Source organism: Leuciscus leuciscus (genome assembly GCF_965113295.1).
Source record: "Leuciscus leuciscus genome assembly, chromosome: 3".
NCBI classification, from domain to species: domain Eukaryota; kingdom Metazoa; phylum Chordata; class Actinopteri; order Cypriniformes; family Leuciscidae; genus Leuciscus; species Leuciscus leuciscus.
Window position 1 is genome coordinate 38,639,393 of NC_138727.1, and position 144,179 is coordinate 38,783,571.

A 144,179-nucleotide genomic window follows, 5' to 3' on the forward strand; every position below is an offset into this window, starting at 1 on the left:
TCTTGCTTTGCTCCAATCCTGCAGGTCTCTAATGTCTCAGTGTTTAAATTACAGCGAAAAAAACGACACATTTCAGACACATGCTATCGTTGCTAAGCAAACAGTAGCTAATAATATCCTCAGTAAGCATTTCTTGCTAAAAAGCTATAGGAAAAGCACAGCACATCATGAATGGAATCCATCAAAATACAAAGGTAGATGACAGGCTAGTAATTAGCCCATAGTGTGGTTGTCACTTTTTGAAATGTCTGAATTAAAAAGACTGTAGAGAGAACGCGCGCGCCCGCGAGTGAGTGAGTGTGTGTGTGTGTGTGTGTGTGTGTGTGTGTGGAAGGTTAGGGGGAGAACACTTCCTTTAATTGAGCAGTGCTGAAGATGACAGTGTTTCATCTGCAGCAGGTGTTTAGGAATTACTGGTCTCATTAAAAAGGCTATTCAAGGACACCGGAACGCACACAACCATGTAATATTCCCTTGCAGATAACAAGATAGAACATTGTTATCTGCAAGGAATGGATGAGGTTAAAGGAACTGATGAAGGTTTGATGAAATGTTACTGTAGGTCATGTCTACATACAGTGCTCATGGGCCCAAACTGTAGTGGCTTTGGTTGAAGTAGCCTACCAGTGCAGACAGACAGACAGACAGACAGACAGACAGACAGATAGATAGATAGATAGATAGATAGATAGATAGATAGATAGATAGATAGATAGATAGATAGATAGATAGATAGATAGATAGATAGATAGATAGATAGATAGATAGATAGATAGATAGATAGATAGATAGTGGGTGCCTTGTGCGTGTTTATAATGCAACCACAAGATGGCGCCAATGTCTTACTGTAGTGATGTCCTCCATGTCTCTGCTCTTGTTTCAGGGTTCAGAGTGTTAAGGTTGCTTCTCAGTCTCAGTCTGAGCTTGTTACATATTGGATCAGCTGTTTATCATTGTCACACAACAAACCCCTGGACTCTGTTAGGGAGACATCAGGCAAAAGATCAGAACACCAAAGATTAGACATGTTTGAAACATGATTTTATATTCAGCTGGACAAAAAAAAATAAACAGTTGTTAAAGGGTTAGTTCACCCAAAAATGAAAATCCATAATTTACAAAAATGCTAAAATATCATAATTTACTCACCCTCATGTCTTTTCAAACCATCAAGACTTTCGTTCATTTTCAGAGCACAAATGGAGATAATTTAATGAAATCTGAGAGATGTCTGTCCCTCCATTGCCAGTCTACGCAACTACCACTTTGACGCTTCAAAAAGTTCATAAAGGGATCATAAAACTAATCCATATGAATTGAGCGGATTAGTCCAAATTTTCTGAAGAGACACAATCACTTTATACTCTGAACAGACTGAATATAGGCTTTTAATCACATTCTTTACATTGATCAGCTAACATAAACAGAAGCTCAACCGAACCTGCTTGACATGTGAGAACAAATCTCATTGGTTCTTGTGGAAGCTCAAACGTGCTGTGTAACACGAGAATGAACCTCATTGGTTCTCACACATCAAACGAACATGCTTAAGCTTCTGTTTACGATGACTGATGTGTGCATTGATGAATGTTAATATGTGAATAAAAGCTTAAATTCAATCTGTTCAGTGTATAAAGTGATCGTGTCTCTTCAGAAAATTTGGCCAAACCCCCTCAATTATATATTCGTTTTACAATCTCTTTACAACACCTTTTTTCTGCAATTAAGCAAACTTTTTTGGGTGTTATTCCATAAAATTTAGTTTTTATGTGTGCACAACTGTTCAGAACTGTGCTAGGTAAGGTTACCATGTGCGGGTTTTCATCTTTGAACTATAGGCTCAAATGTATCTTAAAATTGTCACTACTGAAACATGTGGTGAAGTTTCGGTTGTGACATCATGTTTTTTTGAGTGTTATTCGATAGAATTTAGTTTTTGTGTGTGTACAACTGTTCAGAACTGTGCTAGTTAACCATGTGCTGATTAGCATCTTTGAGCTAGGCTCAAAAGTATGTAAAATTGTCACTACAGAAACAGTCATGACCGAAACATGTCATCATTGTGACAAAAGGGAATACATAATCATTTACTTAGGGGAAATAAACAAAACTTTAGTACAGTGATGGAAATCATTAGTATCTTAGTATGTTTTAGCAGTGTTTTAGTATGTGAGTTAAAATTCTGTAATGTGATGTGGTCGCTACCAATACATTACTGTCACCACCGAAAATGTGCCGTCATGACCGAAACATGGATGTTTTGTCGAAAATAAAGTTTACTGAATTATCAACTAAGATGTTATTATAGTGTTTGGATCAATGTATATTCAAACTAATGAATCCTTAACTTTGAAATCAGTGTGATTAACTTAATGCCTTTTACAAAGAAATCTTATAAATGACACTTGAAATATTGTTAAAATTGTAATTGTTATTGATTTGTCTATGAAAACTTTTTTTTTAAATAGCAAAAAATATATTTACAAGGTAGATGTAAACAAAATATTAATAGTTAAGTATAAGCCGCCTTATCAAATTATTTATTATTGTGTTTCGGTATAATGACAAATTTGGGGAGAGGAAAAATATTCAAAAACTTTCTGAAAATACAATATGATAATTAAGTGCACAATTACTAGAAATGTGTACCTTGGATATTGTAGAATTTGCATACATACAAAATTTGTGGAAAAAGACAAAAAAATTCAAGACGTTTCCAACTCTGACTTTGAACCAATTCTGTAGAATGGCCCATGCTTTGGGACACACTTATTCTAATCTCACATACTGTTTAGGATGGATAGTATGGACATTGAGAGGCAGTGCATGTCTGTGTATGGTAAAAGGACACAAGCTCTTAAAGCTCCGCCCTATGTGCCGGGAGCAGCAGCTCATTTGTATTTAAAGGGACACACACAAAACCAGTACGTTTTTGCTCACCCTCAAAAAGTGACAATTTTAACATGCTATAATTTGTTTCAGCTTATACTTCACATACACACTCTGGGGACATCAGCAACTTATTTTACATCTTGTGAAAAGGGCATTATAGGAACCCTTTAACTAAGTATTGCTTTACATTAGATCTCTCCTCTCCTTTTCATTTCAGGATAATCTTTCCTTTATCCTTTTCCTTATGTCTTGGGCGAGAAAGAAAGCTTGAAATTTACCACAATGTCTTCTTGTCTACTACACATATGGTTACATTTGGCGAACGGTTTGTCCATAGCGACCTTCTACTGTGCATTTGAGGTTAGCATCACTTTTTATTTTAATCAGCATGTATGTTCCCTATTTTTCTCGGGAAACGAATCCTTGCATTTGCTAGCGCCATGCTGTATTGTGCTAAAAAAGTTTCTATAGGCACACTGTGGATTGTAATGCTATTATTTGTAAAAAACAAACACAAAATCTCTATCCAATAAATTTCAACTGAATTGAACATGCTTATAATGATGTTTATAGCCTACATACAGGCCTAACATTACTGTTGTGTGTAAAAAAAAAGATACACTGACAACTTAATACAAATTAAATAAAATAATATTTAAATAAGATAACACTGTCCTGATAATATTTTTGATAATCTGCTTTGGCTTTAATGACAATATAAAAGCCAATATTTATTTTTTTGTCTTTATAATATCACGTTTAATATTTTCCTTACACAGTATAAATAGGTCTTTACGCACAAAACTACATTGCACAGCCAAAATAAATAAAAAAATAAATAGACACATGCTTAAGAGTCTATGATTGGATCATTATTAGAGTGATTATTATGTTTCTACTTTCCAGCATGTTATCAACTAATTAATGTCATCAATGTTATTAATAAATTAATAACTTTTTTACAACAAAAATGAACAATCACTGAACTTACTTAAGCTGGACTATGATGCTATTTTCTTAGAAACAAACTTTGTTGCATTATTTTTCTGTTATCACTGTAAAGCTGCTTTGAAACAATCTGTATTGTAAAAAGCGCTATATAAATAAAGGTGACTTGACATATGTTTGGCAACAATTCTTCCAACTCTAATTGATGGAGTGTGTAGCTTTTCATTTCTTAAACAACCATGTAGGAAAACACATCATGGCCAGATTCCAGAAAAACAATGTCAAGATCTTGACCAAAAATGTACACACCTCTTGATGGAAATAACATCACAACATGTATTTCCATCAAGAGGTGCATCAATATTTGGTCAAGATCTTGTATTGACAATGCAAGAGTCAAGCACTTTGCAAAGTCTCCTCCAGCACAACCCAAAGACTTTCAATGAATTTAAGGTCTGAACTCAGAGGTGGCAGTTCATGTGTGAAACTGACAATGATTCTTCATGCTCCGTCCCCAACCATTCTTTCACAATTTGAGCCTGATGAATCTTGACATTGTCAGCCTGAAATATGGCCATGATGTGTTTTCCTACATGGTTGTTTAAGAAATGAAAAGCTACACACTCAAATTAGGGTTATAAAACTGTTGCCAAACATATAACCATCTAGAAACACAGTAATCACTGCAATAATGATCGAATCATAGACTCTTAAGCATTTGCATAGTTAAATAATTTTATACATTATTTTTTATTTTTTTTTGCTGGGTAGTGTAGGCCTAGGCTATATAACTAGGCTACCTATATATTGTTTGTCATTTGGCAGTCTTTGCTATCAAAAAGTTAAAAACCTCTCATCCAGGATATATGACGACTGAATGTACAAAACATAAAATGTAGCAACACTGTGTGGTGCACCTTCATCATCAGCCTGATAAAACAATCCACAATGAAGGCTTTTTATCTTCAATACACAGCAAAAAAAAAAAAGAAAAAAAAAGAAGCTGAATCACAGTCAACTAAAACCCGACTCTAGGCAGGACAAGTAGGGCATGCGTTCTGCTCTTTGCGGTGAACGACGCGTCACACACGCCCCTTTTGATGATTTCCCTGCACTACGCGACGCGTGTTCGCGCTCGTCTTCTGTTCTGCTGCAGAGAGTGGCGCTCGTGACGTCATCCTGCTGGAGCGGCGGCTGCTGGGCACGGGCGGAAAATGGGCACAGATCTGCGAGGTGAGAGGCACACTTTCTGACACATGTAACATGTTTTGGATGGTGACAATGGGAACGGCGTGTTCTAGGCATCGGTATTGTTGATATTAGCAAGCGGCGGTCATGTAAGGGGCGCGAGGAGACGGATTTGGACCGCGACTCGCCTACGTTATTGGAGAAAAATGGTGAAAATCTGTTGAACCGTGGTTGCACCGTCGGGCACGAATTTGCAGCGAGGTGACATACCTCCAAATATATGCCCATGATCGGTCGGTGTGCATTAATTGCGTTAGGCATTATTATTATTTGTCTCATAAAATGTGGCATCTCCACGGTTATATGAAAAGAGGTAGAGCCGCATGCGGTATCATTTCTCAAATCTATGTGCCCAAGAGAATGAGAACATGAGCTCCATTTCTGATTATTTAGTGCCTCCACCCTTATCTTACATGACATTTTGCCCACGACCGAATCAGCTGTCAATGACACGGAGCGCAATCCTGATTATTTAGGGAGAGATCCCCTGTGAAATGATAGGTTGTGTTTCAAAACCTAGTGAGCTACCTAACTAGGCAGCATTTTCAGCTGCCTACGTATACATTACCATCATTTTCCCTTTCCCTTTTCTGGAGGATTCCAGATAGTGTGGAAATAATTTATAGTAATTAACAACACTTTTTGCAGTTTTACTTCCAATCCATTTGTAATTATGAATCATGATGATTGCTTTCTACGATTACCTTTACTTATGTTTTGATAAAATACATTTCCCCTAAATACACTGATAGGCTGCTGTTGCAATGTTTCGTTTTATGGTTAAAAAAATAGCCATGAGTAAGCTGAAAAAAATATCAAAAAGTTAAGTTTTTAAGTTTTATTGATGCCTTCCATTTTCAATTCAAATCAAAGGCATACTAAAGTTATGATGACTAAAGATTATATTTGATTAATTACTAAGTATTTGCTAGACTACATTAAAACATAATTTGCAACACTTCATGCACATTTATTTCTGTGTTTGTTTTATATTGTCACTTGGAAACGCATGGTTGATAAAAGTTGATTAATAATTATGTAAACAAAAATAAAAAGACACTCAACCTGTAAATGCTCGTTAAAAGAATGGCGTAAGAGAAATCTTAAGAAATGGTCGTTATTGGTTATAAAGAACCGATAACCAAATAGAATCTTAAATCCAAATATAAAATCTTGGTCTAAATGATTATCTGTCTGATTGTTAGTTACAAACTGCAGTTTAAATGTACTTATTTAATGACTGAAAAAAAAAAACATCGAGTGAGACTGAGAGCCAATGTAGATGAAATTTCCCTTATTAGTCCATACTTGTCAATGCTGCCTCTCTTTTAGCACTGCATGATATTAATAAGAATTAATGAAAAATGACAATGATACATAGTATTGTTTGCTCCTTCAGACATTGGTGGTCCCCTGTGATCTGCTATTGATCTCAAGCATACCCAATACTGGTTTGTTTACCTCCTGTATGGAGTCACATTTTCTCAGATTTCATGTGTTCTGTCTGGGGAAATGTGTGACAAGTTGCTTTTTAAAATTAACAAAACAAATCAAAAAAATATTTGCATTATAAGACCTTGTAAGGATATTGAATTCTGTCATTTTTGGTTGTAGGAAGTATTTGACTGGGTTTCTGGGAGCTATTTGGTCAGATATTGTTGTCCTCGTGTGTAAAAAATGTGTTTAGTCCGGCAACATAAAAAAAAAAAAAAAGACACATTTTAATATCACTTACTATTAAATCTTTGGTTATACATTACATTTGCTGATTTGACAGACTTATCTAAAGTGACTTTGAGTGCTTTTAAATTACACATTTATCAGTAGGCCGGCCCTATAAAAAGTTTAAAACCATTTCTGGTGAGGATGCATTAACTCTTACACTAAATGCCATGTGGGTCACACGCATTTCAATCAGTGATCAGATCACAAAACTTTTCAGACTCTGGTTACACTGCATTTAATGCACACCACATATTCAGATCAATGTAAATTAATATTAGAAAACCGTGTCATAAAAGTATTTTATTTCTGCCCCTTTAGCTAGATGATTAGGAAGCCTGACGCACTCAATTAAATCAATTTGGTTGGTGAAAACATTATGGGATAATTATTGTTTTTAAAGCAGAGCAGCACAGTGTAATTCCAGTTTTGTGTGTCACAAATTTGCATAACAGTTAAAATCGACCAAATCTACACTGTAAAAATGTTCTTTCTGAAGTTTTTGAAGATTATTGGAGTATATTTTACAAGAAAATACAATTCCATTCAGTCTACTTCAATATTTGATGTTTTTTCAAAGTTATTTGTGAAATTTACAAGCAATTTATGAGTGAACCCCACACTATTCTTTTCAATGTGCTTCAGAGAGCAGTGTAAATGTGTTTAAAGTGCACAGAGGATTGACCACAGGCTATACTGATGGTGATTAAACTCAAACATCTAAATGGAAAACACACAGAGGCGAGATAATGCAGCAGTTATGTTTGTTAATTGCATCTGTTAACACAAATAATAATGTGTTATTTTAGTGTGCATCCTTACAACTGAACCACAGCAAACAATGCACTCAGTGGATGTGAATGTTTGCTAACCTGTATGGAAAATAACATTGGGAAATCGATTGGTCTGCATCAGCTAGTGATACAGAAACACAAGTGTGAGAGGGCCTTTAGTGCTTTGTTGGGATGTCTTCCCAGACTAGTGGCATGTGATGAACTGTGGGTAATGAGGGATAATTGGCTCAGTGAAATTCCATGGATCGATAGGAGCCAGACGAATCTTTCGCCTGTAGGGCTTCAACTTTTGGAATTGGCCATCCTGAGCAGCCTTCACTGTCTTCAGTTTTGTTGAGGCAGCTACTAGAATTTTGTTTGCATGCTTCATCCGAGCATTAGCTCGTCCTTGACTCTGCTACTATGCCATCTGGCTCTTCTGGCTATGCTCCTTCATGTTATATTCCTACAGTGACCTCAAGCCTATACTTAAAATGGCATTGACAGCTGTTTTACTTCTGATTTAGTCCATTTCAAATGGTTCAGTGGAAGTCAAATGAGCTCAGGAGGTCATTTTTGTTCTAAGAAACTTGGACCGTCCTGAACTGAGATATTGAGCTGGCTATACATCCAACTTAACACATTTTTGACACATTAACATCCGAGTTTGGATGACTTGAGATCGACTCACCCTTCTGTAATGCATTTCTGGGTACTTGATTTTATTAATGGAGAATTGATTGAATTGATTTGAAAAATAAGACAGATTGGCACTATCAGAAAAATTATTGCAATTATTACAAGTTGTTTGATTTAGATTCAATTAATTGTGTACTGTAAGATCATGAATATTCATTATGAATTATGTATTATTTAAATTGAGTTTTCAGGTATACAATTTTTTGCCCTAAATTTGCATACTGAGCTTTAAATTTCCCTTATAAACCCCATGAAAATGCTTGACGAGTAGTTTTCTTTTTTTATTCCTTATTTAAACTAGAAGTTTGGAGGGGGGGCAGTAATTCTGTTTTTTTTTTTCTTTGCAAAAAACAATTCCTTAAAGGGTTAGTTCACCCAAAAATGAAAATTCTGTCAGTAATTACTCACCCTCATGTTGTTTCAACCCCATAACTCGAGGCCCAGAGAGAAGGAATAGTGGAATAAAGTCGTTATTTTTGTTGTTTTTTGCGAACAAAAAGTATTCTCGTCGCTTTATAAACGTAAGATTGAGCCACTGTAGTCACTTGGACTATATTAACGATGTCTTTAATACATTTTCTGGGCCAGCAAGTTATAATGCCTTAGAAGCCTATGGAGGAGTGAGCCAGCTCTCAGATTTAATCAAAAATATCTTAATTTGTGTTCCGAAGATGAACGAAGGTCTTACGGGGTTGGAACAACATGAGGGTGAGTAATTACTGACAGAATTTTCATTTTTGGGTGACCTAACCCTTTAAAGGGTAACTAAACCCCTGCTCAGAGCCTGACTCCACCCACTGGCAATATTTGAAAAAGGCTGGAAAAGTGGGCAGAGCCCAGCGGAGATAGAGGGGACAAACAGAGGGCGGGACTGAGCGGGGGTAAATATAACTATTTAGCTATTTAACTAAGCTAAAATATACTAAGTAAATAAGCTAAATAACTATATAAATGCTATGCTAACTAGATGCTAATATACGCTATCCTGATCGTTTTCAATACTCGCAATTCCAACTCCTGACTTGCTACTGTGGTTTTGACGAAACAAGATGTTTTTATACCAGGGGCTGATTAGCAGAAGACGTTACTGTTTCTATACCCATTAAGAGACACGGTACTTCCTTGAAAGTAAATCCCACCACAGCGCTACAAGAACCCATAGTGAAATGACTAGTGGTCGACCGATATATCGCCAAGGCCGATATATCGGCCGATATTTGGCATTTTTTAAATATCGGCATTGGCCGATATGTTTTTCTGATTGGCCGATGTGTTGGAAGCGGGACTTTTATTTTGACGGCGCTCCAGACTTTTATTTTGACGGGCGGCGCTGAGAACACACGGCAGCTCCTCAGATCAAACAGCGCTCACTCAAATTCTCCGTCTTCATTAATTTACGATCTCTGTCAGTCATATCTAATACTTTGTTTGACAGAACTGATAAACAAAGAAAGTAAATGGTATGCGAAGTAAGTAAAGTAAAGCGTTTGCTTTTAAATTATTTGTAACAGAAAAGGCAAACAATCAGGCTAAAATACTTTCTCATTTGCCGTCAACATTCAGCAAATGCGCATCTACGTCATTTAAACAAATCTCTGAATATCTAATAAACATTTAATTTCACAAACCTTGCAGATTTAATCGAATCCAGCTGTGATATCTTGTGAAGTGTGCATTACTGTCTGCAAGTGACGGTCGGTCTGTGCGAAGTGAGTGAATGCGAAAAGAAGATCAGCTTCACAGGAGACGTGATCGAAAAACTTTAAATCCTTCATTTTAAAATATGCAGATATATAACCATTTGCCAACTGTCACATTCATATCTGTGATATATCGAGTTGCCAACTGTGTCATATTCATATCGTTTTCACCGTGCTGTATGTAAAATTAGCGTTACCTTGTCTTTATTTGAAAAAATATGATTACCAGCACGAAATTACCAGATTACTGAGTGCCCTGTTACAGTGTTTACCTTCTTTTTATTCACATATTCATATCTAAACAATTACTTTGTGAAAGATACTGTAATAGGAGTTCAGATTCAAGAAGTTGCCATCTAAAATATAAAAGCATGTTTATTTTAAAGATTTGTTTTATAATTTATTTATAATTTATTAAATATTGATTTAAAATAAATATATATAAAAATATCGGCTTTATATCGGCCATCGGCCATCCTGCTCTCTAAGATATCGGCATCGGCCATCAAAAAAACAATATCGGTCGACCACTAGAAATGACCCTTCACAACAGATAATGCTTTACAATGAACTCTGTTATAGAGATACATATGGCAATTTATCTGTTCAATAAAATACATTACTCACCTGTCGAGTAATAAAAACAACAATTTAAATCCCTTAGTTCTCGCTATCTCTGAAAAGCGTAGCCTATGTTGATTCTTGTTTTATTACGAGCTCTGTCCCGTTCTCCTTTTTGTCAGCAGACTCTCCTCTGTTCAGCGTTTTTTTTTTAAACAGATGATTCTCTGGAGGTTCAAGATTTATTGTGCTCCATGACAACCTTTCTCGCTTGTTGTGACACCTAACCTATACAACTCTCACACCATATACACGTCAAAGTAGCTGAAACAATTTATCTATTTACGACTATGATGAGACACGCACGGGTAAGTGACGGGCAATTTCCCATAAAAACCACCCGACAGGTAGACACTTTAAACCCTTATAATAGGCTTACCATAGTGAATCAGGGTAAGACAAAAACAAGTTTTGGAAGAAGGATTAATGATGTATTGACTCAAAAAAAGTTACATAGTGTACCTTTAACTCTTAAATGATAAGAAAAAATAAAACGTAGGCATTACAGAATGTTTATTGAATGTTAATATGCTAGTGGAATTGTGTTGCAGTAGCTTGGTGCTTTTCTTTTGTCTCTTTATTTCCAATACAGTCAGAGTTATTTGCTTGTTGTCGCTCTTTTCCTGGAACTAGATTTGTGACTGTAAGGGCTGAGCTATTTTGGCTACTACTTTTAAGTCACAGGGGCATTGTGTGATCATGGTTTCCTGGTTTTACTCACTGAGGGGAAACCAGCAGTTCCAGAGACAAGAATGTGATTATCCATCGGTGTAGCAATTAAGAGAGGTCAGTCACTGGCCTAAGACCTCACTTCATAAATTAAAGTGAAATGCATCGTGTTGAGATTATGCATTATACATTTAGGTAACAAGGATCATATAAAACATTTTTTTCGGCCGAATATGTAGGCTTACAATAATATGACTGTTCAGTTTATGTTCCTAGATATAAAAAGCAAATAAATAAATAAATAAATAAATAAATAAATAAATGTCATTGTGTTGGCTCAACGGATGAAATGACAGCATTCATCTTGTACAAAGCCTCTTTCTAATCCATGAATAGAATTCAAAGATGTCATCCTGAAAATTATGTAATGCACTGATGTGGCATAAAAATACAGAGAACATTGCTCACCATAACCTGATATACTAATGGCCAATGACGTGGACACGTGATTTGCATATGAATAAACCTTTTTGGTTAAATGCTAAAACTGTGTCCCAACCAGTCACGATGCAACAAGCATTTTTTTCCATTCACAAATTAAGTTTTGAAAGTTATTGCAGCCAATCAGAACACTAAAAATAAGGCCTCGTTATTTGTACGTAATTTCGCGATGTCCATGATAGATGCCATACTTTTTATGGTTTTCCTTCGATCACTTCCAGTCCATGTGCTTTGTTCATTAAACATGAGAAAGAGATCCAATGAGATTTAGATTTGGAATGGGCGTGGCTTTCCATTTGTTGAAAGACAAAGGCTGTGTCCAAAATCACCCCTCATTCATTATTCCCTAAATTACTCCACTAATACAGTTCACTTGAATGAGTGAATTAAAACGAGTGAGTGAATTCGGACACTGAGTGTGCCAGAAGGGCTGCAGCTTTTGCATGGGTTGTGCTTGCTGGTTAATAATCATTTGAAACATTGCAAACTGGCAGTTCCAGTAGTAATGAAAAGATTTATCTTGAACTCTGTCATGGAAATTATCTATAAAACACAATAAAAAAAATGAATAACCAATTAAAAATGTATTTATACCTGTATGATTTTACGCTGTAGCCACATTGAACAAGCGGTTTGGAAAATGGATGGATGGATGATTCAGCTGCGGGCGTCATCTTCTGGCGAGACAGGGGAATTCATTCGGCACGACCGTCACAGTGCATTATGGGTATTAGCATGTACACTCGCTATTGCGGTGCATTGTGGGATTGAAAGAGTGCACTCCACTACAAATGGCTGTCCCCTCAAAGAGTGTCCTATATAAGGGTAAAGGGGGGCGATTTCGGACAGCCAAAGTGTAACATTAAGCAGGAACATGAACAAACTGCAACGAGCGCATTTGGCCGAGCACACAGCATTGTTTCGGAAGTTCAGTAAGTTCCGTCATAAAATATACATCATAAAAGCATTTTTTTAATTAATTTTTTTATCTTTATGTTCAGTGTTAAGAATGACAATGTGAACACTAATTAAACCAGGACTAAATGTACCCTTTTCTTTTTGAACATACCCTAAACTAGCATTAGATGACGGTAAAGGCAATCTAAATATGAAAATAAAGAATTAAATGTAAAATAATAAATTAAAAAAGAAAAATTCCTAATATCAGCCAAAAACCAATATGGTAACAATATATCCCTATAGCAAATATATATGACATGTCATAATCTGTATTTATTAATTCACAATATTCTCATTAGTTCAATGATTGGAACATAATCTCTTGGAGTTCTCTGCATCCGCCCATCTCCACAAAAACTAATCCGCTGTCATTTACTCTCTTCTCAGTCCATTCCAGCATTCGTCCTGCATTCTTTGACTTATCCACCCCATCCTTCTTTCCTTGTTACCTCTCTCTGAGGTTTCATCATTACCGGCTGGCTTGTTTGTATCCATTTATTACTGTGCTTCACATTCAGAGCTTGTATCCGTGGCAACAATGGACCTCCATCTTGAAAGCAGCAGTTTGTCTGCAAGATTCAAACGGCTCTCTGTCATCAAGGTCAGAGCTGATTGCAAGAATGTTGACCGTGATATAGCCGCTCTTTCATAGCACCGGGCTATATCTCAGTCTTAAATGGCTGCTGTTAAAAGAGCCCTTTAATGGTTTTAGTTATGTTTTTGCTGCTAATGCATGCTAAGAAGACCTTAATCAAAAGTCTTTTGTTATCCCATTACAGATCTGAGACGAGAGAGTCTTCAAGCCCCCTTAGCAATGAAAAGGTTTTCTTTGTCTCCTCAGCTAAAGGAAGAAGGAGGTTATAGAGAGAGACAAACCTATACAGAGATCATTTGTGGCACAATAGGGACAGACCAAGAATGATACCAAGTATCTATAATGATGTGCACTCCTGACAGAATGACATATGAAGACATCCACATAATGAATCTGATTGCCCAGATTGAGGATTCTCGTGTATTTCTGCACTTTAAAATGTGTGTCACAATAGATGCTATAATGATGATGCCCTTAAATCAGCAAGCACCCTCAGGGCAAGCGCCCAGGTTTTGTACCCCGTGGGATAGAAACACCACTAAGGTAACGGAACGTGATGAGCCAAGGACAGCAGATGTGGTCGAGGTTTACTTTTGACATGATTGTTTAAGCATGTTGTCAGATTTGTTTTCCTCCTCTCACGTTTTCTACAATGAGATATAGTCCAGTCAACCCAGCTCAATGTCACTCCTTATGAAATCACACTCCATTTATTACCTCAGACTAAATTCCTGGAGTATGCACTTGTCACTAAAATAGTTGTAAAGCAGGCTAAGGTGGTTTACTGGTCTTACCCGGTTTAAGCAGGTTTAGGATGTTTCCCAAACAGACTAGATGGCAAGTCTAAAACCATCATAACAGACCATCCTGTCCAATGGAAACCAGGTTAGTGGTTTAAAATCATTTGTCAGTAGGGTGTTGTCTGATGTAAATTCATAATAAAAGGATTTTTTTATTTAAAACTGATCTCTATACAGTCCATCTACTCATCCATTCCTGTGTTTCCTTTGGTTATGAATGACTCTTCATTCATTCCTTTATAAGTGCACAATCGTTTGTGTATTTGTTCTATTCTCAAATACTTATTTTTTTAAAACTTTGAATCAAATATATTTTGTTATCCATCTCTCAGTTGATTGGTTTGGTTCTAGGCTTAAAATTAATGAAGAATTTGTATTAAGAACACAAATGAGAAATAAACTTCCGGGGCCAAGATTTCTGGACAATTTAGCAGTTTCCGTTGTACTCCATTATATTACTTGTTAAATGCACTGCTCATGACATGCCATGGCATTGATTCAGTATCTTGGATTAATTTTGTGGAATTGTGCTCGTATAATCCCTATGAATGAATACAAGACTCTCTCATTCACTGGAGCCTTGGCTGAAATTCATTTCAGGATCATGTGTGTAGAATAAATACTCATAATTTCCATTTCATTCCTATTCTTATCTGCTTTGTTCACAATATCATGAGAATGAAAAGGGAACAGCTATAGAAGACTGGGGAACACTAATGGGGATTCATTACACATTTAGACTTGTCTTATGTTGATGAAGTGTCTCTTTGGGAATAGTTAGATGAACTATCATGGCACGTGAACTACTACAACTAATTTCACACAATAGGTGCCTCCTTGTCCGTTTAAGTGTTGTTAAGAGACTGTTCCTTGATCCATTGCCAAACAATACATTGAGTTATGACCGTATAGTTTGAAATATATACATTCTTGATTGAGGCCTGTACAGAGTATGTTCATTTCCATTAGTGCATATAAAGGCAGATTCAGCTAAATCAGCTCTATGTTAGTCAATTCTCAGTTCCTTAGAGGCTGAAACCACTCAGAGAGATTAGAAAACTTAAAATCATGTACTACTCAACTCATTCTTTAATTTGTCCTGTGGTTATTTTACCACTGTAAACCACTGTTCATTTAGCTACTTCTTGCATGCAGAGTAGTGGAAATTAAGGATGTTAGAATTGACAAAAGGAATGATCTCCAGTTCAGGAACAGATTTATATTTAACCCATGGTTCTATCTTTGCAGTAAATCAGCTTTTTATTTTCGTCAGGTTGCAACCATGTCTGCACTGTTCCCACTGAGCTTGCTTAATATCAAAATCAGAAAGACATTTTTGTGACCAAAGATTCCAGTACTTGCAAAATCATGTTGAAATTGGGATACACGTTATTGGTAGTCATATTGATATCAGTCCATAAATGTGTCCTTTTAATGTCATATGTATTGCACTAGAACTATCCTATCATTTGGCTGTAATTTATTTGTTTAAATATACTGGTCTATTTTACTTATCAGACCAGTATATTTAAACAGATAAATCACAGCCAAATGATAGAATAGTTCTAGTTGGGCGACATATTGATAAGCACAAAAAAATTTAAATAAGATGTTAACTCCGAGCTTGTATGATTTGTTTTGTCCATGGAACACAGACAATCATTAGGCCTACAAGTTCATATTTAGTTCATAGTAGGCCTACATTTGTATTTGTAATGTATTGCTCAATAAGAATATATCCAGTTTATCTGCATGCAAACATATTTAGGATTGACACTACACGAAATTGTAATAAATTAAACAAAGACTTACAGATTTCGTGCCTTTCAGACCTCCATAATGAATTAATGACTTGTAATTGCTATAAATACACTCTTAAAAATGAAGGTTCTTTATTGGTATTGATGGCTCCATTAGGGATGTCACGGTGAAGAAATTTTCATACGAGTACATAAACTTTCGACAACACCTGTATTACCTTTACTCTACAGATACTCACGATCACACATACTCTGCGTATAGGACTATAATTTGCGAAAATCAGGTAACTGCTATCAATATGTGGGTATTGAAATAGCTTTTGAATGCGAGGTCACTTTTGACTTTCGCTTTTGCATTCACGATCACATGTAGGCCTACTCTGTGAGCTGCACTGCACATTTTACACAGTAAGATATTTGTTAATGACGCTCAGGCTCTGTTGCGCACCTAATCTTCCGTCATTGTCTTGTCAGTCACCTCATCTCTCCTTACTTTCTTCACGTGATCAAGTCAAATCTGACTCCTGCTGCGACTCTGCATTTCATGCTGTATGGAGCAGAGCTGATGCTTTCAGTTTATAATTGTAGTGTCAATTGTCCAACTGAACTAAATGGTTTTTATTTGTATAAAAAAGCAAAACATCGTATGGCGGTGGGCAAGTAATGTAATCTGTGTTCGGACGAACACAGTGTAACACCAGTAACACTTCATGAAGAACCTTTAACATCATTAACATAATGCATTTCTGTAAAGCTGATTTAAAAACATGTGTTTTGAAAAGCGCTAAGTAAATTTAAATTGACAAAATGTAGACTGATATCTGCCTGCATATCTGCTTACAAATATAATGATAATTTATTGCTTTATATGGCAAAATACTTACTGTATGCATACCTAGTTAATATTTGTAAATTTTTTTGTGTTGTTCCTTTTCCCTCTTTTACTAGGACAAAAGGTTTTGACCCTGAGGAAGACCGATTAAGTGCCAGAAAGAGGCCTAAAAGCAGTCAAGACCTTACTAAAGAACTAATTGAAGAACTTGTGACTCAGAAGGAGCATGTGTAATGACCCCCTGTTCCTCGCTCAGCCTATAGCAATCCCAGCGGATCTGAGATGAGTGGTCCTCTGTGGTGCCCGGCCGCTGTCCCTGCTTGCTCTTGGCAGCGCTTAGTGGCGTGAGCAGATTGCTCCATCGTGGCAGCCACGGGAGCGTGGAATGGCCTCTTTGGACCTGCCGTACCGTTGTCCTCGCTGTGGGGAACACAAGCGCTTTCGAAGTCTGTCCTCTCTACGCGCACATCTGGAGTACAACCACACCTACGAGACCCTGTATGTGCTGTCGAAGTCGAACAGCGTATGCGACGCTGCTGCGCTGCTCCCCCTAGTGGCCGACGGAGCCCTCGCCGCTGAATCTCGTTTTCCGTACCGCGAGTTGCCCTGCTCTGGCGAAGAGCTTGGTCTTGCCCCCACGTCTACTGCTTGCTACCTGCCCAATGTGGAGTTTCCCCTGGGCGAGATCCTGGTGAAGACAGCCATGAGCTCCGGCGACACCTTGTCCTCCACAGGGAACAATGCTGTGGCGGTGGCCGCTAATGTGGCGGCTAGTGCGGTGGAGGCGGCTTATGAGGAGGGCTTGGCTCGGTTGAAAGCTCGAGCGTTTGAGAGGCTCGAGCTGGACGAGAGGCTCGAGAAGTTGTCGGAGGAGGTGGAGCAAAAGATCTCGGCACGTGTTGGCCGTCTGCAGGCGGAGCTTGAGAGGAAAAGCTCGGAGCTGGAAAAGGCAAAGCTGGAGAGTGAGAGGCTCTGTCAGGAGAAACAAGACCTGGAGGACAAGGCCACAGAGCTTTCGCGGCAAGTGGACGTATCAGTGGAGATGCTGGCCAGCCTTAAACAAGATCTGGTTAATAAGGAGCAAGAGCTCACACACAAACAACAGTAAGTTGCGATCGTCCCGTCTTGTTTCATGAGCAACCTCTTAAATTCGGAAAAAGTGGCTTTGATTCTTTAAAGAAAAATTAGAAATGTGCTTGACTTCTAGGACCTCGTTTTTGCTCAAATACTTGATTCACTCAAGGGTTCTCAAACAGAAGTTGCTTTGTGGATCAAGCAGGACTTTCACATAAGAAGAAATGCTAGATTTCGTTTTTTGACAGCTCTACGGGTTAGCCTCATTTAGACAAGGCAATTGAGCAAGACAGTTAACAAACCAGCAACTGTAGCATCGCTGTAGTATGTCTCCAGTCAGATTTAATCTGCTTTCTGGCAGACTTTTCATGTTCATGGCTGTTTCAGTTTAACACTAGAACTACCGGAGTTCTATAACTACTATAATAGCCATCTCAGTCATTCTGACGGCTCATACATTATTTGCATATAATTTCAATAAGCTATATCAAATCTAAGAATAAATGGATCTGTAATGTTAGGATAGGTAATAATAAACATCAGAACGCTACATTTTAATTCTAATGTAGGCCTATGTGAAAATGTATTATCGACAACCACAGAACAGCTATTGTAATTACAGATACAAAGTCGAAAGTGATACATTTTCTATTATTTTCTTTGTAAAATGAAAACAAATGTATTCATCCTTGGATATTATAATACAATAACTTACAAAAACATCGCCAAAATGCATTTCAATGCATAGGTAAAACGTTTATGGGCACATATGAAACGCATATGCCCCAAACTGGCCAAAATTGTATTCTGACTGTCACGGGAAAAGAATATGAAAATATAATAAACTGCGAGAAAACTAACTGATATAGTAACCAATATTTGTTTTAGTGAACAAAAATATCATGCTGTAAAATTACAATGACAATTGTATGCATACGGTCATACGGTCGTATGCAAATGCATATGGTCAGTATGACTGTTATGGCCATTCAAGGTAGAAATACTCAAAACTCTTTTGTGTCTTGTAATTTTAAGAAAATAACAATGATAGAATAAAATATAGACACATTTAGGAAAAGTCAGGGTCCTATAGTTACATGGGTTTTATTTCAACAAAGTTATTACATTGCAAAATTTTAAAACAGTCAAAATGACTGCCTTGGTAGTTCTAGTGTTAATGTGTTTTACTGGCATAAAAACTTGTTCATTTGTATAGCTTAGCTGGATACAAACATAACAATGCAGAACACTACACTACCATTTAAAAGTTTGTATTGTACCGTTTAAAAGTCTTTAAAAGAAGTCTTATCCTCAGCAATGCAGCATATATTTGATCAATGTTTGCTCCTTCATTCAATTCAGCAGTATTTGCATTTCTTTCCTCTCTATCTTGTGTTTCCCGAGGGTTAGCATTATTTTGCAGGTGTTCCAGGCATCACTTGTCAAATGTTGTGAATTGCGATCAGTATTGAATTTGAATTAGCCCAGACTCCAAATTAAATATCAGCATATGGCCTATTTAATGCTGTTTTCTGAAGACTTGCGCTCCTGTGGTCTGCAGATGTTTTTATTGCCTCTGTCTAAGAGCTGATACAAACTGAACTCCACCCTATGGGCCATTGCCTCTAATTGCCAGTGTCTTTCACCAGTCCCCTCTGCTGTTATAATGGCACTGTCACCAACTTGCCATCTCTATTCCTCTATAGCAGCTCCTTCTGAAACTCACAAATACATGTTCATGTTACCATGGTAAAATTTCACTGCCATAATGGAGGTAACACAAAGAGAAACTGATAAATGGAGCGCAGGCTGATAGGTCCTGTACATGCAATCCGCTAGCAATTGCATCATTACCGCAGGGCACAAGCTCATTGGTCTCTGCTGATCCTACAGCCAATGAGACTGCTTGTTCAACATTTAAATACTCTGTTTCATGGTTCGCTGTAATCTAGTCCTGCAGCGCATTATCAGAGTTCCTCTGAACCCCTCCACCTCCCCCAGCTCCACCTGCCTAGATCTGCTATGTAATTTATGTATGTCTATTAATGCAGCAGCAGCATATCTTACATGCTCACAGCAGGATGTCTGTGTATATATTCGTAGTAGCAAGCCCATACAACATGCCCAGAGTTGTCATGATTGGACTTAGTGTATTTCATTGCATGATATGGGCTCATGAACCATTATAATTGCTAAGCAGCGTGAAGCCATCAAATTCAATATTTTGGGCAGGTTGCATATCACTAAGCCTTTTTAATTCCATTTGATGGTTACATTTAATAATATCTGATTTTCTTTTTGACAAAAACAAAACAAAAAACAGAAAATGACATACTCTGACAGTTGCTGTTGCTATGATAGTTTTCAAGTATCAGAGTAGCATGACATAATAACAATATTAACTGTAAATGCTTTTTAATGGTATCTTGGTTGTAAAGAACAAAATTACTGTAAAATGACACTTTCCTTTGTTAAAGCCCCAGGTTAAAGCCATAAGTGGTCACAAAGGGTCTTAACTTTCTACCCCCCGATTCAAATGAAATATCACTTCTCCCAAAATGAGTTTTGTTTCATATACTGAACATAGACGTCCAAAAGAGAGGGCCAATTGAGCTTGTGGAGTGGTCTGAGTTTAGAGACTCATGTGGAGTGGGATATTCTCAGCAGGACTTCATCTGAAATATACACCCGCTGTGATTGATTTGTAGCTGCCTGTGGATTAGAGCTTTCTTGAGAAACCGGTCACGCACCGCTGGCAGGTAGAAAGAAAGAGGCCTCATTTCTCTTTTCTCTCTCTCACCTCTCTGTTTTTTGACCCTCAATACCCTTCTTCCATTCTTTCTTTTTTTCCCTCTCACTGTCACCTCGATCTTGTTAGCGCCGTCTGATCTCTGTTTCTTCTTCTGTGGACCGGCTTCTTCTCTCACTTGCTGATTTTTTCTTTATTTGCTTATCGTGTTTATGTCCTCTGGAGCTTTCAAGCTAAACACAGACCTTCAGACTATTTTGACTTAGTGTGCTTTATGATAACTGATTGAATTTTTATCATCAAGGCTTTTAAAAACATTTTTAAACTTTCAAGCCTAGGCTTGCTTTGTTGGCAACAGCTACTTTGTTATGTGACATAGTAATTTTTGCATGCTCCATATTATAGAGATCATCCTTGAATTCATTGGATGCTCATTTGTGTCACAATGTCCTTTTCAGCTGTTTTAAATGTGAATATTCATAGAACCAATGTCCATGGCAGCCATTATTATGCAAACGTAGGTTTGTGGATCATGATTAATTTATCTGTCTTGCAATCAGAGCCCATCTGTGCTGCCATAGTATAGGGCTGCACGATGAATCGAAATAAAACCATTTCTGCGGTTTAGTCAAATATATGCGTTGTTTGTTTCAGAGCGAATCACTGTGGAGAGCACTGCACTTATAACATGCATTTGTGAAAGCAACATGCAATATTAGTAATTTTACAGTTGAATCGTAAAATAAAATGTATATTATTTTGATTATTCATATATTATTATTCATATATAATTTTTCTGAAATATATTTCAAAATTGTTCTTAAATTGTTTTTATTTTGCAGTGAAATATTACAATAATATTTATTATTTTGTTTTATATTATTTTCTAATAATAATAATAAATATTTGTATTATCATTTTATCACATCATTTTGGCCAAATTATGCTGCCCTGACTATTAACAAGCACAGAATACCTGAAGCTTAATTTTTATTTAATTTTTCCCTACAAATCTTATTCAGAATTTTTCCCTACAAATCTTGCAGCCCTATGGTATCCATCTTAAAGAGGGCTGTGTGAATGACGGATCGATATACTGTGTGTGTGTGTGTGTGTGTGTTTAGTATTCTGTTCATAAGGGGGCTCATATAATCACCTCTGCATACAAATCTCTGCTAATGTTCTCTTCCTGCCGTCTCTGTCTTTCTCTGTGACCTATCCTGTCTTACCAATCTCAAAATTACAGGACAGGCACAATTTGAAGACGTGAGCTTGTTGGCATCATCTAGACATCTCTTTGTGCATTTTGAGGGTCGGCCGAGTGACTCTATAGCATGTACATCTCTGCACTGTGATCTAAACCAATTTAGTCAAGCTAATAATCTTATACTTCCTAGCATTCCAAGAGCCTGTTTTTACCCTCCTCTAATTTCATCTCATTAACCACTCTTGTTTCGTCTGTTTCTTGTATCTAATTATCATTCATATTGTCTGGGGACCGTGTGTTGCTTACAGCCTTACATAATCATTTACTATTCTGAATACCGTGAGCTGTTGATCAGCCCTTTCTCTGCTATTTTTAAGTGCGCTTGAAATAATTGTCACTGCATTAGTGTGGAGGAATGTTAAATGCCAGATGTATGGCTCCTATTTCCAGTCCACATCATCTGTTTGATTCTGATGCCCTGCCTGCATCCATCAGCCATTGCAAACGTAAATAGAAAATGCGGATATTTTCAAATTGCTCTTTGTAAGTTGTAGAGAATTTACTTCAGTTCTGAAAATTCGTTCATGCAGTCAATTAGTAGTCTTGTTTTAGCTAATTTGTATGCCTTATACATTTAAAATGTTTGTTGTCTAACAGCTGACTAGTTAAATAGTTAGGATGTCTAGTTCATAGGTGTATCATTTTTTTTAAATATAGCATGCAATATAGAAAACATTTTTTTTTATTTTTTTTTATTTTGACTTTCATATTCACTCATTGCATCTGTACTCATTTCATTTCATTCTGTATTATGCAACCGATATTCCATAACACCTTGTATTAGTCATCTCACCTTCTGTAAATATAATCTGAATGACATTTGTATTAGTAAAAATGTTCTTTAAAACTCCCAGAGCACTATTCATCCATTCTTTGCTGTAGCAATAAAAAAGCATTATTGTCTAAAGACCTATCTGACAGCCAACCAATAGTTGTTCCCATGGAAACTAGTCCAGAAACCAGTATGTATTCATTGAAAGATCAAGGTTTCAAGGTTTTTTTATTTATTTTTATTCTTTGAATACAAGCTGAACCTAGTATGCCAGCTGCACCGGTGTCTTGCAAGGTTGAGCAGCACCACCATAGAATCTGGTCTCTCAGACCCCATTGTGCAACAGTTTGGTTTTGGAAGTAAAAGTCCCAGGCATTTTCTCCATAGGGGAATTGATATTGAATGATACGGCAGACTTACTCTGAGCAATAAAAACACCACCTGATGTCTGATAACCACTGCTACAAATGTATAATTTTTTTAGCTACATCATGAGAACAGTATATGCATTTGATCAGGCATTAGAAACGGCTACCCCTTTGGAGTCCAAGCAAAGCTGGTTTCTGGGAGGACTGTATCTTGCACAACACCGGCAACATCATATCAGAGCAGTTTTAATCCGTTGCTTTTAGATAAGGCCTGTGTGGCAGTAACCCGGCACAGAGGTTATCACACACTCTGTCAGTTTCACTCAGACTGAGTTCTGTCTTACATTTCAGGTTAAACCTCGAGTTGAGTTATTATTTGTTCTTGGTTATAGAGGTTTGTGCACATTGGAGACATATTAGTAGTTCATTAGCAGACGCAAACTAGAGCACTTTCTAACAGCCGAACTTAGAATTTCCACAGTGTGAATCTGAAAGCCAGGCTGCCACTCTCAGCGTGCTTTGCTGGTAGCTTATTGGAGTTTAGATATCAGCTTATTGGGCTGGTGGTTTAATTTGTATTCATGTTCCCCTGTGAAGATGGTTCAGTCAGCTCCAAGACTGTAAGCTACACTAGGAGAGTTTTGATTAAAGGTACAATATGTAAGAATTTTGCATTAAAATATCCCAAAATCTCAAGGCCAGTGTTATATATTTTGTTAAGTTGATTACTTACAATATCCCAAATGTTTCCAACTATTTTTAAATAATGAGAAAATTGCGATTTTAACCAAGGAAACGGGGCGTTAGAGCAGGGGGGAGCTGGGAGTCGCCAGTCAATTTCGTCATATCCGCGTTACCCTCGGTTTCCGCTCGTACTGCGTCGAGTCCTGGACAAAATGCGGAAGTTGTAGGCCTAGTTGTAGCGTCTATCAAGCAACAAACGTTAGCTTGTTTCGTGCTGTCGTTATGGAACACAATTATTATTTACTGATTGCAGCTGGTTCTGTCGACAAAGCATGCTTAATTTAATATTTTCCAAATGTAGCATTCGGTAATAGTTATGTTTATGCAAGGAAAGTATTATTGCTTTAAGTTTGTGTTTAGTTTATTGACATTGTTTATCACGTCTGGTGTTTATGGCCATGTAAATAAATATAGCATGTCAAGTCAAGTCAAGTCAAGTTTATTTGTATAGCGCTTTTCACAATACAGATTGTATCAAAGCAGCTTCACAGTATTAAATTTAAATAATACAACAAAGTTTGTTTCAAGAGGAATTTATTGATTGATAAAATTAAATTAAATATCCCCAAAATATCCCCAATTGAGCAAGCCAAAGGCAACAGTGGCAAGGAACCGAAAAACTCCATCAAGTGACCTAATGGGGTCCTAAAACTCCATCAGGTGACCTAATGGAGAAAAAAAACCTTGGGAGAACCCAGGCTCAGTCGGGGGCCAGTTCTCCTCTGGCATTTATGAGCTAGAGGCCGGATTGTAGTTTGAACTGTGGGATTATATGAATGCCTGGCTGAAGAGACGCGACTTTAATCTAGTTTTAAACTGGGAGAGCGAGTCTGAGCAACGAACAGTATCAGGAAGACTATTCCAGAGTTTTGGAGCCAAATGTGAAAATGCTCTCCCTCCTTTGGTGGTTCTGAATATCCTAGGTATGACCAAAAGCCTTGAATTTAGTGATCTTAAAGAGCGCGATGGATTGTAGGGCGATAGAAGATCCGTTAAATAGACTGGAGCTAAGCCGTTTAGGGCTTTATAAGTCAGTAGCAATACCTTGTAATTAATACGGAACTTTATAGGTAACCAATGCAGTGATGATAAAATCGGTGTTATATGATCATATTTTCTTGATCTCGTAAGAACTCTAGCGGCGCCATTTTGGACTAACTGTAGCTTGTTTATTGAGGATGCAGGACAACCAGCTAATAAGGCATTACAGTAATCCAGTCTCGAGGTCATGAATGCATGAACTAACTTTTCTGCATCAGAAACTGATAGCATATTACGTAGCTTAGCAATGTTTCTAAGGTGGAAAAAGGCTGTTTTTGTAACATATGAAATATGATTTTCAAAAGACAGGTTGCAATCGAGTATAACACCCAGGTCTTTTACTGTAGCGGATAAAGTAACAGGACATCCTATGATGTTAAAGTTGTATTGTGCGAGGTTTTGTGGGCGGTTTTTTGAACCGATAAGTATTACCTCTGTCTTGTCTGGATTTAATAAAAGAAAATTACGCGTCATCCAATCTTTTATATCTTTAACACACTCTGTCAATTTGGAAAATTTAGCGTTTTCATCCGGCCTTGATGAAATATATATTTGAGTGTCATCAGCATAACAATGGAAACTAATTCCATGTTTCCTTATAATATTTCCAAGTGGCATCATATATATTGAGAATAACAGAGGGCCAAACACAGATCCCTGCGGCACTCCATAGTTTACTGGAGTTATGATCGATTTTTCTCCATTTAAATAGACAAAATGGTAGCGGTCAGATAGGTATGATTTGAACCAGCTTAGTGCTTGTCCTTGAACACCAGTATAATTTTGTAGTCGATCTAAGAGTATTGTGTGATCTATAGTATCGAACGCAGCACTAAGATCAAGTAAAACTAGTATTGAGATACAGCCTTGGTCAGAAGCTAAAAGTAAATCATTTTACATTTTACATGTGTTAGACATAAAGATTAATCAGTATTTTGGCAAATGATGTGGGCATGTTCGAATGTACTTTTACAACAATTGTTTAGAACACGTAAAACTGCGCAGCGTTATCACAACAATGAATTCGACAAATACAGTAACATCTATGATAAACAATTTAGTATTAAACCTTACTTTTCTTGCTGTTAATTCATTTTAAAAAGTGTGATGAGGTTCAAGAGTCAGGAAGAAGACGGGTCGTCGGCGTGACTGGGACTCGTACTTTATTAAAATAAAACAAAACAAACAAAAGTCGCGCACAACGCGCATTCACTGTGGCGACGGCACAAAACAGTTCAAAAATGAGAGCTCGGATCCACCGGTTTTCTTTCTCTGCGTCCAATTTTCTCTCCAGTCTCTGATTCCAGCACGGTCTCTCCACGCCAATAATACTGCAAAAAGACACATTTTTACATTTTACATTTATTCATTTAGCTGACGCTTTTTATCCAAAGCGACTTACAATTGCTATACATGTCAGAGGTCGCACGCCTCTGGAGCAACTAGGGGTTAAGTGTCTTGCTCAGGGACACATTGGTGTCTCACAGTGGATTCGAACCCGGGTCTCTCACACCAAAGGCATGTGTCTTATCCATTGCGCCACCACCACCCCGACACCGCCAGACACAGGTGTTCGTCATTTGCACTTGACCTACTTATGTCCCGCTCGTCTTGTTTCTATCTCTCCCGTTACAGACCGCGCTGAACCACGCCCCCCCCCTCGCCACAAAAAGCATGTCATTAAACGCAACATTTATAAAAATAGAACATCCATGAACATGATTTTTCGATTCCCGTCTGACTGATTTACATCCACGGTGGAGTTGAAAACAACAGTTCCCATCATTCTACGCTCCTTTACATCGTCATCAAGCTACGCCGTTGTTGTTGTTTGGAATGTAGCGCCCTCTAGCGGCAGAAAATGTTGCATATTGTACCTTTAAGGCAGACTGCGGGAGAAATACTAAAATATGTCATGTTGTTTTGGTTATTTAATTGTGCTTGCTTGATTATGCCACTCGTGTTCTCTTTAAACCTATACATATTGCATATCGACCAGGCCAATCAATTGCCGGCATCTGGCCTTTTTTAAATTTGTGTCTGTAAAAATGTCTGTTTAGACAAGTTTTAAAGGGTTAGTTCACCCAAAAAGAAAATTCTGTCATCATTTACTCACCCTCAAGTTGTGTCAAACCTGTATGAATTTCTTTCTTCTGCTGAACACAAAAGAAGATATTTTGAAGTTAACCAAACAGTTGATGGGCCCCATTGACTTCCATAGTATGAAAAAAACTATCCATCAACTGTATGGTTACCGACATTTAAAAAAAAAATATGTTCTTTTAGAGTTGAGATCATATAGAGTTGTCATAACCAATTTGAGGGAGAGTAAATGATGACAGAATTTTCATTTTTGGGTGAACTTTCCCTTTAAGCCGCCTTTCCACTATCTCTGACAAATGACAGATCAGAAGTCATTTATTTCCAATGAAGAGTAGTCATTTGCATATGCTGAATTTTCGGATCTGATTTGAGCTTTGGATACATTGAAATATTTCAACTTTTGCAGCTGGTCCGTCAGTGAATAGTGAAAAACAAAGTGAGAATTACCAATATTTTTCCACTAAAACCTTATTTTTTAACTCTACATAAGTCATTACAAATAATTAATAATTTTACAAATGATTATTTTATAATAGTTAAATAATTATTTATGTTGATAAAAGGCCCGTTCACACCAAGGACGATAACTATTACGATAAATATATAGTTTCTTTTTTTTTTTTTAGAATAGCAGGGTCCACACCACAACTATAAGGATAACAACAACACAAAGAAGCGATATTATTGGAATCACTTTTAGAACTTATTTTGTTCCAGCTGATGAACGATAAAAACAATGACAGCCAATCAGAATCCATCCTTGAGCTTGAGCATTTAAAGCGACAGACAACAAAACTGCTGTGGGCTTCTCATTAACCAACACGATCTCCTATAGTTATATCTTTATGGTTATCGTTCTTGCTGTGAACAGGCCTTTACCCCAGAAAACCTATGTTTTTCTTTCAGACATATTGGTGGTCAACTGTTTTGTATTGATATATTCATACATTTCATTATTAATTCATTTTATCATGGTGAATAAGCAGAGGGTAACTGCTGCTTCCAATTTAAAATCGAAATTAAAATAAATAAAATTCCTAGTATACTTTGGGCTTAAGTGGTCAAGGTTTTGCTTGTTATCATTGAGAAAGACTACTATTTTATTAAAATGCATATGTTTTTTATTTAATTTTTTTTATAAATAGTATATTCTCAGTTATATACATGGACTAAAATCATAAAACGGAAATTTTGATTCCATGGGGCCTTTAATACAAACACACACTGATCACAGTGTTACTTTCCCTTGAGAGGCCAAACACATTATGGGTAGATAAACAGATTTATCAAGCTGACCGAAGAAATTAGGTGCCAGCCCTTTAATTACTGAAAAGTCACTACTGGAGTTGAATATACAATACAGTGTGGGGCAGAGGCAGACATCATGTATACAGATGTGTGTGTGTGGTATAGCATACAGTGAACACACACTGCTCTGCTCAGCCTCCACATTACTGGGCCTGTAATTAGTCTCCTTTACACTGTGTTGATTGACTGTTATTCTCTCTGTTATGTACCTAGTACTCTGTTTGTCTCTGTTCCTACAAACATGATTGACCTATACTACAGTAAGAATACTGCAGGCGTATGAATAGATAGCAGTCGATTAAGAAGTGATTACACAAGATACTGAAAAACGTCTCAGGTTACGACTGTAACCTATGTTCCCTGAGAACAGGGAACGAGACACTACGTCAGAATGACGCTATGGGGAACGCCTCAGGCGTGACAGGTGTCTGAAATAAATATCAACTCACGTCAATCATGTTGACCGGCGACAGCCCGTGAATCATCAGCTTGATTGATTAACGCGCGACCTGGATGTATAAAGGGGAGCCTTGCACACATGACAGCATCCTATCGTCTGAAGGGACTGTTGCAGGCAGGCCCCGAGGCATGGCAGGAAGACGTAGTGTCTCGTTCCCTGTTCTCAGGGAACATAGGTTACAGTCGTAACCTGAGACGTTCCCTTTCGAAAGGGAACTCTACACTACGTCAGAATGACGCTATGGGGAACGATATACCAACGCCACCATGCTAAGGGGAGTGCATGCCCTCAGGTCTGGGCTGTCAGTGACAGCATTCCCTACGGTCATCGCCCAAGCTAAGGGATACCACAGAAAACCTCACAGTTTTAAGGGAAGGTTTACCTGGGCCAGCTCAAAGGCCTAGGACCACAATTCAAACTAGAAAGGGTCCCTTCTAGGGAATGTGGCTAGGGGACCCGAGGGAACCCCAGACAGTCACTATTCAGGGGAACGTGCCACCTGAAATGCCACCAGGCAGGCCTGACCTGGTGTCACTACATAAGACACTACAGTCTGGCCACTTCCTGTCTGTCCGAAGACAGAGCCTCTGGACACTTGCCTTAGAAAGGCATCCAACCCAAGGGACTGCGAAGCAGGCAGTGAACCACTCAGCCCGGATCTCAGAGACGGGACATCCTGGAGAGTATGACTCAGCATAGTGCTTTACAACCCTTGCCAGCGAGGGGAGTTTCTCTACTCGATCCATGGATCTACCCAGTGTTTGTGTTTCAAAACACTGAGGAGGCCTGTGAGGGCCTAAAGGGAGCTTACCTCCAGGAAGGCCTGGTAGGACCTCTAACCTGGCGACCACAACATGGGGGAGCTTGTATTCAATCACAATATGTGGGAGCTTACCTTCAGGAAGGCCGGTGAGGCCTCTGACCTGGCGACCACAGCATGTGGGAGCTCATATCAGGAAGGCCGGTGAGGCCTCTAACCTGGCGACCACAGCATGTGGGAGCTCCTATCAGGAAGGCCGGTGAGGCCTGTAACCTGGGGACCACAACCTGTGGGAGCTTATTTTCAGAAAGGGAATTAAGCGTACAGCGCACAACCCTTACCATAATAAGGATTATAGAAAGTACATGAAAGAAAGTGCATGTACTTAGCCATTCTGAATCCAAGAAGGCCTGATGAGGCCTGTAACCTGGCGACCACAGCATGTGGGAGCTCATACTCGGGAAGGCCGGTGAGGCCTGTAACACGGTGACCACAGTGTGTGGGAGCTCATCAGAGTGTGGAAGTTAGCTAGAGAAAGGCGTCTGTCGTAATATACGTGACGACAGGACGCAATTAGAGTGGGACCCGAGGTGAAAAACCAGGGTCTGAGCCACATAGGAAGGGACCAAAGCGTACAGCGCATGACCCTTACCATAAAATGGATTTTAGAAAGTACACAGGACGTTAGTCGTGTGACTTACCATAAGCATGGGTCTAAGAAAAATAGATGAAGTAAAAGGTGCATGTACTTCATCACTCCATATTCAGGAAGGCCTAGTGAGGCCTATAACCTGACGACCACAGTAAGTGGGAGCTCATTCTCAGGAAGGCCCCTGAGGCCTGTGACCTGACGACCACAGACTGTGGGAGCTCGTATCCAGGAAGGCCGGTGAGGCCTGTAACCTGGCAACCACAGCATGTGGGAACCCATGATCAGGAAGGCCAGATGAGGCCTATAACCTGATGGACACAATGCATGGGAGCTCACATTCAGGAAGGCCTGATGAGGCCTGCAACCTGACATGTGGAAGCTCACAACCAGTGAGGCCTAAACCCTAGCGACCACAATGAGTGGGAGTTCACATTCAGGAAGGCCTGGAGAGGCCTGTAACCTGACATGTGAAAACTCATAACCAGGAAGGCCTTTAGGAAGCCTGAAGCCTGGCGACCACAGTATGTGGGAGCTCATACTCAGGAAGGCCTATGAGGCCTGAAACCTGGTGACCACAGTAAGTGGGAACTCACATTCAAGAAGGCCGGATGAGGCCTATAACCTGACATGAGGAAGCTCATAACTAGGAAGACCTGCGACCACGGTGTGTGGGAGCTCATACTCAGGAAGGCCTGTGAGGCCTAAAACCTGGCGACCACAGTAAGTGGGAGCTTGTTTACAGGAAGGCCGGAGAGGCCTGTAACCTGACAGCCACACAATGTGGGGCTACCTTCAGAAAGGCCTAACAAGGCCTGTAACCACAGAATGTGGGAGATAGCTTAAAAGGGAGGCGTCTGTCGTAAAACATAGTGACAACAAGACGCATTTAGAGTGGGACTCGAGGTGAAGAACCGGAGTCTGAGCCACGTAAAAAAGGGAATGAAGCGGAAGCGCATTACCCTTACCATAAATATGGATTTTAGAAAGTAAACAAAACGAAAGTGCGTGTACTTATGCCAGTCCGAATCCAGGAAGGCCTGGTGAGGCCTCTAACCTGGCGACAACAGCATGTGGGAGCTCGTACCCAGGAAGGCCGGTGAGGCCTGTAACCTGGCAACCACAGCATGTGGGAACCCATGATCAGGAAGGCCAGATGAGGCCTATAACCTGATGGACAATGCGTGGGAGCTCACATTCAGGAAGGCCTGATGAGGCCTGCAACCTGACATGTGGAAGCTCACAACCAGTGAGGCCTAAACCCTAGCGACCACAGTGCGTGGGAGTTCACATTCAGGAAGGCCTGGAGAGGCCTGTAACCTGACATGTGAAAACTCATAACCAGGAAGGCCTTTAGGAAGCCTGAAGCCTGGTGACCACTGAATGTGGGAGCTTAACACTCAGGAAGGCCTGTGAGGCCTGAAACCTGGTGACCACAGTAAGTGGGAACTCACATTCAAGAAGGCCGGATGAGGCCTATAACCTGACATGAGGAAGCTCATAACTAGGAAGACCTGCGACCACGGTGTGTGGGAGCTCATACTCAGGAAGGCCGGGTGAGGCCTGTAACCTGGCGGCCACAGTATGTGGAAGCTCACATTCAGGAAGGCCAGGTGAGGCCTGTAACCAGACATGTAGAAGCCCATCACCAGGAAGGCCTGGCGAGGCCTGTAACCTGGCGACCACCGTGTGTGGGAGCTCATATTCAGGAAGGCCGGTGAGGCCTGTAACCTGGTGACCACAGTATGTGGGAACTCACATTCAGGAAGGCCGGATGAGGCCTGTAACCTGATGACCACAGTATGTGGAAGCTCACATTCAAGAAGGCCGGTGAGGCCTGTAACCTGACATGTGGAAGCTCAGAACCAGGAAGGTCTGGTGAGGCCTATACCCTGGCGACTACAGTATGTGGGAGCTCATATTCAACCACAGTATGTGGGAGCTCATATTCAACCACAGAATGTGGGAGCTCATATTCAACCACAGTATGTGGGAGCTCATATTCAGGAAGGCCTGGTGAGGCCTCTGACCTGATAACCACAGTATGTGGGAGCTCATACTCAAGAAGGCCTAGTGAGGCCTATGACCTGATAACCACAGTATGTGGGGGCTCATATTCAAGAAGGCCTGGTGAGGCCTATAACTTGATAACCACAGTATGTGGGAGCTCATTCAACCACAGTATGTGGGAGCTCATACTCAGGAAGGCCTAGTGAGGCCTATGACCTGATAACCACAGTATGTGGGAGCTCATATTCAAGAAGGCCTGGTGAGGCCTATAACTTGATAACCACAGTATGTGGGAGCTCATTCAACCACAGTAAGTGGGAGCTCATACTCAGGAAGGCCTAGTGAGGCCTATGACCTGATAACCACAGTATGTGGGAGCTCATATTCAAGAAGGCCTGGTGAGGCCTATAACTTGATAACCACAGTATGTGGGAGCTCATTCAACCACAGTATGTGGGAGCTCATACTCAGGAAGGCCTAGTGAGGCCTATGACCTGATAACCACATTATATGGGAGCTATATTCAAGAAGGCCTGGAGAGGCCTATAACTTGATAACCACAGTATGTGGGAGCTCATATTCAGGAAGGCCTAGTGAGGCCTATAACCTGATAACCATAATATGTGGGAGCTCATTCAACCATAGTATGTGGAAGCTCATATTCAGGAAGGCCTAGTGAGGCCTATAACCTGATAACCACATTACTCCTTGACAGTCAATTCCTGGGAGCTCACCTCAGGGAGGCCCAAGCGCTGTCCGGTTGCAAAATGGGGACTGTCTGGTCAAGGAGGCCTGATAAGACCTACTACCTGACCATCGAAGAAATCTTTAGATTTACTCTCTTACCCACAACATTTTGCCCCAGACTCTAAAAAAGGAGACGTGGTCTGAAAAGAAACAGAAATATGTTAATTTCATATTTTACAAAAAGACCAGAATTACACCTGCTCTTTTTGTTCACTGCTCATCATTTTAATTCCTCAATTAAAATGCAGCCAAAAACACTGGATAACGCGATCTGGATGATAGGCTGAATTACTAAATATCTAACTTCTTAAAAGTCAGATAATATTCCATCATTTTAATTCATAGAATTAAATGCAGCCATAATCACCAGACAATACTGTTTTAACATACGTTCTCGTAATCTACACACTGCCCCGGCAAGCGCGAGAAACGAGCCGTTAAAATATATTTGGCTTTCATCCCTCGAGAAGAAAGTCAACAGGTGCGAGGTTGAAACATCCGACAGCGCACAGAATTTTTTTTTTTTTCTCACGCGCGCCGAGATATTTCTTAATGAACACTCAGGAACTGACTGTGAACGCCTCGTACCCAAACAGTATTGTTTCACAGATCGCGCGCACCAAGGGGCTCAGATGCTGAACCCTCCTCCCTCGAGAAAAGGGTCCGACGAGAGCGGAGCATCTTTAAATGAAAAACGCTCACAGTTTGCACAAGAGGCTCTCTCGAGAGCCTCCCGCGCGCTTCAGCGATATTCTCAAAACAGACAAACAGTCCCTGAAGACGAAAAGATGTTGTCATGTGTGCAAGGCTCCCCTTTATACATCCAGGTCGCGCGTTAATCAATCAAGCTGATGATTCACGGGCTGTCGCCGGTCAACATGATTGACGTGAGTTGATATTTATTTCAGACACCTGTCACGCCTGAGGCGTTCCCCATAGCGTCATTCTGACGTAGTGTAGAGTTCCCTTTCGAAAGGGAACTGTAGTTTGCCTGTTTTGAATTGGAACAGTACAGCCAAAAACATGAAAATGTATTCTCCCCTAGGATAGGTAATTTTAAACTGATGTGACTTCTGTGTAACACAAAAGGAGATAAAAAACAAAAATAAAAAAAAATGTTATTTTTCCATGAAGTTAAAATAAATGGGGACTGAAGCCTTCATGCTTCAAAAAGGCAACATAAAAATGATCCGCATGACTTGAAATCTATTCCAAGCAGTTATTTTGTTAGTGTTATTAATATACTATTACCCACAAACTTACAGAGGACTGCTATTATTGTATTTATTAATATTTCAAGTCAGATTTTAATTTCATATTTTCCGTTTTTAGTTTAAGTTTTTCTTTTAGTTTAAGTTTTAGCCATTTCATGTGCTTTTTCTCATTTTAATATAGCTTTAATTTATTTTTATTTCAGTTTTTCTAATTTTAGTACAACTCAAACATATTTATTTAAATTATTTGCAGACGGTACATTTCTAATTTTTTTTAATTTTTTTTAATTTTTTTTATATATTTGATTATATTTCAGCTGTATTTTAATTTCCGAAAATGAATTTTAGTAGTTTATTAGTTTTAATTAGCATAATAACACTGATTCCAACTCAATTTAGTTATCTTGTTCAAAGCATTAGATCATCTATTAAAGGTGCAGTAAGCTTTTTCTGATAAACACTGTTGATATTTGAAATCACCAAAACTAACACACCCATATACCCATCTTGATAGCTCCGCCCACAAATTCACAAACACAAACCGACACCTCCCCTCTAATGAGTGTATACGCCCCTTACTTCTGATTGGCTACTGGTGTGTTTTGGTGCTTTGGTCAGATCAACTTTCAGCAGCGTTTCTCAGAAGTCGCTTACTGCACCTTTAATAAATCCTTACAACCTTGTCAATGTTTAAAACAATAAGAAGGAAAGAACATATATCAATTCTGCTCTTTTATTTTCTTTCACTGTGCCTTTTTGTCCCTGATTTTTTCACTACTGATCATGACATAAGTCTTGATTTGCTATGATTAATTGTTGCACTAGAGAAACTAATGTGATGTACACCAGATCCATGAATTATAAAAAGGCTGCACTGCAGACTACAGTCTGTCTGACATGATAATTGAATAGAGCCTGATCTTTATCATTGTTATTTACTTAAAAGATCATTTGAGATTACACAATTACATAAATGGCAGCGAGATCACATTTACGCACATTCATTTTCCTGCTTTATAAAATGGCGCTTTTAATTTTTGTGGATAATTAAAGCTTCTTTCTTGAGCGCAGGAACTGTTGCATATTCACTTTGTCCTGTGACGTAAGTTGTTTGCAACCTATGTTGATGAAATACTCAAGATGTCGGTATCTCAAAATATGATTTTGTTGGCGTATGAATATGAAAAGTCCAACTGTGTGAGAATCTGCTAAGAGTGTGAGAGAAGCTTAGAATAGCTGAGGTGATGGTGTCGACAGAGGCGCAAGCCAGTGTTTATGTGTACAGAGACATTTCCTACACAGAGATAACAGTTGTCGTGCTTTCATTGGCTGTACGCACACTCCAGGGATTTGCAGAATTCTGGAGGAGATAAACAAGTATGAGAAAAGGGACAAATGAGAGGGAGAAGGTGGTATCAGATTCCCCTTTCCCATTTGCCAAGGTGTGACCGCTCTAAATTTAGATGGTCTGTAGTCCTTTAAAGAGGACCTGTTGTGCATTTTTACATTTGCAACTTTCTATAGTGTGTAATGTGTGTAATGTTGCTGTTTGGCATTAAAAAGGTCTGCAAAGTTACAAAGCACAAAGTCACTCCAAAGGGAGTTATTCTCTATGTCAGTAAGCACTGTTTCTGAACTTCCTAAACGCCTCGATTGTAGTCTTGAGTTTTCTTCTGGGAACGTACACGTCACAATATCCCTCATTTAAATAATTATTGCCCAAGACATATGCAAAAAAGGGAGTGAGGCCTGGTTGAGTTGGGTTAGTAGTTATGGTAAGGGGCGTGGTATTTCCGGATCCGGAACACACTTGAATCGACTGACCAATCACAACACACTGGTCCAGCCGACCAATCAGAGCACATTGCGCTTTTCGGAAGGAGGGGCTTCATGTGTTACTAACAAACTGGAAAGAGAGGGGCTGCAACAATGTAAAATGTGTCAAAATTTTAGTTTTTTGAACATTCAAGCATGAAAACCTATTCTAGTAGACTCTAAAAACAAAATTAAGACTCTGTAAAAGAGCATAATATGAATATATAAAGGAAACGCTGTTGGTAGGGGTCCATAAGGTCATATATACACCACACTAAACCACCATATATTTAGAGTTACAGACTCAATACTCCTTAATGCATTGATCAAACTGACAAGCTATCACTAAATTCTCTAATAGTAACTCTCACAAATTTCTTTCTCCTTTCCATTCATTTCTTCCTCACTCAGAGAGGTGTCCCAGATCGATCAGTTCCTGCAGGAAACAGCTGCGCGTGAAGCCAATGCTAAACTGCGTCTTCAGCAGTTCATCGAGGAGCTGTTGGACCGGGCCGACCGTGCTGAGAAACAGCTCCAGATTATCAGTAGCTGTGCCACCACCCCCAACGGCAGCCTGGGACACTGCAGTCTGCAGGGATCCAAACATAATGGACGACAGGTACGGTAACTGAGAGAAAGAGACAAAAGAAAACTTGACATTTGAACATTCAGAGATTCAGAGATTACACCTGTATTTGTAGTCATTTATGCATATTTTAATGTGACTGGGCTTTTTATCAATGAAAAATCCATAATTTTGAATCGCTAGCTGTTTTGATATCTACATAGAATAACCATTCAATTTGATCCTAAAAAGCTGTTAAAAATGCAAATCAATATATTGATTGCAAAGTGTGGATTTTGTGGTCATGAATGTCAGTGTGATGCAACTATAGGAACTACATTTGAAAAGGTATAAAATATTTTCTCTTAAACATAGTAAGCCGCCTATGGAGGCACCATTTTAAGACATCATAGGTGAAAAAAGGAGAGACAACTATCTTTATAAGTATATGTGCCCAAGGTGCAATCCTGGAGAGTAATACAGTCATTGGGTTTTCACATTTACCTTCACATTTGATGACGAATTACATGTGAATTATTTAATTATTGTACAAATACAAAGCTTAAATTAAATAAGTATGAAATTGGCTTGAAATTTAGAAGTCGTTCGCATATTTTTTAAAGTACTTTTATTGATAAAGTTAAGTTATTAAGTTGATCGAAAGTAACAGATTGACTTCTACAATTTTCACCAAAACGTCCATTCTAATTAAGTTTCTATTCATCAAAAAATACTGGGAAAATATGTATTATGGTTTTCACAAAATTATTAAACAGAACAACTGTTTTCAACATTGATAATAATAAGAAATGTTTCTTGAGCACCAAATCAGCATATTAAAATGATTTCTGAAGGTCATGTGACTGAAGGCTGGAGTAATTCAGCTTCAGCCATCGCAGGAATAATTTTTTATTTTTTTTTGCAATATATTAAAATAGAAAAGTGTCATTTAAATTGTAATAATATTTCACAATATTACTGATTTTACTTCAAATAAATTCAGCCTTGGTGATAAAAAAGGCTAATTTAAAAAACATTAAAAAGTACCGACACCAAACTTGAATGGTGGTTTATACTGTATGTGTAGAAAGATTTGCAAGAGTCAAAAAGATTATGTAATCAGCCAAATATGTTAGCCTATTAGCATTATTAGCTATAAGTGAATACACAAAAAAAAAAAAAAAAAAAAAGTAAGCCCTTTTTTTAAGATTAAGGCTTTATAAAATCTGATTTAGTGAAGGAAGACTTTTTCTTGTGGACACAGCGACAATTATCACCACATCCAGAAAAACACTGTCCGTGTTCCCACTTTAGAGCCTGGGCATGCTGAGACATATATTTTAGAGAATTATGCATGATCTTCTTTATAACAGGTTGAGGGTAGGCAGTGAAAATTGCATGAAAGTGCTTTGTCATGGTTGTAATTCTGTCTGAAATTTTCTGTGAGATAAATAAATCTTAATGCAACACTCAGGAAATGTTTCTTACTAAATGCTCATCAATGCTAACCTTTGGTCGGTGAAGCTCCAGAGAATCTTTTACAGTATTGAAAAATTGTATATACTGTATGCCAGTGTTGTGCAAAATTCAATGTGTGTATGTGTGCACGCCACAGTTACTCACACCACCATTTTTAGGCTTGTTATTGACTGTGAATGGCACATTCAGGCAACACCCTAACATGAGCACCCTGCTCTGACATCATTGGGGACCCCTTCGTCACCATGGAAACAGCAATCTACATTTGTCATTCACTCATATTGTATGTACAGCACTGTTGACTCAGCTTGAGTTCACACACAGCCTGTGTTCCCAAATGCCAGCCACAGCCTTCCAGTCTCCTACTATCTGGAGAGGAAGTACTCTCAGTGATGTCAGAAGAAGGGAACAGTGTTTCAGGAGCATGCATGCTGTGATTCAGGACATTTGGCCTAAATTAGAGCATAGATATGAACTGTGCAGGGTTATGACAACAGGAAAAAGCCAGAAAGAAAGCAAGCAAGCAAGACATTTCTTGTTCTCATCTCAAGCATTTCCCACAATCCCAGCCAGCCTTTTTTGCTGTGCATTGCTAGTGAAATCAATAGTGCTGCTTTTCCTTTCTGTCCCATTTCTGCGGGCAGTGTGCCCAGTGTGTGTTTGTGAATGTTTGTGTGGCCTGTCAGCACTATGGCACCTTGCTTGGCCCATATTTCCTCTGGTGTATCACCTAACCAGCTAGAGCAGTTATTTAAAGGCACAGTTTTCCTATTTCCTGCAAGAGATTGGTGAGTCTAATACCTACGTCTGATGAATGAAAGTCATTAGTAGTTGATCAATATGTTTTGTTTTTCCTAAAACACCTGAAGTATTATTTTCAGAATTTTACAGGAAAATCAATGTAGGCCAGGCTGTTTTCACTCATAGCACCATAACAACAAGAAAAATAACCATATTTCACTGCTTTTTGAGATCCTACAATTGTGAATGAGCCCTTAAATGCAATTGTTATTGAATGTTGGTAACACTTTACAATAACGTCCATTAGTTAACATTAATTAACTACCTTAGTTAACATGAACTAAGAATGAACAATACTTCAGCATTTATTCATCTTAGTTAATATTAATTTCAACATTTATTAATATGTTAATAAAATCAGAGGTTGTATTTGTTAACATTAGTTAATGCACTGTGAACTAACATGAACAAACAATAAACAGCTGCATTTTTATTAACTACAATTAACAAAGAATGAATAAATACTGTAACAAATGTTTTGCTCATTGGTGTTAATGAACCTTTTTGAAAAGTGTTACCAAAATGTTTAATTTACATAGAATGGCTGAAATTAAATAAACACTGTTTTAGACTATATTTTCTCTAAAAATTAGAAAGCAAGAAATGTGCATTACCCTTTGACAAGGCTTTCAGTGGATTTGTTAAACTGACACAATCGATCAGGTGAGCATGATTGTCAGGAAACGGTTTGGTGTAATTTCACCAATTATTTGGCCTGGTTGAGTCTTTCAGCAAGGCACAAAACCGCAGGTTGCACCAGGGGGATTGCCCATGTAATTAGTGTACGGCAAGCCAATTTGCATAAAAATAGCTAAATGACTAATCAGTGATGCTAAGAAAACTGCTGCTATTTTGTACTCAGAGAGTTTTGAAACATATTATCAGTGTTGACCCAGACTAAACCTAGTCCTCATAAAGCATGAATATTGACGCTAAAGCATGTTAGTGGTAACCTCAATCCTCAAACCTACAAAGTGGTAACGGTCAATAAAGTTCTGACGTAAATATGACATGTTTTTCCCATGTACTGTATCTCTCTGAGGAATCTCTCTTAGTTTTCTACCCTAAACTTCTCTATCTGCTTTGCTTCTATTTATATTTACCTGCTGATGTTGAGCTGCAGTATCTCAGATGTGTTCAGTGAAATTTTGAAGCATCTTTCTCTCTCACACACTCTCAATTGATTTCTCACTCTTTCTCTCATAGAGAAATTCCAGTATCTCTGGGCCATCCAGGGGAATGTACCAAGTGTCCGATCGACGTTCCTCCCCCAGCACTGCGTAAGTCTCGGGACAGCAGAATTTTGCCTTCACAATGACTTCACAAATATATTAATGTTTTCTCATCAGGCAAATTTTCTTACAGTTATTATTTATTTTTATACTTGTATATCAATGTGTTTATAATTTAAAAATAGCACTAACTTTAAAATGTAAAATAAATAATATAATTAAATCATTTTTGTGTATTAATTAATTTGCATATTATGCAATTCATTTAATTAAAAATATTATGCAAACACTAGTCATTTGATTTTTTTTGGTCAGGTTCTATATAGTCCTAGAAAACAATGTAATACTTCACAATAGTGTCAAAGTAGTGGTGTTTTATTCCTGAATTAATTAGTGTTTTTCAACAAATCGGTTGAATGACTGATTCAGTGACTCACTCGTAAAGACAGTCACCTTGTTGCCAAAATGTCTGTTTTATTTACCTTATTTTTAATGTAAGGGCACTTTGTAACTTGAACTTGTCGAGGCTTCCGATCTCATCCACTTCTAGTTATTTTAGCTGTACAAAAATGGTCCATTATGCTGCTTTGCTTTCTTTTCTTGTATTGCCATACATTGTGTTGTATTCATATCTTGTATTCAAATCTCTATTTTTGGATTCAAATTCGAGATATTTACCTATAGTGACTAATTAAACAGATTTTGCACACGTTCACAGAAAATAGCTTACTTCTGCGTTGCAAAATAAGGTGCTAAATAAAGTGTAGTTTTACTTGAAACTTTGAAGTATGAGATCTAAGATTTGGCACCAGCCATTTTGCAGATATATCTTATGTTCGGCAGGGCAGCAAGTTTATGTCTTTTATCTGCTGTGAGCCATGGGTATGTTGGAGTCAGCCTGGTTTGGGATGTGTCTTGGGAAAATCACTAGATTGTTGCATTTGCCTCAGGGTTAAACCAGTCTGTAATCTCTCAGCCATGCAGAAGATATGCGAAAAGAGCTGTGTGTGGAAAACTAAAATGCCTTAAAGGACAAGGCTGAAAACAACCAGTACCAAAGGCTCTAGAAGGATAGCGGTGGGTGAAAACATTAGTTTAAACTCTGCTTCCTTGGATAGTCTTGTTTTTTGTGTTGTATTGAAAGCATGTAAGTGTCAGGTCAGGTTTTGCCTACAGAGTAGAGACCAAATATCCCCGCAATAGTGAAACCTAAAACTTTAAGGGATAGATCACCAAAAAAATGACATGAAACTAACTAAACATAATTAGATTTTTTTTTTTATATATAAATTAAATCATGTTTTAATGGAAATTTATGAATGTATTATTATAATTTTTTTGTGAGGGTTCATGTTCAGGCATACGAACTTATCAAGAAACACGGCGAGAACAACCACTAAAATAGACAATAACGGACAAAGAACAACTGAAACTGAGGACTATATATACACAGAAACACTAGGGACTAAACAAGATAATTAACAAGACACAGGTGAGACACATGAGGGCAAATCAAAAACCATGGCAACAGAAGAGCATGAAACAAAGAAAACACTGGAAACTGAACTGAGAACATTGCTCAAAGTCCAAACAAGAGGTGCGTTCATTCTGAACTGTAATGAGTCTTCACATGCTTATAGAACTTGTAGTTACAACGTGTAAACTAAATCATTTTCTGAGAGCTACAGCTTGTATCACCTGACCACTGCAGATTTAAGGTATGTTCGACTTGAAGCGGCGCTGTGCAGTATGACATCAGGGCCGGCTTTGCCGACAGGCGACACAGGCGGCTGCCTGGGGCGCCATCTGCTGGACGGGGTGCAAAATTGCAGAATAAAAAATAAATAATTAAATGTATGTATCGTATTATGAAAGCTGCGCACACGCTGTACACTTTTACTGTGCACTGTCCACACACTGCTTGTATTTGTCCATTTCTTTTACTAGATTATACAATCCTAAAAAACGACTGAGTCACTCTGACAGGCAGCTGTCAAACTCACGCGCGTTACTCAGCAACCGGGAGTGGCGCGAAAACATCTGACAGCTGGTTTTAGCGCTTTAAATGATGGGGTAAAAGTATTTTGCAAAAGTATTGCAAAGCATTTTGAAAGCATACAGTATTTTGCAAAAGTATTGCAAAGCATTTTGAAAGCATACAGAATTGTAATTAGGACATGGCGTTAACGCAGCATAGAACACATGCAAAACATCACAATATATATTGTTTTCAGTTTTATAAAAAACTGTTGTTTAATAAGACTTAAAAAAAAAATTAACCATTGTTTTTAAGATTTAATATTATTCTAGTGAGATTGTCTCAACTAGTCACCAAGCATAACTAATATGCATCACAAACATATTACTCTCGTTTTTATTTTTAGGTCATCGTCCATTTATGTGATTCCCTGTAAAATATCGTAACTAACCTTTGTGCGGCTGCTCGTTTAACTAGTTTCTGATCTGTGAGTGAGACGGCAACGTCCATCTGTTGTTTGCGTGCATTTGAATCATTTGGTGCTCTGAGGGAAGGAAGGAGCGTGGGTTTGCCCGGAGTCTGGTGTCCCTAAATTGACATCGACTCCACAGGTCTTCCTACTGAATCAGACGGGAGTGGATTGAAATGATCACTGCTGTTCCTTCATTATGGCATAACCACCATCATCCATCTGAGTCACTTGTGGCATATAAACTAAAAAGTGTGGGAACTATAAGAAATTAATACTTTTATTCGGCAAGGATGCATTAAATTGAAAGTGACAATAAAGATTTTTGTATTATTACAAAAGATTTTTATTTCAAATAAATTATGTTATTTTTGTTCATCAAAGAATCCTGTCACGGTTTCCACAAAATATTTCAGCACAGCTGTTTTCAACATTGATAATAAGAAGACAGACATCTTGAGAACCAAATCAGCATATTAGAATGTATATTCTATATTATATTAGAAAGTATTAGACATACTTTTGAACAGTTATGTATATACTCTTCATTATTATTCTGTCATTATAACTAGGGTTCTTATTATTTTTGATCAAATTAATTTAATAATATGCTAATTCATGAAGAGAAAATCTGACATAGAGATAATTCAAATACATTACATTTTTGAGGCAGATGAGTAAAGCACTATAGACATTACAAAATGTGCTTTTTAAAGTGATATATTAATTGTTTGTTTTATTTTATTAAATTTAAAGGGATAGTTCGCCCCAAAATTAAATATATGTCATCATTTACTCATCCTCATGTTGTTCCAAACCTGAACACAAAGGAAGATATTTTGAATAATGTTGGTAACCAGACAGTTGACGGCAACCATTGACATCCATAGTATTTTTTTCCCATACTATGGAATTCAATGATTGCCGTCAACTGTCTTTATCAGAACAAAGAAACTCCTACAGGTTTGGAACAAGTTGAGGGTGAGCAAGTAATGACAACATTTTTATTTTTGGGTCAACTATTCCTTTAAGCCAATCCCTGCCCTACGGTCCTCAGCAGTCCATTTTGCAAATAGAGTTTGTAAATCTGCTTAAGGTTGACTTCAGAGGCAGATGTCTTTAGCCATCGCATCCCTCTGTTTTTTCAGCATCTCTATTTTTGGCTTCAAATAAAAGGCACAAATATGCATTTGAAGTAAGGAGTGCTGAAACATTACGAAAACAGTATAATACAATACAGAGACTGCACTATGCCTTAAAGTTCTTCTGAATTTCTTCTTTTTTTTTTTATGTCAGAAACTTTACATATGCATTCTTTTTAGCTTTTGAACAAATGAATGGTTTTTGATATCTCTGCCATAGCCAGCCATGCATTACACATTCCTACTGTGTAAGTAGTTTTAATGTGTCCCAGCTTGATTTCTAGTGGGTTGTTTGCTCTTCAGCCCACTGTAAAATAGAAAAGTAAGCCTGTCATTGTAGTCAGTTGCCTACAGCGGAGCCTACAGTCACTATTGACTGCAGTAGCACAGTATCTCTTTAAGTCTCAGTGTTGGCTTTTGAATTGTAACATCTGGAGAGTGACTAAATGTCTGGCTGGAATCCCCAGTGGAAATTCTGTCCCTGCTAAGCCTTGGAGGAGAACATTCCTTATCCTTACCCACAATCCCATGCATATGCCCTAACTGTTCCCTGAGTTTAGTGATTTCTCTTGTAATGATTAAGGAGAGGTCTTGTGCTGTGGATGTGTTCAGAAGTGTCATACTCAATTAAACTTAAATTAAGTTGCATATGTCTTGAAGGTAAAAAGGAATCAGGAATAATGCATTGACATTGACATTGGCATTGACTAAATTTAGTCGGCCAATTGAGTCACAGCTTCTTCAGATAATTTGCTTTCAACTATCAAACTTAAAATGTCAAAGCGGCTCTTTTCTATACAGTATAAAGGTCTGCTAATTAGCTCTTATAAGAGCTATAAGAGTTACTGTGAAGTTAAAACGCTTTTTTTCTGTACCAGGATTGATAATGTGGCTAATCAAAAAAAGAAAAGAAAAAAGAAGAGGAAGAAGTGCATGACACCCCTAAAAGTGTTGATTTAGTGTTGTGTACCCAGTGCTTGGTGTTGAAAAGAATCCTCTGAGGAGTGTTTTGATAGAAAACAACTGAGAGTCACTATTGTATTAAGGAAATAACCCATTACTCATTCAGGCTTAAAAATAATAGAGTTTGCAGAGTCTCTTATTTCTAAATTAGTGGGTGTGTGTTTATGTGTATTATAGGAAGTCTGTCTAGACAGATCTGATCATATTTCCTGGTTAACTCTCACTGTTCTTTTTACACACTCTGAACACAAACCCTGTATCCTAAAGCAGTGGTTTTCAACTGGTGGATCTCGATTCTCGACCCATACAATGGGTGCAAAACGTGCAATAAACCAATCAGAGTCTCATCTCCCATTCCCTTTAAAAGCCAGTTGCGTTCGCGCCATGGCGGATTCGCTATTTACATGGTGGAATTTGCAAGTGGAAACACTGAACTCTTCTCCAGAGAGGAAACGGATCTGCTCGTGCGCGAGGTTAAAGCACGCAAGCAGACCATCTACGGCACAAGCCGGATTCCACCATATCTTAATGTACACAATAATAATCTTTTACATCGTAATCCTTTTATTTTTAATATTTGGCATGTTTGTGTGCTGCTGCGCGTCCCTGTGTGTGTAATAAGAAGAGTGTACACGTGTTGTGCAACCGCCTGTTGGTGCATATTACTAAAGCGGCCTTTAAATAACAAAAAAAGATTGTGCCATTGACTTTAGACTATGTTTCAGTTGGTCAATGGCACAGTCTATTTCAGTTGCCTCAAAATGGCAACGCGCCAACATTGCGCCAGAACACACCTCGTTTTCAGACCATGGGCGCACAAATGCATTTTCTATTTAAACAACATGGCGCAGGACGTAAATATTATACCTTTGTCGGGCTGAAACTAGCAAAAAACACTTGCGTCGCGCCTGGCGCCGCATTGTGCCTGATGTATGATAGGGCCCTATGTATTATAACAAATGCTTCCCTTTTGTGGTTTTGTTAAACAGTGCATCAGGACGAGGAAAGTCTGTGTCCCAGGGTTCAGGAGGTTACGATAGTGACAGTGTGGACCTCCATGCTCTGGAGGACTGCCCTGATGCTCAATACTACCACGTCCAGTGCCGACTTGGGGAGGGAGGCGGAGGAGGAGCATACGAAAGGACAGGTGCTTCCCGGAGCTGGGGTCTCCGCAAACAGGCCATCCAGAACTGGCAGCGTCGGCCATACCGGAACAGCACGGAGGGAGAGGAGGGCGACGTGTCTGACGTAGGATCCCGCACCACAGAGTCTGAGGCCGAAATGTGGGAGCAAGACAGGAGAACAGAGCACGGGGGTAACCGTGGAGGATACAGACTTGCTACAGGTGCGTCATTGACCTGCGTGGGCAGGACGAGGGAATAGAATCTTGTCCTGGGGCTTATTATTTTGTATTTTTTAAATGTTGGTGGAAGATGTTAAATGTTCATTTCTCAGGGAACCCAATTCCAAATGCATAAATGTGAATGTAATTTTCTGCTTTTTAATCATTTAAAACATAATTTGGGGCAGAAACTGGCTAGATCTGTAGCAAATGCTGCCATGGTTGCAAATGTCCTTTACCAGTATGTGTGTTTGGGACCATGGCCACTGTACCCACTCTCCAAATATAATGATCAGGTATAGTCAGGTCAGAGGACTAGGACGCCGGCTGAGAGAAATGAGGTCATATGAAAAAACTGCCGTCAGGAACACAGGCCAGAGAACAGTAGAGAGCGTGTGTCATGGAGTAATGAGAACAGTTTTCCACCTACTGAGTCCAGGTCATTGTGGGAACTTAGAGTGAAATGAGTAACCAATAGTCTATATATGCTCCTATACATAATCACACCACATTCAGAGTGTGGCTTAAGGCCATGACACATTGATTGAGGCTTATTTGTGCTGTTCAGGGGTGCGTTTCCCAAAAGCATCGTTAGCCAACTATGGTCGCAAGTTCAGTTGTTTTTCAGCATAGTTCAAAGAGTCTGTGTTTCCCGAAACCATAGGTCCAACGAACATTCGCAAACAGCATTGCAAACAAGCTCTCGAGCTGCGGTTAGAAGCATAGTTTTTGTGTGGGCTTAATAAATCCTTATCTTGAGCAAAATAAGCAAGCTGACATTTAGTACAATCTACAGTATATCTTTTACTGTTTGATATAAATGTAATTTACGTCTCTTAGTTTGTCAAGAGATTTAAAGCACCGTTTTGAGTATGTGCTCTAGTTACGCAAGAATGAGCCTATGATTGATTCTGGAAATAAAGCAAAATAACTAAGAAAAATGAGAATTAGTCCTCAGATGCCATGTCTGTAATTTATAGCAAAAAAATCTAACATTAATTCAATCTCAAACGGATTCATTAAAAGAAGTTATTACTCCTCCACCTGCGTAATGTGGTTGAATGACTAATTTGTGACAGAAAAAGTCGTGACTAGCTAGTCAAGTCAAGTTTATTTGTATAGCGCTTTTCACAATACAGATTGTATCAAAGCAGCTTCACAGTATTAAATTAAAATAATACAACAAAGTTTGTTTCAAGAGGAATTTATTGATTGATAAAATTAAATTAAATATCCCCAAAATATCCCCAACTGAGCAAGCCAAAGGCAACAGTGGCAAGGAACCGAAAAACTCCATCAAGTGACCTAATGGTGTCCTAAAACTCCATCAGGTGACCTAATGGAGAAAAAAAAACCTTGGGAGAACCCAGGCTCAGTCGGGGGCCAGTTCTCCTCTGGCATTTATGAGCTAGAGGCCGGATTGTAGTTTGAACTGTAAGATTATATGAATGCCTGGCTGAAGAGATGCGACTTTAATCTAGTTTTAAACTGGGAGAGCGAGTCTGAGCAACGAACAGTATCAGGAAGACTATTCCAGAGTTTTGGAGCCAAACGTGAAAATGCTCTCCCTCCTTTGGTGGTTCTGGATATCCTAGGTATGACCAAAAGCCTTGAATTTAGTGATCTTAAAGAGCGCGATGGATTATAGGGCGATAAATGTAATTAATACAGAACTTTATAGGTAACCAATGCAGTGATGATAAAATCTGTGTTATATGATCATATTTTCTTGATCTCGTAAGAACTCTAGCGGCGGCATTTTGGACTAACTGTAGCTTGTTTATTGAGGATGCAGGACAACCAGCTAATAAAGCATTACAGTAATCTAGTCTCGAGGTCATGAATGCATGAACTAACTTTTCTGCATCAGAAACTGATAGCATATTACGTAGCTTAGCAATGTTTCTAAGGTGGAAAAAGGCTGTTTTTGTAACATATGAAATATGATTTTCAAAAGACAGGTTGCAATCGAGTATAACACCCAGGTCTTTTACTGTAGAGGATAAAGTAACAGGACATCCTATGATGTTAAAGTTGTATTGTGCGAGGTTTTGAGGGCGGTTTTTTGAACCGTTAAGTATTACCTCTGTCTTGTCTGGATTTAATAAAAGAAAATTACGCGTCATCCAATTTTTTATATCTTTAACACACTCTGTCAATTTGGAAAATTTAGCGTTTTCATCCGGCCGTGATGAAATATATATTTGAGTGTCATCAGCATAACAATGGAAACTAATTCCATGTTTCCTTATAATATTTCCAAGTGGCATCATATATATTGAGAATAACAGAGGGCCTAACACAGATCCCTGCGGCACTCCATAGTTTACTGGAGTTATGATCGATTTTTCTCCATTTAAATAGACAAAATGGTAGCGGTCAGATAGGTATGATTTGAACCAGCTTAATGCTTGTCCTTCAACACCAGTATAATTTTGTAGTCGATCTAAGAGTAATGTATGATCTATAGTATCGAACGCAGCACTGAGATCAAGTAAAACTAGTATTGAGGTACAGCCTTGGTCAGAAGCTAAAAGTAAATCATTTGTGATTTTAACGAGCGCAGTTTCAGTGCTATGATGCGGTTCATAGACTTTCAAACTTTTCATAGATATAATTTTGTTGCAAGAAAGAGCCCAGTTGAGCGGACACCACTTTTTCTAATATTTTAGACATAAATGGAAGATTTGAAATGGGTCTATAATTTGCTAGATTATTATGATCTAATTGTGGTTTCTTAATGAGAGGTTTTGTAACTGCCAGTTTAAATGTTCTAGGAACATGACCTAAAGATAAAGACGAGTTAATAATATTAAGGAGAGGCTCTTCCACTACAGGTAACACTTCTTCAGTAGTTTAGTTGGTATAGGATCTAATAAACATGTTGTTGTTTTAGATGAAGTGATACGTTTATTTAACTCTTTTTGTTCTATAGTTGTAAAGCACTGTAATTGTTCTTTCGGGGTGATAATTGAAGCTGAATTATAAGGCGCAATTAAAGATTGAACGTTTACAATTGTGGTTCTGATGCTTTCTATTTTCTCAGTGAAGAAGTTCATGAAATCATTACTACTGAACTGTAACGGGATATTTTGTTCGGGTGACGTCTGTTTATTTGTTAGTCTAGCCACGGTGTTAAATAAAAACCTTGGATTGTTTTGGTTGTTTTCTATTAGTTTGCGGAGGTGCTCAGCCCTGGCCGCTTTTAGGGCCTTTTTATAACGTGACATACTGTCTTTCCACGCGATTCTAAAGACCTCTAAATTAGTTTGTTTCCATTTACGCTCTAAAATACGGGTTTCTCTCTTTAAAACATGCGTAGTATTGTTGTACCATGGTGCTTTATTTTTCTCTCTGACCTTTTTTAATTTAATAGGTGCAACCACATCCAATGTTCTAGAGAGAATGGTGCTCATAGTGCTAGTTAGTTCGTCTAGTTCATCTGTTTGTTTGGGTTCAGGCAGCAGCTGAGACAGATTAGATAAGCAATTTGAGAAATGATCTATGGTGGATGGAAGGATTGTTCTGCCTGGTTGATAACGCGGCGCCGCATGACATATTACAGCAGTACGTAATATGCAAGTTACCATGTAATGATCAGTGACATCATCACTTTGTGGAATGATAACTATATCGGTTGGATCGGTTCCATGTGATATAATTAAATCGAGTGTATGATTAAGACGATGAGTTGGTCCGGTGACGTTTTGCTTGACCCCAAATGAATTTAATAAATCTGTAAACGCAGCCCCTAACGCATCATTTGGATTATCTACGTGTATGTTAAAATCTCCAACAATTAATGCTTTATCGACATTGACTAATAGGTCTGAGAGAAAATCTGCAAAGCTAGAGGATTTCTTCAAAGATGCATCGTACTATGGTTATTAAGCAGCATGTCGAGTGTGTCACCTCTACTTTGTTCAGCTGTGGCAGAAAATGTAATTATCAATCTGTAGGGGGCACCAGTAGGCATGCTCACATCATATTGATAATTTTAAGGGAGTTAATTATAATTATATGCAAGAATTCTTTATTCTATCATGACTGAAGCCAACATGAAATCCTATATTTGAACCACATCATATGCCATCCATGCCAAACAATGTCAGCGCCAACCTGAAAAAGTATTTGGAAGTTATAACTGAGAGTTTAAGGGATGTATTCTGTGAATTTGTTTAATTGCAGACTTGTTTTGTGTTTAAACGAGGAAATGAATGCAATTAATACATTTATCTTTGCATTATTTTATATAATTTGTATTATTTTAATATTTTATCAAATATTTGTTCACATTTGGACAGTTCAGTACATATCTTTTATTTAAAAATAGTTATTATTGTGCCATTTGTTCAATTTTAATTTTGTTATTAATAAGAACAGTTAATAAACATTTAAAAATGTGTTATAATTTCAGAGCATTTTTCTCTGGAGCAAACGATGTGGGATCAAGTTGCCTACATCAATTGATAAACAATCATCTTTTCCCATTCCAATATTTAAAGGGATAGTTCACCCAAAAATGAAAATTATGTCATCATTTACTCACCCTCATGTTATTCCAAACTTATATGAGATTCTTTCCTATGCTGAACACAAAATAAGTTATTTTGAAGAATATGGGTAAGCAAACAGTTGATGGTATGGAGAAACACTATGGAAGTCAATGGGGCCCATCAATTGTTTGGTTTCCGACATTCTTCAAAATATCTTTTTTGTGTGTGTGTGTGTGTGTGTGTTCAGCAGACTCATACAGGTTTGGATCAAATACAGGTTTGTGTAGATTTCAGAAATCAAGACATTTTTCTCTGCAGCAAACAATGTGGGATGAACTTGCCTGCATCCACTGATCTAGAGTCATCTTTTCCCATCTTACTGCTAGTTGATGTTTGGTTTTGGACCAGCAGTCATGGTTAGTTTATCCCAAGAGAATCCTCCATTGCTAGCATTTGTATTTAACTGTATGCATTCAGTACAAATCAAACCCATGCTATGGCCAGGAGAAGGTCAAGCTCCATTCCGTTAGCACCATTAAATTTGAGAGCCTGTTTGAGTCACAACTTTTGGCAGATTTTTGCTTGATAGATTCTGAGTGTCTTAAACATGTAGGCGAATGCTGCCAACACCCTTTTCTTCAGTCTCAATCTCGTTAGATTTGCAACAAATTGTGGATGACTCAGGAGACCCGAGTCTGTCGAACTGGAGCTGTGAGATAGAAATGGCCTGCTGATGGTATGATTTTGGAAGATGTTCAGAACCTGTGGGAGGCACTGAGACAAGTGAACAGAGGCTCATAACTGTCCTTTTTATTTGACTGTGGCGCCACCATATGGACATACATGGAGCCAGTTAAATTCACCCCAAAATCTTTTTTTTTTCTTTTTTTTTTTTCTATTCTTATGTGTTATGAAAACCATGTGATTTTCTAATTGCTAAATGTCTGCTCTTTATATGCAGGGAAGCTGAATGATGACTACAGCTGTCAAGCAAGTCTTCCTTGATCTCTTATTCTTCCTGTCACCAGGTCGTTCTGAAGGGGGATACAAGCATTGCCGCCATGAGAAAAGCCCCTCTAAATTCAACGAGGTGATCAGTCCCGAGGTGCTGAAGATGCGTGCGGCTCTCTTCTGTATCTTTACCTACCTGGACACGAAGACACTCCTGCGGGCGGCCGAGGTGTGCCGGGATTGGAAGTTTGTGGCTCGTCACCCAGCGGTTTGGACCAGAGTTCTGCTGGAGAACGCTCGCATCTCCTCAAAGGTTTTTAACACCATTCACACTAACATGTAGTAGTAGTGCTCCTTTTACATTTGGGCACTGACCGCCCACTTTTTTTAGGAGCCTGGCTTACAGAATATATTTCTTTTGTGGCCATTTCAGAAAATTCTTCAATACAGATATCTAAACTTTGAGCCAAACCAGTCATCTCTGACAACATTACGAATGGCAGCATTACAGCATTATAATTGAATTGGATTCAAATGGACAAACTGCTAATGAAAGAATGAACTATTAATTCATTTTCACTGTGAATGTTGAAATGAAATCAGTCTAGATTTCCCTTTTTCAATGTTTTTTCTTCTTCTTTATATTATGCTCTAACACTATAACATGACATTAAAACATGCATTTAATTCCTAAACTTCTAGTGAAAAATATGTTATATTACTTATAATAACCTTGGAGCTCGTGGTAAGTCTGTCTTAAATGTTTAAGACATTATTGTTAAAATAACTTAATCTATTTGGCAGACATGCTTTTGGATTAAGCCATCAGTAGACTAACAACTTCAAAGTAAAAGGGTCCTTCCTAAAATACAGAAGTACATTTTGAACTAATTGTTAACTAAATAATAATAATAATATGGCTGTGCTGTATTATAGTTAAAAAAAGTAAAGCTTTAAAGGAAGAAAAGAACTATAGATGGCCATTGCTCAGTAAAGGATTGAGAGTTAGCTGACACAAGGGTTTCCGTATGAAGGTAATTGGGAATTTGGGATCATTTATAAATGTTATGAAATGATGTCACTTCCTAGACCAAGAGGATGATGTCATTAAGGAACTGGCTTTTTTGTAAAAGGAATATTAAAAAAGATTTAATAGTATAGAAAGATATTAGGGGCACAGGGAATTTTTTTTTAATAGATTTAATAGAAAATCTATAATTATTACACATAATAATTCATAAAATAATTTTTACACATTTAGCTAAAAATTGTCATCTTTATAAATATATTTATATATAAAATAAAAGTAATAAATTGTCATGTTAAGTTAGTACATTGCACCAGCAAATGTGGTAAAAGCATCAAACCAATATGTGACTCTGGATCACAAAACCAGTCACATGTCGCACGGGTATATTTGTGGCAATAGCCAACCAGAGTCTTTTATGCCAAAAATCATTAGGATATTAAGTAAAGATCATGTTCTATGAAGATATTTTGTAAATTTCCTACCGTAAATATATAAAACATTTATTTTTTTTGAGTGATTCCGCACAATCGTGAACATAAATGGACAACTTTAAAGGCGATTTTCTCAGTGTTCTGATTTTGTTGCACCCTCAGATTCCAGATTTTCAAAAAGTTGTATCTCGGCCAAATATTGTCCTATCATAACAAACCATACATCAATGGAACGCTTATTTATGCAGCTTTCAGATGATGTATAAATCATGTGACTGGTTTTGTGGTCCATGGTCACGTATAGTAAAATTATTCATAATTCAACAATTCAAATGTGTAATGTTGTGGTAGAAGTAAACAAACTAATATGATTTCCATCTTCTAAAATTGGCAGTGTAATATTTTACTAAATGTATTGTAGGAATAACCCAAAAGAGTTTTGACAGATCTGAATGTGATGTACAGCATAGCATAAATGATCTGCTGCCCACGTATTTTGTGACTGCTGAAAGTCCTGAAAAAGGCCAAGCTCTCTAACTCTGTCTCTCACTATGTTTGTTTAGTTCTTGTGCACTGTGTCTCAGTGGTGCACACAGACGCATTCCCTCATCCTCCAGAACCTCAAACCCCGGCAGAGGGGGAAAAAGGAAACGAAGGAAGAATATCTGAAGAGCACACGGTAACACGGTCTCCCTCTGCGCCTGCTGTTTACTGTACCATACTGACCCTGCTGTTTGTGTGGCTACTGCCTTCCCACAGCTCCACACACCTCCTCTTTATTACCTTCTGCCCTCTCATCACTCTTTCTCACCAAACAGATACACACTCACTCGCTCACACAGTCTGACACTTGTGAAGTGCTTGTTCAGAGATCCAGCGTGAGAAGGGAACAGAATGAGCTGCCTGTTAATTGCTCTGCTAAACCACCTCAACCAGAGTGCCAGTCGAAAACCTCATGAAAGAAAATCATCCTAATTTGAATATTTGGTGGATTGAAAAAATGGAAATTCTGTCATTATTTACTCACCCTCATGTCCTTTCAAACCCGTATTTCGTAACCCGTAGCCTGATTTTCGTTCATCTTTGTAACACAAATGAAGATATTTGAATGAAATCTGAGAGATTATTGTTCCTCCATCGACAGTTGCTTAACTGACACTTTGATACTTTAAAAAGTTAATTAAAAGAACGTAAAACTAATCCATATGAATTGAGCGGTTTAGTTAGAATTTTCTGAAAAAAACACGAACTCTTTATATGAACAGTTTGAATGTAGGCTTTTATTCACATGAACATTCATCAACTCACACACCAGTCATGGAATCTCAATCATGTTCTCTTGACTTGTGAGAACCAATGAGGTTCATTCTCATGTTACGCAGCACGTTTGAGCTTCTGCAAGAACCAATGAGGTTCATTCTCATGTCATGTTACGCAGGACGTTTGAGCTTCCATAAGAACCAATGAGGTTCATTCTCATGTTACGCAGGACGTTTGAGCTTCCATAAGAACCAATGAGGTTCATCTCATGTTACACAGCACGTTTCAGCTTCTGCAAGAACCAATGAGGTTCATTCTCATGTTACGCAACACGTTTGAGCTTCTGCAAGAACCAATGAGGTTCATTTGAGTTGTGTAGACTGGCAATGGAGGGACAGAAATTTCTCAGAATTAATTTAAATATCTTCATTTGTGTTCTGAAGATGAACGAAAGTTTTGCGGGTTTGTAATGACATGAGGGGGAGTAAATAATGACAGAATTTTCATTTTTGGATGTAGAGCACTGTTTTTTATGTTAAAATATCCTATTCATAAAACCATTTGTATTCCATTTATATTCATATAACCATTCATAAAACATTTGTTAACAGCCGTCAAATGAAAGATAATAGTAATTATTGCTGCAAATGGCACCCCAGAATAATAAAATCAGGACTGTCTCAACTTTATTAGGACGTCTGGTGACTGTAGTCATGTACTGAATTATTAATAGATTCTCTTTCTTTTTTGTTTAGTGGCTGTCTTGAAGAGGGTTTGGAGGCTTTGTTGAAAGCTACCGGCAGTAATCTGCTCATCCTGAAAGTGTCTCATTGTCCAAATCTGTTGACTGATCGCTCTCTGTGGTTGGCTAGCTGTTATTGCAGGGCACTACAGGCTGTCACATACAGGTTGGTCCACAAGGGAGCACTGTTAATATAACACTGTTAGTATACCACTTATCCTTTTAAAATTACAATTTGGAATATGTATCCAAATTACATACAATTTTGATTCTGACTGGTTAATTGCAAAATTTCGCAGTCAGATATTGTTTGTATTATGACCCTTTAACTGTATAAATGACCACTGTACATAGGAGACACATTTACTACATAGGCCTACCTGTAAAGAAAAAATCTAATATTTATGTAGTTATTCATTAGAGTCTATTGTTATTCAGTAATCAGCATAATCATATCATGGCGGTCGTTAATTGGATGTATTAAGGATGCAAAAGTCCTTTTATTTTGCAATGATCTGTAGATTTCACTTGCATATAATTTAGCTTAACTAAGGGCATAAGGTCACAACAATGAGTTCTCTTATAAGATACTCACTTTTGTACGGAACCCCTAAAGGGATAAGGGATATGGTATATGGTGATCTTAAAAAAAATAAAAATAGATGGGAGGAAAAATTATATTTCAATGCTTTTATGTTCTTGAACTAAGCAACCAAATACATGAATTAGCATGTTTATTTCTACTCTGACCTGTACTGCCCTTGGAGATAATTAAAAAAAGTTTTCTGGCTAATATATGTACGACTTTTATAAGCACACACACAGTCAAAACCACAAAAGTACATGGGGGGATACGGTGATAGGACAAAAATATGAGATGGGAGGAAAAATGGTATTTCAATTTGCTCACAAAATGTTTGGGTTCTCTCGCAAAAGTATTGCGTTCCTCCAAGAAACAAGAAGCATTTGCTCACAAAAAATTTGTGTTCGCTTGCAAAACATTTGCATTCTATCACTTGCAGAAGCAATGAAATATAGTTTTTCCTCCCACCTCATATTATTTCCATCACAGAAGTTTTGTGGGTGTATGCGGAGTTTCTCGAGGAACACCGTAGTTTTGTGAGCAAACATAAATGCATTGAAATAAAAAAATTCCGTGCAACCATCTTTTGTGGTTTTGACTTTGAGCTCATAAAATTCATACATATATTAGCCAGAAAGCTTTTAAAATGATCTCCAAAGGGTAGTGCAGGTCACAGTAGAAAGAAACATGTTAATTAATGTATTTGGTTGCTTAGTTCCTGTTGGCAGGTCAAAACAGGCTTTGCATAGGCAGAGGGAAAAAAAACTCAGATATTGATGATGTTTTAGGAGTGCGACAGACCCCGTTGGACAGGAGGTTATCTGGGCATTAGGAGCTGGTTGCAGAGACATCATCTCACTACAGGTGGCGCCTTTGCATCCATGGTAAGATCGAAATGCACCGTAATTTGTTTCAAAGACATTTGTAGATTTTTGTTAAAAGTAGTTGTTCTACATGGCTTGATAGCTTAAAGGAACCGTATGTAAGATTGTGGCCAAAACTGGTACTGCAATCACTTTCAAATTACTGTAGAGCGGTGTATCCCCTCCCCCTCCCCCCTGACTCGAGGTTGCCAGTTACGGTACGTTCACACGGGGCGTCAGCTTTGAATGGGTGACGTCAAGCTTTGCCGAAAAGAATTGTGGATCCGTCGGCGGCGCTTCACTGGCGTTGCTCGCGGCAGAAGTTGAGAATTTTTCAACTTCTGCCGCGAGCAACGCCAGTGAAGCGCCGCAGACGGAAGCGTCAGCCAATCAGGATCGCTCTATGCAAATACAGTAGCCAGGCGGCAGCCAATCACGTTCATCACGTTCATCCTGTTCAAGAGCAGCAAACTGAGGATACATTTTAAAATGGAGGAGAAACTAATTATTGCGGTGGGCAATCACCCGGTCCTTTATGACCAATCACTTTTTATGTACCACTTTTTATATACTTTTTATGTCCATGTTGAATGACAATGAAGCTTGTTGTTGAGTTCCTGTCTAATTTCATTGGCTGACGCTGCTATGACCATGGCGTCAGTGCCAAACTTCAGCCACGCCTTCCGTCAAGCGTTGACGCTGACGCCCCGTGTGAACGTACCGTTAGGCTGCAGGATCCAGCAGGAACGTAGGCTGCTACAAGGAGCTTCCAATGGCAAGTGACGAGTCCTACACAGTACGTTTTTTTTCGGACTTTGTCACGACGTATTTCGGATTCATAACGAGGTCTTTTAGGTTTCGTAACGTTAGACATTTTTTATCCGACACGTTTGTAGCTGCAGCTGTGGTAACTAGAGCAGAGCTGGCAACCCGGATGCCGAAACACTACTGACTTCGTGGTGATTGGTAGATAGGTGGAGGGTGGAGCATCAGGCCAAAACACAACATGACATCATCAACATCAGTTGAGGGCTGCAACTTCACTTTTAAATGACAATATCCTGGCTGGACTACTGTTGTCAGTGATATAAGTATTTTAAATGAACATGATTTCTTAATGTCTAGTGACATATCAGGGCCATTTTATGATTAATTGAAATACATTTCTTACATACGGTTCCTTTAAATGTGATATAAATTTAAATGCAGCATTCAGGGTTCGTACGGTCATGAAAAACCTGGAAAAGTCATGGATTTTTAAAATGGCAATTTCCAGGCCTGGAAAAGTTTTGGAAAATGAATAAACTCATAAAGTTTTGGAAAAGTCATGGAAATTTGTTTTTCAAAATATCTGTGTACTTGAATTTGTTTAATTAATAAAATTAGGGAAACAAATTGCAATACTTTTTTCGTTTTACTGTGCGTTCACACCGGACGCGAATAGCGCGTCAAATTCGTGCCTGACGTGTCTAGAAATTTACGCGCGTCAAAGGCGAAATGACGCGTTTCCATTAACTAAAAGCGCTGAAACGGACATGAAAGGGGACCCATTTCTTTTGGCCCATCTAGTTTTAGTGGCTGTCCTCAGTGCCGCAGAAAAGCGCTGAAACTGACATGAAGGGGAACTCATTCAGCGCTTTTCTACGGCACTGAGGACAGCGACTAAGTAGCCACACCTGTGTGGCTCTTATGTTGCTGTCATCAGCTCAGTGCTTCAAATTAAAATAAGCTGCTTTGCATTTTCATATAGCTTCGTATGTGCCTTTCCATTACAGATTTGAGCAAAACTTTTTTTTTCTTCTAAATATCGATAAATAACTATTGCAAAAGGATGGCGTTTCCATTAACCGACTAAAACTTATTTTATTTTTTTTGCGATCAGTCATTCCAAAAATCACGGCAACGGAGGACGTTAGTAGGTTTATATCTCACCCACCGCCCTACAAATTATTATTATTAATGTCTTATCCAAGTATTAATGTCAGGGAAAGACCCTTATGCGAACGGCACATAGGCTATATGCTAAGTTTCTTCATGTTTCTCCCTTGATTGTGGCATTTCTTTGAGAGTAGGCTATCCCTGTATTGTTTCTTTTATGAATTTAATAAGGAACCCTGGCTTTCATGTATTCTTTCTGTCCAAAAGGTCCGTGTTCTTTTGTGTCCACTCGTTTTTCCTTTAACCCCCAAATGAAAAACGAAAAATGAAGGGTTGTTGTAAGTAGGCTATTTTTAAAACGCAAAGTTGAACGCCAACATTTAAATTTGAACTGTAGGCTACACCAAATGCTGTGCGAAAAAGAAAAAAATATCGACAAATTTTCTGATTTTTGTTTATGACTTTTTGCCTCTTTGTTAAACATTTAAAATATATATGATTTTTTTCTTTTAAAAAATGTATTTGGTCTTTTATTTTCCGTGTTCACATTTATGAGGAAAAAACAATGTTACGTGACCGTTCTCCATTACGGTAATGAGTCCTCTGAGAGCGGCACTAAAAGACTTTAAAACTTACACAGAGACCTCAAACAGAAAGCACAAAGCTTTCCTAAACGAATTTCGTTTTGTATTAATTGTATCTTGATTTTAAAATGTTTCATTAACCAAATGCTTAATAGCCTAAATAAAAAGTAAATAGCAGAAAATAGATAATCACGACACAGAGGCGCCGGAGTGAACTGGATCATCCATGAACCGAAACTCAGCGTAAAAGGTAGCCTACTCGCCTCACAGACCTAAACAAAACTGAAATAGGCCTATATCTATTATCTACAGAAATATCTACTTTTAAACAGAACAATTCAAAACAAAATAAAACGATGTAGCCTAATCCGTATGAAATGTGCATTTCTCTCCGGCGTGTTCACTACTAAGAAGATCGCGAGTCAGTCAACTTCGTCTTTGCAGTCGACACAGAAAATACTTGTTTATTAATAAACAATTAAAATTGAGAGAGAGAGAGAATATAAGATTAGTTTGACTAATTTTGAGGACTTCTAATGATCTGTTAACAATCTCGTTTTTTTTTTTTGTTTTTTTTTTTATGGCGTTTATCGCATTTTGGAAAAGAGCTCTTCAAGCACATTTAGATTTTTCATCCGCTACTAACGTTACCCGCCCACAAGGAGTTAATTAACATGTATACACAGATGTTTTATGGAAAACTATGTCATGAATATTTACCTTTAAGTCATGGAAAAGTCTTGGAAAAGTCATGGAAATTTAATGGTAAAAATGTGTACGAACCCTGAGCATTTACTTTCATTTTTTTTAGCATTTCATTTAAGTTTTTGATATTATAATTTATTTTTTAAAGTTTAATGTAAATCATTTCAAATGTAAATTGTCTTTGTGCAGTCAGCAGCCAGCACGCTTCAGTAACAGGTGCTTGCAGACCATTGGCAGATGCTGGCCACACCTACGAGCTTTGGGTGTGGGCGGGGCTGGCTGTGGCATACAGGGATTGGCTTCTTTGGGTGAGCGAGAATACATTAATGTTGCCATTTTTTGTGTGTGAAATTAATACTTTTATTCAGCAAGGACACAACAAATTGGTTAAAGGTGCACTAAAGGTGTAATATTGACAACTAGCGGTTGACAACTGGGCTCTGTAGTCCAAATTTTTCCCCGCTCCATCTCCTCAGACTGGACGCTCACGCAGGTCGCCAGATTAAGGACACTTGATAGAAACGAGCGTAATTGACAATGGAAAGTCTTACAGTATAAGTTGATCAGCTAATGTATACATTTGCAATGTTTTTATTTCCGTCTGGTAGAATTTGCGATCTCAGACCCAGTTCGTTTGCTGGTTACCATCACTGTGTTTTCCACGAACTGGCAACCCAGGGTGTCAAACTACTATTGTAAATTGTCAGTTGGCAAGAATTTGAATATAGCATTTTTCCTACATGTCTGCAAACATATTATGGTATTTTTATACTTTAGTGCAGTCAATAACATAAATAACCTTCAGAATTTGGTAAAACATGAAATCATGAAAAAAACTAATATCACAGTTTCCATAAAAATATTAAGCAGAGCAACTGTTTTAGACATTGATATTAATAATAAGAAATGTTTAGCATATTATAATGATTTCTGAAGTATTTTGTGACACTGAAGACTGGAGTAATGATGTGGAAAATTCAGCTTTGCCATCACAGGAATAAATGTAAAATACAGTTATACACAATGACACTGTTTTTACTGTATTTTTGATCAAATAAAAGTGTATATATGTGCTCACATACTACATGTGTATATATAGTAATTTTAAAGGTAGGGTAGGTAATCATTTTTCTAAAAAAAAAACACTCCAAATTTGTTTAAACTGTCTTTATATACCAATACATAATTAAAATGTAAGTACTCTGAAAAAGAAAATTTAAAAATCGAGTGACTGTAGACCTTTTAATCTGCAATAAACACAGCTCATTATTTCCATTCACTCCACCCCCTCCCTTCTGAGCTCCTTCAAAAGCCACGCCCCCAAAACACATGAACGCGCGACGCCAAACGCTCAGGCTGGAACAAGACGCATTTATTACCTGAGACGAGTGGAGAGGAAGGAGCGCAGTACATACAGTGACATCATGTCAGAATCACATGTAATAAAATACCTAACTTTATCACTATGAATATAAACAAATAAGATTTCTTTTAGTACTCACTATCAAGCTAGCATATCGATAATGGTAAAGTTTGATTCGGTAACGAGCTATATTTATAAGGCAAAACTAAAAACAGGTTGCATTGATACACGTTTTTCCATTACCATCAGTTACACTGTGATGAAGATGAATTTCGTGTAAGATTCATAACATATATGGTGTTTTGCATGTAAGAGTTTCCATGATGAAAACATTGTTGACTCTAATGAAGACTAACGTACACTCCGAGTCCGGAGACAAGTACCGCATCGTCGGTTCGAGGACAGGTCCGGGGTCGAGGGCGAAGCAGAGGAGGTCGTTCAAGAGCGCGGGCAGGGTCCGAGGAAGTAGTTTTTGCCTTGTTTGCCTTCGCTGACTGCATATGCAGGTGCTTTGAGCTGAATATTTCCGGGAACGGTGACATGTGATGAGTGCACACCGGGCAGCGCGCGCAGTGGGGCTCGGGGCGGGCACGAGACATGAAGGCATCTGATTGGTTCTTTACATTCGCACCGAATGGCAGTGATTGGTCAGAGTTTTTACTGTCCTGCAGCTGCTACAGAGGTCTGATTTTTTTCATTCCTTTTTCTAAACACATAATGTATTGACTACTATCAGGATGGAAGGACCATTTCACCCAGTATAAAAAAAAGTGTTTCTGAACAGGATTACCTACCCTACCTTTAATCGTATATCTTTGTGAAATACTTTTGGATTTAGGGTCCTGCTTCTGATTTTTAAATAATTATTATACTAACCATACAGATCAGCATTACTGATCAGATCAGCATTACGAGGCAACATCACTCAACCCTATTATCTATCTAGCATAGATAAGAACTTGTTATTCACATTGAAAACTGGGACAAAGACACACCGGGAATGATACTTTTAACATGCTTCTGGAGGCATATTGTACTATAAATAAATGTTTTGAAGAAGGGAATAGGCATTTTCTGTTATGCTTTCTGTTTTTAACCTACTTTACTGTGCCATTTCATTTACATATAATGGTTTTGACCTTTCTAAATCACAAGGTTTCATCTGAGCTTTACATAGAGCACTCAGAAGACTGAACAAGGAAGAAAAACAGAATGGTTTTTGAATTTGTAATTTTACTTGTTTTTCTCAATCCATCTTACAGTTAATTTGTTCCAGTCCAGTTCAAAATGACAAAGCAGTATAAACACATCATGACATGTGTTCATATTACATGTGCACTGTATTAGGCATGTTTTTCTCTTCCTGTGCCCACCTAAATATAGTTCTCATGTAGTATGTAGCCTTTTTTTTTTTTTTTTTGGATGAATAGAATATTCATTATTTTGGGTGAACTATTCCTTAAACATCATCAGTAATGCAGCCATCTACCAGTGTGGCAATAGACATTCCTGGTTGCGTTCTCCACAAAGACTGTAATAACCATCTTTGTGTGTATATATCTTCAGCAAGGAACTGCATGCGGCTGCAGGTGCTGGAGTTGGACCACGTCAGTGAGATAAATCAAGAAGTGGCTGCTGAGATGTGCCGAGAGGGACTCAAGGGTCTGGAGATGCTGGTGCTCACCTCCACTCCTGTTACTCCTAAAGCCCTGCTTCACTTCAATAGTGAGTCCACACTCACTGATTCAGATTCTGATTCATTATTATTGTTTAGTATTTTAGTGAACAATAGTTCTATTTGTGCACGGTTACATCTAAACCAAGTATCAACCAAATGAAAGCCTGATGTCAAAAGAAGAGCTATTAAATCATGCTTTATTAAAATAAATAATTTAGATTTTTAATAGTCAGGATTTAAAGTGCCCCTATTATTAAGGTTCCTATATAGCGTCTTCCCAATATGTCGACAACACGTACCAAACTCTTCCAGGCCTCTGCTACAACTACAGTGTTTGAGGGCGGGTCAAAGTAGACGTCGTTCGCACTTCGATCTTTAAAACTTTGCAGACCTTTTACATTCACAAACCCCTATATTACACTCCACTTGAAAGGTAATATTCGAAGGAATAATAAGGGCACTTAAATAAAATCAAGATACTAATGAATATTCTACTGTATTTGAAATTAACTTCAAATGAGACTTATAAAGTGTCCATAAAGTTGTAGGAAAACTCCATGATCGTAAATCCAGATTTGGTAGTATCTTTAGATTTGGAGCTATCAATGAGATGCAATACTCCCACACTTCCTGTAAAATGGCCCTCTGCCCTCGCTCCCTTACTCACTCCCTGCTTCGCCCTCTTCACAGGTGTGTGTCGTAACCTGAAGTCTATTGTAGTCCAGATCGGTATAGAAGATTACTTTGAAGACCCCAACAGCCCTGAGGCCAGAAAACTCTTTGACGAAATGGTGAACAAGCTGCAGGTATGGAATCATCTCCATAAATAAGTCTTTGAGACATCTGAGTCCATCAAAAAATTTGACCCATCCATCTGCCAGACTAAAATTACCAGCAAAAGCTGTTCAGTAGTAATTCAGTCTTAGGCCATGGGGTTTCCTGTGTCTGAGACAGCGTTTAAGATGAGTAAGTGAAAGCAGAAGAACCTCTCACAGCTGCCGTGTTGAAGAACCATGAGTCAAATGCAAGTGATTCATCTCATCCATTTGCCTGCTTTGAGGATGCAGGAAGCTGCCTCTTCTCTGTTCTGACTCTAGATAAGCTGGGAGAGGAAGTGGAAGTGGAGTTACACCCACCCACATTAAAACTCCTCTTTAAGTTACTTGCAGGATATCTTACACAAGCTGTACCGAAATGGGCTGCTGTAGATGACAGAGGGTATTGCTCATCGTATATCATTTTCATAAGAGGCTCAAAAATATTTTGCACGGTACTTGTTCAGATTCTGCCCACGGTTTATTTCCACCTCAGTGTGGAAGCAGATTTATAGTGTCCATAATTGTTCAGATCTATATCATCTCAGTGATTTGGCTCCTCCATGTGGTTTGTTCATTTAAAAAAATTTATAAATAAAAGCAAAGTACCCTTTAATAACATCAAATGATCAGTTGAACCCATCAAAATACAAGCTCAGATAATGATCATCCAGAGATATTTTAAAATATCAAATTATGTCACTTTAATGCTTCGTTGCCATGCATGTTACCTCTTTTTATCCAAAGATACTTACAATAACACTGAACAATGTGAAAGTAACTTGTAATTTTATGTTTCAACCACAGCTGGCTATAGAGAGGCCAACGTTCCATAGTGCATTGTTCAATTTAGAAACAAAGCAAGCAGTTTATTGCAAACGTCAACAAAATTAAAATAGAATAGTGCATATACAAGCCGCTTTCGTCATCCATTTCCGAATGTCTTTTAAATTCCAGTTCAGTTTGATTTGTATTGATGTTGCTGCAGAAATTGTAATTGTAATTTAAATTTAACAATGCACTATGGAACTTTGTCCTCTCTATCGCCAGCTGTGGTTGAAACATAAAATTGCAAGTTACTTTCGCATTGTTCAGTGTTATTTTGGTGTTGTTTATATACTATTATAGTTTTTAATAATATTTTGAATTAGCTTTTATCTTTATATTTTCGTAAAAAAAATTCAGGTTATTTCAATTACCGAATTTTTTTTTTAGTAGCTTTAGTTTTATTAACAATAACAACACTGCCATTGTTGTTGTTTTTTATGTTAGGTGACATCTTGAAATGTCCCGCAAAATCAAACCGACTATTACTCTTTGTAATTTTGTTAATTTTTACCATCTTCTGTAGTGCATTTTTAAATTATAATGATATGCTATAAGTGCAGTTGTCTTTCAAGGGAACTCAACTCTGCGTCATGATGTAACGACACTTTGGGAACACCCCCAGTGTGACCGGTGCCTGAAGCACGTGTGCAAACACGGCAATTTAATTGGCCACAGTAGAGGATGACGTGACTTGGTGCACTGGTATGTGCTATAAAAGGAGCGCCCATACAAAACGTCATCAGCTTTTGCTGTCTTCAGTAAGACTGTTTGTCTGTTGTGCTTGAATACCAAGCATGTACTACGAGTTGCTGCATCCCCCTGCCATACTCCAGGCATACCTACTGCGTCTTACTTCAGACAACCTGAAGCTGATGACGTATTTTATGGGTGCTCATCCTCTACCGTGGCCAATTTAAATTGGCATGTTTGCACACGTGCTTCAGGCACTGGTCACCCTGGGGGCGTTCCCAAAGTGTCATGACATCATGATCTAGCATCTCATTCCCTCTCAAGGAACAAGGGTTACGTTCATAGCCCGAGACGTTTTCAACAAATTACAATTTTACGACATTCATATTTCCAGAAATATAACACCTGTTCATTCATATCCTTTCTGCCTTCTTCTCTCAGGCACTCAAGAAAAGACCTGGTTTCTCCAAAATCCTCCATGTGAAAGCAGATGGCTTATGCTAACTCTGCTATGTCGAGGCCAGAACCACATGAAGGTTCACCAAATATTTCAACCTGATCGAGTCATTCGCTCCTTGATGAAACGAGGAAGAATCAAACACTTCCGCTTCAGTTTGAACTCTAAACACCAGTCTACCACACCAAGACGGGCGCCATCTGTTAGCTTTGACACGACGCAACTAAATAGTGGAAATTATAAAGATAATGCATAACAAACTCTACGAGAAGGCATGATTACTTGCCTTGGATCCCGTTCCAACAGTCAGACCCAATTCAAAACCAGTTACGATTACAGACTAAGGATTTTTCTCCTACTTGCCAAACGCACTAAACTTTAATAAGATCTCAGAGAATGACGTCTCTCTTCAGAGCACAGAGCTGCAGGAGGGAACAGTCTCGTATTCCAGATTGACCTGAAACATACAATCAATGTGAAATCCTAACAGCACAAATTTAAAATGCACATGGGTAAGTTATTAATGGGGGAGTGTGTGTTTGTGTGATCAGCTCGATTGCTTCCCCGACGTTCAGCAAAGAGACGCATTAGTTCATTAGTCGTCTGGATGCTTGCAGGATAATATAATTGTGTCAGCCATATTACTTGGACAGCTTCAACATAACATGGTCACCAGCTTCAAACATGGCTTCAAACATAGACTCTTCTTTAGGGATGCCGTGTCTCCATAGAAACTACTATTACTTGCAGCTATCTTGTGTCCATAAGTATGAGTTCAGACCGAACGAAGAAGCCAATAAATGCAAGCTCCGCTGCCTCATTCGTGTCAGACCCTCCAGTCCTTTAGCCGTATTTCCATGACCAGGGTCTCTCTGGCAAGAGATTATTTCTCATCATTGGATCTTTTGTTCCAGACTGATTTCCAATGCCTTCTCCATAATGTGCCATCCATAGCTTCGACATTTTGTTTTCGAGGTTGAATTTTAATCATTCCCAATGTGCCATTAGTGAATCAGTGGAGCCTAAAAGGTATTAAGTCTTACCCTAAAAGGTGTGCACTTATCTAAAGGGAATCGAAGAGCAAATTCATGTAGTGAGGGATAGAGACATGCTCATGGTGCTGTCGCCCCAATCTACGCCTACTGTTTCACCTCAGATGTCAACGTCTCCATCTCTTACCGTTCAAACTTCTGATGAAATTCTGTGGAACTCAGGCTGGTGGGGCTGAATAGATCACTTCCCCATCTGCTCTTTTGATTTCAGATGGTACTGTCCATGTTCTAAAGGTGGACACCACTGAATGGAGAATTTGGATTCTGAGTTCTGAATGTACACACTGCACAATTGTATAGAAGGGGTGAAAACAAATCTATACAGGTGTCACTTTAGGTTCTTCAAAGAATCTATAAGAACTGCACTTCAGAAGTGTGTGGGTTAGGTTTTGGTTCCTTAGACCTTTAAAATGTAAAAGTATGTCAACAATAGCCATATTAGGCTGGTGCAGTCAGACTAGAAAATGTTAAATGATTCTGCATAACTGAGATTTACTTCAATATTCATAGCCGTGTTTTGTCAAGGTTAACATTTTTATTTTATTTTTTCAAAGAGAAAAGGTTTATTTCCGCTTATGTTTTTGGTGCACTTTTGAGTAGATTGCATAACATGTCAGGTTTTGCTTTCTGTTGGAATATTACTCCATGGTTAGGAAAGTCTGGAAATGAATGTTAGGGCACTTTAAATGGTTTTAGCTAGAAGTCAATCATACAAAAAAAACTAGAATATGCCATTCTCATCAAGTTTCTTTAAAAAAAACAAAACATGCTGATGCAATAATACTGATGCAAGTAATGGTCTCGACCGCTCTCGGTGCTGTACCACTTACCCATCAGGCATTTCTGCTCCCCTTGGCCAGCCTCTGAGCTGAAATCACATGGTCTAAACGGTCTACTCTAAGTGCTTTAGTCAAGGCGAGCACTTCTACGATGCAACGTTCTACTTCCTGTCTTAAAACATATTACAGGGCTTGAATTAGCATGAGAGGAGTATTCACATGAACTGCCTGAGGTTATTTCAGGATGGCTGTTCAAAAAGAGGCAATGGAAACTGCAAGACCATCTTCAAGAAAGAAGTTGCAGAGGAATAGGACAACTTACCCACAACCCCACACAATGACTTTTCGAGTGTGCTGGCACTCTTGTCTTCTAAAGACTAAAAAAAAAATAAAAAATAAATGTGTGTATATGTTGTTTCTATAGGAAAGGAATTACAAAACGGTGTAAATATTTGAAATATTAACCAAGAAAGAGATAACCTGAAGCGTTTAACGGGTATCCGCCTGCAAATGGTTTCCCGTGTGGTGACTTCCAGAGTTCAAAGGTATCGAATTTGCAGTATACTGTGTATGATAGATGCTTTATATTGAATGTGTATCAGAGTCCTATAGAGATGGAAATATAATTTAAACACAGAGTACAGTTTATTTCAACTATTTATTTCTATAAAAAGAGATGTCTATGATGATGGCATGTTTGTGCTAAAGCATTATATATCATGTTGCCTTTTCAACTGTTCTGCTGTAGATGTTATTAGATTATTAGATCCGAGTGCTCTGGATTACTGCTTGCTGCCTTTCATTTTTAGACTGAGCAACCGTTGCACCATTATTATGATAAAAAAGTAACCGCTAATGTTTAGTATTAAGCCGTTGATGTTCTATTTTGTTTAACGTCGAGCCTTTTTAAAGAATCTGACATATGTGCTGCACTTTTTTTATCAGAGCACTTCAAGTGCTCTGTGTTGGTTGGTTTCGTATTAATCATGTGCAATTCCTCTTTTCCTAAGCTTTGCACTGGAAGACTATCAGCTTTCCATTCATCATGTGATCGGTCAGTTCAATAGTTTTAGTGACTTTTTATGAAACCATTGCAGTGGTCTTATTTAATGCATAGCATTAACCTGCAATATACAGTAAAAATAAATATTATTATTATTATTATTATTAATATATATATATATATATATATATATATAAATATAATTGCTTGGTCATGTAAAAACATTCAATCATGTTTTTATTTCTAATTGATTTGCTTTGTGATGACGTGCCGGGTTAATAATGTGAGCACTTTGAATTTGAAATTTTATTTGATTCAAATATTCTAAACCATGTGAACAACCCCAAACTAGAATTGATACTTACAGATTTAGAAAATGATTGTTACTTGGAGGGAAGAAAATGGGATCGATCACAAAATGCCACTTTATCACAAAATAAAGCAGTCAGAAAGATTAATATAACTTTTATGTAAGCATATCCATTGTTTTTGTACCCCTGAACAGAACTACAGTACTTGAAAGAATCAGTTATAGTGGTGTTAGCTATTGTTAGGTTCCAGATGTTGTGAGAATTCATGTGTAGCTGTAATTGTAACCAATAACCATCAAATAAATGACCTATTAAAAGTTTGCCAAAAAAGGACGAATCTACAAACAGATCATTTATTAATAGAGGAGTATTATCAGCATTTTTGTTCCATTACGTTTTGCGGAATCGTCTGCAGTAAAATAACGACATGGTGTAAGACAAAAACGGCATTCACAGTCTAAATAGCCATATTCAAACTCCACAGCCCTGGCATGAATATATAACAATTTATATACATTTTAATCACTATTTTATTTTATTTTATTTCTGCTTCTCTATCCATTAATGTGGGATTCATTCCTTGATTTGGTGATACTGATATATGGCTTCTTCGATGTTCAGCTTTGTGCCGTCTTGTTCTTTAGTCATTGTCATTACCTCTTAGGCTCTCGTTTGAATGATTGTATTTTATGCCCATCTGTCTGAACTGCTTTCATGCATTACCTCAAACATCTTCTGGCAACATTAATTGAATTGTGTTGCTTTTTTTATACCAACAGATTGCATTGATGTTATTTAATGAATACCCTGCACATTCTCTGCTGTTGCACAAAAAGGCAATTCATCACCCAAAGTTGAATATTTATTGGAAAATGGTCATGTTTAAACTCTTTTCTTGCCTGTGGGAACAACTGACTGCAGACCTTTTTCTTTCTTTTTTTCATTTGTTGTATTGTTGTGGCCTGCTTAATAACATTATTGTATTTTCGACCGGTTATCCCAGTTTGCGAAAAGCTGATTATAAGAGTGTGATGGAATTGTTTACATTCCAAATTTCATGCCATTTTGTTCCAGGCATATTATATAAGTTATAATAAAAACCTGATACATTTACTCATATTGTGAAGAGGTCTTTGTATTACTAACCACTGCTTACTAGAAACACCCCACATGACTGTTTTGAAGATGATCTGACCCAGTCAAAGTCCCTCAGATCTTTTTGCTTGCCCAGTTTTTTGCTTCTAACACATGGAATTCAAGAACTGTTCACTTGATGCCTAATATAACCCACCCTTTGACAGGGGCTATTGTAACAATATAATCAATGTTATTCACTTCACCTGTCAGTTTAATGTTGTGCATATATCACTGTAAAACAATTCCGTAAAAATACGGTACAATGTAGCCTACCATATTCATTTGAAGGAATTTTACGTATTTGTCTTTTACAGGTCTTTTACCCGTATTTTGAATTACGCGTTGCATTGTGAGAACAAGAACCTGATCGGCGATTCGGCGCGAAAAGTTTGAGACGCAAGCGCCATTACACACGCAGATGATTGCGGCCAAAGCTTCTTTTTAAAGTAGGATTTCAGATGTGTGGAAGCCATTCTGACACTTCTGTGGTAAAAAACGAAAATTATATTTTGCTAAATGTCAAATAAGCTGTTTACGTAACGTTATTTAGTTGTCATTGGCTTGTTAGGCAAATGAATGTTGGAGCCGTCGTGTTTATCATTTTATTGTATACAGCAAACTCATTGAGGGTTCCTCCACAGCGCCTAACATAGTTCCCCAGATCTGCGCGCTCCAAGACTATCATGTAGTAGTCAGCAGCTGGAACTTTAGGGTCCCCATTTACCAGGATTAACAGGCCAACCTCTAATGGAAGGGATGCGGGATGACCAGGCTAGAATATCATTTTTATGATTGTTAGATGGAGTTGCTTTCCCAAATAAGGGTTTAGTCCAGTCTTGGAAAAATTGTTTACGTGTTGTAAATGTGAAAAAACATTTGTAACAAATGCGTTTAAACATGTTAAGTGGACACAAAGAGGACTTGAAATGGACAGAGTGAGATTAAACAATTATATGTAAAATAACGATACCTCAAAGCAATCCTCCGAGCGTGTCCCTGGCCTTCATAGACGGCGCCGAATCCTCCCTGGCCAAGTATTCTGCTGGCCTGATACCGGCACAAGAGTTGCAGATGGCTGGACTTCAGGGCCACTTGAATGAGGCTCCTGGAGATAATGTTCCACTACATTTTGATCTAATAAAGGAAATATTAACCAAAAACATGATTCAATCAAGTAATAATTAAATACTACATACTCACATTATGATGTTCCCTTTCAAGAGGTCTCTCGTATTGCTATGGGAAAACTCCTTTTCTCGAGAATATTGAAGCCTCATTTCTTAAAACGCAGTGCAGCTGCACAGCATATACAGATGAGATGAGCGACTAGCGCGGTCATTGGCTTATGGCTATATAAGCACCCATTCTTTGCCAAGGAACTCAGATTTTATCTCCTTCAGCGAACACTCCACTTCGCTGATCTCTGGATAGAAGCCTTCGCCGCCGTCGACAAGCTTTCAGCGGAACAAGCCTTCTGCTTCGCAGCCCTAGAGGACACCGGCTTCAGCCCGTGGTTCTGCTTTGCCATCCGGCGTGCCATATCCATTTAATCTATTCAGTGTGCCCGCCGTTGCGTTCACACTCTTCTAATAGAGCATATTTCCGAGGCGTTGTTGCAAATGCCTCGCACCACCTGCGCCTCATGCCAAGGCCCTCTCTTCGGCGGAGAACGTCACATACTCTGCACTTCCTGCCCGGGCCGTGACCACGCGGAAGCTGCTCTCGCCAAGGGCGGCTGCCCTGAGTGCGACGTGATGGATCTCCCCACCCTGCGGGCTCGACTGGCTGAATTCGCCGATGACAACCCCGCTCTTCCCGCCTCTCTCCCTTTGCTTGAGCCACGCAAAAAGAAGCGCCGTTCACAAAGGATGCCTGAGCGGATGGATGCGAGCGAACACACGGCGGTCCAGTCCCTGCATGCCTCGCTCTCTCCTAGAGAAACTCCCTCGCCAGTCCTGTTTACTCAGGCGGACCAGCGCCCCTCTATGCGAGCGGCAGGTCTCGTCTCTTTTGGGGCATCGGACGAGAAGGATGACAGCCTTTCCATCGCTGCATCCGAATGTGACGAGTCGGCGGGCTCCGTTTCAGGCCCCGCACCGTCAACACATCCAGCGCGAGAAGGAGCATTGACGCAGAACTTCTCTGTGTGCTTACCAAGGCCGTTGAAGACCTCGGGCTCGAGTGGTCTTCGCCCGTTGATCCCACGCGCAGCATGCTTGATGAGTGGTTCCTGCAGGGGTACCGGCAGGCCCCCCAGCAGAGACCCGCCCCCTTCTTCCCAGAAGTGCACGACGAGCTGATGAAGTCGTGGAAGGCGCCACACTCAGCTCGCTTAAAGCCCTCCTTCTCCTCGACTCTCTCTACTGTAGACGGCGCTCTGGAGAAAGGCTATGAGGTGATTCCTCCCCTCGAGGAAGCGGTGGCCGCACACCTCTGCCCGCCCACCGCTACTGGATGGAAAGTTAAAGCATTGCATCCATCCAAGCCTTGCCGCACCAGCTCTCGCTGGGCGTGCATACACCGCCGCTGGCCAAGCTGCTTCGGCGCTTCACACCATGGCTGTTCTCCAAGTTTTTCAGGCCAAACTTCTCCGCTCTTTGGACGAGTCTGGACCTGAGCTCTTTTCTGTCTGTGTCATATGTAGGTCACGTGCCCACAATAAAGTATGCACCCCTAAACACAAGCACTGTTCCCACAGTATTAACCTCTCCTCCAGCTCAAGCTGGAAAGGTAATGAATGTAGTGCGCGTGCCCACTATGAAGTATGCAGCCCTACACAAAAGCACTGTTCTCACAGTATTAACCTTTCCTCCAGCTCATGCTGGGGATGCAATAAATGCAGGCCATGTGCCCACTACACAGTACGCACCCCTGCACACAAACACTGTTCCCACAGTATCAAACTTTCCTCTAGCTCACGCGGGAAAGGTGAATGTAGCGCACGTGCCCACCACGAAGTACGCACCCCTACACATAAGCACTGCCACCACAGTACCAATTCGCCCCCCAGCTTGTGCTGAAAGGTGTGCCCGCTGTAAAGCACGCGCCCCTGCACATAAGCGCCGTTTACACAGCACTGCAAGACGGCTGGGCGACCGGGTCCCTGTCACAGAGCGGCTCATGCCCAGTTCTCATTCAACCCCTAGCTATGCGGGCCAAGGCCTGTGAGGCCATCCCCGGTATATCAGTATGGGTACTGAACATAATTAAACGAGGCTATTCGCTACAGTTTGCTCGCAGACCCCCGCGCTTTCGTGCCGTGGTCGAAACGACAGTGAGAAGAGATGTGGCGCACATCCTTTGCATCGAAATGTCGAAACTGTTAGAAAAGGGAGCTGTCGAACCAGTTCCTCTTTCACATAGCGAGTCAGGCTTTTACAGCCGCTACTTCCTCATTCCGAAAAAGGATGGCGGCCTCAGGCCCATCCTAGACCTCAGACACCTGAACAAAGCGCTTATGTATCGTATCGCCCATTCAGGATGCTGACAACCAGACATATCCTTGTGTGCCCAGGGGATTGTTTTTCTCAGTGGATCTGAAAGATGCTTATTTTCTGAGACAGCGGGGAGTGCGAGTGTTAAACTACCTCGACGATTGGCTGCTTAGTACAATCGGAGGAACAGCTGATAACTCACATATCCTGGCTCCTCAGCCATTTACAATGCCTGGGTCTAAGGATCAATGCTTCCAAGAGCACATTGTCTCCCAGCCAGAGTATTTCTTTCCTGGGTACAGTGATACACTCTATACAAATGAAAGCGCGCCTTACGTCAGAGCGCGTGCTCACCATTCAATGCCTAGCGCCATCTTTCAGAGCAAGCACTTGCACACCTCTCAAGAAATTTCAGAGGAAGTTGGGTCTCATGGCCTCAGCATCATCAGTACTCCAGCTCAGACTACTGCACATGCGTCCTCTCCAGCGCTAGCTAAAACTCAGAGTACCGGCTCACGCGTGGCGATTTGGCCACTTTCAAATCAGAGCGAACCACAGCTGTATCAAAGCCCTGGCTCCCTGGAAAGCAGCTGACTGGTGTCAGTCAGGCGTGAGAATGGGTGTGGTTTCAAGGAGAAAAGTTATCTCGAAATACGCCTCCAACCTAGGTTGGGGGGCCCTTTACGAGAGCAGGCCCGTCTCTGGCCTATGGTCAAGCCCGGAGAAGCGCCTACATATAAACTGTCTAGAGATGAGAGCGGTTGCTCTATCACTGAAAGCTTTTCTCCCATATCTAAAAGGCCACCATGTCCTGGTCCGAACGGACAACATGGCAGTGGTGTCTTACATAAATCGCCAAGGCAGTCTCAGGTCAAACAACCTGCACGCCATGGCAAGGAGTCTCATTCTATGGGCTCAGCACAATCTGCGCTCGCTGAGAGAAGCGCATGTGCCAGGCATTCAGAACCATGGTGCGGATATGTTATCCAGAGACAATGTTCCCCCAGGGGAATGGTCTCTTCACCCGCAGACGGTTCAGCTGATATGGAGCATCTTCGGTGAGGCAGAGGTCGACCTCTTCGCCTCAGAAGACAACGCTCGTTGCCGAACATTTTTCTCAAAGAGCAAGGACGGGCTAGCCCACGACTGGCCAAGCCGTCCGCTATATGCATTTCCTCCGGTCACGATGCTACCACAGGTGATCGAACGGATCAGGGAAAGCAAGTGTGCAGTGCTACTAATAGCCCCTCTCTGGAAGACCCAGTTATGGTTCTCTGAGTTGACACAACTGCTGGAATCAGCCCCATGGCCAATACCGCAGAGGAGAGATCTCCTCACGCAGGCAAACGGGAAATTCTGGCATCCCCGTCCCGACTTGTGGGCCCTTCATGTTTGGCCCCTCAACGGGTACCCAGGTGTCTCCCGGATAGGGTGCTGAAAACCATCACTGAAGCAAGTGCGCCTTCGACCAGGCACCTCTACGCTCAGAAATGGGTGGTGATCTCTGGCTGGTGCGCAGCACGGAGCCTGGACCCCTACTCGTGCGAAGTACCAAGTGTACTCGCCTTTTTGCAAGAGCTCCACGTTCAAAGTATATGTGGCGGACATACCAGCATCTCACGCTCTTGTGACCGGACAATCTCTAGAAAGAAACGACCTCATTGTGCGCTTTCTTAAAGGGGCAAGGAGGCTAAACCCTCCGCGACCCCCCTCTGTGCCGATCTGGGACCTCTCCGCGGTCCTGGAAGCAATGAAGGGTGCCCCATTTGACCAGCTTCGGTCTGCGGACCTGAAGCATCTCTCGCTCAAAACCGCTCTCTTACTGGGCGCTAGCTTCAGTCAGAGAGTGGGCGATTTACATGTACAATACCGCACAAATGGGCCCACCGTCTCAAAGCAAAGTTGATGCAATCGCGCTGGCTTATGAGTCTAAGGGCCTTCATTGCCCCTTAGGCGTCAAGCTCATTCCATGAAAGGTATGGCCTCGTCTTGGGCTTGGTCAAGTGGAATACCCATTGAAGATATCTGTGCGGCGGCCGGCTGGGCCTCGCCGTCCACATTTATGAGGTTTTATAACCTTTCTGGCGGGCTCTGACGTGCTAGGGCGTGAAGCGGACTGATTGGTTTGCGCGTCTGAGCCGCCTCGCCATAGGTTCGTGCAGTTGCTGCAGCACAGCCAATGACTGCGCTAGTTGCTCATCTGTGTATGCTGTGCAGCTGCACTGCGTTTTAAAAAATGTGGCTTCAATATTCTTGAAAGGAGTTTTTGATGTACAGAGAAAAAAAAAAGTTAAACATTATCTTCAGTGTGTCTCTCGTATATCATCCCAGGAGCCTGGTCCCCCAGACAGCAACATAGTGTTGGCCCACATCAGGTACGTATTTTGATATAATGTGTGAAGGTGTGGATTATTTTTTTTTTTTCTTATGGTAGTTAATGACCCCTAGTCTTCAATAATGGATGCACACATGTAGGTTCAAATATTTTTGATGAACAGAGTTCTAGTAAACACAACAGGTAACACATTCTCATTGCTTTCTGGAAAGCGTCCACACACCATTGTGAACAGGAGTATTCCCAGTTACCACAGTTGCAGATTTCCCATGGTCCTGCCCTCAGTTATGAACTCAGGCGGGCAGTAATCTTCTGTGCCTTATAGAAAAGCATTTTGTCTGATGAGTTAGCTTGAAATACTACTGCATGTTTTCATTGTATCCATTAGCATGAAAACATTTTTTTTGGTGTTATTTGATTTAAAACAATTGTGCTTCAATTTAGGACTCAATGTTGACATTTCCAAACCAGGTATGATGCGATAGGTTTTTATTAACAACGAATCTGTCTATTCTTAAAAACTTTCAAAATGATATGTAAAGACAAGAATGCCTATGGAAGAGAACATTTTTAATAATATTTAATAATAATAATTGCTGTCTGGGAGGCCTGTATCTACTGGATGGGGTGTGGGATGACCAGGCTAGAAGAAAGATACTTTTTTTTTTTATTGTTAGATGAAGATGCTTTTAGTCTATATCCAAATTGTTTACATGTTTTAGGTTGAACATGTTTTATGTTTTAAGTTTAACAATGTGTAACATTTGCTACAGTAGGCTATATGATTCATGGTGAACGTTAGTTAATAAAAATTGTTTGTTCATGTTAGCTCAGATCCATGTAATAATATTAACAGATATAACTTTTGAATTTAATTTTATGTAGGCCTATATTAGTACATTTTGAAATGAGCATTAACTTGAAAAGCATTTTTCATTGTTAGTTTGTGTTATCTAAAGTAGTTAACTAATGTTAACAAATGAAACCTTAAAGTGTTACCAATTTAATTTGTATTTATTTACTTTTGGCACCGATTTCCGGTTGTTATAAGTACAGACTTTGTAAATTCACTCTTAATATACAAGGGTAAAACAAAATTTTTACAAATGATTGCGACAAGAGATTAAGTACTTTTGTCGACAATGAGCTGGTCCAAATATAATAAATGTTTCACATTTTATTCGTGTTCTGAGCATTATTGTGTATTGTCCTGTTTTTATTTGTAATGCATGCGCATTCTTATTTAAAATCTAGACAGCCACATGTGCAGTGTCCACCAGAGGCCAGTAGTGCACAGTTTAGGCAAACAGAAAATGTGGTCTGTAGACTTCAGTGTCATTTCGAATTGTTTTAGTAAATGCTTCAGGGTTATTACACCTAGTGTAATATAGCTACATGACTGTTTACATATAAACCTTGTTTTATCACTCACATCAGGGTTGAGTTTAGTGCCTGTTGATGTTTTTGTGTGTGATACAGATACAAGTTCTAAGGAGGAATTTCCACTTAGAAAAGAAACTGATACTGCATGTATTTATTTGTGTACTGTACAGACAATCTCTTGTTCTGTCGGCTTATCTGATGGAATTGTTGTGTTTGATGAGCACGTGATAAACACCATGAGAGTGAAGTTAGTGGGTCAGTATGGCTGGAGTGTAGAATAAACATACCAAGTTATTGGCCTTTTGGACAGAGAGTTTACTCAATTTAGTAACTACATAGGCCTACTTACATTTTCAGAAAAAAATGTGAGGGGTGCTTGCCAGTGCAAAAGTTGCAACCACACAGCAAGGGGTCTTTTTGTAACAATTATAGGCTATTGGGGTGAGGAATAGGCCTACAATCTGATTATTTTCTAACCAGTCTGATCTTTTTTTCTCATGATCATATAAGGTAGGCTACTGCACACATTAAGCTTCAGAACGCAGAATAGGACCAGATGTTTCTTGCATATCCTCAAGTGATGTGTGAACGTGTGCGAGATATATAGTGCTGAGTAGATTACTTACAAATGTAGTCGGTTACTGATTCCAAATTACATGACAAAAATTGTAGTTAATAACGTTAATAAAATCCAATACATTACACAATTAAGGTGCATAATTGGACTACTTTTTGATTACTGTACTCTTAGATTAGGCCTTCTTTTGACCTACTGTAACTCATTTTGATTTGAATAGGATAATATTGTACATATTGTCATATTGATATAAAGATACAAACAGAAAGAAAATATATTCAATTCTTTCAAAAACATGAATTGCATTAAATATTACATTGTGTCAGGGTTTCCCAGACTGGGGATCGTGATGAAACAGCAGAGGGTGAATGAAAAGAAATGGAAATTAAAAGCTTTTAATTAAATCATAAAAAAAATAATTGTAAATAAATCAAAATAAAACAATTACTAAAAAGATAAAATGCACATCTTGTGACCTGCGTGGGTGTTGCTGTGTGGGTCTCTGTTTTCAGCGATATAGGCACATGACTTGTGGCTGGTCTGTGTGTGCGATTCCACAAACCTGGAAGACCTTCTAAGCGTTTATAAGCAGTAGGCTGTATTAGAAAGGAAATTTTAAAAGATAAAGTAGTAATAGGGAGAATCATGAATTATGAGAATTATGAATAATTGACAGCCATTGTGAGAATAACATGTAATCAATACAAAAAGTAACTGTAATCTGATTACGATATATATATATATATATATATATATGTATCCTGTTGGCTAAACTTCAGAGAGAAGGGTGCGTTGAAATAAATTGGTAAGAATAAATTTACCAAGAAATACAATTTGTAAAAAGGTGGCACAGCTTACCCCACTATCCCCCAATCTACATTTATTGTAATGCTACAGTGCAGATCTTGAAGAAATGTGTTCTTCAAACTTAAAGACAACAAATATTCTTTATTTCAAAAACTTGGCAACTTTATTTACAATTCAAGTCAGTCACATGCAACATATTTTAATGAATATAACACAAAATTAGCAACAAAAAAAAAGCATCTTTGCATTTTTTATTTTATTTTCTTCAAAATGTTGATTAAATATACAAAAATATAGTTTACAAATACTATACAGAAAATATTCTGCTGCAGAATTCTTACTTATACAAACATGTTTGTGAGATTCACAAACATTAGCAGTGTTAAAACAAGACTGTGTTGGGAAGGGGCGGGGCTTATATGTTTACATCTGTGAGGTCACAATGGTGAGGGGTGGGGCAATATTAGGTCATCTCAGAATGAAGCAAAAGAATGGTGTGGGGAAGGAGGAAGTTTCATGGTGGTTCACAATGACTTTGGAACAGTGGATAAATTGGCAGTTTAGTTTTGATAGTAATCATGTATCAAAAAAAAAGTTTGAATTACATTATGTGCCTTGACCACATTCTATGACATAACTGCTACTTTGCAACAGAAATACTGCCAATCTCTTTCCAACAATCTTTTTTCACAATAAAATGTCATCTTCTAGTCTAAAAAGCCTGCCGGGAACAAACACAAGTTGTAAAGTTGCAACTGAAAATCCTAATTTTGTCTTTTCAAAATACAATTGGTCAACCAGATATGGCACTCTCAGTAATGATCAGTAAAAACAAACAAACATTAGTTTGAATATGCTGAGCAAAAATGTAACCCATCACTTAACATTCCCAATCTGCTTGAGGACTACCTCCTGAATAAACGTGCTAATTTTACTTTCTAGATATGTTTTCAGAGCGATTTTGGATTTTGAAATTGCTTTAAACAATGTAAAAAAAAAGCCTTTCTTTGCCTAATCTTCATTATCACTAAATTAGAGCAGTTAGAACATACTATTGAACTGTTACGGGTTTTAAATCTTAGCACACAATAAATAAGACAATATTTATTTTGCCCCATTTCAGTTCTGCCTCGATGGAGAGGCACCAATACTACCAAAATGCAAGAATATGAAAAGTGCAGCGACGCAACTCGATTTTTAGACACAATCAACTACTTTCACATTATAATGACACAGTTGAACCACAGCTCTCTATATGTATACATTCGTGATCAGAGTGACACTTTAAGACCTGCCGTGTTACAAACGCCAAAGAGATGAAGGAGAGATCCTAATTTAGGACTCACAATTTAATGCTGTTTGTCCATGATAAGGAATTACAAATCTAAAGGAAATCCTCAGCGTTTTACACTTAGTTAAGACAAAGTACCAGAGCAAACCAAAAGAAGTAAAAAAAAAAAAAAAAAAGCCTCATTTTTTATATTTTTTATATTTTTGTCTTTTTAGATAATATGCACAAGAGATTCTTCACACACTCAGCAAATGCAGGAAAACAAATTAAGAAATAAATAAAAAATAAAATCTCATTAAATAAACTTAACTTAATTCACAGTCTGAATCTAGCCTTTCAAAAACACAAATACACACCGCAGAACATGTTGGGCACAATGGGCAGTTTGCTTGAAAATGAACTACAACATTTAATCCATGGCCAGACAGCACTTTAAATAAAACCAATGCAGATTTAGTCTGGGTTTATATAAAGCATCGTGTCATATAATTCTACTCGGCAACAAAATGTTTCTACATTTGGCATCATTTCTAGAGTTGTGGCCAGTCCTTATTATACATATTTTTCTAGACTGCCTTAACATGGAGGGCACAGAGACCCAGCCTGACCCTAGGAGGTTAGTAAGATGAAAAAGAAGAAGAAGAATATAGAGCAAGAAAGAGCCAGAACGCCCCATCCTGCTGACTGCATCGACCCTGCTACTCATTGATCTTAATGGCTAAGGATTCTGTGTTACAAAGTGTTGGACTGATTCACTGACATGCTGAAAGATGCTGGAATGATACTAAACTAGACTGTGTATATCAGCTGGGTCTGTACTGAGGACTTCTGGTCAGATCTAAGTTTGATTTCTGTAGCGTTCTAGTTGATTTTGCCTCACTCGAGCAGCATTACGTTTATTAATATTTGTTGGAGACAGATCTAGGGCTTGAAGCCAAGTATATTTTCAGGAAGCTATGTAGCACAATATGAGAGCCAGTATATACACACACACACACACACACACACACACTTGCTGCTTTGCATAGAGCCACAGCTTTCATGGGAGATATGTGATAACTAAGGAAAAATAATCCATCCCAACAGTACCTGGGGCATAAAACCTGGGCGATTTATGCAATAATAATTCATGAAAGACAAAACAACACCTTTGGGACATTTTGTTGAGTTTAAATTTGGTTTGGTTTTAATTTGCAACTATTTCCATTAACTCTATAACACATCTGCAGAACTCTGCAGCAGAAAAAAAGACTGTGTGGATGGGGAATGAAGCCTGAAACTGACTAATGCTTCAACTACGAACAGTTTCTACAGAAACCTCCTGGGTTCATGACAGCAGTTCCCAAAGTGTGGGCCGACATCATACACTGCAGGGGGTCTGCAAGTTCCTTATAAAATTAAAGGTATTATTTACTGTATATAATTGTCATGTTATTTAGACTGGGTGGGAAAATCTTAATTATTTAGAATATCTGATCAAGTTTAAGGGTGTTCGCTTGGTTTGTTTGGTCCAGACCAACATTACCAACACTAAACTTTAGTTCTGGTCCGCTTAGCATTCACATTGGCATTTAAACACCGATCCTAAAGGCATAGCGATACATTCACAACCTAACTGGTAGGCTTTTATTGTGTATATTTCACGATGGAACTTACCGAACATCCAAAACAATTCTGTTTGCTGGGATAAATGCGCTCGTTGTATGTGCGTAGCCTGCATTTTATGTTTTTTTTAATCAGCTGGTAACTCGTGAAGCGCTTATAAATGCTTAAAGGACAGCGGCAGGAATCCCTCCGTCACACACATAAATGAATATCTGCTGCGAGGAGAAGCGGTTCTGATGCTTGTACCGAACTGGGATTGGCAACATCGCGACTATGACGAGAAAAAACTGGTATGCTTAAGCATTTATCTTGTGAAATGTCCCGTTTTTGGTTCGTTTACATGTCTTTGATCCGTGTTGCGTTCATATTTCATTCGAACCGCACCAAAGTTCAGTTGGAAGCAGACCGAGACCCATCTCTTCAGCGGTTTCGGTCCGCTTGTTTGGTGCGCACCAGGGTCCGGATGGCATGCGTTCACACTTGTTAGTGAACTGCACTAACAGTGCAATCGCACCACGATTCATTTTAATCGAACCAAACATGCCAAGTGTGAACACACCCTAAGAGTGACAATAGTGTTTTTTTCTTTTGCCCTTAGCCTTTTTGGTTACTTTAAAATTCTCATCAAATACAGCCTTGAACCCAAAGCTACAGACGTGTGTGTGTGGGTGTTTGTGTGTATTAAACACAGTCCTCAGTTAAAAAAGCATGTCAAATATAAAGGCGTCCACAGAACACAGATCAAATACTGCTAGGTCACATCCTGACCTTAATAACACAAACTCTGCATTCACATTTGTTTTGGGCACCAGCTAAAGGTCGCAGCGAACCGTATCTACGAATACAGCCATTCTACCGACCGTCACAACACAAACAAACAAACAAACAAACATATACATATTGGAGAGCTGCTGTCCCTTTAATATACAGTATAAACATAACCCTCTCTAATGAAAATAATACCAATGGTTTGCTCTGTGGCTCTGTGTACATCAACTAAAAAAAAAAAAAAAATCATAAAATATAAAACAAGATCTTGCTACTACCACAAGCAACTAAGTTTGAGTTTAGTGTAAAGTGCTTGTTAAAAAAAAAACTGTTAAAAAAGTAGTTTTTTTGTTTTTAATGTAATGTTTTTTTTTAGTCCTTGTATTTTTTGCCTCTCACTGGTGTCCTCAAAAAAAGTGCTTTGGTGTGGAACGGTTACTTTAAACATGGCTTGGCCATGTAAACTTAATTCTTCTTCAGTATCCCACAGGAAAAAAAAGCTAAACCCAAATAAGACGGATGGAGTAAATCATCTATTATTGTAATTTGGAAAAAAATTCGTTATAAAGCCACCAAGGCAGAAAAGGAACATATGCAGGTCACAGGTCACCGTGGCTCCGGGCACAAATCCTGCGGTCTGTCCTTGGATATGAGCGTGTACCTGTACAGGAGGGAGTGTGAAGGTAGTGGTGGTCATATTTTTAGGAGAAAGAGGAGGGGCTACACTAGGTTCTCCACCCCGGGCAGAGGCTGCGGTGTTGGGGGCACAGGCTCGGACATGCTCTGCTGCTGCGCCAGCTGTAAGACGGGCATGTTGCACAGCGGGCATACCTTCCTCACCTCCAGCCATTTGATAAGGCACCTGAGAGAGACACAGAGACAATGTGGAAGATGAAAGGCAAACTAGATAACATTATGCTTAAAATTTCCCAGATCACAGCAGGGTACGTGAAACTGGCCACTACAAACAGGCTCCACTAACCCAAACTAATACTGGTAGCAAGTCAAAAGTGATCTCATTTGATATCTCATGGCTGGCTGTGTTGGCGAAGCTGGGCGTCTCCTTGCAGGAAGCCCATGTGGAATGTGAGACTGAATCTCGGGTTAGTCTGAGTGAGATGTTGGCATTTCTCTGATGAATTATTCACTGTAAGCACAGTTCTATTTTAGGCCGTGTTGGTCCCATCAGGTACACAAACAGATCTATGATACAGAAGTCTACATTTAACCACTGACAGCCTGGATGTTGGGATTTTTAGGGATTTGACTGAGGTATAACATAAGAGAAAGTTTCTTTTCTCTATCTGTATTTCAATAACAGTCCATAATAATCATTATGCAACCTTATACAGTGATGGGAATAACGGTGTAATAAATAAACAATATAATTTTTTTCAGTAACGAGTAATCAAACGAATGACTGTTTCCCCTGTTACAACGCCGTACTGACAGTAAAATGCAGCGTTACTATAATTGAGCTCACTGAAGCGGTTTCCATCCGAGTAGGCTCTCTCTCAGCCATTGGACCTGCAACGTTTTTTCTCTGGAGTGTGTGTGTGTGTGTGTGTGTGTGTGTGTGTGTGTGTGTGTGTGTGTGTGTGTGTGTGTGTGTGTGTGTGTGTGTAGACACAAATGTAAAATAACACTGGGTAGTATTTTAGTCCTGACTAAATTAAATACATAGGCTATGAAAGCTATTTGTTTTGTTGTTTTGACTACCAAATTAATGACAGACACATATGGCTGCTGGCCCTTTAAGAGCTAGTGCACGGATCCTGTTTTCATTATACGGTCACGTGCGATTTATGCTTATTTAAGACATAACCGACTGTGTTTAGACTCAGGATATCACCAAGACCGAAATTGACATGATTTTCGCATGGTTTTGACTGTTAAAGCGATATAATCCACGAAAAATAACTTTTGTAACCCGCGAGCTGTTTGTGAGGCGGCTTTACTCAATGTATGTGTGCAGAGAAAAAAACACCTCTCAGACAGCGCGCAAGAACCGAAGAGTTTAAAGTCGCGTGAATGTTTAAACTCGTAAGACTTAAAAAGACATGCAAATAGTAAACTTTAGTTACTCATGATGCAATGCTGGCCCGATTATGCAAGTGACAATTCCGTCTATCACGACTCCCGAAACGCGAGAGTGTATTATGGCCGCCTGAGACGAGAGAGAAGACGCAGCACCGCTAAATCTCACGCTGTTTGTGAAATTGCGTCTCGCAGACAGTTTTAAATGACTGATTTGATTTTATAATCTGTGTGGATTCATTTACTAATACAACCTACATGCTAAAGTGAAACAATGTTTGCGGGAATTTCCCGCATTATAAATGGCAGACCTGCGGGAATGATTAAAATTATGCGCAATACCCGCGCCGAATTTCGAGCCCTACTCGCTGATAGGCATTGCTATCAACTCCGACTCACTCAGGTCCTGTTAGCACCGTATATATTTTTAAACTATGCTAGATGAAGTTAAAACATGGAGACACAAATATTAAGCAAAAAAATGTAAACTCATATATTGAGGTGGTGATGAAAAATGTACTACCAAGTCAAATTGCGTTTGTTACCTTTTACTACCTTTCAAGGGCCTTAATTTTGGTAGATTCTTTTTACTACCGCGCGGACACCCTGTGCAACGTTTTAATTAGTTTACATGGTTATAAAAATAAAATCTAAAAATAACCTGCAGGGAACGTTCTGAGAAGGTTCTGTTCAGGTTATAAAATAAAACCCAAAAATAACCTGCAGGGAACGTTCTGAGAAGGTTCTGTTCAAGTTATAAAATAAAACCCAAAAATAACCTGCAGGAAACGTTCCCAGAAAACATCTTTGTTTGACCGGTTGTGAACGCATGCGGCAAACACGCCTAGAATTTGGCTTAAATAAACTCTGATGATGACGTTCTCTGTAGGTTATAAAAATAAACCCCCAAAATATTATATTATTATTATTATTTATTTTGGCACATTGTTCAGTATTATATTGAGAGCACTTCTTGTTATATTGTTTATTTTTGTGAGGACGTCTACCAGTTGTGAAGTTGTGTGACAGTTTTATCATTTTAATTTGCACTACAAAGAGTGCATTTTATTCATTTTGGGTACATTTCTTAAGAAGCATAATTAATTTTTAGACTTATTTGTTGGCCAGTTGTAGTCTGTGCAATAAATATTAAAAAGTTCTAAACCATCTATTTATCCACTATAGTAATGAAAATATTTACAATAATATATTGAATTTAATAGGTGTCTCTCATATTGTCCCATAGCAACATTAAAATAGTGTAGATTAGTGTACAATGTTTTATAATAACAATTTATTCTATTTAGTGTCCATTTCTTTCATTTGAACATATTTAATATTGGGGGGATCCAAGTTGTATGACACATTTGAACATAAAAACAAAACAAAAAATAACTCAATAGTTACTTTCCCTGTTAATTAGTTACTTTTATAATGATGTAATTCAGTTACTAACTCAGTTACTATTTGTGAGAAGTAACTAGTAACTATATAACTAATTACATTTTTAAAGTAACATGCCCAACACTGCTTATATATATATATTGAACCATGCTGATTGAGGAAAACCCTGCTGAAAATCAATGCATACATAGTACATACAAACTGTTTGTATTCTGTCCTTTACTAATAGTTCAAATGCATTTAGTTTTAGTATACTTTTTACTCCTCTACAGAATCGTGTGGTAAGAAAATATGAGATAAATTGTATGGGGATTCTTAATAGGAATAATCTGCTGCAACTCATAGCTAACATCATACAGCGTGACTTGCAAATGATATGCATCATGACGTAGTGTCACATTATATTAGGTTTCATGTAGTGTCTATTAATTTTCATCAGCTGGCACCCTTTTGGGATAACTATGACACTACGAGCTTCTAATGCATAAAATTGTTGCATAAAATTATTAACTATTAATATTACTAATATTAATTATTAACAGTTAATAATAATAAATAAATATAATTATATAGCATTTAATATATATATGATGGAGGGTCTAAAACTCCGGAGTAGTGTGTGGACGGCAGGCATAACCGTAGCAAAAGTTATGCGTTTTAAAATGAAAATGCACTAGTGTAAACGTAGGTATCCCACAGTCTGCTCGGGAACCAATGCTCTCGAGCCAAATATGGTTCTTTGAGGCACCGTTTACACGTGCATGGTTATTTTGAAAAACAGAGACATTTCCCTTTGTTTGTGCCCTTCGTTTACACGCAAACGGAGAATTCGCCTCTGAAAACGATTCTTTCAAAAAACTCCGGCCAGAGTGGAGATTTTGGAAAACTTTGTTTGCACGTTTGCATGTAAACTGTTTTAGGCAGCCGACGTCACATATGCGACAGAACTTACACCTGCGTCAAAAGTGTGACCTATGTTTACATTTTCATTTGGCTATGGTGATTATGGATGCATTCAGAGTAGCAGTCACATTTATGTTGGTGCAAACTCTTTTCACCTGTTTGCATTTGCAAATACAGCTGCTCTATTATGTCGAGGAGCAGAGACGAATGAGTGCTCGGAGGTCAGCAATTTTGCAACAATTTCTCCTCCCTCCAATACGAAGAGCCAGTACACTGCCACCTACAGGTTTGGCATGCTCTTGACGGCACATAGACACGGGTTTGAGTAAACAAACACTTTTCTGAAAACTGACAGGTGTGCACGATTTTATTTTTGAAAACGGAGAGGGTGAAATGTCCGTTTATGAAAATAGCCGCCCACGTGTAAACGTAGCCTCAGTGAGTATATGGCTCGACGGCAGGAAAAAAATAAACCAAACAATTTTTCAACTTTTTTAAAATATATATATATAATAAAAGGTAGTGTGTCGATTCAATTAAAAATCCTCATATCACATATTTTTTAAATATTACATAATTAATTGAAGCCTGTTTGTCATATATAAATCACCGACCAATCGTCATCTGGCACAACAAGTTAAAATTTCATTGGACAATGTGAAGTGGAGCGTTAATTTTCCGGTCATTTATAAATAAATCGTTTGAAAATTACATGGACAGACAAATTTACGATCTGATCTGAATCTGCATTGTTGAACTAATGGATATTAATTGACTACAAAGCACTGCACAAAGCCAGCATTAATGGTAAGTATAGAATTCAAGTCACTTGTATTTAGTCTATATTGATACACCGTTTACCATTTGATGAAACTATCATAGTTTGTTAAATGAAACCCAGGCCTACAGGCCTATTATGTGAAGTGTAGGCTGACAACAACGTAGGTTGACTTTATTATTTTAACATTTTTGATCATTTTGCAGCAATAGTATAATAGTACAGTACTACTGGTCAAAAATGTGCACACACATTACTATTTGTATATAGTATTATGCGTATATAGTGTTTTATACAGTATTTATATTATCCTTACAATTTAAAATAATGTTTTTCTATTTGAATTTTTAATATAATTTATTTCTGTGATGCAAAGTATATATATATATATATATATATATATATATATATATATATATATATATATATATATATATATGCCCCTTTTTTACATTTGAGCCCCTGCCCCTGAGGAACTTTCTACACGTCCCTGGTTCCTAGAGAGGCAAACTAAAATGTTGAAATGTTTAAAAAGAACAAAGAGCTCCCAACCCCTCTGATAAGTGTCCAAGCAATACTCTGACATTTACTTTGGCATTTACTGACATACAGCCCAGTGCAAATGTTTCAAAAAGGGGCGAATGAGAAGATGGGTGAGTCAGACACATTTCAACTAGATCAATTTCAGAGCACAGTTATCCAGCACTCTTGAAACCATGGCATGTAACATTGCAAATTTGTATTTAGGTTAATGTTTTAAGGGGGCATAATTGATGTCATCTATGCCACTAGCAGAATCAGAATGCCTTTTTCAAGTGTCCAACACGACCTGTCTGCCACTGTTCGTCAAACAGGTAATCCAACCTCAAATTATGATGTTATTAGAATAGAATCAGACTGCAAAACTTAGTTTGGAGCTGCTAGGGGTGCAGACATTTTCCTATTTTAGAAAGCAACATATGCCAGGGCACTCACTTTCTGTGAAAGGCATGTTTACACGGGCAGATTCCCAACTCATCTTTCTGCTTGAATTCCTCCAAACACACCGCACAAATCTGGAGAGAGAAAACAATAAATTCCAATGAACACAGATAAAATGTTTAAATATAAACATTTGTCTTCAAAGAAGACAACACTTCCATTAAATAGGCTACACTTGTCTCAACATGCCATTACAAGTAATGGATGTTATCACCTTCAAAGATCAGTGAGACAGAAAGACATGTTGTAATGCTGTATTCATTCAGGAAATGGTCTACACTCAAGAAGTTTCCTTTGTAATCTAGCAGTGAAGTTTACCAGGTCGGGGTGCAGATATGGCATTTCATCTAGGGGAAAAATATATAAAAAATTGAGAACTGGTTCTGTAAAAGCCAAGCTAAACACTTTGATTAACGACCTGTTATCTGACCTCACATCAGACAGTGGAATTCTGTGAACATTTGGACGTAATTAAATGGTGATGTAATCTAGAGGTATAGGCAAAAGATATTAGGCTGAGGGCTATTAGCTAGGTTGATAAAGTAGTCATTCAAATTCAGATGAATGTATAAGAAAATGACAAAGTGAAATGAGGTAAAGCTGAAAAGGCGAGACAGGGTGTTTCAGGGTAAACAGATTAAACCAGTGCTTAACTGATGCAAACAATGCTGGAAATGTGCATGAAATGATGTCCAAAAAAGCATCAAATATATTTACAAATTTTTCACAACATTTTACAACATTGCGGTGCACACAGGTAACATAGCAGTATATTTTAAAAATGCTTTAGAAACCAATGATATAACCAAAAAAAAAAAACTATATAGCCTAAGTATAAAAAAACAAACAAACAAACAAAAAAGTTTTTTTAAGTATTCTCAAAATATGAGACATTTTACAAAAAAACATTAGTTAATGCACTGTGAACTAACAAACAAACAATGAACAACTGTTTTTATTAATTAACATTAACAAAGATAAATAAATACTGTAACAAATGTATTGCTCATTGTTAGTTCATGTTAGTTAATGCATTAACTAATGAACCTTATTGTTAAGTGTTACCAATAAAATTAAATCCTGACTACAGGGTTAAGACACTTCAAGTGACAAATTATATCAAAAAACTAAATTAACATCTGATATAATTCACAATTTAAATGTGTTTATAATGCCTTGCTGGAATAATTCATAATGCAAGTGAAAGTTAAAACAGATAGCTCATATAATCTAGGACATCTTTCCAGAACTCTGCACAAATTAAATATTTCATTAACCTTGCTGACAGCAAATAAAGGAGCAGGGAAATGCACAACTAGTAATTGTAAGAGAATAAAAGGGGTTTCAGACAAATGTGCCTGGGCACAAGGGTGTCTGTCACAACAGATATTTACTGTTCTGTGTGTGTATCATAAAACAAGATACAGTCCTAGTGCTTTAGGTGTCATTGACCCTGACCAGGGGGTGGTCAGTGAATTATCGAGACACAATGGTTCTGTGTTTGAGATGAGCGAGACTGCGAGAATAAGAAATTGTCTGTTGAATACACACTGTTGGGTTTTGTCAGGAAAGAATGGCATTAACGGGGCCAACAAGGGACAGAATACGCCCATGTTTGAATGTCTCTTCATAACACAAAACATGTAGCTGTATCCAACAAAAAAACTAAACAGACACTGCCTTTATACTGTTTTATACTCCAAGCAAGGCCAATCTGTTTATAATCAATCATCCAACCAGGCCAGTGTCCTTCCTATCAGAATAGTGCATAACAGTGATGGTATGTCATTGAATCATCATGCATTTCTATTTTATTAACATCCTGGTCCTCTATTTGCTTCCCTCTGTTGGGCTTCTGAATTGAAAGGACCACCTCTGCAGTTCAAACGTGACTCCCCACTGTCTTTTTTAACAAACAGAAATAAACCTTCATATAAGCGTTGCTCAGTCTGTTTCACGCTACTGCTCTCGTCTGTTTGATCTCTCACCTAGAGTATTATAAACCACGAACCGTGCAGTTTTATTTACGACTGTTTCACTGCGGTGGAATTACGCACAATGTATCTTTCTCACTGACGCTGTGATATTTATGTCCATGCTGTTCTCACTGGTTGCCATCTGAGGATCCATATCTTGGCAACTGTCTGGGCTGGCACATATGCTAGTTTTCTGCACCAGTGTGTTTGCATATCAATCATCCATGCATAAGCTCTACCGAACGTGTATGTCTGTATATTATCAGGGTACTTAATGTTTCGAGAGATGAGATTATATTCACTCGTCTCGGGCTGAAGGCCCCTGTTTCTTATGTAAGATCAAGGACAGTTGATAGAGCGGTGTGAGGCTGTATAATTCTGCTCATGAAGTCAGACAGATCACCTTTCTAACTCATGGGGGCTTGAACTTAAAAGCCGAGGCCACATGCTGTGGTCGGACACTCCTTAATTCAATGTAGAATCTAGTGAAGTGAATCTAGTTAAAGGGATTGTTTACCCAAATTCTTTTATTCTGTCATCATTTTCTCACCATCAAGAAGAAAGTGTATTTATTTGTCAGTGGGGAAAAAAAATATTGGACCCTATAGGGACGTCCCGCGTGACGTCACGCCATTTGGAGCAGCCATCTTGACGGAATAGAAAATGCTAAACCACTGGTGATAATACAGCTCGTCGCGAAATATTCATCTATTCTTCTATCATGCCCGAGCGATGCTTTGATACCGATAGCCTGCTAAGCTTGTGTATGCTTTTAATGAAGCTCCGGTGTAGCGTGATGGGAATAAGGTAGCTGTAAATGTCACCGAACTCAATGTCAGGAAGTTTTTCTACACATTTATTGCCTGTAAAAATAACTTGTGGTGCTTCATATGGATCTATGATTCCTAATTCCTTTATCTTCCTCTTGTATATTTCTTTTTGTGATGACATGACGTGAAGAGTTAGCTGACGCCCGCTGTGCTAATAATAGATAGTGGTCAGTGTTCGTCTAAACCAGTGACCGCGACGCTGAAGTGTGTGAGAACAAATGAATAACATCAGTGCGAACCACGAACATTTATTTATTTGGATTAAATATTAAAATTTTAAATATTCTGTGTCATTTTTCAATGTCAATATTTTCATTATTTACATGTTTATGCCCAAAATGCTATAATATTCAATGTAGTTGACTGTCATTCTCCTCTACGTTGTGTACGTTATTGATTAAATAGCCTATTAACATCGTTACGGGCACCTCGCGAGCATTCATTCATTCAACTATTTTAAAAGACTGGAATAAACACCAGCGCACACAAGCAATCTTTTTTTATAGTCAATTTAATAAAAAAATGTAAACCCAACAGGTATGAAATGTCAGAAAGAGAAAAAAAAAAACTGTTAATGGGAAGACGAGCATAGGACTGCTGCAGCTTAGTGGATAAATATATTTAGCCTATTTATTATTCAGATTGCACAGTTGTAAAGAAAATATATTTATAGGAACATTTCAGCAGGCTCAAGATAATTAATACAGTGACCATTATACTATTATATTATTTTAATCAATTCGCAGCCATAAAACATGTGATAATCCGCATTCTCATTATGTAGGTGCGCTGAAGTATTCCGTCAAAATGGCTGACACGCGGCTAGGGGTCACGTGACTGGGAGATCCCTATAGACATATTTGATTTTTTTTTTTTTTTGGGGTCATGCTTTACTAGGTGGCCTTAAAAGGTTAATTCACCCAAAAATGAAAATGCTGTCATTAATTACTCCCCCCTCATGGTGTTCCAAACCCGTAAGACCTTCGTTCATCTTCGGAACACAAATTTATATATTTTTGATGAAATCCGAGAGCTTTCTGATCCCCCATAGACAGCAACGTTATTGCAACTTTCAAGGCCCAGAAAGGTAGTAAAGACGTTGTTTAAATAATGAGCTGGTGTTCTGACGTAGAACCCAGAATCGTTGTACTGTTTACTACGTGAATTGCGTTGGAGATCAGACACAGAACAGAAGAAAGTGTTGAATAAAGTCGTTATTTTTATTTATTTTTTGCGCACAAAAATTATTCTCGTCGCTTCATAACATTACATTTGAACCACTGTAGTCACATGGACTAACTTGATGTCTTTACTACCTTGCTGGGCCTTGAAAGTTACAACGACGCTGCTGCCTATGGAGGGATCAGAAAGCTCTCGGATTTCATCAAAAATATCTTCATTTGTGTTCTGAAGATGAACGAAGGTCTTACGGGTAAGTACTATGGTAAGTACATGTAACAAGGACACTGTAAAATAAAGTGTTACCCGATATACGTATTATGTACATACATGTTGGTGAATTGTAAAGACATTTAAAGTACATTTAATTAGCTTGTAACATTACATTAACACCCAAACCCTTACCCCAGAACCCAACTCTAACCCCTATGATCCTTACACTTATTCCTAAACCTAACCATACCTCAAGCTCATTAGCAGTAAATGTGGGAATTTTCCAGAACAAGATGTAGTTAGTTACACAGTAAATCCATAGTCTTGTAGGTATTTAATGATAGTACATAGTAGTTAAGGCCACCTAGAATAAAGTATGACTTGTGTCTTTAAACACAGTAATATTAGCCTGGTTAAAACCAGACCATTCTCAGTAGTAACTGAGTTATGGTCTGGCAAAGCTCCATAGACAAATCATTTCCAAAGGGGCGTCACCAACGGACGTCGCTCAAATGCCTCTGGGCGCAGTTGGATAGACCTAAAACCAATCAGAGCGATCGTCATCGTGTAAAGCCATATGCTGCGTCCCAATTCGCCTAAGTTACACTACGCCATAAAAGTATGCATACTACTTCGTCATCTTTATCGGACGGATCTGTCGCGTGCATCCTGTCACTTAAACTGCCCTGTCAATCATCGTGTCACAGTTAAAATCCTCTATTAAATCTCATTTAATTTCCTACCGTTTCGGAGAGAAATGTAGTAGCACGTTCATCTGCCAGTGGGTCTTTCATGGAGACTGTCCTCATGTGTTTTCAATTTGAATATAATAAATAATGCATTTAAAAGTTGAACGGACGTCGCTCAAATGCCTTTTGGGCGCAACTGGATAGACCTAAAACCAATCAGAGCGATCGTCATTGTGTAAAGCCCGCCTCAACGTTTCTGATTGGTGCCGCGATTTCTAGGCCATGGAAATGGGCTTGAATGAGCTCTTTGCCAGACTACTTCTCGAGCAAATCTGAATTTGCCAGAAGTTGTCTGGGTTTTCCCAGGCTACAGTAATATGACAGTTTATGATATTTCAGAACCAATTAATTTATGTTGCTCAGGGGTCAAACACTAATTGTGCATGGCTGTGCTAAACATTTGTAACCTCTAACTATGCTAGTGAAAAACGCCCATGCCTGTGGCATACAATCATAACATTGTTTTTGTGTGCACAGAATGGAGAGACCAATCAGCTTGTAGCTCGGCCCCCACCCCTTCCTTCTTGTCTGAGCACATATGCATGTGCAATCCTGAATTACCAGTACAGGCATGGGAAATGTAATATAAATGTATTTTCAGTTTCACAAATGCCCTATGAAACATTGCAAGATTTGTTGACAAATCTCAGTGTTGTTACTGTCAATATTTTTATTTTCATCAATATAAAAAACTGAAACTAAGAAAACTGAGAAATAATGCCTGTAATGTATTTTATGCCTGTATTTTATATTTTATTTAAAATAAAATGAATTGCATATTGTGTCACACTTTAGATTAGGGTCCAATTCTCACTATTAATTAACTATTAATTACATTTTGCCACAATAAACTCATTATTACTGCTTAATAATAGTTAGTTAGGTAGTTGTTAAGTTTAGGTATTGGGTAGGATTAAAGGATGTAGAATATGGTCATACAGAATATGTGCTTTATAAGTACTTATAAACAGCCAAGATCCTGGTAATATGCATGCTAATAAGCAGCAAGTTAATAGTGAGAATTGGACTCTAAACTAAAGTGTTACCCATATCGCGAGATGAACTGTACATTTGCGATATTTCGATAATTTCTATATATCATTCAGCCCTAGAAGGAAACACCTGCAAATGTGGAAATGGTAACATCTTTTGGGGGCGGGGAAAGCAAGTATCAGGCTCATGGATGAAAGTGTTTCCCAAAAGCTATTCGTGAAAAAAGTCAATATCAACTATAAAACCTTGAGTCTGACAAATGAGTGTCATGACTGCTGGCAAAAAAACATGTAGAATACCATAAAAAACTGTGCTTACTGTGCGGATGACATTTGCTTGGCACTTCTTGGGCAGTGCTAACACATTTCAGGCAGTGTTTCAAAAGAAATGACTAATATTAAATCACTGACAGCGCTGTTAATATTAATGACATTTCTAGCACTTCTAGTGTTGGATAAAATACAGTGGCTGTGAGAACTTTGTGTTCTTTACCCAGATAAAATGTTGAACAGAGCTGCTGTTGAACAAACTTGCACCATGCATAAAACTTGCAATTGCTGTTGAATCAAATGCAAATGCAAATAAATAACAAAGCCAGACGTGACACGAGGATGAGCTTTCCAACAAAACATAACTCAGTTCAGCACAACACAATGCTGTCATTTTTTTGCTTAAAGATTACATGGTATCCATGCACATCCACAGCCAGAAGAGAAATATTACTGTTTGGTTAAAATAGCTGCTTGAATATCCAGCTTTAGCCATGAAGCTAAAAATATAACTACCTAAAAGTAGAAACTATTCCTTGACAATGAGCTCTTATTAGAAACCGAAATGGGGAGAGAAGGGCTTCAGGAAATTCCAGGAGAGTTTGAGCTTTCAACATGAGCATTGGTGTCCTCACACCTCAATATTGTCACTACCATTTCATTAGCACTCACATATGAAGTCAGCCTGGCCTATTAGCACTAGCAAAATTATAGTGGTCATGTACGAACTGGTGAAGGTTAAACGTCATATGCTCATGCTATTATTAAACATGAAGAGAGTGAAACTCAAAGATGTCCTTTAAATCTCATATGCCACATATCAGCACATATTTAACCTCTTGCCTGAAACATCAAGTAAATTATTGGCCACACAAAAAAAAAATATGTATAATAATTTCTGCACAGCTGGATGAAAGGAGAATCTCCTACCTCATGCAAGTTTAATTCTTTGACTTTTTCCTTTTGAATAACCTGTAAACGAAAAAAAAAAAAAACGTAATTAGTAATTAATATATTTAGAGTAAGACTCTAGAGTATCACAATTTGGAGATTCTATAACCGAAACTTTTGAAATTGCATGAAAAAGTAACAGAAACCCTCACATTCACACCCAATTTGAATCATGCAGTAAATAATGTACATTTATACACTATAGTAACGTGTTTGAATAGCAGCTTACCTGCTTGTATGCATAGAGCTCTTTGTGTGCCTGGTGCCGTAACCTAGGCAAAAGAAATCTTTGTTTTAGTTCAGAGAGTGACAACATTTTCAACATTTTGTTGGAGAGACAATCATGATACCAAACTATATACAAACAAAGGCCAACATCATTGAGTTACACCATGATACTAAACACAGACCATTTTAAATTCCAATGGGTTTTGTTGGGTGTCAAAAATGCATTGTGCTTCTGGACCTCTGTTTATATATTCCAGCTGTATGGTCAACCCACGCCTGGATCTTATTTTTCAGTCACAATTTGACAAATTGTAGCCTTCAGTCCCCATAAGGCATAACTTTAGCTGTGCTGATCATTTAAAAAGCTTAAAAAATAAAATAAAAACTGATTCACATATTTCATATAAAGTGTATTTTGATGTGTTGCTAAGTTACATTTTTCACTGAATGCCACAAAAGTATAAATTCTATCCACTACATTTGAGCTTAATCACAAAATCAATCTGCTAAATACATTGCCATCCACTTTCAAATGACTTTTCACGTCTCGTTTTAATAAAAAAAAATACTTCCTCTCCTTTGACATTGGCTGCGTCCAGTTCTAGCAGTGCTTTGAGCTGCCTTGGTATGTTTAAACTATCTTTAGAGTCTTTCAGGGTGATTTAGGTCTTGTATTGTCTCATTAAGCTTGACCAGACTTTAACAGCCTGTCTGAACCAAACTGCCCAGGCATTACCCACTCACACCGCTGCAATGCTTTACTGAGTGTGACTGTCAGACCGGTGCCAGACCCTTTAAAATTACTATATACAGATACTCTTGGCATGAACTCAAGGAATGGAGGCAGCCAAGCAATGAACAGTCTACATTGAACACTATTTTGATCTTGAGCAAGTGGGTGTGTCACAGAGAGAGAGAGAGAGAGAGAGAGAGAGAGAGAGAGAGAGAGAGAGAGAGAGAGAGAGAGAGAACCTTGATGGAAAATAACTGGAATGTGTCAGGCATGATGGAAGAGTCTCTAGTGTAAGAAAAAGGCTATTTAAGGAAAACCAGCAAACGCTATACACTATGTTTAGCCTCAAGCTTATTTTATGTTCGGGTTGTTAGAACATTAGTAATAGTCCAGTAATAGTAGCTTTAGAAGACATTCATCTTGGCCTTTTATGATTGTTTGTTTTTCTGAAACCCTTTATATTAAATTATATGGAAGCTATGACAATTAATTCAGCAACAACAACAACAACAAACAACAATATTTCAGATCTGACCAATATTACTTCCTGTACAAAGGAAAGGCACAAGTTAACGCAACATACAATATTGCAGTATCTTACAATCACATCCAGAAATTAATATAGTTCATCAAAGATAAGATTTATACAGAAAAGTCTCAAGGGAAAAGAGAGTTGGATAGATGTGTGGAAAAAAATGAGAGAAGCTGACATTCCAAAAGAGACCAGCAGATAAAGGAGCAGATACTCCCTTTGGAGGAATTTAGAGGTGAGGAAGAGTGATTTATAGGTACTTCGGGACATTTTTTTGTGATTTGTACTCATCAATATGCAACAACAAACCACTAATGTTGATGTCTAAAAAGGCCTGTGTCATGAGTAAGACATTGCAAAATACACGGGTGCAACACACCCGTCTAGCGCAGTGGAATGCAAAAAAAAGTTCTGTGTGAACGGCCCCTAAAGTCTGTTGTGGTCGAATGAAAGTAGTCATCATGGACTATTCATTTTTCAAAGCAAAAGTATGATCACCACGTGAAGGGATTGCAAAATATTAAGATAGTTATGTTGCTAAATCAGCTAGTCATCTTTTAGTCTAGTTCCTGACCTGAGGTGGGCTAGGTCAAGATGAACTGTTGTTTGACAAACTACAGGCAGTCATGATTTCTAACGCACCATTAGGCAGGCGTTACAATTCATCAGGTTGAAAACCAACTTGTGACCATTTCCCTGCATTGTAATATAACTGGTACAGCTATTAATGTCACACTGAGAGCTAAATCTCACACGTGTGTGTGAATTTCGATTTTCTTCCCATGAGGATGACTGTGCCAGACAAACACCCACCCACCCACCCCTTTTCTTCTCTAAGTGTGTGTTCGCCAGTCACAGGGGCATTTCACATTTGTGTGTCGGAGCTGGTGCATGGCTGCTACGTGCGACTGCGTGTGTTTGCTCAGAATCACGATGTCCTTCACAGGTCCACTTGAGCTCACGACTCCCTCATCTTTCACATTGAAAATCCACACAGTCGCACGACTCTACAATCTGGTGGTTCTTGATTCCAGTCTTTGATGTTCATGATAAAATAGCAGTTTAATTCGACAACTAAAGAGGTCAAGAGACCATCTGCACATATCTCAATAATTTCATAAAACGAAAGCATGTGTACACTAAAGTCCCTGCTGGGAAGACCAACTTCGTGCTTGTCTAGCTGGTGGACTGGTGGAGCCAAAACTAGTTAGTTAAGTTAGCTGAAGGAATAGTTTCACCCACAAAGGAAAATTCTGGCATTATTTAATCCCAATTATAATTTCATAACCCATACAACTTAATTTTTTCCCCACATGGAACACAAGGAAACGTTTTTGAATAATGTGCTGGTCGTCTTTTTCAATGCATGCATTTAAAATTACATGGGATTGGAGCGTTCAAGTTTTCAAACTATAAAGGTATGGTAACACTTAACAATAAGGTTTAATTTGTTAATGCATTAACTAATTTGAACTAACAATGAGCAATGCTGTATATTATTACAGAATTTATTAACCTTTATTAATGTTAGTTAATAAAAATGTTCATGTTAGTTCACAGTACATTAACTAATGTTAACAAATGAAAACTTATTGTAAAGTGTTCCCAAAAGTATCTTACTTGTGGTCCATACAATTATATTCCAAATCTTTTGAAGCCTGTTTGGTGTAGAAAAGGCTGAAATGTAAGTCTATATAGTCAGCGGTTAAGCACAGTGGCCATGTCAGACTGAGTATTTGTCATTTTGGACTTGACATTCCCAGTCCTTAGAAGAGAGTCATATAGGTTAGGAATGAAAGGAGTTTAAATAAATTTCCATTTTTTGGCTGAACTAGTCCAGTAAGAAGCCTGTTGCGGACACAAGCTCAGATATCCAATGCTGGAGACCAGCATTCAAAACACAGCATATATTGGTCTTCTCAGTAGGGACATCTCCATCCTGTCAAAAGCAATTGTTAAATGTAAAAAGCTGAGAATAAGCACTCCAGCCTCTTGCCTATTGTTTCAATGATGCTGAAGGTACTGTATATATCGAGGTGAAAAATAGCTTGCTAAAAATATAATGAAAAATGCAGCTAGGTAGAATGATAGCCTACTATTTCGGTACTTGCTGAAATTGCAATTGTTGTCATCTCCATTCTCGTCTGCTGGTTTTCAGATGTACAGTGGCCCTACTGTACCTAACAAACATATTTTTGTGAAAAACGTGCTTGTGCAGTCATCTAAAACAAATGCAAGTTATGTTGACGTTTTGTTATTTAATGCAATGATGTTAATGAATTTTAAGTGTGCCTAAATTGTCCAAATAGTTTTCAGGGCAATTGTATGCGTGTTTTTGTAATGGGGGCATAACAAATGCTTGCTGGTTAATTCATTGAGGAAGTTATGAATATTTGTGATCTACTGTAATGCAAGGGAGACTGCATCTTCAGAAGTCTGGAATCTGGGTTAAATACAAACTCTTTTTATAGATGATTTGGTAATCTGACAGTTTTTCATTCAAGAATCCAGTGTTTTCATTGTTGAGACTAATAATATAAGACTATAAAGGCTACCAATACATGTACAGATTTGAAAATACAGTAAGGGGGAGACAAAGTCAAATAAAGTTATTGAGCAGCTCCTGTAAAGTTCAACCTAACCTTCTCATGAAAAGCTTTGTTAGTGCATCGAACATGCACATAAAAACCATTTCAGGCACAAGTAATCAGGATCTTTCTTCAAAATGCCATACAGTTGCCTTGTTGTCCAGATTATTGTTTTTTAAGGAATGCTGCATTGCAGTGGAGCTGTTCATGAGCATGTAAAGACATGGTTTGCAGACCAACCTTGAAGGCTAATTTGCCATGGGCTCCCAATGGAATTTATAGTTTAAACAAATTTCCATTACGGTATGACTATGTGTAATTTATGTCGTAAATCAAATCAGGAAAGTCTGTTCAAGTAAATGTTAACCGCAGGCCTTATTTTACTCATAAATCCAAAACTAAATCCAAATTTCCTGAGGGAATCCATGGCTTAACAAGGCTAATTCTAAGACTAAAAGTGAACATCCCTATTATATATCGAGGAATTCAATGAAGTTGCTCATTTATCCCTACCCTATTAGTGGGCAGCCACTAATAATTAAAGCATGGCTCTGAAATTCAGAGTTGGTTCAGCCTTCAAAGTGAGCATGATAAAAGCTGCCCCACATGGAATGGACACGGTGTGAAGATGAAAGGGAACATCTCTGTTCCACCACCATCTGTCAGCTCTCCTCTATCCTCTCATAGAAGTCTTTTAAACTCCCTTCCATTTTCCGTTTTACCTTTGGGCATTGGTGCATTCAACAGTTGTCTAGATAAACATCAGTGCACCGTGGTTCCAACAACACCCACTTGCACATACTGGGTTGATTGCATTTTTCAAGAATTTCCTAACAAATCATGATGCAAATTACACTTAATTGTGTTAGGCTACAAAACGGAAGTGTTTAGGGATTAGATCAAGACATTCAAACCCTGTAACTGACTGAAGAGGATAAATAAGCAAATGTATGGCATTTTGAGGCTTGTTCAAACACATTCTGCTGCCGCACACATAGAAAAGCCAGGTGGTCTTACCGAATCAGGTAGCAGCAGAAGAGTAGACTGAGGATGAAGACGAAAATGGCTGTCCCAAAGACAACAATGTAGATATTGAGGGGAAGGTTCTGAAACCCTATATTCGGCATCCTGAAAGTGTAATGCTGTAAATCTGAGGTCATGGATAACCTGGTCAGAGAACGAAAGAGAAGAGAGACAAAGAAACATCAGAGAGAGGCTCATTGATCACAACATTAAGTGCTAGTGTAAATGCTAGCAGACCACATGCCCATTAGTCCACCTAAAATCGCAAAAGAAAATAATCACCCTTTCTGCCGATGCACGTATAAGCGTATGTTCTCATCAATATGATTGTGATTTGATATGTGGCTTGGCTTGATTTCTAGACTGTTTCCACAACAACTGCGTATTATACCCAACAACAAACCAATGAATAAACTCATTAATGCCTTAAATTGTGCATTGGGCAGTGCATGTAATATTCCAGTGGAGAGAGCTTGAGAACATTGGTCCTGCAGGAGCCATTAAGCAATACCCACACTGTCTATCTGTGGGAAATTAGTGTTAACTAATCTACTGAGAGTCAGCTCAGCTTTGATTTAGTCTTTTATGAGCATGTTTTTTATATATTTAATATATTCATTTTCTGACTGGAAAAATAACTCAAAATAAACCCTTCAAAATTGCTAACAGAAAGATGAAAAACTTTTCTTGCCAAATCTTAAATTCAGGAATGGTTCAGGAATTCAGTACAGTCACACTAGAAAGTATTTTGGGCACTTAGAATTTAAATTATAATGTATAAAAAAAACGAAATGTCAAACAAAATGACATTACATTAAAAGAAAGTAAAACAAAAAAGAAGGCCACTGCTTTTTTCCAACATTGTGAGGACCAAATGTTTCAAAAAATTATTTTTCTAATATTTATATTGTTATTTTTTTCTGACTGTTAACAGTAGTTTCATATTTATGGAGTGATAAAATGAGCTATTCAAAATCCCCTCAGTAAAATATTTCTGTTCTGAAAATGTATGGAAATTAGTGCATTTAATTAGATAATAGGATACTACTTACTACTTGCTAAATAAAATCTTGATTTAAGAACAACTGGGCTCAATAGCAGATCGCCACCACTATTATGACTATTACAAAAAATGTGTGTCTGTGTGTGCATGGGTCTTTGTTTATTTATGCGTGTGAGAGTAAGAGATTTCACTGGGCATTCAGGATGTTACTCCCCCCCCCCCCCCCCCGCCAATACGGGCATGTCTGGGCATGCCTTTAGGATAAAACTCAAGTAAAGCCACATGTGAGACTGTGTGTGTAAACAAAGGGGGAGGTACTAGAGAATCACTGTGTGACATAACATCACAACACAGCTGGGTGTTATCCATCATACTTTGTTCTCACAGACATACTTGGAGCTTTACTCTCCCTATAAACATTTGATATCCTGGACCTGTCTGAATGTGAGGGCCTTTGACACATTCAGAAGCGCTCCCACTTTCACCCAGATTCTTGACCACAAACAGATTGTTTACTTTCCTTCTCCGTCTCATTACAGCATGCAAAGCTTTTTGACAGATGAGGGTAAATATCCAAACAGAAAATCAATGATCAGCTGGCTTAACACAAACTCTGTTATTTCAATAACAACATCCCTCACTCTTACCAATAGGCTTACTAGTAAACAGTACTGTTTTATTGGCTAGGTTGGAGGATTGAACCTGTCTAGTCCATGATGCCATTTTGCCTCTGTGGCAAAATACGGTTCACTGCTCTTCCCATTCCATTATCTTGCTTTACAAGCATTAATCGTCTGAGCTATAGTGGCCCGGTTTATGTCACATATCCCAAACATACAGGCTTATTGACATTTTAATGCCCTCAAACACAATGATACATGTCCTTTGGAAAACTCCACAAGTTCAGGACATGGAAAAGAATCCGGAAGGACCTACATATTAAAAGAATGAGGGGGTTGGGTTCAAGACTGGGAGAGGCTCCGCTGGCTGCAGGCAATTACTTTTCCTTCTTTTAAGTGTCTTTTGGCACTAAGTGTCATTTGGGAAAAGAAGGAATTTATTCATTTTAATGTTGCTGAATGATTACTTGCTAACAAAAGAAATCACTTTTTTTTTTATCTAACAAAAAGAATAAAACTTTCAACCAGCTCTGCCAATAATAAAAAATAAAATAATAAAAAATAACCTAAAACAGCAGCCTCTGTAACATATTCAACAAAACACTGCAGTCATTATGCGGCCCATGCGACAAAACTGGGCAAAGTATCTGCTAGTATGAGAAAAAGTATACTCTACTGTTCAAATGTTTGAGGTCTCGAGGATATTTCAGATAAAATATCTTACAGAACTGTATTGAATATTTGCACCAACGTATCTGTTTTGACTGGTGAAACATTAACCTGAACAAACAAATAGAGAGCTAAAAATTAAGCTAAGATTCTCTATATACTAAGATTCTCAGTATCAGGCAAGGTATTCATTGCTGATAATAAGTGAGCAAAAACGGTTTCAACTACTTCTAATTGGTTTGGCTCCAATTTAAAGAAGGGTCAAAGTCAGGCAACAGTGAGCTGCTCAGAGACAAGGAGACAAAGTATGCATTTGTTAAAACATCAATTTCACCCCAGTTAACAATCACAGCATTCCAAGTTAAATTTGTGTTTATCAACCATAATGAGGGCAAACTGAGTACACTAATGGTTTTGGATAGGTAAAAAAAAAATCCCCCACAATCATTAGGTGAACTGATGTTGAAATTCTGGGCCAATATCAATAATAACCAATAATCAACAGCTCGTTGTGACCGATACAATAGCCAATACTTTTACTTTACTTTATGAAATATGATCATAATAATCAAATTGGAATTGGTAAAAGCATCATGCAGATCAGACAGTCGTGTCATGTATTGTTGAAAAGGTCTCATCACTGAGAAACTGAAAAGCAAAATAAGCAATTTATGAGTTCAAATACTGTGCTGTAATTCCATTTTTGTTATCAGTATAAATAAATATGATTTATCCAGTAATTGCACATATCTGCTGCTGTTTCAAACACAGTTACTTTTTTACCTAGCAAACTGAAGTAATAAAACAATTTAATGAATGTAGTCACAGTATTGTTTTCATCCGTTTTCATCATTTCAAACTAATTTCTGCACGTATTGTCTGCGCTGTTGCTTTCCTTGTCCAATTTTGCTTTGGTATGAGTTTGTTCCAGCAAGAAAAAAGATAAACCCATTCAAACAAAACTGGCTCTCGCACATAGCTTTTCTCCAAATGTGATCCTCTGATTCAAAGAAAATGTTTCTTAAATGAGCAGTACACATCTTTCCTTCCTGCCTCATTCTCGATGGTCAAAGTAAGAAAGTTTTGTAACTTTCATGAACCCTTGTCTGCTAAGGGAATCTCCAATAGTGAGCCGATCAGATGGTCTAAAAGCATGTCAACTTCTCAAAAGTGAGAAGAGGGAAAGCTTGCAGAGGTCGCAACAGGGACACCGTGAAGGAAACCTCCTTGTATACCGGAGTGACAGTTTCACACACCAACTTCTGCTGGGCAAGAGAGTCTCAGACACCAAATGTTATCCCGGGAGCCACTGTCCTGCTGTGGAAAACAACCCAAAATTCAAAGGTTTTTTTTGAAGTGTCTGCCAGGCCATTGCTACCATCCAAAAAGAAGGGAAGTAAAACTTAACAGCTTCTTTTTTTGATCTTCTATACCACAGGGTGCAATATCAAGTCCCTTTTCACCCCTACTTCCCATTATGTCACCGAACTGACCAGACAAGGTCATTCTGCAATGCTCAGCTTGCCGTTACAACACTGCCAAATGGTATTTTTACCTCCACTGAGGAGGAAAAGCATTTCAATAGCGCATTGAGTCACTCTCAGAGCTGAGAGGAAGTGCAGAGTAAAACCGAGTGGCCCTTACTTATTCAAAATTTGTTGTGTTTTACAATCCTTAATATACTGAGATGGGTTATAAAAAGAAAGCTCTTAAACCTAAAAGAGGATTCTGACTATACACAATGATTCACTCACAGTGAACCATGTGCACTTAAGCAGTAAAGCACTTTTTTGGTTTTAATAAAACAAAGCAACAAAACCTACTCTATAGGGCCCTATTCGCCATCTACTTTGTTTCCCTTCAGCTTCAGGGTAAACCAAGTAGTGAGAAGTGTCCAAAAAGGCTCAATAGCCCAACTGGTGCACTTGAACTATAACAAAGTACTGAAAGGACCCTTGTTAAAGGAAAAAAAAGAACTCGAAAACAATATTGGAGTAATGCAGTGAGATCCAGTCAGACGGAGAAGTGATGAACAAGTATTTATAAGTAAAAAATAAAATGAATAATACAAATAATAGAACAATGAATATTTAGATAGGCCTAATCAGCATTTAATAGTAAACAACATAACAATAAACAAGTCTTTAACCAAATATCTCTGAGTACAATAATATTGCCAGAAGAGTAAAGGAGCAGAAGAAGGGCTTTTCTTCTGCCAAGTGAGATGCAGGAGCAAGAGTGAGCCAGAGATGTAGGAACTCTGCAAACATTTGCACATAGGTCCAAGGTCAGAAAATATCATTTCTAAGATTCAGCTCTGATCTCTTGGTATTACATAATGCAAATGTGGTTGAACATTGTGGTTTTACCACCCAAGAAGCAAAAAGAGCCAAAAAAGTATTTTCATCATGTCTAGACTTTATGCAAATACGGCTATACCTTAATTCCAAGTAAGATAACCAATTCATGCGAATTTGATATTAGACAAGATACCACACTTCACAGAAAACAGAAATAAAATAGCATGTCTCAGCTTTTGGAGAAGTATCAACTAAATGTTCTTGTCTGTTGTTCTACATCTTCCCTCTCTTTATATATACATATACATATATATACTATGTATATATACATTATTACATAAGATCATAGGGCAAAATGTCACATTCCAATTTATGCACGTTAGCTAAGCTCTAATCGTAATTCCAAACCTACTGTTCTCCGATGTGAACAATATAGTATCCCAGACAACAGAGGAAAAGCCAAGCTAGCACATCCCACCAGCAGAGTGGGTAAAAAATGCTGTGCGTTCATCGCATACATTGAATTCTCCCAGCTGAAGTCAATGCAGGCCTTGTGTCAAAGTCAAAGTATCTGTCTGGTCATCATTCACATCTGTAGGTCCGGTCACAACTGGTATTTATCCAATGCTAAATCGACATAGTGACACTTTCAGTGCACCCATGACATCTGTCTGGGGAAAATGTATGTAAGGTTCACTCAAGGTGGCACTGGTTTTAAATGATCTAGCATTAAGATACAATTTCGTTTCAGAGTTCAGTAAAAAGAGAAAAGTTGAGGAGGCTGCTAGCTTTAAATGTAATGCAGGGTTTTATGTACAAAGTTTAGAAATATATTCTAAAACATCGAAACATCGGTATTTACTGGGACAATTAGTTAACTTCAAATGTCCGTGCCTTTAAACTGAATGATATTTTTCAAGTATAGCTAGTCAAACTGAATAATAGCTATTCAGCCAGCTAACAATTATTCAGCGTTTGAGTTCACATAATTGGATAGACTAGGCTATGTTTCACAATTACTTTTAACCAGTTGTCATTTAGCAGATTATTTATCTGTTCAGGTTTAAAACCAAACCACCAGGCCACACCAGCCAACATGGTTTACAAGAGAAGAGCTGTAATTTATGATCAATTCCATTAAAGACAGAACAAAAAAAAACTATGTTTGACCACAATCATATTACTGTTTTCTGGAAAAGTCTTTACTATGTACAAGGTCATCCTATATATAAAAGCTGGAAATTGTGTAAACCCAAGTAAATTTCCATGTTTGTTACCAGTAAGAGCAAAAAACAAAAAAAAACCTTCTGAGGTTAAAAAAACACCAGGTTATTTGGGGAATAGAATATAAGATACTTTCTCTTTCTCTGTCTTTAAGCTACTTTCTCTTTCTCTGTCTTTAAGCTACTTTCTCTTTCTCTGTCTTTAAACTATACCAAGACAATTCTCCATACACAGGAAATGCAACTTTCTGACATTTAACTTTACTTTCAAATGTGCTCATGAGTCATGTCTCACTTTGACGCTCAACACAGACGCAAAAGGAAGCATTTATTGCTGTAAAGATAATAATTACACACTCTATGCACAACCCTGATTGCTAAAGTGTTTGCATAGCCAGTGATTCAGTGAAACCTAGTGAGGCAGACCATCAGCACACACCTTTATAATGACCTCTCTTACGTTGTCTGGCAGCTAAGGACCCAGTGGCATACTTTAATGCAGATATTTCACACATCCATTGAGTGGCCCAATCTTATTATAGGCCCTATATATAAATTACATTAAAATGTCAACATTTGAACCTAAGGCAGCATTCTAACTGCCTTTCAGGATCAAAATAAGTGCTTTGCATGTCACACCATAGTGCTCTTTACATGTTATTCACAGGAATCACTCAACTCACAATTGATTCCAATAGAGTTTGACATCAGCATGTCACCAAGCTAATAGTGCAATACTCATGCATACATGCATAGCTCAAGACAAATATTGGACATACTGGATATATACTTCAAGAGAAATCCAAGAAAAAACTGATGTGATGTCATTTTGAAACAAATCAGACCAAAACGAAGTTCGTTTGGAGTAAATTTGGGGATTTCGAAACAGTCTGCCAAAGCTAACTTTCTAGAAAAGTGTCCTTTTCAAAGTGCATTTTTGGTATTGCCTTCTATGTAGGATCCTTGATTCTTAGATCTGGAAAAAAAAATCAGTATACTGTGGTCATCTAGCTTTTTTTGCATCAAACCAATAATGTACCTATAATTTCCTAAAATATTAGGAAGAAAGACATTAGATTACTTTTGTAACAAAGATAAACTATAATTTTTCCGCTACGTAAACTATTTAAGACAGTAAAATCCATTCAACAAAACAAGATAAATAATGACACATTATGAGAAATAACTACTCATAATGACACCACCCTTCGACAACATGACACACTTGTGTAACTCCCATAAAAATCGATATGCCACACTCATGAATACTTGCTTTTATAACCCACCTATGCTAATAGCTAAAACTCATATTTCCTCATGGGAACACGCTCAAGGAGAAAGACGACTCCTCACAGAGTACTTCTGGGAATCTTCCATCATAGGGAGGGTAGTTGTTACCCCCCACCATCAAAGGAGGAGCTCAATATCTCAAGGCTTCAGAACTGTAAAACAGTGTTTTTTTTTTCTTTCTGTCAACATGCCCCTACTGAGCATAATTGGGTAATCGTTCCCTTTTAACAAACACTTGGACTCCAAACATGATTAATAGGGCTATATTAGGAATATTAGTTTGGATATTTATAATCCCTGATGACTGTCAGTAAAAAGGGGCGTTGGAAAGCAAAATTATTATGCAATGCACACGATTCTGCGGAAAAAAAAAGAACGAAAAAAAAAGTATAGTCTACTGACCGTTAAGGGCTGAGAAAGTTGAATTGCTCAATATCCTTCTATTCACTGGAGACCTTTAAAACAGGAACATGCTTTGCCAGAAGTTGAGACCTTAGATTGTTTTCTTTTTTATCATCATTTGTCTATTTTTCGTGTCTGGAAAAAGCTCTGTTTGCACTCTTTCACAACAAAGTCCCAAGCCAATTTCCAGCGGCTTGTGGCAAGCCCCTGCACCAGAACAAAGGCTGCTGTCTGAATCTGAAGTGGAAATTTCCACTGAGCCTTGAGCCCTGGCTATCCCAGTTGCACATTTGAAACTTAATATTACAACAAAACTAGAGGGCCTCCAGTTTTGCAAGGGGAGTGGTGTGGGTCCTGACAGTGTCTGTGCCAGGTTAGTGAGAATATGTGGTCATGAGTTTAATATCTCTTCTTACATATAGTACCCAACAAGATTTGATGGTCTTGCAGAACTGTCAACAGTAGCAGTCAAAATCACAATTATGCCAAAAAAACAACAACTTGAAATTACAAAGCTTGCTTTCAAAAGGCTTCAACTCAGCTCAAGAGAATAATAGATAGTCAGACAGTGACTTCTAACATCAGCATAAACAAACACTTTTCTTATCAGTGTGATGAATAAATCTACTCTTTCACTATTTTCCCCGTTATTCAATCCAAAATGATGGCGCTTCTTTGGCCCTGTTTAAACCTGGTATTAAGATACGTTTTTGTCGATCAGATCACAAGTAGATGAGACAGACACATTCCCGTTTACATCTGGTGTTTTTTAATCTGTGTCTTTTGTCCACTTTCAACCACTTCTGTCCTGAGTTCGTTTGAGGGGAGGGTCTATGGACGGGTAAATGTATGGGCTTTAACAATGTTGAGAGAACATTGTGCTTGATATGTATTTTTTTTAAATCTTCAAATCAAATATCTTGATTTGCCGACAAAGTTTAAATTCTGTCTGGCCAGCCTTTCCCATGATGTTTACGCATAGGTCAGTAGGTGGAGAGTAGGCGATCTTCTGATGCTGTTCGAACGCATTCGACTTCACTACGAAAGCAATCCGGTTTAATACATTTTCGAAGTACTCAGGGTAATTCCGAGCTCAGAGCCCTCCGCCCGGACAGCACGCCAAATACACATAATCTTTACTCTGTTTAATTTGATGTGTGAACTCGTGAAGTTTTAGACCCTGTTTATACCTGTATTTAGCGCCGTCCACTTGTGATTTGATCGACCAAAACACATCTTAATACAAGGTGTAAACAGGACCTTTGAGCAACTCTAACTTGCAGAGTTGAAAACTCACAAAGCTTGAGATTAATCAAGATACCTTGCAATTTTTAAATAACAAAAATTAACCACACAACACATATAGAATTTATGTACATGTACATGTCATCCTATTAATGTGGACATTGCTTTGTAAAAGAAACCTTTGCCACAAAGTTACACAGTATATACTACCATTCAATATTTTGGTATAAGATTTAGGATTAAGAATAATTAAGATTTTAAGGAATTACTTTTATATAAGTAAGGACACATTAAATTAATCAAAAGTGGCAGTCCTTTTAAACTTTTTATTCATCAAAGAATCCTAAAGAAATGAATCATGGTGTTCACAAAAACAAATATTAAGCAGTGTTTGTGGACAGTGAGATTACTTTCACACTGGCAGTCTAGTTCAAAACGCGGCACGGTTCTCATGAAAAATTGGTAATGTGTAAGCTGTCATGCGGACCTGGGAGCGCACCGTGGTACTGAACGCCAAAGAGTAGGAGGTGGTTTGAGCTCGGATGCACTGGAACTGTGGTAGGATTCCTACAGTAAAGCAAGTGTCATTCACTCTGCTGCGCATAATAGGACCAAATGAATAACAAAAAACTATTTATTGACACGTGTCCTGTTTTCTATCATGCGCCATGCACTTTTGTGATGACGTAGGATGAACGCAAATGCACCAGGGTTCAATAGAATCAAGTGAGCGTGAAACCAAACCAACGCTGCGGGGGCTTCGGTCTTGTGCTGAATTATTACCCCACCTCGTTGAGGCTGCTACCTGGTTGCCTAATCCATACCCTAGCCAGCCCACGTTTTTTACCTAAAAATTAAAACTTTTTATGCATTTTGGCCGTTCATTTACACAACAATGGCATTTTGGGGGCCTGAAAACACAAGCTTTTGAAAACTGGTTTTAAAGTGCAAGTTTTTGAAAACGATACCGTTATCGTCTCCAAGTAATCTACAAAAACGTGAATTAGTGAAAACAGAGACGTAATGCGAATGCGTATTACATGTTCAGTCTATAGACCTTATTCACAGCAGCGCCATCTTTGATTTTTAACGGGAATGAAAGCGAGGCTACGAGAGATAGACATACATCTGTTCAGTGGGTTGTACTGTTATTTAATGTGTTTTTGGGTTGTTCTGCTGACAATTAACACTGCAAAAATATTTTTCCTAGGAATTTCAGTAGACAAAAAGTTGAAAATTAAAAGTGATCTAGGAGTTTTGTACAGCTTTTTTCAGTGGATGCCCTTGAAAACACGGTAAGCCTTGCTTTCCCTCACAGCCTTGCTTTCATACATGTCATGGCGCTACTTTGAATAAGGTCTATAGGCGTGTCGATCTTTCTTTACAAAAGGACCTCGCCAACAACTGGCCTGGAAATTCTGCATTTTTAGTCATTTTCGAAATACACGAAAAAGCAAAGGAAAAACGTTTCCGTTTTTAGTACATTGGGGCGGTTATAACCTGGTGGGGTTCAGAATTCGGCACGACCCCGGGAACAATCACGTTTGGACCAGTGTGAAAGCCCCCTAATACAGTGTTTAATCCAGGGCAATGGTGTTAGTCCAACAGCTAATTAATCCACTTTAGGCAGAAGCAGAGCTGCAGGTGAGGGATTAGACAGGACAGAGAAGAAAAACCAAACCCATATGACTTTATGTCAACCAGCACAAAAGGAAAAACAATGTCATTATCTGCTCCAGAGATGAAAAAAAATGTCATATGGGTGTGGAACAACATGAAGGTGAGTAAACAATGAGAGACTTTTCATTTCAAGGTGAAAGTTAATATGCATTGCCGAGTTGACAAAGCACTGGAAGAGAGAAGATTTATATGTCCAGAAGTAATACTGTACACGCAAACAAATAGCTTAGCTTGCAATAATTCTCTCTAATGCTCTCCTGTGCTGAAAGTGCAATCTGGCTTGTTCTACTGACTTGAGAACAGATCTGCATTTGCTTTTATGAGGGATCTGATGATCCTAAATGAACTAAGAGGGCAAGTGTCCTGTCTTGTGAGCTTAAACGGTAACATGAGATGGTACAAACAAGTTGTAGAAGTGACACCAGCAGCTGTTGCCCCTAATTTACCCTCTCAGACGACATTCCCCACAGGGCTTTCTCATAAACAACTTTGTATTTTGTTTTGCCCTAGTCTTTCTTTTGGTCTTATTTCTCATCTTCTGTTCATCATGTGGCCATGTATATACACAAATAAGCACACAGGTACAGTGTTACTATTACACAAGTATCTTTTCCTACAAAATCAGCATTTCTAAAACAGCACAGAGTGATTTTCTTTCAAAGAGTCTATAAAAAACATACCGGAAATATTGGAGCAACTGTTCATTAAAAAGACTTTGATACAAGACATTATATAGGCGAACGATCTCAGCTGAGTGATCATTCATACGAGAGACAGATTTATTTCCTTTATAATCAATTAACCTTAGATGACCAGACAACTAAGCTATCAAATATGTTGTAAAGCATTATGTTAACACTTACACTGGCAGATATATCATCTTTGTGGATTTTAGGCAGGATTCAGAATTCAGGAGCCTGTAAAACATGATGACTAATTCACATCTGTGTCTTTGAAAGTTATGTAATCTTTTTTTTTTTTTTTTTTTACATAAAAGAGTATTGAGGGGAACAAACATGCAAATCCAGCTGATGACGAATCGCTTCATTATGATGCGTTTACTTTCCACATATTCTACCTGAATAAAACAATTTCCAGACTTATCATTAGAAAGCAATAATTAGGCTTGGAATTAACTACACTTCCCACAAATGACCCATGAGTCATGTCTGGCATGTGTAAGACTATTCATAAGATTCAAGTACGACTCGAAGACAGGCTAATATCAGTTCAGCAGCTCATTTGCATGTTAAGTAACCTCAAAGTTAGCAAAGCTGAATATTTGTTAGTCATATAAGCATACAGTAACATACAAGCATTTTGTACATGATTACAAAGCAAAAACATCAGAAATTATCAATTATTATTTGGTTTTCATCAGCATGTTGAAATATTGATAAACTTGCATGTATCTGAACGCAGAGTGAAAACAGATGGATTTGAGGGTCAATTGCCCATGTATAAACTGCTTTCAACAGTGAACTGTGGGCAAATGTTTATAGTTTTGGAATACTGCTCCACATTAGGCCACAATGTTGACCTCTTCACCAGAGGGGGCTGTTATTTTCATTGTCTAGTACCAAGCAGCCAGAATGGCATAAGGCAAATTGACATCTCTGGACATTGTGCACAAAAACAAGTTCCTGATTAGTTCTTATTACATGCCGTACATTTCGTTCAGCCAGCTAGACTGAAAAACAGCATGCAAAGCTCAGTGAATTACACCAGAGACCAGACCTGCATGCTTGATGATGTGAGAAATACAAGTAAATTATTTTTTTCTCGCCATGACAAATTAAGAGGAATTCTGTTCTTTGGAGCTCTTAGGTTCAGAGGCAATGCTAAAGTTTAAAAATAAGTGGTAAATCAGTGGTTCACAATTCAAAACAAACTCAAAATTGTGGTGGTCCACAACCCAAAATGGGTTGCAGGTCTGTTCTGATAGGCTCATGGACATTTGAAGTGAAACAATGTTAAATACAAATAATAACATGCTACAGTTGTGCATAACTATAGGCTACGACAAATATAAGATGAACATAAGTTCTTCCCTAAAAAACGACTAAAACTAAATTTATCCCAGAAAGAAAGTAAACCCCAAAATACAGGTTTATCGTCGGATAGACGTAGTCGTAGACCTATGAATTTTATTTTATTTTAATCTTGGTCTATTTGTCATGTAAGGCAAAATTAAATAAAGTGTCAATGCAGCATTACTAAACATTCTCCAGCGCTGGAGTTCATAATGAAGTGCACCGATTACTATTGTGTTTACATTGTGTAACAGGAGCACGTGGACAACAAACAGCTGGGGTCAGGCCAGCACGCGCCTAGAACGTTCTGCTCACGCCACGCGCTTTCTTTATTATCATTATGACGTCGAGAAGTTTGACAACACAAATGAATGAACGAGCATTCAGCAAAAAAGCGCTTGTCGCAGTGTCAGACTAACACATAGCCGATAAAAGGCCACAAGAAAGTGCTGCTGAAATTCAGAGGCAGAGTGGTTTTGAATTGCATTCGATTAGTTAAACCATTTCAGGACTTGCTCCGGTTATAATTGTATTCGTCTGATAATAGGCGGTGTCTCTACTGAGACTAACGTTATACAGAGAAATGAAAGTAGAAGCGAAACCACAAATGCCTAATAGTAATTAACATAAATAGTATACGTCTATAACCGCTATTAAACACTTAAAAAACTTACATTAGATCACAAGACGTTCTGCTATCTGCAACATTAATGGGAAGTCCAAATCATTTCTGCGAATCGATTCGTTCAAACAGATTCAGCTAAAAGGGATTCAGCGTTCTTTACGTTATGACGTAGTCAGTCATCCCGTGGTCCCTGACATTATGTTCCAGTAAAGCATTTTGTAAGCACATATTACTGTTTATTACGTTGTTACATTTTATTGATAGCCAGCTAATAAAAGTATTGTAATTTAGTGCCCTAGGGTTTCACAGTAATTAGCCAACTGTGTTAACATACATTTCATGTTGAATTTAAATGCAATTTCCATTTCCATTAAACTGCATATTTTATACTCTAATATAATTTAATCTCTTAACTGAAAGGTTTATTCATTCTTAGATAAAGTGTTGTTTATTGCAGTCAACTCTTGTTGCTTGGTAAAATATATCCAGTAGCCTACCATTCATATGTAATATTTAACTCTTAAAGTAACTTTCATAGTTTTCGCTTTATTCCAAATCCTTTAACACATATCGTATAACGAATCTGACATGTTCGAAAGAGGCGCTTCAATGAGTCGGCGAGTTGATTCAAGAGTGAGCCGCACGGACCGATTCAGACCGATTGTGAAACGACTCAACCGAATCATTATAAGGATCCGACTCAAAAGAATAATTCGTTAAGGATCCGGACATCGCTAACCAGCAGGCTAGCGGAGTAACGTTACAAGACATCAGTTTATGTATTTCAACCTTCAGTTTAGGTCTCGCGCTTTAATCAGTGCACTCGAGGAGTAAATAATGCCAAGGAAGAATGTCTGTTTATGATAGTGCATAACATATTTGTTCATGTGGTGTAGTATTATAGACTTACCAGCCGTTTCTCCGCCACTCCTCCCTCCTGCTCGGTCACAAACCCAAACAGATGAGAAAAGAGCTCAAATTCAGCGCGTCCTCAATGTAATACAGCTCCAACCTTTTTCTAACAACCGACCATAAATAAACCAACCACGTCTTTTAATCTGCAGCAATTCGAGCGCGATGGTAACAAATCAGAAATCATATAAACACAAGCATCGTAGGCTGTAAATTCACAGATGCTTGTTAAACAAAAATCTACAAAAACTCAAATCTCTTCCCAGGTGGCTTAAGGCTGTAGTGAAGTGTGTGCGCTCCTGATATGCGTCTGCATGGGGTGGTATATTGAGATTTTTGGTGGTGGATGTGAACTCAGCAGCACGTAGCTCACGACACGAGCAGGTCCCTCCTCCTCCTTCATCACAGAGAGAGAGAGAGAGAGAGAGAGAGAGAGAGAGAGTCAGTCCAGTGTGTGTGTGTGTGTGTGTGTGTGTGTGTGTGTGTGTGTGTGTGTGTGTGTGTGTGAGGGGAGCGATGCGGATGCTTTCAGAGAGGGAGGGGCAGATCATACGGAGCTCCTTCTGAACCTTCTTACATAGACTGTATGGAGTATGGACATTATATCCTCCTGAGATCCAGGCATCCAGCTATTAATTTGTGTCCAGTGTAGAGTATTTAGCATGCTTGCTTATAATATATATAATATAATACACCCTACAACCCTACATTCATTCGATAAGCATTTTGGAGAATGGATAATATCATAATAATATAATATAATATAATATAATATAATATAATAGTTAATAATATATTAATAACCAAATAAACTCTCAAGTCAAAACCCAATTCTCCAAGTTTGGAGAATGTATAATAATATAATATAATATAATATAATATAATATAATATAATATAATATAATATAATAATACACCCTACAACCCAACATTCATTCAATAAGCATGTTGGAGAATGGATAATATAATATAATATAATATAATATAATATCCTATAATATAATAGCCTATAATATAATATAATATAATATAATAGAGCATATTTCATAATATATTAATAACCTAATAAACTTGCAAGTCAAAACCAAGTGCAAGTCAAATTATAAAATGTATAATAATATAATATAGACTAATATAACATAATATAATATAGGCTAATATAATATAATAATCTTTATTTATCTATCTATCTATCTATCTATCTATCTATATATATATATATATATATATATATATATATACACACACACACACACACACACACACACAACCCCAGCAGTTTGGATAATATAATAAATATAATATAATATGTTTTCTTTTTCGCTGTATTTATAACTAACATGAAATCATTTCATATATTAAAGGGTTAGTTCACCCAAAAATGAAAATTCTGTCAGTAATTACTCACCCTCATGTTGTTCCAATCATGTAAGACTTTCGTTCATCTTCGGATCACAAATTAAGATATTTTTGATTAAATCTGAGAGCTATCTCACTCCTCCATAGGCTTCCAGAGGGACCGAAACTCGCCGGCCCAGAAAGTCAGTGAAGAAAATGTTGAAATAGTCCAAGTGACTACAGTGGCTCTACATTAAGTTTATCATGCGACGACAATACTTTTTGTGCGAAAAAACAACAAAAATAACGACTTTATTCAACTATTAGTGTTCTTCAATGTGGACCTCTGACGAGAGTTCACGGGGGCGCCACGACGCATGCGCGAGAACTGAGATTACGGCGTTCTTCTTCTACTACTACTTGTTACTGGCTGCTCACTCCTTAGGAGTATTATCGCCATCTACTGTACAAGATGACGTCCCGACATTGCCGGGGAGCGCAAAACGGTCTGTTTACAAGCAGCTGAAGACGCGCGCTGTATGTAAAACTGTATTCGTAAATATGTCCGCAGATTTCGATGTAGATGAAGATTTTTTTTTTTTTAACCAACCATACTTATTTGAACCAGAATACACAGACATTGAACTACAAGAGATGGAAGATGCTGCAACACAACCGCAGTCTGCTTCTGAAAGACAGAGAGCATTGGACAGCTGATGGTGTAAATGTAATCAGTGCCAAGCGATGCCTACTGAGGCCATCCTTAAAAATATTTTGGTTTGCCGTAACAGCCAAAAAAAAAAAAAAAAAAGGGGGTTGGTTGGTCGGTCTATATATAGCCTATATTCTTTCGCAAGTTAACGCAAGTTTACAACCGGCAAGTCGTTTTTTTTATCAACTTAAAAACCAAAGGGGACTTTTTTAGTCCAAAAGGGTAAAAAAATTATATGGGTTGGTCCTAAATTGACAGGGTCGGTCCCCAGATAGCAATTACATTTGGCCCGGATCCGTTTTAAGCCCCTTGCCTCCGTTTCTATCTTAGAGACGTTTTCTGATTGTGAACCAGATCCGTGCCAGATAGAGGTTTCAGCTTAAACATTCTAACTGCCATCAGTTCAGTATTTATATCATAAAACAGATCTGGCCCAGATCACTTTTCCCATAGGTAACCGAAAGACATTAGCTGTGTCTGACACTGATTTGGTCCAGATCTGCAATATGAATCTGAGCCGATACTGTTTTCACATAGGTTACACTGGTGTGGCCCGAATCTGTGTAACATATCTGAGCCGACTGCATTTAAAAAAGGGCTAAAAACTGCTCTGGCCCATATCTGCAAAACGGATTTGAGCCAACACTGTTTTGACAGAGACTACCTGATGTGGACCACATCCGAAATACTTTTCTCAAACTGTGTGAAGAACTCCGTGGAATAAACATTTTCAAAACAACATGGTTACCTGTCTGCATATTTTTTTTTCTATCTAGAGCATGAGATAAATGCATTGTCATAGAGCTGAGCAATATTATCAGTGTTTAAAAACTATACAGCAACATTTTGTGATGCTATAAGGTCCGTTACAGCACACACTGTAAAAAAAGTGTAATTTTACAGGTAATTGTCTGTATTTTTTTTTTTACAGATTTTTACCGTTTTGTCATTATTACAGCAAATATCTGTCAAATAAAAGGTATTTGCTGTAATTTAAAGGTCCACTGTTAATTGTACTGTATTTTGGTTTTACATCAATTTTACGTTTTTTAAAAGGAACTAATTTTACAGAAATTATTAGGTATTTACAGATTTTTTTCTGTGAAATTAGAAAACAAAGTAAAGAAGGTATAACTGCGGAAATCTGCATTCAATATGTTTTCCTTACAGATTATTAAGCATGTGGGGGTTAAAGTGGGTTTTTTTTAAGGTTAAATAATAGTATTTGTACATACAGTACCCTACATAGGCAACAGTAGGCCTGTATTGAATTATTTTTTATTTCACATTTTATTTTATACTCATTTTGATCATTATTTCATTGTCTTTTCATGTATATTTTATGAATATTTTTCCAAATCTCCGTTGCTGCACATTCAGGGCTTTGTGTGTGTGAGTGCGCGCGCACTCAAGTGACGCAGATTCAAATTCGCCGCCATTACTTTTCCGCTGTTTACTCCCGCCCACAACGGTTAACGTTAGCTGATCAGTCGAGTTTGGGCAAGCGGGAGATTTGAATTCAGTCTACTCTCGTGAAGTGGATTGTGAGATCAACAGTGGTTCAAAGCAATCGTATTCGTCAAGAGGCGAGCAGCCGTGAGCAGGAGCTATTGTCAGTCAGTCCGTTTGGATTCTTTGGAAATAACGCCCTTTTCAGTGAGCCTTGTTCGTCACAGCGGACATCATGCCAACCGATCACCGGCTGAGGTAAGAGTCTCATACTAAGTTACATGTGAACGATATTTTATATTACATTTGTGTTACGTTTACAGTTTTCAAGCTAACGGTAGCTTTCTTAAATGATTTTCTGTCATAACTGGCGAGAGCTGGAGGGCAAAACACTGAAAATGTAGCATCATGCGTCTTTACATTTTCCATCTGTTAAGAAAGATCAGTTGAACCCACATCTCAAAAGACCTAAAACAAGCTTTCGTAGACTTGTTATACATATCAAAGTCCGTTTAATTGTGTATAAAATCTTTGTTAATAGGCGATAGTATCTGTCAGTAAATCAATCTCTTAAATGGCGGGACATTTTGAAACACTGCCTGGAAGCTGAAAACTCTTCTCTTAAAAAATATCCTCGGTTTTAATTATAGTAAGCACGTTTTTGGCGGATATTTATTACCATTTTTAATAACCACAGTTATACTACAAATAGGCCTAACATGTTTTTTTCTTTGTGGTTAAACCATAGTTAATTTTCGTAAGGGTTAACATGGCTATCTCAAGACTGGTAAGAAAACGAATTCAGTAAATACTGTACTTGATGATGATGATACAGGAAAGCACATGAGACTAGAATATGAACACAACATGATAAATTGCATATTCTGGCTGCATCTGCTTGCCAACACGTAGAATGCATATATGTGCATATATTAGACTTATAAAATAAAAGTTGATAGAATGTTTGTGTTCTGATGAAGAAAGTAACGTATCTACATTTTGGATGGCCTGGGGTCATCATAGTAGCCTTTTTCATAGGATACTTTTGATCATTGGTTATGAAAATTGCATTGATCCAGATGAACAGACAGTTACACCCCTAACGTTAGGTGTCTTGTCTCAGCTCAGCTCAAAACTTCACTGTTAGCCTTTCCTGCTCAGCTTCCAGATCATAGTCAGGTTTTGCATTGTCTCAGTGGAACATATTCTTACATGTGTAAATGTAATACTGAGTTGTTAATTATTTTTATTTTTTTTATGATTTCAGGTCAAGTGGAAAGCAGAATGATCATGCAAACAAGGTATGGGAAGAAGTAATTTAAAATATTGTAATGGCCGAGTCTTCTGATTCCATATGATTGCACTAAAAGTGGCAGAAAATTTAATTTGTTTTATACTATATTTTCCCATATGAATATTCATTTGATCCTTGTGAGGCCACTGGAGCTGCACAAGGTTTGGTTTTGCTACAGTAAAACCACGATTGTGTTAGATTCCACCCATCTATTTTTTTATTTTTTATTTTTTTTTTAGCGTAACTAGGCTTTGTCATTTAGAAACATGACTTTTCCTACCACTTAATGACACATATCTCTACTTTTCATTCCAGCCAGAGGAACTGACGGTTGCTACTTGCATCTCAGCCTACCTGATGGAAAATTCTTGCTGGATGAATGACCTTCACCTTCAACTCAACCTTGCCAAGACAGAACTGCTTATGGTTTCAGCCAAACCATCCTTGCTGTGTGATCCTGCTGATTTGCCTTATACAACATCAGAAAGATCCGGCCCTTCCTATCGGAGCCACACAACTCCTTGTCTAAGCTCTTGTTCTATCCAGACTGGACTATTGTAATGCTCTCCTGGCAGGCCTTCCAGCATCAGTCAAACCTCTGCAACTGATCCAGATGCTGCAGCAAGACCTAAACTCACTGCTTCAGATCTATGTGTCTCCAGAAGCTTGTGTTCTGCAAGTGAACGTCGCCTTGTGGTGCCATCATCCCAAAGAGACACAAAACCACTTTCACTGACCTTTACCTGGACTGTTCCCTGCTGGTGGGATGACCGGCACAACTCAACACATTTTCAAGAAACTGCTAAAGATCCATCTTTTCATAAACACTTGACCCAATAATACTAAATCTTTGTTTTAATAAAAAAAAAATATACAAAAAAATTGTGTACTGTGCTACACTAACTGGGACTTGTCACTGCACTTGTTGCTTCTATTGTTCTCTTAATTTTAAGTCACTTTGGATAAAATGTAATTGTAAATGTTTAAAATAAGTTATATTAGAGTATAAAGGCATACAGCAATTGTCTTTTAATGTGGATATTTTTACATGTTCTAAATTATATACTAAGCTTGTATTTCCTATCATTCACATATCTTGATGTTCAGTGTTTGTTTAATGAGTAATACTGTAAATGTGCAGGTATTCCGTACTTGTACGTTTAGTTAATTTAACAGAAATTGACTGTACATTTGCTATTATTAAGTACTTAATTAGAGATTGGTCAAAGTTGTGAAACTGGATCTGCAAAAATTAAAACTGTAAATATACAATTTTTCTATTTGAATTTATGTACTTATTGCATTTTTATACATAACTTCATAGTTATTTTACCCAGAAAAACTATATATATTAAAAGATAATTACTGTAGATAGAGCATTATTATAAAATAACTTTATGTATGCCTAAGTAGCATAGGTTACTATGATACCCTAACTGACAAAAATGCCGAAAATAAGGCAAAAGGACAATCCAGTGGTGATTTAAGTTGAATCGTAACACATCCGGCACAGCTCCGGTAGGCGGAATCGTTTCACGCACCCGTTACGCATCTGTAACGGGATGATCAGGCGGTGCTGGATCGGCGCTGGCACATATCCGCAACAACCCCTAAAAACAGACCAGAAACGGCTTCGGCCCGATGTGCGTTTGGACTCAGGAACGAGTCCGTGAGGCGGATGCGGGCCAGACCCGGCTCTATCGTTTTGCGGTTGCGGCCCTGTTCCGTTACAGCGTCCAGTGGCTATCTGGGTCGGGTTATGGCAAACAAGACTATTTTTAAGGATGGCCTGAACAGGAGAGCGTGTGCTGCATCGATTGGGACATACAGTTACATACATTACGAATACAGTTTTACAAAAGCAAAATAATATAGCCTAATATTTGATGATTGATCGAAAATCGTATCTCTCCCCCCACATGCTCACCTGCAAGACGCTCCGACATTAAATTTCTCTGTAGGCTACTGTAGGCTTTTTGTAGAAAGCCTTTCTTTAAAGTGAATTTCGGTATTAATTGTAGCATGCAGGCAATATAATCAGGACACGGAGGCGCCCGCGCGCTCGTCTCTTAAATGAACCAAAACTCTACATTGAATCTTTAAAAAAAAAGAAGAAAGAATATAGACCGACCAACCGACCCCCTTTTTTTTTTTTTTTGGGCTGTTACGGCAAACCAAAATATTTTTAAGGATGGCCTCAGTAGGCATCGCTTGGCACTGATTACATTTACACCATCAGCTGTCCAATGCTCTCTGTCTTTCAGAAGCAGACTGCGGTTGTGTTGCAGCATCTTCCATCTCTTGTAGTTCAATGTCTGTGTATTCTGGTTCAAATAAGTATGGTTGGTTAAAAAAAAAATCAAATCTTCATACATCGAAATCTGCGGACATATTTACGAATACAGTTTTACATACAGCGCGCGTCTTCAGCTGCTTGTAAACAGACCGTTTTGCGCTCCCCGGCAATGTCGGGACGTCATCTTGTACAGTAGATGGCGATAATACTCCTAAGGAGTGAGCAGCCAGTAACAAGTAGTAGTAGAAGAAGAACGCCGTAATCTCAGTTCTCGCGCATGCGTCGTGGCGCCCCCGTGAACTCTCGTCAGAGGCCCACATTGAAGAACACTAATAGTGGAATAAAGTCGTTATTTTTGTTGTTTTTTCGCACAAAAAGTATTGTCGTCGCATTATAAACTTAATGTAGAGCCACTGTAGTCACTTGGACTATTTCAACATTTTCTTCACTGACTTTCTGGGCCGGCGAGTTTCGGTCCCTCTGGAAGCCTATGGAGGAGTGAGATAGCTCTCAGATTTAATCAAAAATATCTTAATTTGTGATCCGAAGATGAACGAAAGTCTTACATGATTGGAACAACATGAGGGTGAGTAATTACTGACAGAATTTTCATTTTTGGGTGAACTAACCCTTTAAATTTGCCATTTATATATGAAAGTAGCAATCATATTTGACGAATCTAGGGCAGTCTTAGAGAGTTCGAATCAGTGCCCATTGCAAACCGTTTTGGATTCAACCGTCTCTGGAAAGCACAGTGAGTGGGCACACTTGGTTGAGACATAGCCTATACGTGTGTGCCAGTGCATGCCGATGAGGTGCCACTGACAGACACATATTGTACCAGAGCCAACTGAGCGGAATCATGGGAACCCATGAATAGCTGCCTGGGGGTGGGTCGAGAGACCAGGGTGGCAGCGCTTACAAAGCCCTATTGAGGACGACACACCGGGCGCTAGACTGGCACTGAATCAAGTGACATGTGGGGTATAAAGGGTGCAAGGAGGCAGGAAGCATTATCCGTGGTACAAACCAATGAAGTATTACACTATAGGCCTATATGGTATAGACCTCTGGAATGACAGTTAAAGTGATTTTAACCTCTGACAACTACCACAGGCATGTAAACAAACCAATCTTTATGCCCTATATTCAATGCTTACTCTAAACAGCTATCATCTCAGAGAAAATGTAAAGCTTTTATCATCTTAACTGTTTTTGGGATCCTATTTATTGTCCAAAACATTCTGATGTCACAATACTTAAGCATGTTGTACAAGTATTGGTATGATGTTCCCATTACGCAGTGCTCAGAATCCCTTTGCTTGTCTTTTAATATTTAAAAAGAGGCGTAAATATGAGGTTTGTTGAGTGTTTCTCTTTCCATTGAGATTATTAAGATGTTTTGAATCTTCCCAATAGTCAAAAGCGCACATTTATTTCCTTATTTGATCTGTTAATTAACATCTCCATTCAGTGTGTACAGATTAATTTCATAAAGCCGCAGTGTCTTGTGCTTTTACACATAAGTGCTGATTTCACAATGCGATTCAAATTACAAAATGTTGTCCAAGCACTTATAGCTGTGGCGTTCTTTTTTCATAGCTTGTGATTTGCAACACAGCAAACACAATAGAGATGTCAGTCAAAGACTGCTGATGAAGTTTACAGAAAAAGGATCCATTGACCCTTGTGATCGGAATTCTAGGAATCCTTTGAAACATCAAGTTCTCCAATACACATTTGTGAAGCTGAATCGTGTAAAGAGGCCACTCTTGATTTTTTTAGGATGTGTAAGTAGTTCTATGAATAATTTTTTGGGCAAATGAACAGAGAACAGGACATTATTAAACTAGTTTTATCTATAGTCTATTTCCACGGTCACCATAGAAGAAGCTTTAACCAAAAGGATCTTATCCTATACTGCAGAGCAGACCTACAGATTTGTATGTGAACGCCCTCTCGTGTTTGCAAGTTACTATTACACTCTGAGTACAAAAGTTTCCACTTTGGTAGCCTAATATGTACACTTTAGGAAGGTATATACACCCTTACACCTTAAAGGGTGTGTATTAGATATATGCACTCTAATTTACACCCATAAGGTACAAAGGTGTACCTTTGGAAATGGTACCACCTCAGTGACAAAACTTGATTTGTCTAAAAGTTTATTCCAAAATTATTATTTTTTGTTGGAAAACATAGTATCTGCCACAACTATTAGTGTAGCCTTCAGATTAAGAACTACATGTCCATGCTATTTTACGCACTTAATCTGTAAAGACAAAACCCCATATTATCTCATGTCTCATATTTATCTATGCATGTTTGTAATTTCACCAATCAAATGTTTAGGGTTGGAAATATTTTTTAATGTTTTTGGGGGAAAAAAGAAGAAAATCTCTTCTGCTCACCAAGGCTGCATTTATTTGATCAAAAAATAAAGTACAACATAATATTGTGAAATATTATTACAATTTAAAATACCTGTTTTCTACTTTAATATTTTTTTAAGAAAAATCGATTCCCATAATGACAAAGTTAAATTTTTTGCAGCTATTACTGTAGTCTTCCTTGTCATATGATCCTTTAAAAATCATTATTATGCTGATTTGGTGCTCAAGAAATATTTCTTATTGTTATCAATGTTGAAAAGAGTTGTGCTGCTTAATATTTTTTCAAGTTACAAAAAAATATATATCTGTACAAGAAACAGTTTTTTCAAGATTCTTTGATGAATAGAAATAACTGATTTATTTTTATTTTATTTTTTACAAAATCTTAAATGAAATCTTTTGTTGCATTTTTAACGTCTTTACTGTCACTTTTGATCAATGTAATGCAAAAGTATTAATTTCTCAAAAAAAGAAACCTTTTTGAATAGTAGTGTGACCACCAGATTGTGTCAAACTAAAGTTGCCATATTTAAATCATCTTCAAGAAAAATACACTGAACAGCATAAAATGTTAAATGAAAGGTGCCATTCTAATTAAGGAATCTCTGGAAAAAATCTTGGCATCAATGGGTTAAAGTTTTAATCACTGTGTTTATTTGCTAAATATGATTATCTAATGATGAATTGACACAACAAACATCCCGGGCAGTGTCATTTTTGTTTGTTGTTTTGTATTTTGCTAGGAGCATCAGCTGTTCTAACAGTTATTGGGAATGTGATTTACCACACCTGAAGGCAATAACTGACCTTTAACCAAGATGAGACTTGACAGAGGTCATGGCTGAGAAGTGGAGCACAGTCAAGTCAAAATGAAGCTTGAGGAAGATAATCCAGTTTTCTAATATCGAAATTCTAACAGTGTTGTTGTTAGAATCTTAAGAAAATGGTTATGGAAATGCAGATGGTGAACAATAGGGGTCCAAGCACTGATCCCTGTGGAACACCAGTGCTGCAGGGTGAGGACAGTGAACATTTGCCGATTCCAGTTGAAAGGGTAATTTACTCGCCCTTTACCGTCTTTCCAAAATGTCTTTCTTCTGTGGAACACAAATATTTTAAAGAATGCTGGTAACCAAACCATTTAGGTTACGATTGACTTCTGTTGTCACTGTTTTTTTGGAAAAAAAACCCCCAAAAACACGAGGGTGAGTAAATTATGACAGAATTTTTCTTTTTTGGCTGAATCTCTAAATGTATCTCTTGTATCACTCTGCAGTCTCTTTCTTGTTACACAGAATAATATACAATTTCACATCTTTTTATAGATTTATTTGGCAAGTAACAGTTGATTAATAATGAAGATGAAGAATAAGTTGATTAATGTGGTACAATAAATGCCTTCTTTGTGATAAAAGACCTGTATCCTATACAGTACTTCATCTCTTAATTAAATATTTGTTTGATTAAAGTCATCTGTTTGTTAATACAGTATGAATATATATCACCAATAAAGAACTGTCTCCATAACACACTTTCTCTTTTCTGTTCTACCTCTATGTATCCTCTAGGTGGAAGCAAAATTCACTTCATGGCAATGAATTCTATTCAAGATGGGATCCCCATCTTTTTGATATAACTGAGTAGTGTTTTGCCTATAATAGTAATGTCTTGACAGACATAACACACACACTGTCCATTTTCATCTCATTGGGAGCTGCACTGATGGTAATGATCCACCCGAGAAAGTCTGAATTTCTCTTTCAGGAGCTAGAGAAGATGTATCCAAGTTTCCATGGTTTCTGTAGAAAATAAAACAGAAATTATTCACATGTTCTTACACAAGCAATCACAGGCAGCAGATGTCTTCATAACTGCAATGACTAGAGGATATTTACTCATTGACAGTTTCAAGGATACTTTCTACATGCTCAACCATCTATTCATTGGAGAAAAAAAATATTCTAAGCACTTTTTATAGAACACCATGGTAATATATGTATAAGAAACTTATATTTGTACTAATTCTCAAATGTAATAGTATTAGGTTAAACCACTAAATTATTTTACCCCATTTGAAAATCATAAAAGCCAAAATTATACTTCAGTTGCCTCATACTTTATTTCATCGTTTCTCTCCAGCATTTATGCATTTTTTTTCTGTCTTGGTGTTGCAAAAAAGTATGGCTGAAAAATGAAATGACTATAACGGATAGTCATTGTGGTTAAACAGGTGCACAGACAGCTGTCATTTTCACTTCGCTAAGTCACAGATATTCCAGGCAATGCTAAAGCAGTCTGCGGAATGCATGCAAAGACGTGCAGCGTTAAAAGAAGATGCCATTTTAATAACCCTCAAGTAATCGGTTGTTTTCTAGCCGTCAGAGTACACTTCACTCCAGACTTTTCACAGTCGAGCCCGTGGCATTACTTACAGCTAGAGAACAGTTGCATAACTCATCATCATGGCCTCTTTTGCTAATGAAGAGAAGTGAACACTGAGCTCTTTGACTTTCCTACAACAGTGTTAACTGCTGTCAATCTCTCTACAATTCACAGAGTTTGCATTCATATGCATGCACATTGCATTATTACAGCCAGGCAGAGGTGGACCGTAACAAAGAACATTTACTTGAGTTTTTACTTTAACTTCACTACATTTGAAAGACAAATATCATACTTTTTACTTCACTACATTTCTGTCAAGGTCCTTGCATGCGTCAGTCAGGGGATGATTTTGGTTTCAGGGGATGATTTTGGTTTCAGGGGTTGCATTTTGGTTGGAAATGAAAGTCGGGTTGACGTCAGAACCCGACTGATGTTGGTTTCTGACGTCAACCTGATTTTCATTTTCAACCACAGTTCAACGTCTGTCCAACGTTGGAGATTGACTTCAACCTGATTTTCATTTTCAACGTTGGGTTTGGTCTTCTAAATGCGAATAGTGTTATAACATAATACAATTACAAGTGCTTAATTTTTAGAATCTGATTACATAATTATTTGATCTAATCAGTTACTACCATATATGCAGTGTTGGGTAAGTTACTCTAAAAAAGTAATTAATTATAGATTCTAATTACATATTCAACAGTGTAATTAGAATACTGTACTAATTACTCTCTTTAAAAAGTATTGCATTACTTATTACTCTCTTAATCCCATATCAGCCTCGACCAGTTGAACAATACAAGACATGAAACTGCCCTTTTGATTATTTCAAATAAATAATATAAAATTGCATAAATTATTCTTGTACTGACCAAAAACATTAATTTTAACATTAGACATTGATTAACATACATTTTAACATATCATTTTGATATTAAATCCACTGTTGTTCTATAGTGTTCTATAAAGTAGCCAATTACATTATCATTTACTATTGTTTCTTTTGGTTTAAAATTTCCATACAACTATATGATATTAAATATGACTTCACAATAAAGGCTAAGCAGAATGTAAAAAAAAAAAAAAAATGTCGTTTAAAATGTCGAATGCCAAAAATGTTTAGCATAAATTTTGTGTAACAAGGATTAAAGTTAAGGGAAGGAGGAGGCCGGACCCAGCGAATGTTCAACATAACTTTAATCCACAAATAAACACATAAAAAAAAAAAATGAAAGTAGAGGGGCGGCCCCTCACGGATGACATAAACAAAACACACGGTAAAGTCCAGGCCTGGTCCTCTCTCATCTGGCTCCTCGTCACTCCTCCTTTTATCCTTCCGGATGTCCTTGTGTGTGGCTGGTCTAACTATATAGCCTATATATATATAAATGTTTTTCAAAATATATTTCACAGTAAAATGAGTCATACAACATGAAGGTGACAGAATATTTATTTTTGAACGAACTATCCCATTAAAACGGACCCACAAAAGCATAATGTTTTTTTCTTTATTGTATTTAGTTAACAGTCAGATACAGAGCAAAATACAGCATCTATTAATTCTTGGAGACTATAGTGATTCCCAAATCATGTAGATGTAAAGTATGTAGATTTTGAAGTTGCTTTGTTAAAGCTTTAAACAAATGAAACAAAAACATGTGACAGAAACAAAATGTGCATTTACTTGTGTGACTTTTAATGATAATTCTATATGATATAATATGAGAAAACAGAAAAACGTGAGGTTTGGTGCTGATAAAAGGAACTTGAGCATTACTGATGGGGCTTTGGAGGCTGGAAAACACTGGCATACAAAATAAGCAAGAAATTAAGAATGGCACAGAATACTCGCACTTAGGCTATATATATACTTTTTATTAGGCCACAGATACATTTGTAGAGGTTTATTTCAGGCATTGTTGTTGACACACTGCAGTAGTCATCTGTATTGACAACTATAGGCTACAAATCAAATCAAACTATTCAAATAAAATGTAAAGCCTCAAAAATTTTATAAAAAGCTAAAGACATCAGAGTAAAAAAAAAACTGTATTAGCCTAGACTATAGCATTATTCGCTCATTGTTTGCTCTGCTGTGTCTATCTGAATGTCTGTAATAAATCGGGCAAAACAGCTCAGACAATTTATTATATTACACAAACTATGCGTTGTTTTGAATATGTAAAGTGCTTAACATTGAAATGGCCTTTTCGAAATAATCCATTAAAACAAGTTGCGTTTTGAGGAGCGTGCACTAAAGTTTTCAGTTCCACATGTTTGTGCGTTGTCTCAAGGACATGCCCCCAATAGGGGGAAATATCATGAATATTCATGTATACTGCAGCCACTGGAATGGTTTTTCACAGGAACTGAATATTATACAACACCGGCCTCGCTCTGTTCCCACAGCTCTCGGCATCGCCCTGCTTGCCACATCTTGTTTTTTTATTTATTTTTTCAAAATTCACTCAAACTTTGGGACTGAAAATTAGTTGAATCATAACCTGTACATCTGCAGTGTGCTTTCCTCTGTCATCTGAGACTGTTTGTAAATCTTGGCTGGCTGGAGAATAACAGCACGTTATCTGTGAGATGCACAGCTGTTGACCCATCTGCTGTGTGACAGACAGGTCTGTTAGGAAAATATGAATGACAATGTGAAGTCATTATGTGTGGTTAATATGCACATGGTCTGAGACCAGCCCCACCAAAACCAAACACACTGCTATTCATTACTGGAAAAAGGACCAGTAGATTTAGTCTTAGATCATTGTAATATAAGTAAATGCAGGGGGTCCCACCATCAAATCTAAAACAATATGGTTACACTGACACACTGGTAAAATTATTTGTATTAGGCTATTTTATGTGGATAACGCTGGGTATTTTAGGGATAATGTTTTAAAATTAAGTAGGGAATTAAAATGAAACCCACTGGAATTTGGCCAATGTATTTTCACTCTTTCGTAAGATTATACATATAATTAAGAAAAAAAAGAAGAAGAAGAAAAAAAAAAACATTTCCCAGAGCAAATGTTCTTTAAACATGAATCCACTAAATCCAGACTCTAGTCCAGAGTGTCTGTTTATGTTCTTTAGAGCCTGGATAGTTCACAAATTCTGTCATGATCTCATCCTCATGTGGTTCCAAATCTTTCTGTGGAAATGATTGGGGTCACTGTTATTTTGGTATCACTTTACAATAAGGTTATTGACATTAGTTAACTTTTACCGTTATTTTTTAAAACCCACTGACTTTTAATGTATACAGACAAAAATAGTTGAATGATGATTCACTTTTGGGTGACTAACCATTTAAAGCTAAAGTGTGTATACATATTTTAACATTAAGGAATACACAAATTTCATTTAAAGTCAGCATGAAACGGAAGTAGAGACAGTCTTTTCATCCCTATTGTGACGTAGCCTATAGCTGCGTCCCAATTCAGAGGCTGCATCCTTCGAAGGCTCCTCTAAATGCGGCCTTCGTTTCCTGTGAAATTATGGATACAACAGATGGATCCTCCGCGGCCTTGCTTACCCCAGAATTCATTGCATGCCAGTGAGAAATTATTTTTTTTGAGAGAAATTGCCGAATTACATTTTTAACTTACTCAAATTTCTAATGATACAAATGTAAAAAACAACAACTTTAAAGCCGTTCAAATGTTGACATATCTTAGATGCGATTATGTATAGTTTATATTCTTTATCATATGGAACAACAGTGAACATTTTTAGACAGTTTGTGAACCCTGTTTTGTTTAATATGACTTTCAAAAAAGTCCAGAACAAACGTTACTGTTACTCATCAATGGCAGCTGTCACAGTTGCTAGGCAACAGGAAACAATCCTTTGTATGCTAGACTGTCCCATTTAACAACGCTCAGTCTGACCTTCGAAGGCGTGGCCTTTGAAGTCCAAGTCCTTGGAAGGATGCAGCCTCTGAATTGCGACAGCCAATATCTGAGTAAAAAGCTTCTCGAACAAGGAAAAAATTTAGGGCAGGACTTAATTTTTCCATGCTGAATTGTTTGGATGGTTGGATCATTGTGGTTTGCTATTACTGTGATGTCATGTGAGTGACAGGTTGTCCCCACCCTCATCAGAGAAGAGATAGTGCTGCAAGAGGGAGGGGAATATTCCAAAATAATCAAATTAAAAAATAATCATAAATGTTGATTTCATGGTGACTTTAACTGATCACTAACTTCAGCCTTGTTTCTGTAGGTATGAGTGTGTTTGTGTATAACATGATCCTCGTCTCTCAGTCGGGTTCTGACTGTCTGGCAGTGAAGGTATGCTGACTAACCCAGCTGATGGACTGTTTACAGTATCATTTTACCGCATGCTATAGAGGCAGGGGGGCGAGAACAGTGTGAACCGGTGGCCTATGACGCTAATAACCATCCACTATTACCCTCTCCACTGGTTTTGTTGTTTTTGATAAAAGATAAATCATTTTTTCAAAGCACTTGGTTCTCTTGGTATCAAATTATTTACTGACACATGAGTATATCTTTGATATCAGTGGGTAATACGCCTGTATTTGAGCAGTTTGACTTTGTGGGAGAGTGACACATTTGTTGGTGAGAAGGTCAAGTGTTCCGCTGTAAGAAACCTGGAAGGGAACCATCTCTGCTAGTATTACAGCACTCTGCTGATTTGTGTTATCAACTACCATGTTTCCATATTGGTGATAAATCAAAATGCTAATAACACAGACTGTACCTTTTACTGCATTGTGTTTTTGAGCAGCTATAGATATTCATTTCAGTTAGGTGTCATGGAACCATTTCATATTTAGATTTGGACTGCCATCTACTTAGCCCTTTGCCAGGTTTTATTTTTATTTTTTATGGTGCAAAACAATTTTGTATTTTAACCATATCTAAAGTTATTTATTGTGTTTAACAGCAATTTTGTGATGAAAATGATCATTTAAACATCACTAGTATTTTATGCATCCTAAATGCGCACAAGAATTTGTAATAATTCAGATTTTTTAAAGCATAATTAGCATATTAGAATGATTTTTGAAGGATCATGTGACACTGAAGACCGGAGTAATGATGCTGAAAAATCAGCTTTGACCACAGGAATAAATTACATTTAAACATTTATTCAAATAGGACACAGTTATTTTAAATTGCAATAATAATTCACAATTTTACTGTTTTTACTGTATTTTTTTAAATAAATGCAGCATTGGTGATTATAAGAGACTTCTTTAATATACAGTGTATATATATATATATATATATATATATATATATATATATATATATATATATATATATATTGTATTTATTTTATTGTATATTATGTAAATTACTGATTTTATTTACAATTATGTAAATATAGAAACAATCATAGTTTAAGATTTAAAATTAAGACAATAAAATTATATATAAAGGTATTTGATTTTTTTTTAAATAATGAAGGCAGTAAAAAAAAATCTATATTATTATGTACTGTAAAACATTTTCAAATCAGTTTTAATTTAATTAATAAAAAAAAAATGCTCAAATGTGTTTGTTTTAATTTTACACTGGGAAACAATATAGCCTATGAAGTTGAGGAAACATTAATCCAATTGAAAATACAAATTTGATTACTAACCTAAAACTTCCCATGCAGACACAATCTTGATCCCTGAAACCACAAAAAATATGCTTATATAAAACCTGAACCAGATTCCTGATATGCAGAGGGTCTTTGAACTCATCCCAGGACACATTTGCCAAATGAACCCGTGTCCTGTCCCCCACCGAGACCTAAGACAGATGAAGGTAATCAAATCCATCCCACCCTCTCCGGTCATGTCTTTCCCATTCTGAGAAAAGACCTGAAAGGTGGATGCATGAATTGTTTGGGTACATCACGATCACAGGCTTCCTTCCTATGATTCAGAGGGGAGGATATGGGCCATGTTATTACAGACACACCCAAAGTGAGACAGGACAGAAGGACAGACGCCCACTGTCACCTCACCCACAGCACAGCCTAAGAATAGCAGGGAGGAAAGCACAAGGAACACACAATGGCAAGTGGAAGAAGAGGACTTCCCACGTTCAGCGTCGAGACTCCTTCATTGGTGTATCCTAGCATTCGCTTTGATATTATTATTTTTATTATTAAATAAAGAATTTTAATGCAACTACACCACTCTAAAAACAGATGGTTCTTTAACCTTCTGGTGCTCTTCAATCATTTTTGACTGAAATATTTTACTTTTTTTTCTTTACCGGAATGATATGAAACATGGTAAAGGTTTTGGCACTTATGTGAAAAAATAAAATAAAATAAATAAAATCATGGACATTATTTGAGAAGAAAAAACAACAACAACAAGGTCAAGGTCAAGGTCAAAGTTTATTTATAAAGCACATTTACAAGCAGTCACTACTGCCCCAAAGTGCTGTACAGGCATAAAAATAACATAAAATACAAAACTATTCCAAAAAATATGCTTATATAAAGACAACAACAACAACAAAACAACAACAACAAAAAAGCGTAGGAAACGAATGGAAAGCGAATTTCACCTAGTGGAAACGTTTGGTACTGCGCCCAAACAAAATCTTACTGAAAGCAAGTGTTTTTGAGATATCAACCTCATATTTGGAACACGTAGATTTAACATCTCAGAGGCCACTCCAAAAAATGTATCGTTTAATTCCAACCTGAAACGTTAAACGTGTTTTTCAAACCACAATACAATTAAGGTGTGGACTGAAGACTGAATCACAGGTGTAGCAAAAACAAAAACAAAAAAATGACTTGAGCACAAAATGTGCTTTAACAGATTTGTTGTTTTATTGTTAAGTCTTTATGTACAGTAAGCAGCTTAAAGTGGGAGGGTGCCCGGCCCCGGTGAGTTATAATACGTTGAAAAAACGAGATGTACTCGTAACGCATGGTAACAGAGCACTGTGTCACATAACCACAATGAAGAGAAACCCATCTCTGCAGCCAAGAGTGTTGCGCAACCAGAGCTGTGAGGGAAAGCGTACAAAAGAGCTGGTGAGGAAGCAAGAGTGAGATAGCGAACGAGCGCAGGCAGTGATGTCTGTCTTGGCTTGCCTGGTCAGATTGGAACTCATTCATTCTTGTTGCAAAGAACAGAGTCTTTATATGCAGAAAATTAGAATTCCTCTCACTTTAGGTACAGCATGTTACAGCTGGCTGTGTTTGTTTCAGTCAATGTCATGCTTTTTTATCACTCACACACACACACACACACACACACACACACACACACACACACACACACACACACACACACACACACACACTTTAAAAAAAAGTTTTTTTTGTGTAACCTACTGTAGTCTGTTTGTGATGATCTTGAATAAACGGAAATAAAACCAATTTAGATGTTACCAAATTAAGCAAATTTTCTGTTATCTGACTAACAATTTTACAATCAGCGTATCTCTGAATATATTTTGCATGTATTATAACATTTGTAAACAGTAATGTTGTGAAATATTGTTTCAATGTAAAATAACTGTTTCCTATGCCTGTATTTATTTTTACTATATGATGGCAAATCAGAATTTTCAGCATCAATTCTCCAGTCTTCAGTCTTCAGTGTCACTTTCAGTATTCATTCTAATATGCTGATTTGCTGCTCAAGAAACATTTATTAATATAATCACAGATAATTAAAACAGTTGAAAATGTGACACATTCTCTTATGAATAGAAACTTGTTCAAAAGAACAACATTTAGTTTAAATATATATTTTTTGTAACAATGTAAAAGTCTTTACTGTCACTTATGATCAATTTAATGCATTCTTGCTAAATAAAAAGTAAAAAAAAAAAAAAAAAAAATTCCTTAATGACCCCAAACTTGTGAACAGTAGTGTAAATATTCTAGAGCGGCCACCGTGAGTTTGCCAAGTCGACGTGTCCTGGATTAACATATTCTGTTGAACCTGGATCAACATTTCTGTCTGAAAATCTTTATCCCTATACCCCTAAACCTAACATCCAGAACTTATCACTAATATCAGAGGGAAATAAGAGGTGAATAACACTGATGTACTGTAGAAGCCCCTAACCTTGGTTGTAAGCTTAAACTTGACAAACTGTAAACTTTTCCCTCAAATCTGATTGGTTGAGATTTGAATATTGCTCCAGGATCAACAAAGATGTTCTACTTGGTGAAATCACGTTCACCTTCTGGCTCATATTTTTAGCTTTAAGTGTGGAGTCGGGCAAACCTAAAAGTCTCCAGGAGAACTTGCTTACACAGAGTAGTCAACAGAATGTCTAAAGGGGACCATCAAAACAAAGTGTTACAGAGAACTTTATAAAGTTTGTTCTATGCAGTTCTAAACAAAAGGAAAACCACAAAGCCTGTGTTTTGTCAGGTTTCTCAGGCTGATCCTGGATCAAATGGCTTTGGTGAAACCATTTGCAGGGATTTGCATTTGAGTGTGGCCTCAATTTTTAGACAACAGCATAGCTTCAGTGTTGCTTAAAAAGTAACATTCTTAAAATGTATAGTGCACAAGTTAAACAGATCACTTTATACAACTTTTAAAAATATATATAAAGAGCTTTTCCTTTCCATACAAAATTGTATGTTGTTTTTTGGGGTCTACTAGAATAGGTTTTCATGCTTAAATGTTCAAAACTCATTATTATTTTAAATATTTTACATTGTTGCTGCACCTCTTTTCCCAGTCTGTCAGTAACGGTCTGTGTAGTTGCTGTCTCTATGAAGCCCCTCCTTTGTGAAAAGCACAATGTGCTCTGATTGGTCAACTGGACCAGTGTGTTGTGATTGGTCAATCGCTTCGAGCTTCAGAAATGTCATGCCCCTTACCATAACCACGAGTTTCAATACAATATTAAGGCAACTCAACAAGGCCTCCTCCCCCTTTTTTTGCATAAGCCATGGACAGTAATTATTCAAATGGTGATTACTGTGACGTGTACATTCCCAGAAGAAAACTCAAAAAGTCCAGGCGTTTTAGAAAGTCCAGAAACAGTGCTTATTGACATTGAGAATTTGGAGTGATCTTTGTGCTTTGTAACTTTTCCGCCCTTTTCATGCTCAAAGAGCAACATTACACACTAAAGAAAGTTGAGAATGTAAAAAAAGAAAAAAAGAAAGAAATAGGTCCTCTTTAACAAGTAAAACAACACAGCCCACAAGGTAACCATGTCCAACATTCACATTGAAGCTGCCTGATGAGAACACTTCCACCCAGTTCCTGTACTTGCTTTCTCCTCCCATTCATGAAAAGACACTTTCTTCCTTCTCTTTTGTATCATTGAGGCACACGGCCAATGCCAATTGGACTGCTAGAGAAAACGGAGGCTAGGCGGGTAGAATTCACAATGTGCAGGCTATATGCACCCCACTGATGTGGCCAACAGAAGAGCCATTCTAGTTGGCCGGTTCACTGGTGAAGGCCTTTTACCTCATTCCACTTTGTTCCACTTATTCACGAAGCTCGTGTCCATTCACGTGTTGGCCTCATAATGGCAGCCTTTCTATGTGGCCAAGCTTGCTTTGAAATCATCAAGATAACAGATAAAGTGAAGCCCATGTGTTACTGAAACCAGCCGAGTGTTTTACATGTGTCGTTTCAAAGCGAGTCCTTACTTTCAGCAATAAGGAGACTCAAAATGGGTGATTTCTCAATTCGATTAGAAAGACTCATTGTGTTTCTGGGTAATCATACCCGCACTCATGCATGTTTGTGTGTAATTAAATAGACTCGATCAGAGGATAAGTTCTATCCAACTACAGCATTTTCCGTGACTCATTTGGATTATTTACAAAACAGCACAAGAAGCATGTCTGCAATGCTTAATCACTGTATTTTTTTCTCAAAACAAACAGAAAATGTTAATGAGGTTTATGCAGTGTTTTCAAGACAAAGGACTTTAAACAGCGTTTAAATTGGAAGATTACACTGTCAACAACCACCTATGCTCCGCCCAGCACTTCCCACAGTTTTTTCCACCCTGAATAAATATATAACAGAAAGGTAACACTTTAGACTAGGGAACACAATTAAGTTGCTTAATAACATGCATATTACTAGCATATTGGCTGTTTATTAGTACTCATAAAGCACATATTAATGCCTTATTCTGCATGACCATATTCTACATCCCTTAATACCTAGTACCTAAACTTACGGTTACTACCTTACTTACTATCAATTAGCATTAATTAGGAGTTTATTGAGGGAAGACTCCTATATGTGCTCCCTAATCTAAAGTATACCAACAGAATTTTATTTGGATGAAAACTTTTTAAGTGAAATAAATCTTTCAATAACAAACCTTATCTCTATAATAAAACAGTCAGGAAACAGGCCGGCATTGGACTATTGGATTTTTCTAATTCCCAAATGGAATGATTCTAATCCTCTGTGTTTTCATTTTAATGAGTTGTGCTTTGGCACCCATTCATGAATGAGATTTAGTTTATTCTCCTGAGACTATCTCAGGAACATACTGACCAATGCTAATCCTCTTGTGATTTTATTTAAAAACCAAAGCCTGCAGAAAGCAGGCCTTTAAATTACACGGCACTGGAATATCCTATAGGCATCAAATCAAGTTTTCTAGTTTAAGTATCCTTCAATTTTAAATAAAAATCAAATAATTCCTCCATGAATTTGTTAATGGACATTTTTAAAATGTGAGATTTCCAGCACCTTTCTTCTGTACAAAACAAGTGTAAGTATTTCTTCTCTTTCGTATGTGCATGCTGAACTACATCAAGGATCATTTAAAACAGGAAAGTTGTAAATGAATATGAAAATTGAGGTTTTATCAGGTTTTATTTGCATTTTTATCAGGTTTTATTTGCATTTTTATCATATATTTGCATTATCGTATCAGAACATGAATTAGAGACATGACAAAGTAAGTAACCAACATTTGATCACAACGAGGACACAGTGTTATTGAACCTAAAAAAGGGAAGTTGTGAAACAGCTAATGTTTATAGATGAGAGCTAGAGAAATTAGCTAGGTCTGATGGGATTAATCCCTTTAAAGAGACAAATATGCATTCAGATAAGTTTGCCACTTGATTCAAATAGTCTCAAAGGTTGCATTTAGCCTTTGTATGTGTAAAAAGTACATATTGTACCCAAAAATGCCACATACAGTCTTCTGTGGATTTCATCAGCAGTTGGCATTAATGTGCCTGGAGGAACCTTTTGGGGTTCTTCACTTTGCCACACCGGCGGAACCGTCTGTAGATCCTCTAGGCACCCTTTAAAAAGGGGTGGTTCTCTGAGGAACCACACAGGTTTCCTGAGGAACTCTTATATAAGGCACTGTGGAACCACTTTGGGTGGCTCCAGGAACCAAATTTCTTTTTTCTTCTTCTTTTTTTCATGTTGTTACTATGGTTACCATTGACTTCTATTATAATAAACAAACTGAACCAAATACAAAATAAGAATTGTTTATTACATATTTTAGATCCATTTTAATACATACACTTCCATGCACTTGCGGGAAAAAAGCTAGTAATAGATTAATATCAATGATGAATACACAAAAAAATTGTATAATACATAAGCAACATGAATAATCAACCATGTATATAGGCTACACAACAAAAGACATCTCAACAAAATGCATGGAAACACATGTTCCATGTAATAAATCAATGTACATTTTTAAATAAAAATGTCCATCTTCACTTAACTTTAAAACATTTGTGTTTCAGTCCGCTTGTTAAGTCTGACATCCCTGTTTCCAAGTCCAAAAGCTATTCAGCTATTTTGAATCATAAAATGTTGAAGTCTGGGATGCCGTGAGACTGGAGACTGTAATGTACACTATATGGCTTTTGAAAAGCTTAAAGGGATACTTCAGGATTTAGCATTAAGCTTTGTATTAGTAGAAAACCTGTAGTATTTTCAAATTACCGTGCTTTCCACCCTCACATCTCCCTGAGACGAGAGATTTATATATTTTTTGTCTGGAAAAAATCCTCAGAAGACGCAAAAATCGTCATTTTGCGTCATCGGAGGATTTTTTGGCCAGAGGCTAAAGACTACAGCCAGTAGGAGGGGCTGTCCCGCATGTTTTCAACCCGCCCAAAGGGGGTGGGATCTCACTCACAGAATGTACACACATAGTGTCAGCTGTCTTTCTTTGGAAGCTAAGCTAGCAGGCTCTTGTTCTGTGGAGAAAGCTGAGTAGTAGGGGTTACCATCCTCTTTTTCCCGGACATGTCCGGCCGTCGAGATCGTCCAAAATGTCCGGGATTCGGCTTTTGCTTTCTGCAGTCGCCATTCATTGTTTACATGCACACCTTTTGTTTCAGTCTAAATGAATTCATTCCGATTGGTGAATGTAGTGTTTACGTGAACGCTAAACAAGTGATCGGTCGTGTGCGTTTTAACATTGCTAAGAAAATTCCCGCTCCTCCGTGAGAAATACGAGACCGGTACGTCTCAGTAATCACGCCACCGGCCTCGCACCGTTCTCCCGCGCCCCTCAGCCTCGTCCTGCTCGCAACAGTAAACATAATGAATGGCGACTGTAGAACGCAAAAGCCGAATCCCGGACATTTTGGGCGATCTCGAAATCCCGGGTAAACTCGTCACTGAGACTCACTAGTAGCCTAGCCTTGTTGTTTTAAACTGCGCTCTCTTACCAGTAGGCGTGGCTTGGAAGTGGCCTCCTAGGGCAGCGAAGCAAGTGCATTCTGGGAGTTGTTGTCTTTCATCCACATGAGCCAAAAATACATTTTCTGGCTTTTCTCAGTCTAGAAAGCTCCAAATTCAAAAATTATTTCACATTTCTTCTACATAAATGACCTATTTTAAATACACATTCATCTTTCCAGAGGTGAAGTATCCCTTTAAATGTGTGACTTGAATCAACAGTGCTATTAAATGGTTGTTGAGTACTCTCACTAGAAACAAGATAGCGGAAGTAGAAGTAGAGGTTTCGACCCGGAAACAGTATTCCTTATGTCACAACAAGCAGAAAACATTTTCCATTTTAACAGAGTTAAGGTGCAGTAAAATTAGCTGTTGTTCTGTGAATGTTCACTGGTGAATTCCAGTCATTTCAATAAGAATCCACACGATCAGCAATTTCGTGTGTGGTCAAAAATGTCACTATGGGACCAAGGTGGTCACTGGAATTCGCTGGATTTGACCAACAGAAAGCTGCTTGAAAGTGACTCATGTGTGAGCTGTGCTTCATACATTACATTGCTACACTGCTGACAATGGTCAATGGACCTTTTTGCCTGTGTAATTTCACGAAATTCACAAATGTGACTGCACCTTTACTCGCTGCAACATAAAATGCAATCAATAATAAAATCTTCACAAGGGACATGTGAGGTACTTAACGAGTTAGAAAAGTGAAAAGGTGCATCAGCTTCATTTTCCGTTTGTTTTTCCTCTTTTCTGGTGGATGGTCCAGGCACTTCTTGTTCAAACTTGTATTTCAGCTTACCTAGGTCCCTGCAAAGAACAAATTCTACTGTTAGTAATGTTATTAAAGTGATAGTTGTGAACTTAAAATCATTTCTTCAGCCTTGTGTCATTTCAAACCTGTTTGACTTTCTGTCTGTGGAACCCAAAAGCAGATCTCAGGCATAATGCAACCCCAGTCACCGTTCGCTTTCACTGCATGAAACCAGCAGAAAAAAAATCATGTAAAATGTAAATCATTCATTAAACCATTCTTATGTACACTTGTCTAGTTCAATTCAATGCAACAATTTATGTAAAAATGGATATTCTGTTAAGCTCCAAAAATGTCTCAGAAAAGATCCTAAAAATATGAAAAAAGAAGAGAGAAAAAAATAGTCCACCACTGATGTGTTATGCTTTGTGTTGTAAGTCTTCTGAAGCCATATAATAGGCTAGCTTTTTTGTCTAAAGAGACTAAACTTGAAGTTATAATTCAGAGTTCAAATGTCTTATATTCAAATGCAAATGATTAAGGTATAGCCTATAAAAGACAACTATTCTATAAAAGAATAGTCTATTCAAGAGTAACATGAATGAGATTTGAGAGCATGAAGGAAGATTTTCAGAGAATAACTGATTAAAAAACACAAGTACACAGTCAAACAATACAATTTCACACAGAAAAGTTCATAGTAATAAAGTACTTGCGTGTGGTGCAGGTAACTTACTGTAATTCAATGTTGCCTCTGAAATGTTCAGATTATTTTAGAAATGTAATGGTTGTTCTGGGGAAACAAAAGAACAAAGCTGATTATATCCATTCACAACATAATATATATATATTGGCCAGTAAATGGCTTTAAAATGGTATTTGAGAGAATGAGGGCACCTGTAGTAAGTAAACTAAAACCGACCAAACTAACATTATATTAACCACTTGTGTTATTCATAACAAACGCCAATGACGACAGCAGGAATCAGCTAAATTAGTTATATCAGCAATTTGAAGACACAGTTGTACACAAAACACAATATGTTGAATTGAATGGCTAAAACAATTCAAGACAATAAGTCAATGATTTCCATTTGTTCATTAGATTAGTTAGCATCGCGGCTAAAACCTTCATACAGTACATACCCATACCACATAGCCTACTGTGCAATAAACGAGTGGTTAACACTGTAAAAACGTAGTAATGTATAATACATTTAGTTTATATATGCTTTTGAATATATAGTGAGTAGACTCTGTATTTATATTTCTTTGGCGAGTTTACAAATCTTGTAACGGAGATCCGAACAAACGGCGGAAGCTGCTGCAGGCTTTGATGAGGGAAGCCGTTACTTTCAAATCCGATGATGATCACCTGAGCTTTGTTGCGCGCGAGCAGCGCGAGGATCACTGAAGCAGGACTGCAGAGGAGCAATTTCGTGACACAATAAAACTTTTCACCTCCTGCTTCTTCTTCTTTTTCATATTATTATTATTGTTGTTGTTGTTGTTTAAGGTTTAAATTAATGAATAAAATAGGCCTATATTAAATAAAAGTAAGCATGTATACTGAATCAAACTTAGGCTAAGTAGCCTAAGCCTATAATAATAATAATAGGATAATAGGTGGACGATGACGCAATTTTCTTCTATAAACAAACTTTGTTGTATGTATTATTTTCATGTTATCACTGTGAAGCTGCTTTGATACAATCTGTATTGTAAAAAGCGCTATATAAATAAAGGTGACTTGACTTGAATAATAATCTTATTCTGGCCTCACAGAACCATTGGGTTCCTCCAGATGCTGGCTTTAACATAAGAGATCTTCCACTAACCCCTTAAATGTTAAAAGATCTTACAGTAACCCTTTTATAGAATTCTGGTTCCTCTAATTTCCCACAAAGCACTTCGAAGTCTCGTGGTAATGAAAAGGTGACTCCAGAACCTCTGAAAAGGAATACAAAGTGCTTAAAGGATCCCATAAGTTCCAGCAAGAACCACAAATATTGTCAGTGCTCCACCAGTAACCCTACTATAGGAGAAAGAGCTTTGAGGCACCTAAATTACATTTTGAAGTTCCTCGAGTATCCGACAGGATATTTGAGGCACCACACTGTAAAAAATGTGCTGCCTTACGTTTTTAAGTAGTCTACAATCAACTTGAATGTTTAAGTCATTTCAACTTAAATTAGGCTACATTAAACTGACTTAAAAAAATGTGTTGATTCTTGTATAACTTATAAAACAAGTTGAAATTGCTTAACTTATTTTGATGAGTTAAAGCAATGTAAAAACATATGTTGTCATTACTTATTGATCCTCTTCATTGATTCTAAACTTACTGAACCTATACACTTTTTACATTTAATTAACTACATATTTGCATTTTAATAACTTCAGATGTATTAACTCATGTAGACATTAACTAATCTGTAGGCTTATGTAGCTTATGACTTAAAAGTAGGCTAATTGGTACTCTAGAACACATCATTTGAAATTTTGATTGATTCATCCTGAACCAGCCAATTTATTTTGTTTGTTTAAGGATAGGCGTCTATCGTAATCTAACAAGACTGAACAAAACCAGTTGTATACTCTCTCATCGTCACTACAGAAAGGATGGGCTTTGTGTGTAGTTCAAACGCCCCTGTCTGTTGCAAACAGTGAGTCACGCCAAGAAGACTCGGTTGAGCGCCGGTGTTGATTTCGTGGCGGTACGTCACAGATCCTCATATTTATTCAGCGAGGAGGCAGCGGCATCGGCTAAACTGGCTGCTTCTGGTTTCAAGACATAAATACAAAGCGAGACGCTGCGAATAGGCTATACAAAGAACAGAGGATCGCTCTCCGCTTTACGCTGAAGACGATAAAGTCAGGTAAAGACCATACTAAATATGATGACGTGCGTGTGTTTTAGCGCTACAGTGTTGAGTGTTTTAAAGATGTGGTTTGTTAACGGAGACACGGTTTATCAAAATTGTAAACAAAACGGACTCGCTGGACTGATCAGTGTTTTCACATTGGACAGAACCTGTTTCTCTCAGTCTTTTTCGTTTTTTTCCTCCGTTATTTTTTTTTGAAAGCATAGTCCTTCCATTGTCTGTCACAGTTCAGTTTTCATTCAGCTGCTTATTATAATGCGCTGTTATATTAGGACATAAATAATAGAAAATGTTCAGTCAGCTGAATATGGTACAGTAAAGGTTGATTTCATGAAAATAGTATTTAGTAAATGTCATAGGTTGACGTTTATTTTCGTATCACTGGAGGCCACTCGCCCGTTACTGTGTAGTTACGTGGCAGCGCTGATTCTTCTGGACGCACTTTGTGCTGCTACTTTATCAGCAAAACTTCACTTATCTCAACTCAATGACACAGTGCTTCGGGGTTTTATGAACGCACAGCTTTTTTTATCGTAGGGTAGGCTATATAGAATTTTTTAAATGAGCATAATAATAATAATAATAATAGGATATTAATATATATTCATTTGTATTGATCAAAACTGGAAAGCTAAAAAATTGTATCCCATCAGGATAGAGATTCCTCTGCCGGCTTCAGTTCCTGTATTTGGAATGCAAGTGTTTCTAACTATTCCAATCTACTTTAATAAGTCATGTTGATGATGTGGAGTGGGATACTGTAAAACTGTACAGTTTCTTTACACTGACATACTTTATCTTACAATGTGTGAATGGAGGGGCAGGTATTATATAGGATGTAGGTTGTGATTTCTAGGTCATGTAGAGTGTGTGCATCCCAAAAGCCCACCCTTAATCTGCAGCAAGTGAGGAGCCAGGACGTTTGGTGTGGTTATTATATTTCTACAAGGATCAAATCCACAATGGCTGGAGGTGAAAAGAGTTCAAAAAAAAAAAAAAAAAAAAAAAAAAAAAAAAAAATTCCCATCTAGCAGAAGTACTATTGCTTCAGGCTGTAGTTCAGCAAAACAGCAAAGTTTGAGCCACAGTGGTGTAAGAAATTAATGCTGAGGTTGCTCCGAAGGAAGAATTTCAAGATATATCAGTTACTTCCCTTAAATATTAGGCAATGTCTCTGACTCAGTTTGATTTCTAAACACATCATGAATAAGGTCAAAATCACCAGGCAGAGAAGTATCACCTAACATACCCTTGTTCAGAAATGGCAAACATGTTGTATCAGAATTTTTGTCTAAGAGTCTTAAGACTTTTGAGAACATATTTAAATATACAAAAGCCCCAGTACCCTGTTCATGGGAAAGGGGTTACAGTGTCCTCAACATCAAAACTTCTAGTTGATGCTATCATGCTAACAAGGAACATTAGTGTTTGTTGAAAAAAAAAAAGTTTGAGAAGCACTAGGCTATATGGGTCATCTAATGTAGGATTAGAACAATGGAAACCATGCCTAACATTATCTCATTTTATGTTATGGCCTCATCCTGACTTCACAAGATGTGGCCTTTTGCCTTTGCCTTGAAAAAACAGATGTACCACAAGGCAAGAACTTTCTCATGCATACAGTGTTTCGTACACAAACCTTCTCAACCATGACCATTGCACTGAAAAAAAAAGGTGAATGTCTGTAGTTATGTTTTATTTGGTACAGCTGTTTCTAATGCCTTCAGCAACTTCTGATGTGTTCCATGATCTAGAAAGCCCTAGTTTTATCAGCTTTGTGTGTCTGTTAAACATTGCACATGCATTCTGGTTAACCTTAAACGGCATTCGATTGGAACGGGTGTGGTTAGGACCTGCAGTTGCACTGAGGATATCCAAAACTTTCCATTTCAGGACCCCATCAAATAACCTCTCCACCTCCCTGTAGAGTGGCCTTTCTATAGGAGTTTTTAGTTGTGGGTCATTGATATGCCTCACTGTTTCTCTCAGTTCAACAGCAAATGTCTCCTTGACCTACATGATG

The 144,179-nt window shown here is 37.9% G+C and overlaps 3 protein-coding genes and 1 long non-coding RNA gene across 7 annotated transcripts in view; 2 read left to right on the forward strand and 2 right to left on the reverse strand.

Annotated features, from left to right (window-relative positions):
• Positions 1-4,916: 4,916 nt before the first annotated feature.
• Positions 4,917-69,384, forward strand: fbxo41 (F-box protein 41). The gene is made up of 13 exons (XM_082164845.1): positions 4,917-5,073; positions 16,837-17,824; positions 36,213-36,420; positions 39,853-39,926; positions 45,420-45,775; positions 51,297-51,532; positions 53,244-53,359; positions 54,696-54,848; positions 56,054-56,149; positions 59,485-59,603; positions 62,225-62,383; positions 63,027-63,142; positions 65,111-69,384. Exons 2-13 carry the CDS (start codon positions 17,106-17,108, stop codon positions 65,171-65,173), a joined length of 2,415 nt encoding a protein of 804 aa, XP_082020971.1. The 5' UTR covers positions 4,917-5,073; positions 16,837-17,105; the 3' UTR covers positions 65,174-69,384.
• Positions 69,385-78,081: 8,697 nt separating this feature from the next.
• rnf24 (ring finger protein 24) lies at positions 78,082-114,366 on the reverse strand. Of its 3 annotated transcripts, XM_082164940.1 has the most exons (7): positions 113,976-114,366; positions 111,271-111,324; positions 99,970-100,119; positions 95,101-95,143; positions 94,851-94,892; positions 87,706-87,785; positions 78,082-82,470 (listed from the first exon to the last, which is right to left on the reverse strand). In XM_082164940.1, exons 2-7 carry the CDS (start codon positions 111,285-111,287, stop codon positions 82,329-82,331), a joined length of 474 nt encoding a protein of 157 aa, XP_082021066.1. In that variant the 5' UTR covers positions 111,288-111,324; positions 113,976-114,366; the 3' UTR covers positions 78,082-82,328. The 3 variants fall into 3 exon arrangements, with proteins under 3 accessions (XP_082021066.1, XP_082021067.1, XP_082021068.1); XM_082164941.1 differs by lacking the exon at positions 111,271-111,324 and having other exon boundaries at positions 113,976-114,365; XM_082164942.1 differs by lacking the exons at positions 111,271-111,324; positions 113,976-114,366 and adding an exon at positions 107,483-109,559.
• Positions 114,367-138,286: 23,920 nt separating this feature from the next.
• LOC309495965 lies at positions 138,287-140,107 on the reverse strand. Its single transcript, XR_014204911.1, has 3 exons — positions 140,008-140,107; positions 139,418-139,492; positions 138,287-139,327 (listed from the first exon to the last, which is right to left on the reverse strand). It is a non-coding gene; the product is annotated as an uncharacterized lncRNA (long non-coding RNA).
• A 1,887-nt stretch (positions 140,108-141,994) lies between these two features.
• The window catches only part of smox (spermine oxidase), an 11,598-nt gene continuing 9,413 nt past the window's right edge, over positions 141,995-144,179 (forward strand). For both annotated transcript variants that reach the window (XM_082164882.1, XM_082164883.1), the window contains exon 1: positions 141,995-142,150. The gene's annotated coding sequence lies outside the window, so the exon portion shown is untranslated. The remainder of the gene's footprint in view (positions 142,151-144,179) is intronic.

Excerpts from the sequence above, each read along its gene's own strand:
- fbxo41 (XM_082164845.1), top strand. The coding sequence starts at position 17,106 with ATGGCCTCTTTGGACCTGCCGTACCGTTGTCCTCGCTGTGGGGAACAC. Across the intron at positions 17,825-36,212 it reads GAGCTCACACACAAACAACA|AGAGGTGTCCCAGATCGATC; the intron begins GTAAGTTGCGAT and ends TTCCTCACTCAG. Across the intron at positions 54,849-56,053 it reads CTACAGGCTGTCACATACAG|GAGTGCGACAGACCCCGTTG; the intron begins GTTGGTCCACAA and ends ATGATGTTTTAG.
- rnf24 (XM_082164940.1), bottom strand. Across the intron at positions 95,144-99,969 it reads TTCTGCTGCTACCTGATTCG|GTTACGGCACCAGGCACACA; the intron begins GTAAGACCACCT and ends TCTTTTGCCTAG. Across the intron at positions 87,786-94,850 it reads AAGAATTAAACTTGCATGAG|ATTTGTGCGGTGTGTTTGGA; the intron begins GTAGGAGATTCT and ends TTCTCTCTCCAG.